This window comes from Tympanuchus pallidicinctus, unplaced genomic scaffold (genome assembly GCF_026119805.1).
Source record: "Tympanuchus pallidicinctus isolate F22 unplaced genomic scaffold, pur_lepc_1.0 scaffold8, whole genome shotgun sequence".
NCBI classification, from domain to species: Eukaryota; Metazoa; Chordata; class Aves; order Galliformes; family Phasianidae; genus Tympanuchus; species Tympanuchus pallidicinctus.
Genome location: NW_026294802.1, coordinates 9839518 through 9959940, shown reverse-complemented (window position 1 = coordinate 9959940; position 120423 = coordinate 9839518). Strand labels below are relative to the sequence as shown.

Genomic DNA, 120423 nt, shown 5'->3' with positions numbered 1-120423 from the left:
CATAATTTTAAGGTCTTATTACTCACTTGATCATCGCACATAAATATCAGAACAACATAATCACCCCCAATGTTGGTACTCCAGCACAAAGCTAGGATCTCTCATATTAGCACCAAAACCAAGCAGTAATGCTCTGAAAAGTATTATCTGAGTTTGCTTCCTAGAGTCTGACCCAAATTTCATTCCAAGTCTATAAGAAATTTCTAGCTCTACCCGAAAGGAACTGGGCAACTTCAACTTACGTGGAAGCCAAACTGAACAGAAAACACAGCCACTTGTAAAATTCATCCCACATGAGGTGATAACAAGAGAGAGCCATACAGAAACAGTGTATTTTATAATGCAAAAGGTGAAAGCTGTGCTATTTTAATTTTCAGTCATGTAACTTTAGTTAGCTTTGATTTTTCTCATGATTCCTTTTTTTGCAATAAAATGCAAGTTTAGTAATACAGAAATACTAAAATACCACAAAGATAGATTAGCAAAATTAACTCATAAGAGCATTATCTTCTGAGTTAATTCCAATTTTCATACTTTTACATCCACAAAATGTGTCATAAATACTGTAACCAGTAAAGTAAACCAAATACTATTTGAGGATTGCAGGATAACCTTTTCAAAAACACAAGCTAAGGCTAAGGGAATTTTTTTAATAGCTATGTTACGTGAAACACATATAAGCTGTTTATCTTAAAATTTTTACATTTTCCAATGCTAGCCAACATTTTCCTTGCTTATTTTGCTCATTCCTGGCATTAAACTGTTTGTTTTTGTTAAATATCCTTAAGATATTTCAGCAAATTACTAACTTTCAATTTATTGTTATCAGTGACAAAATAATAGAAGGGTGGGAAAAAATGCAGAAAGTAATTAAGAAATTCTTACTGCTAGGAATGACCCAGTTTCACCCTCGTACTATTGAAAGGAATTTGAAATAGAATTTGAAATATATCTTGTAGGGGAGATGTATGTAGACATTAAAAAAAACCAACAGTCTACTCCCCGGTATGACTAACTACAGAAAAGGGTTAATTTAAGATTCTCCACGCCTCAGGGTCAGTTAAACAATTGTTAATTAACTCACATTTTTTGCATTTCAATTGAGACTCCACACCTAGACACAGCACTCCAGGTGAGGTCTCACCAGCACAGAGCACAGGGGCAGGATCACCTCCCACACCCTGCTGTCCACACTTCTTTTGATGCAGCCCAGGATACAATTGGCTTTGTGGGCTGTGAGGGCACATTGCTGGCTCATGCCCAGCTCGCCATCCACCAGTACCCTCAAGTCCTTTTCAGCAGGGCTGTGCTCTATCCTTTTGATCCTCTGCTTGTACTGACAGTGGGAGTTGCTGTGACCCAGGTGCAAGACCTAGCACATGGCTTTGTTGAACCTCATGAGATTCTCCTGGGCCCACTGCTCCAAACTGTCTCTCTGAATGGCTTACACTTTCTTACACGGAAAAAAAACCAACAAGATTCAGCAGATCATATAATCTGAAGCCTGAATATGTTCTTTTCAGTCATGTTTGCCTAAATGAGTCAGATTCACAAGGTAGAAGAAGCTCATTAAGACGCAGGCTTCACTTCTGAGTTTGTGTCAGAAGATAACATTGCTGTCAAGAGGAATTAAGTTTGGGTATCTTGGCTACAGACTGTTCATTCTGCCCCAAACTCCATGCTACCACAGCTGCCTAGCATTCAGCAGCTGATGTAAAGCCAAACTAGGTATTTCTACACATAGTAGGCACGTGGCAGTATTAGGAGAGGGAGCTTATCAACAGTACCTGAACTCTTCCCAGGGAGCTGCACTGCCCCCAAGTGTAAGGCCAGTAATTTCCCTGGCAGCAGCTGGAAAGCTTTGTTTTGTTTTGTTTTGTTAGTCTTTCTGGTTACAGTAAAGGAATACCCAGTGTTTCCAATGCCATGCCTTCAAATCAGCTTATAAAACTTTGTATTTATACAACTGAAAGTCGCTAAGCAACATGCAGCCATAACAATAAGCCTATTTCAAGTGTCTAAAGCAGCTAGAAACCTCATCCAGCTCCTGCCTTACACAGATCCTTACCTCACGGGCACCTCTGTTCCTGTTTGCCGCATCACTGACAATTTCCATCCTGTATCATAAGCCTTGAGATGCTCTGTGAGATCTTAAAGCTGCCAATTACTGCATTGATAAGAACACCCTTACAAACAGGCCCCTTTCTCAACACGCCCTCAGCAGTAAATGCTCATTGAAACACTGCATCCTGAGCGCTTTTAAGGTAGGTGGGACCGCTGTACAGCCCGTGGTGCGGGCACCACGAACCACATCCAAAGAGCACCGGAGGCTGAAGCTCCGAAAGCCGAAACACAAACGCGCTGCTCCCTGCCGAGCCTCACCCGCTTTACCCCAAAACCGAGGTTTTTGGGGCCGTTCTCTGTACTTCGGCGCTCGCAGCCCGCCGCCCCGCTGCGAACTTCTACCTCAGCCGGCGGCCGCCTACCTGCCGGGCGCCGTCGCTCCGGGCCTGCCGCACCGCCCGGCTCTTCCGCGGGGCGCTCCCCATGGCGCGGCCCTCCGCGCCCACAGCCCGGGCCCGTCGCCATGGCGACCGAGCGGCCACAGGCTCGGCCCCGCGCCTGGCGCGACCCCTTGCGGCTCCCGGGGCCGCGCAGGTCCGGGAGCGCGGGTCCTGGCCCCGCTGTACCTGCTCTCACACAAAACCGTGCCAAGTGCCTGCTTAGGTTTCTGGCATAAACCGAGTGAACGAAAAAACCTGTGGCCCCACAGACCACCAACAGAGCAGCACGCAGATATCCGCTGTTGCTGTCAGCTTTAACTGGAACTTTCTTCACGTTTCATGTGGAAGCGTGTGACTTGTTACAACAAACACAGCAATTTGCCTCCTTCGTATTCTTAGAGAAAATAACAACATTTTTTGAAAGGTTCCAGTCCCCTTCCCCTCCCCCCCCCCAAAAAAAAACCAAAACAAACAAACAAAAAAAAACTGCCACAAAAGCCACACTAAAACAGTGTTGTTGGCAGATGAAGCTTCTCTCTGGTGACACAGGTCGCGTGCTGGGCTGCATGCTGAGTGTGAAGGCTGCTGTGCTCAGAAAGGAAAAATGCTGAATGCCAAAGCACTGCGACAAAACGCATGCTACAGACTCAGGAACTCCAAGCCCAGTATGTAGAATGACAGAATAATTTGGGTTGGAAGGCACCTTTAAAGATCATGTAGTCCAACTCCCCTGCAAGGACACCTAGAGCACAAGACTTTTGAGGGGCAGCTGAGGGAACAGGCATTGACCAGTCTGGAGAAGAGGAGGCTCAGGGGAGACTCATCACTCTCTACAGTGACCTGAAAGGAAGTTGTAGTGACAAGGGAGTTGGCCTCTTCTCCCAGGTAACAGAGATAAGATGAGAAGGAATGGCCTCAAGCTGCATTGCGGGAGGTTCAGATTGGATAGCTGGAAAAATTTCTACTCCAAAAGAGTGATCAGGTGCTAGCACAGGCTGCCCAGGATAGCCATGGAGTCACCATCCCTAAAGGTGTTCAAGAAACATATAGATGTAGCACTTAGGGGTATGGTTAGCGAGCAGTATTGGTGGCACTAGATGGTTGGAGTAGACAATCTTAGAGCTCTTTTTCAACCTTAACAATTATTTAATTCAATAATGTGCAGCTAGATCAGATTGCACAGAGCCTCTGAAGCCTGACCTTGAATGTCTCAGGGGCCTGGCATCCACCACACCTCTGGGCAGTTCCTCACACAGCTTTGAAGTTACTTTGTGGTCCTCTGATTTCATTCATGTTCAGTGTAACATGCAAAGTAACATGCAACAGTCCTTCAGTGTAACATGCAAAGACTGTGTCTCTTTAAGATCACATGTGATGACCTCAGTAATGCTTCTCCTAGGGAATGATAAAACACTTAGGCTCTCTACTCCACCACAGTAGTGACAGCAAAGGACTCATAGAAAGGGAAAACAGAATAGGATAATAACTTATGAATTTTAAGGCTTATGAGGCACTGCCTCCCAGTCCTCAGCTTTTTTCTTTTCACAGAGGAATTCAGCAGCTCCCATTTGTGCTGCTATATTACTCATTCGCTCCACAGTGATACCACCTGTGTCAGCTGGAGTTTCTAATAAAGAAAATTACAACTAAGCTTATAAGTGGAAAAAAATCTCTGAATTCACTGTGAGAATGATCGCTGAAATTTTAAAATTGATATCTTCAATATAGATATGTATAACATAAAAAATTGTGATAATAATGAGGATAATAATTGTTACATGCATTCAGGGATTATTATAGCTTTGGAATTAAAGTTATTAAAATCATTTGATGAATAAGCTTAGGGAAGGAACTCTGTTCTGTCAAACACCATCTCAATATTTTCATAAAATGGAGACTACCAACTGACAATCAGTCAACAGGAGAAAACGAAACAAGCTTAAAAAATACCTTGGTGTGCTATTACTGTCCTTGAAATCATTCACTGTGTTTCACTGTGTTTATTGTTTTGCAATTATGTTCTCATAACATCTCCTTTCATTAAGAAAATAATAATAATAAAAAAAGATCTCATATTGCTGTAGTGAAAGTTCATTGAGGAAGTAGAAAAAATTAAGTCCCACATTTGAAGTGTTTCAAAATACTGAAAAAACAGTGCAATTAAAATCTTAATTTTCCAAAATCACATTTTAATTTTAAGTGTAGTAATCCAAATGCTATGTCATTGCAGAATAGAGTCTTGATGCTGCACCTGAAGGCTAACATTCATTTTCGCCATCTTCATCCCACTCCTCCAAATGTGCTGCTTCTTCCTACACAGCTTTGCTTGCACACCTCACTACTTATCCTCACTAGAAAGCCTCACTAATGCTGCCTTCAGGCCATTCAAAGTGCAGCTCGAGTACTTACTTATATTCCTCAACAGTTATTTTAATCATGCCACTCCTTATCACAGCCTCTTTAAGATGACTCCTTTCAACATCTTCCATTGGCTTCATACTTTCTCATGAGTCACAGGTTGTGATCAACACCGTGGTCCTGTAAACTCTTTTCACTTGTGTTGACTTGTTATTTTGCCAGATCATCCTCTCTCCAGTTATCCACTTCTTTATCTTGCTTATGTGATCTCCCACAGAGGCACTTCTCTATTACAGCATTCCCCACAGAATATCTACTACTAAGCAAATCCAAGAAGCATCTTTTTCATTCAATTTCTCATAGAAGAAAAACTTATTGAGGCTTATAAAAAGTACATCCATTTATCTTAGAATTTATCCTTAGCTGGCTGAACCACAGACATACACAAGGTCTGGTGTTGGGCCACTGAAATGAAATCAGAATGTGATGACAAGAATGCCAACAAGAAGAAAGAGGATAAAAGAAAAAAAATGCAGTATTTATAGTGTGATCTCCTGCTACCTTGTTTGCATGTTATACACTTCTTCCTTATTCTTTGGCTTCTTCTCTCTGTTTATACACCTTGGGAGAGAGACTTTATCTTCCTCTCTGTTCAGAAAATGCTTGACGTTTCAATTTCTACTGCTGTCCTCCTCATAAATAATCTTCATGTTGTCCTTCTCCAATACCAAGGACACATGCTGGAAAACAGTCTTCAGGATCATAAGATTGACGGTGCCCCAGTTCCTGTAACATCTACTTCATACAGCCACTAATTAAATCCCTGTTGGAGTCATAGATAGATCTGACCAATCAAGTCTTTGAAAGCCTGTTTCAGTCTGATTCCAAAGTATTAATTTAAATATGCTTTCAGCTTGTCTTTTAGTCTGTTAGTTCCATCTACATGAAAAATTAGTGCAAATCTTCAAAATTGTAGTGCTAAGAAGCAGCAACAACTGTCCCATTAGAAATATCTGTAGAAAAAAAGGAAAGGCTTCAAAATCTGTCACATAGCATCCTGTGTTGAATACTAGACTACTGTAAAGCACAGATGGTGTAAAATACCACTGCTGATGTTAAGAGATCAGCTATAATAAATTCAATTAATGTCTAAGAAGTCTACAAAACACCTGAATTAATAATAAAAATAGCAATTGCAGTAAGATACTAAATGATAATGTTCTTTCTAAAAAATGAAATGTGAAGTGCTCCATTCATCTTGAAATCTTGAAAATGCATAGCAAATGTACTTGGTGCATGATTGCTGCTGGAGAACCCTGAAACGGAGCTGTGATAATCTAAATGGTACATCAGTAGGGCCAGTCTCTTTGAGCTAAATGACTCCTTACTACACAAGTGATCATTAAAATAGGATTATAATTTCTGTTCTCAGAAATATTTCTGTATGTTCCTTCCATACACAAACTAGGAGGAAGGCTAGTGTCAGTAAATGAAGAGCCCACAGTGCTACCTTCTTATAAGTTACAGAATTATTGATGCTGAACACAAAAATCACCTAGATATTTACATCCTTATAGCTGGCACAGTCCTTGCATTTTCTGAATATTAATGCCATTGAAATAACTGACATTTCTGCAAACTTAGATTCTTCTTACATTGGTTACCTAAGAATTTGGCCTCTCTTATAAGCTCTTGATCTAAACTCCCTCTGTAGCCAACCGAGAAAGGCATCTCCAGATGGTTGCTCATCCCTCCAAAGACAAGCACTTCTGAAGAGTGGGCCTATCTATCCATAGCCCTTTGTTTGGACAAATTCAAGTGAGAATTTCAGTTTTCATGCTTAAGTTGACAGAAGAAATCTATGCTTCTGCCTACACTACCAATGTGACAGTGTTAGTGATTGTTAAGGGGCACAGTTAAGATTCAACTGTTGCAAAAGATTCTGGCTCAGAGAGCAATTTAGTTTCAGTGATCTGATACAGTGGTAAACTTTCAATTCTGCAGTTTGAAATCCCCCAGAGTGACCTGTACAGGTGAATCCCAGAATCCTAGAATCACCAAGGCCGGAAAAGGCCTCCAAGATCAACTAGTCCAACCATCCACCCATCACCAATATTTCCCGACTAAGCTGTGTCCCTTCGTACCACATCTATATGTTTCTAGAACACCTCCAGGGACGATGACTCCATCACCTCCCTGGGGAGCCTGTTCCAGTATGTGACCACTCTTCTGAAGAATAATTTTTCCTGATATCCAAACTGAACCTCCCCTGGCTCAACTTGCAGCCATTCCCTCTGGTCCACTCACTAGTTATACGAGAAAAGAGGCCAACCACTACCTCACCACAACTTCCTTTCAGATAGTTGCAGAGGTCAATCATGTCTCCCCCAAGCTTAGGGGAAACGTACAGATTAGGGGAAGCTTTGTTGGTTAAGTAGAATCTGCCTCTCATGAACTCATGCTGGCTGAAACTACAAATGGAGACAAGTAAGATAGCTCCCAGAAAACTCAAATAGTTCCAGGACCGTGATGCGCTCCTCCAGCCATGACAAGCAAAACTAAGTAATCAAATTGATTGCCATTTTGAGATTCAAACACAAAGACAAAACTTGAAAAGAACTTCTCATGATACAGTGCAAAATTTTAGACTTATAGTCCTCTAGAGCCCCTACTCTGTGACCCCAGAGCCCCAGCACTGTCAGTCATGAGGCTTTCCTAGCTGCAGTTTCGTCATCACAACTGACCTGGACAACAGTTCACATTTCCTCACTTCCCATTTCCATCTGACATACATATCTTCTGGCTCTCTCTGCAATACTCAAAACAGAGTGGTAATGGAACCCAGCTTTCCAGCCCACGGGAGATGTAGAGTTTCACCGCAGGGCCATTTAGCAGATGCTTGTCCTCTTCCATAGTAGAATTAAAATGTGTTTCACTATACTCACACTACTGGATAAATTCAATCCCACATACAGCAGATAACAGGAGAAAACAAAAAACACATAACCACAGTACAGCAAAATGCAGATGACAAATAAATCCATGTGAATGACATTTGAAAACATCATATATTTAGCTATAAAAACGTCCAGTTAAAATTTTAATAGAGACACCTTGGCTTTTCATTTTATACTTGCTAAACAAGTACTGTGTTTTTTTCCCCATTTTTCAAAAAGAGCCCAAACCAATGAAGTGTTTCTCTATCCAAGAGGCAATAATTGCACAACTGGGAAGCAGGGCTTCTGTCAGATTCCATCTCAGTAACAGTGCAGAGTTGCTTTGTTGAAGACAAGCCAGTGTAGATACTGTTACGGTTTCATCTCTAACTGTTGCTGTATTACTCATGGCCAAGTTAGAGGCTTCTTCCAAGATCTCATCTCAGCCTTCAAACAGTTCTGTATGCACCATCTTCTTGCATGTGTATTTCCAAGTTCTTGGTTGCTTTTGTGGTATGTTTACATTTGATGTTATAGACATGTTTTAACATATAAATTACCCGATTACAAGTCAGTTCTGCTGCAGGCACATTTCAAAGGGATTGCTGCTAGCCACATTAAGCACCACCTGGCAAAAAATTAACTAGTACACTTCAAGTGGTACCTTTGGATGTACTTGCTTCACTAGCTGTTTTACTGGTGAAAACAACGAGCTGATGTTTCTTCTATCTGAAGGAGCGAGACATATGCATTCATGCATTGCCTATTTGTTTCATTTCCCTCATTAACTTTTGACATGTTGGCCAATTTTAATCAAATTTACATACTCTATTTCTGTACTTCTTTGGCAAGAAAGGCAGTTGAGTGAGAGGAAATTGCTCAAAAATTTGTTCATCTATTAGAAATTGTACACAGTAGCTCAGCCTCAAGAATTTTTGGGAAATAGCTTCCCTTGCCTCTTGTAAGTTGTGATACCATTATCTTAGTATCTAGCAACCTAGTACTAGTATCTAGTGCTAAGGACCTTAGCATCTATGTACAGAAGCATCCTTGCATCTAAGTAATTCACAGTTCATCTTGACCTAGAAAAGTAGTCTTGTTACTGATGCAGCAGACAGGGAATTGAGGCAAAATATAGTTAACAAAACAGACTATCAAATGACTAGCTCTCAATTCAGATTTGATGGCCTGGATTTGTCCAAGGTTATACAAGTGGTGTGCAGGGAATTGAATCCAAGCTCGCACCTTGCTCTTTGGACCATGATGCCCAAATGAGCTGTAGCCATTTCAGAATCACGCTTTGCTCATCACCCTTTTGGCTGGGTACCAATTCACTCAGAATTCCTTCAGACCTCATAAAGGGGATAGCAAAGCTGTCTACTATCAGAGCGCTGCCTCTCAGGTGTGCTGTCACAATACAGACCCTGCTCAGGACTCTTTCAGATCTGTGGGACCACACACCATGAATGGCACCTAAGCACCGAGTTCCTTCAAAGTGTTGAAAGGGCAACAAAATCTAAAAGCAAGTCGCACTGGAGTTGCTAAATAATTTTTTCAACATATGTGAGAGCTTTGGGAAAATGAAAGATGTCCTGAACTTTAATCCGTTCCATCTGATCTCCCCCTTCTGAGACTCCTACGCTTGGTTAATTACCTGTAGATTATTTCTCCTGGATTTCCACGTTCAATTGTTTCACATGCATTGACATATTTAATCTTTTTTTCATGCAGCACTGGCAGGCTCAGTGGTATCGTTCAAGTATCTTCTTTTAATTAGAATTTTCTGATACAAATAAGAATGCTCTCATCTACAAGAGCAGATAGAAAGTATTAGAAAGGTCACTGTGAAGAAAGAAAAGAAATTCCAGAAGCCTGATGGATCTCATAATGCTATCTCTCTAAAAAACTCTGTTTTCTTGTTCCAAACACACGTGACAGAGCCCAGAGCACAAGTTAGGCACATTCTGGAGCAGACCGATGTATCCCAGTTTAAAGAAAGTTCTGTAGTAACACCTGTATCACACTTTGACAGCTTTCTTAGCTAACACCTACTAAGCAGAGCAGAAATTTCAAACACCAATGACGACCTCACACAGTATAGATCACAACCTCAGGCAACTCTCCCTTACATCTTACTGCAGTTAACTCCACCTGCTCTTAAACATTCTTCTTCTCTTTCTTTGAAGACAGAATTTGAGCTGATCTAAAAGGAGAAACAGATTGGCCACAGATTAAAAGGAATGCACTGCATACAAGGGGAATTACATTCAGTTATGGAAAATATAAAGCTAAAAGACATGATAAGGAATTTGAGATTTGATAAGCAGCTAGATAATAAAGCAGCAAGCATTATACCAGGTGATAATGGCCTTTTAATATCTAAAGGGTGGCTGTAAGAAAGAAGGGGACAGACAGACTCTTTGGCAGGGTCTGTTGTAACAGGAAAAGAGGAAATAATTTCCAACTAAAGAGGGGGGATCTAGGCTGGATATAAGAAAAAAGTTTTTCATAATAACAGTGGTGAGGCACTGGCACAAGTTGCCCGGAAAAGCATTGGACGCCCTATCCCTCAAGACACTCAAGATCAGGCTGAAGGGGCTCTGAGCACCCTGATCTAGCTGTAGGTGTCCCTGGTCACTGCAGGGGATTTGGACTAGATGACCTTAACAGTCCCTTCCAACCCAAAAGATTCTGTGATTCTATGATATAACAAGGTTCACACAAGAAACTCCTAATAATGTACACATGGGAAAGGCAGACTGGTATGCTGAAATGTACATTTTTAGGATATATAGCATGAAAGAACACATGAGAATATATGGAGCTTGAAAATGTGCTTAGCATATGGGTAAGATATTTAGCCAATTGAAGTCCGCACAATAAAGATGTGATAGAAGCTGTCACCAATGGTAAAACACGAGATAAAAGGTATGTAAAGAGTAACTTCATCTTGGATCTTCTGGCTTCAGCTGGCTGACATATTTAACTACTGAGTTCTTTTCTGTCAACAGTAACAGCAAGAACTTGTTCCCACCATCCTGCCCTTCCCCCCCCCCAAAAAAAAAAAAATCAATAAAATCATTGGAATCATTGGAGAAGTAGTTTTCAATCAATTCAAGAAGTTGTAAATGCCAGCAAAAACATCACAGGCAAAACAATCAGTATTTTTTGCTTTGAGTTTGAAAAACATACAGTGGTAAGATTTGAGGGCCACATTTTCAATCAAAATGTCAGCGGAGCTGTTCAAAGCCAAGGGCACCATCTACTCTATGCCCTGAAGAACCAGCATTAATGTCAGTGTTTGTCTTTCCCCTGTGAAATTCCAGTTTGAGATGAGAGAATCCATAGAAAGATCTTGAAACCGCAGAGCGAGATGAATGCTGTATTGTCGTGGTATTATACTTACGGTACACAAGACGGATAGAAGGGAAATGTATTCCCTAAGGCCCTGCAGTTAGTGAATGCTTTATTATTACTTTACATCTTCCAGGCATTTTCAAAAAAAATTAACTAATTACTGCTCACAGTACACAGGAGGCAGAATGATATATAGCATTTGGAGTAAAAACCCGAGGCCATGCAAAATTTGTCTCATTTGATGTTTGCATTTAAATTTGAAACTCAGTCCAAACCCATGGACATTCTGAGTGTGAATCTTTCTGATGTATCGAAACACAAGAAACTAACATTCTTATTTGAAAACAAGTGGAAATAGCAAGATTTATAAGGTTTATGAGTTCTGCTTCGTTTAAATTCGAACACCAGAAGAAAACTTGTAGAGGAACATATTTACGTATTAACTGGAAGAAGAATGTTAACACAGGCCATTGTGAAACATGATTTTCATGTATTTAGGTGAAATACTGAAGTCTCCCGAGTTATTCCTGTTACTTCCATTGCAGAGGCTGCACACAGACGCTGTTGGCAGCAGGTGTGTGGAATGTCTCTGGCTGCTCTGCTTGAGAGAAAATCACTCTCTGGTTCCAGTAAATGGTGGATTGGTGGATTATGAAGTGTTTCATATAAACTCTTCACAAGGGAGTTTTATAAGTCTCAGAGGAGAAGCCAGACCATCATCTTCACCCAGCAGCCTGTATTTTAAGGACTAAAACAAAACCTGAAGGTGAGAGGAAACCAGGCTCACCAGGCTGTGTCACCAGGGGAAATGATCCTTCCAGGTCTGCAGTGAGATTTTACTTCTGCAAAGGGAAGGGGCAAGGCTGAGCCACAGAACCCCCTCCCCTCGGGTTTTATTCCAGCACGTGGCTGGGACCAAGAGTGGGCCTTCCTCCTTCTTTACTGTCCTCATCTTTCTTAGCATTTCAGCCCTGTGCAGTGACAGAAGGAAGGGCAATGGGTACAAACTGCAACATTGGAAGCTTCATACAAACATGAAGAAGAATTCCTTTACTGTGAGGGTGACAGAGCACTGGAAAAAGCTGCCCAGAAAAGTGGTGGAGTTCCCTTCTGCGAAGATACTCCAAACATGCCTGGATGCTTTCCTGTGGAACCCCACGTGCTTTAGCGGGGGGTTGGCCTAGGTGATCTCTGGAGGTCTCTTCTAACCCCTACAATTCTGTGATTCTTTCTCAGTCCGCGGGCGATGAGGAAGGCAGCAAAGTCAATGAGGGACACACGATTTATTTCCCTCTCAACCCGACGAGCCAAGGGCAGGTGTAGGACAGCCAAGGCAGGCTGTGAGGAGCCTCCACCAACAACCAACCAAAGAGCAGCAACGGCAGCCCTACACCGCAGGGCTGAGACCCCCTTTTCCCGGGGGCGTCCTCCCGCCCTGCGTCCGGCGCCTCCGTCCCCATAAAGGAGGCGGGCAGGGCCGAGGAGGCCGCGCCGGCAGCGCAGAGGGAGGGAACGCGCTGAGGGGAAGAGCCGGCGCGCGTGGCGGGGAGGCGGCGCGGAGGGAGGGCAGGCCGGCTGCGGGAAGCGGGGCTCCGCGCTGGGACTGGTTCCTTCGCAGCCATTTTCTGTCCAACCAAACAGCCGATTTGCGGAGGGAGCCAACCAGGGCCGCACTGGAGGTTTGTGCCTGGCTCCGGCCAATGATTGGTAACCGGTTCCACTGCAGGCTCGAATGAAATGTCCGTCTCCCTCCTCGGGCCCCGGCGCCGCCGCCGCGCTGCCGCCGCGGGGACCAGGAAGTGGGGGGCGAGCAGCCCCCGGGCCCCGCCGCCATCGGCTGCTCGCCCGCCTCTTTGTGCGGCCGGAGGGAGCGGGGCCGCGCGGCCGGGGAGCGGAGCGGAGCAGAGCGGGCGGCGGGGAGAGAGAGAGAGAGAGAGAGAGAGAGAGAGAGAGAGGGAGGGAGAGAGGCGGGCGGGCGGGCTGGCGGACGGGGAGAGAAGCGAGGCGGCGGCGGCGGGAAGTCTCGGTGCGGCGGCTGCCCCCGTCTCGACGGGGAGGTGCCCCCCCGGTTCCGGCTCCATTTTGCGGCCTAGGCGGGGGGAGGCGGAGGCGGGAACGCGGTTGCCCCGCGGCCGTGTCCGCCGCGGGCCGGGCCCTAACGGCCGTGTTACTCCCGTACAGCCTCGGGGTCCCCTTCCCGGCGGGGAGGAGGCTTGCCGGCGGGCACGGCGAGCGCCCCACGTTGTTGCGGCCCGGCCGCTGTGCCCCCCTCCCCGCGGTGCGGCGGGAGGCCCCGACACCACGCCCATGGCCGCCGCGCCCGGCCCGGCGTGGAGCGGAACGGCCGCGCCGCCACCGTTGCGGTCCGCGAAGGAACGGTGCGCGGGTGTGAAGCGCGGGGAGCGGCTCTGGGATGGGGTGAGCGTGGCTGCCTGGCAGCGTGCTGCGGGGCCCCGGCCGGAGAGCGGGAGCTCTATCGGCTCGCTGCAGCGCTGCCCGCCGAGGTGGCTGACAATAAAGTTGCTGAACGCCTGGGAGCACGTTGTCTCGTTCCATCTGAAAGCAAGGCATGAAAGGTGACCGCCGACCAGGCGTGCGCTGGAGTGAGGAAATGTGCGTAAATAGGGTTTCCCTCCCGTGCCTCGCTGTGGGTGCTGTTGCATCACTGAAGGGCGCGACATCAGGAAGAGAGATCGATCAGCCCGCTGGGCTGCGGACCGAGTCGGGTCGGCGGGTTAAACAGTAACACAGGGACGGTCGGGGACATGGAAGCCTGCCTTTGCTGGGTGTCTACCTTACAGTTGTCGTAGGTGCCACGAGTGAGCAGGTCACCCTGTTCGCAGGTGTACCTCTGTGTGCCAGCTGCTGCTCTGTCCAGAAACTGCAGCTGGTGATCCTGGAAAGAGGTATATTGTGTGAGTTATTCGTAGACAATCAGAGCAGGAAGGAAAACAATCACCTGTTCTAACCATAGTTCTGCAGCTATTAAGATATATGTAATTCTTTGACTTTGTGTTACAGATCCCAATGGAATTGTAATATGACAGAAGATCATAGAAAACCAGTAGGCTTCTAGCTTTACCAGTCTCTTTCAGACTTAGCCAAAAAGTTGTTGTTCTCATGTAAAAGTTATCTAGTGGACTCGGGTGAGTTTTGGGAGGGCAGCGACTTGAGTGATTCTAGGCAGGCAGAGAGGTGGATGCCTGGATTTCAGTCCTCAAATGGCATCCTTTGTGTTGAGTAACCTGTGCCTGTCTCACCGTTACATTGTTTGATTTAGATTGAAGTTGTCATCAATAAAAAATGCATTTAAAAAATCTTAGTGCTTTGTTAAAAGGAGCCCAGACAAAGCAGTGGCAAGAAGTTAAGTGGAAGGTGCTGCTTTGGGCATTACTCACAGCCTGACTTTAATTGACTTGCAGGAGTGCAGAAGTGATGTTTATGCATAATCATTAGCACAATATTCTTAACAATAAGGTCAGTGATTACTTGTATTTATTTATGTGGCCTATGGCGCTGCACTTTAATGCTAGGGAAGAATTCAGTTGTAATTCCCTGGGAGATCTGAGGTGGCTTAATCTGAATCGCTATCGTTGAGGTTTCTGCTTGTTTCTCATGCTCTACTTTGAGCAGGTGATTATATATAGGCTTGGCTGTTAGTGTTGACAGCCATAAAGCTATATTTGAAAGAAGCCAGGAACATGGGATATTACTCTTCAGGCTTTAATATTTGACAGTTACAGCAGTTCAAAGTTCAGTACAGAACCTCTTATTTGTAGTAATGATTATGTGAAGGGAGACAGTGTGCAGAGCTCTTTATTTTTGGAGGCAGGAGGGAGATCCAGAATACTTGAAGATTCAAAACATGAAATGCTTTATAACTGTTTGGTAGTCATATCTGTTTTTGTTTGTCAAAAAAATGGGGGAGAAGGAAAAGAAGGAAGCTTGCAAGGCTCTCTTCAGCTGATGCTTTAAACTTGGCTTTTCAGGTGTGATTTTTGATACAGTACGTCAGAGAAATATGGAATTTGGAAAATGATGTTTTAGTGCCATGATGCTGGGAAAACATGCAAGCGGTCACAGTGTATGCATGTGTGGAACAACCTTTATAAGTGATGTTGATAGTAGAAAAGAAATCATTAGCAAGTCTGAGGATTCTGCTGAAAATAGTCGTCTGTCCTGAACCAGCTTTGTATAAACTCCTCCTGGTCCTGCAGCTGGAGATGGAGAAACTTCTCAACACTTAACTGACATATTGCCACAGTGAAGGAAAAGCATAACCAGTTCACCAATGAAAAAGACAGGGTTTGCTGCTTTAATAAACAGATAAGCTTAGTTTTTCACCTAAGATGCTAGGGAAACACCAAAAACCCCATATGGAAACACAGCATAGTGCTTACAGTCAGTGCTGCAGCAGGAAGGAGCTGCTGAGGCTGAGTCCTTTCAGTGCTGCCGCCTTGTTCAGCTCCTGCAAAAGCACCAACTCGTGGCCCAGGACAGTAGGACTGGTGAGATAGGCCATGGTGTGACATTACTGCTGGTAATACTGATGGATGTGGGAATGTGGAAGGGTTGGGTGGGCCCTGCTGGGCTTTGGAAGGGAGAGATTTTCTCACAGCAGTCCAGGGGAAGGAACCCAATACAGCCTGGATGCCAGTGAGTGTTAGTGAAGCTGTCAGGTCCTCTCAGCATCAATCTGCTGTTCCTGATGCCTTTCTGCTGTTGGGGAAAACGTTGTGTTGAGAGATTAGAGGAGCTGGAGATTGGGAGAGGCAGGGTGGCATCTGTTTGTGTTCTAGGCATGTGCCAAGGGGTTTTAGCTTTACATTTCTGCGGATGTGCTGGAGTGATGCCCTGTGCCCGTGGGTGCATTTACCAGGCAGCATTTCCTGCTGTGGGAGGCTTTGCTGCCAGGTGAGAATTCAGTGGAGATTTGGTTCATCAGAAATCAGTGGCAATAAAAGGGAATTAATACTGTGTTTTTCAATCAGAAATTTTCTCTGTAGGTACAGCGAGTGAGGGTGCAGAAAGCTCAGATAAAACCTTGTTGTCCCCACTGGATGTCATGTGCTGCTTTTCAGGTTTACATCTTCTATGCTATGGGCAGGTGGCAAAATAAAACTACTGTGGCTGATATAGTTAACTGCCTATACCTTTAGTTACCTTATCTGTCCTGCTTCCATGGCAGCTACAAAGAAGGTACCTCATTCTTCAGTCTGTGGCATAGAATTTTCTTCTGTCCTTCATTTGAAGTAGCAGTTTGAGAGAGGGATGAGCTGTATAAATACTGAATGGTGCTTAGAGCCAAAGAGGTACATGGTTTCCCTTGAGAGACCAATTTTGCAGACTAATTTTTGTCAGGTAATTCTGAAGACAAGCTCTTTCTAGCTTTTATTCCATTTTTCCCTTGTATGCTGATGAAAGCATCAGACCCATCCTCTCAGCAAAAGCAGCTCAGGGTTGCATTGTTGCAGTTACCCTTTAGCAGAGCCACAGATACTGCTCTTTAGGAGAGCTTTTTAGATTAAGCAGGATGCAAGATTTACTTCAGGGTAGTGAGGATTTATCAGTTCTGTGTAGATGTATTCTAGGAACGGTGTGAGTTGTGGGCTGCTGACAGAAGCATTTTTTTTTTTTTTGTAAGCATCCTCCAGAAGACTTCCTACGAGATGGTAGTGTAAAACTGTACATGCACTCACTTTCACTCATCATTGAGTTTTCTTTGATGTCTTTGATCTGAAGTGTTTCCCTTTCAAAATATTTCTGGTGTTACTTTCCCTGAGCTGTTAATTTGTATCTTCCTAGTAACGGTCTCCTTCATTAGAGGTACCAGGGACAGGCAGAATGCATGGTTGGCCTTGATGATCTGAAGGCTCTTTCCTAACTAAATGATTCTGTGATTCTCAGCGTTTTCTTAGAGCAAGTCCAGTGATACTGAGAGCTTTTCCTTTTTAAAAAGGCAATTAATTAGAAATGTTGTACTTCAAGCAGTATTTTCTCAGCGTTAGATTATGTGGTTATGTACTGTGGGCACTGGCTTGAGCAGGCTGTTAAATAAGTGGTGATCCAAGTGTCTTCTTGAGTTCTGACCATCTGAAGCTGAACCTGTAATACCTGCACAGGTAATTGTATTCACTGTGAGATAACTGAATTATCTTGTGCTCCTGCATTAGGGACTTGGCTGTGCAGAAAGGTGTTACACTGTCCATCCAACCACTGTGCTGTGGTTGTCTTAAAAACCTTTCCTGCAGTCTAACCACGGAAATAATTTCAGTATGTATAAGGCTACCAGTGTCTGTTTGCTTTATCTGGGATAGATCTACCTGTTTCTTTTGTGCAAGCCTTTTCCTTTCAGTTCTGCTGATCTAATTGCTGGCTTTGATTTGCAATGGTGATAAGATTCCACACACACACAAAAAAAACCTTGCTAATTATCAGGTGACATGTAAGTAAAAATGGAAATGTGGACACAAGAGAAAAAAAGCAAAAATGGTACCTGAAAAATGCATTAATCTAATGAGGTCAAAAGTGCCAAGAGATGCAGTGGGCTTTGAGAAGAGATTCAAACAAGAATTGTCCTTTGAAGGAGAGTAGAGCTGATGAAAGCAATGGGAGTTTCCTAAGCAATGTTACTGGGACTTGGCTATGAGGATGGGGGGAGGGCAGCTTGCAGAATGGGCGGGTGGAAGCAGAGCTATCCCATCATAGTACCTTGAAAGGCACGCTTCATAAAAGGCTGTGGGGGAACCTCAAGGCATTTCAGCTAGAACTGGGACTGAATGAGTTTCATGCTTAGGATTTGTGGAGTCCATAATTCTGAGTTAAATTTGAACAGGGACCAAAGCTGAAACTGAGCTCTGGGAACAAGACTACCAGAAAATCCCAAATTAATTTTGGAATCGGCTTTTGGGATTTAGCAGACTACAGAACATAACCAATTTGAATTACAGAAGGAAAAGAGTGGCATGGCTGTTCTGAGGAAAGGCAAAATCAGTTTTGGTGTTCTGGATGCTCAGGATTGAGGAACCTTTTCACAGTTGTTACAGTGAGCTGAGTAAGCAAACTCTGGACGCTGGGAAATTGAGAAGTGAAGTCTTCTTACAAAGAGCCTGCAGCACACAGACAAAGCAGTCTGCTGTGACACCTGGCATGAGGAAGGTAAAGCTTAAGGCGCTGCCCTTCTTCAGATAGAGCTGCTGTGTGTGAAATGAAACTGTTTTAAAGCCCATTGGAAAGGATCAGAAGTACTTTACAGGAAGCAGTGGGCAGTGCTGTGCACTGGAGAAGAGGTAGAAGAGTTCTTCCTTTAACCAGCTCCTACGGCTGCATCCAGCTATGTAATGCTGCTGTGAATGCCTGCAGCGCTCAGGTTTCACGTGTGTCTGTGGCTGAGCATGGCACCGGATGTTGCTTCAACATTTGTAAGCAAAACCTCAGCCCTTGCAGCCTCAGAGCTCAGATTTGAGAGAGGTTTGGTTTCTCATATTTCTGGGAGGTGTAAAAATAGCACAGGACTGTCTCACCCTCACCCTCTTGTAGGCCAATGGGAGCTGCAGGCTCTTGTTGGCAGTGACCACAGCACAGTCAAATGCCTTCCTCCCTCCCTTCCTCTGCTGCCTTTCAGGGCATAGAATGGGGATGACAGAGTGAGCAGGTAAAGAGCAAAATGTTATCAGAAGTGTGTGGCATCCACAGCCAAGAAAGTCTGAGGTGAAGGAAAGATACTGAAGGTGAAGATACTGTGCATGGAAAGGTGCTCAAAAATATCCCTAGGTTTCTGAGCCATTGTAGAAAGAATTCTGCACATGCTGGGAGCCCCTTGAGTTGTTGGGGTTTTTTTTGCATTGCTTCTGCTCTCCAGAAACAGCGTCATTACAGTCTTACACAGGTGAAAACAAAAACAGGAAAGTGATATTTGAGATTTATGGGAACTAAATGCTCTGCAAAAGTTTATTTTTCAAGGCGTCAACGAGAAAAAAGTCAAGGTTGTTCAAATTCATGATGTTGCTGTTTAATCTGATTGCCTGGGATTTTGCTTTTTCATTCATAAAGATGCTTGGCCCTGGGGCCATGCCTGACCTGGGGATGGGCTATAGGTTGTCATTAAAAAGAAAAAGAAAAACCCCACAAATTAAAACCGAAACTGCTATTAGGAAGTGCTAACCTTTGTTTTAAATGGAATACATGAAGCTACCTCTCTTTAGCTAAGTTATTTAACTTAGCTTTTTTGTATGAATGAGAAATAGCTGCAAGAATTGCTCTTCGGTGTGTTGCATCTGAAGGAACAAATCAAAGCAATTAGTAAAGTGCAGCAACTATGAGAGTTCTCAAATTGCAAAATATTCAGGCTGTAACAATTGGTTCTCGTAGTTGTAGGTTTATTAAGTGCTGTTTTCCAGCTGTAGCTGCTCTTAGCTTATAACAAATGTACCTGAAAGCATTGCTTCTTCTGTTTTTAGATGGATGGTGATAGCTCCACGACGGATGCTTCTCAGTTAGGAATTGCTGGAGATTACATTGGTGGCAGTCACTATGTGATACAGCCTCATGATGGTAAGAAATGTAAATATTATTATTTTTGCCTCTATGTAATTTCATTTGAGTTCTTGTGAAGTTCTCTGCTATCATTTCCAAGCTAAGAATTGATAATTGTTTGTATTTATGAATCCATTAAGGCTTCATCCAGTAAGGCATCCATTATGATGCCTTACTGCATAAAGCATTTTTCCTGCAGTCTAAAGGCAACTTTGGGAGTTATCAGTGTTGCTACTGAGTCCCTGGGGGTGATGACAAAAACCTTGCCTTTCTAGGAAAGAGTTTTTGTTTTGACATGACATTTCTGTGTATAATGAGATAAGTATGGTGCCAAACACACATGAAGGTACTGTGGTATTACATCTATCATCTGTGGGTTTGGGTTTTTTTTGTTTTCATTTTAGTTATTTCTACATTATTAATACGGTGGGCTTTCAAAAGTCATTAATCTTTAGTTTAAAAAAGTTTAATCTTTAGTTTAAAAAAGTTTAAGATTTTCAACTTGACTTATTGCCTGTTATCTATCAAATACAATTTCTGTTAACTTCTTCAGACACAGAGGACAGCATGAATGATCATGAAGATACAAATGGTTCAAAAGAGAGCTTTAGAGAACAAGATATCTATCTTCCAATTGCAAATGTGGCAAGGATAATGAAAAACGCCATACCCCAAACAGGAAAGGTAATACTCTCATCTTTAAACAAAATCTAGTATTGAGTTTTGTTCCTTTCTCTGAGTGAACTGAAGCTGGCAGAGCTGCATCTTCTGGACAGGGGGCAGTTGAGATCAAATCTTTTCTCTTTTTTTTCTTTTCTTTTTTTTCTTTTCTTTTTTTTCTTTTCTTTTTTTTCTTTTCTTTTTTTTCCTTTCTTTTTTTTCTTTTCTTTTTTTTCTTTTCTTTTTTTTCTTTTCTTTTTTTTCTTTTCTTTTTTTTCTTTTTTTTCTTTTCTTTTTTTTCTTTTCTTTTTTTTCTTTTTTTTCTTTTCTTTTTTTTCTTTTCTTTTTTTTCTTTTCTTTTTTTTCTTTTCTTTTTTTTCTTTTCTTTTTTTTCTTTTCTTTTTTTTCTTTTCTTTTTTTTCTTTTCTTTTTTTTCTTTTCTTTTTTTTCTTTTCTTTTTTTTTTTTTTTTAGGTTTCAGAAAGCTTTTAGTAATTTCCCTAATTACAGGGGCTGCAACAGGGCTCCTATAGGGCTTTCAAGGGCATTATTTTTCATAGATCTTTTCCCTGATGTTGTCAACGGGTCAAACTTGGTGACAATCCCACATCACTAAGAACTTTTTCTATGGAATTATGTCCTAAAAGAAGTAACTTTCTGCTTTGACTTGTTTCAAATGTGGAATAAGTGGAACTTTTTGGATGAAATAAGAATCCATTTCTCTTCCTGAAGGAAAGAGAACACTCAGGTCATTTTAGCATTTGGATATGGATATTCAGGCAATAGCAGACTAAGAGCCTGCTTTGTGCCACATAGCAAGCAGGCCAGGTATCGGAAGACTTATTTTATTTCTTTCTTCTAAGAATAGACTCTTAAATCAATTCTGAGCTGGCAACAGGATAAGCATTTAAATGTTCTACCTGTTTATGTTAAAACTTTGCGGGGCTCCTATTACTTGCTGCTTTAACTCCTAGCTAAGGCTGAATTTTTTTTTTTTTTTTACATTCCTTCAAATAGAAGCAAGGCATAATTTTCTTGCATCTGCTCATACTTTCACAGTGTTCAGATCTTTCTGGAAATCTGGGTGTTACATTTTTATCTTTGCTGTGAAAAATTCTTCACTGGTCCATATTGTCATAAATTTTTAGCAATCAAGATGAGATTTTTCTCAAGAATTCAGCATATGGGATGCCAAGCTCTCTTGAAAAAATCAGGGAGGTCTTTGTGAAAAGCTGCAAGGGAAGCTGTTGGCTGATGAGTATTTCTGAAAATCTGGCTCTATTCCTCTGAAAATATCAGAGGAATTGAAGATCCTGCATAGTTACCACTTCGTTATTTAAGGGGAATACAAACAGGTTCTTCTCATGTGAAGAATAAGGATCTTAATTATTATAATCCTTCAGTTGGCTCCTGTCAGCTTCCCTAATAATCTTGAGCAATGCTTGCTGTTATTTTAAGTGAGGCAAATTACTTTGTCCAGCTGAAAAGCAGAATCAAATATATTTATTTCATTCTTGCCAGAGGCATGTTGTGTTTCTTCAGCTGAATTCTCATTTGGCAAATTTATACAGGAATATTAAAGCACTAGAGGAGCTTGCTGCTAGGCATGTATTTCAGTCCCTGAATTCAGTCAGGGTAAAAAAACCTCATCATGGTCAGGTTGGTGAGAATGTGCTGCAGTGGGTTGGAACTGTTGGTCTACTGAGAGGAAGATGTAAGTGGGCTGTGACTTTGTAATGAGCAGATTTGAAGGAGTGGGTAAGCAAATCCAGGCACAATATTGATATGTACCTGTATATATGAAACTTTATACAGAGCACAATTATGAGTTCAGAAAATGCTGACAGTTGTGCTGAAATAGTGAAGCTTCATTTAAAACCATTACAGCTGTGCTTACATAGAGTAGCGATGACATCCAGTGGCTATCTCACATACATACCTAAATGGCAGCATCACCCGATGGTGGGATGCTTCCTTTATTATCTATTACTATCTAACCTTCTTGGTTTTTTTATTATTATTATTTATTTTTAGTTTTCTCAGATGTTCATCATTTTATGATGCTTTTCCTCTCTAGATTGCTAAGGATGCAAAAGAATGTGTGCAAGAGTGTGTAAGTGAATTCATCAGCTTTATAACGTCAGAAGCAAGTGAGAGGTGTCACCAAGAGAAAAGAAAGACCATCAACGGGGAGGATATTCTCTTTGCCATGTCTACCTTGGGATTTGATAGCTATGTTGAGCCTCTGAAGTTATACCTCCAAAAATTCAGAGAGGTTGGTCTATACTTTAATGTTTCCTCATTTATTTGTCCTGATTTTTTTATTCTGAGTTTTTTTTTTTTTATCCTGACTTTTTATTCTGAGCCCTTTATTGGATTTCTGTAATGGCTGACTTGCACTGTATCTCACAGTAATTGTCAGGGAATAATGGGGACTAATGTAGCATTTTAAAACGTTTCAGAAGCTCTCAGGAGAAAAGAATAAGCAAGCATTTTGATTAGACTTGCTGATTCAAAGTAGTTAAAGCTTCCTCCGAGTAACTTCTGTAATATATATGGAAGTAAAGCACTAAATTCTTTAAAAGCACCTTTCAGAATACTGAATTTGATCTTTGGGTTCTATCCATAAAACTGTATTGGATGGCATCCTCTGAGGATCTGGCCTAATGCCCGCTCTTTGGGCTTTGGATCTGAAAAAGATTTTTTTTCTCATGTCGGAATAATGATTTGAATGAAGGACTATTTATTACAGTGGTATTCCAATTTGCTCTTTGTTACTGCTTGTCTGCTAATTTGCTTTCGATACTTTGTATCTGCTAGGTATGCCGAGGCATTTTCCTTTATCTTTTCTCTAGCAGAAAATGGCTTTTTTTCCCCCTTTCAGCAATTTAATTGGGATTTTTTTTTCCCACTTCCTCCTACCTGGAGACTAAAGAAAGTTTTACTTCTTTATTCTATATTCTATCTACTTCAAAGTACAAGTTGTAATCAAACAAATCAAAGGCATTTTCATCCGATGACCTCTCTTCCTTAAATCTTGAATGAAGAAATTGTTCAGGGTCAAAATGATCATGGAAAGAGGCTTCACTGGCATGAGTGAAGCAGGGAGGTCTGAATTGGCACTGCTGTAGGAAGAGATGCTCTTCAGATGTTGTCTGTTCTGTAAATCCAAGTTTTTTCAATTAACAGGGTTAGGCACACTAGCAGTATTTAATTTGCTGATAGCACTTGAAGCTTCCACTTCCCAGGAGGTCATTTGTTATGATGGACTGTGAGTAACAGGAGGTGAAATCTAAAAATTGAAGCACGGCTGTCTGCTGTCTTTTCCCACTTCCATATAGCAGTAACAACACTTTTGATGGCACAGGCATGTGCTTTAATTAAAGCAAGTGATGCCTATCTAGTTGTGGTACTTCTGGAGAAGTCTGAAGTGGATCTATTCTGCTCTTCTTCTGAAATGTCCATCTTTTGCAGATGTGTATGCCATGGTAGCAGAGTATTGTGATTACTTTTTTAAATGGTTTTGGGTGCCTTGGACAGTTCTGGCCATCAGTTTTAAGCCTTCATTCTGTATTCTGTCAGGTACTCCATGAAGGTTTCTGTTTTGTAGCTTTTATGTTTGTTCTACATCAAACAGTTGCACAGATTTTTTTTTTTTTTTTTTAATATGTTTTTAGTGTTTTTTCCTGCAGGTTCTTATGTAATAGTACAGATCATCAAACTTCATAATTAAAGAACTGCACACAGATGACTGGGAGCCTTGGCTTTCTGTGCTGATATCCTTTGTGGCTGCAGTCCTTGCTGTAGGGGAAGAAATCCAAATCTTGGTTTTAAAAGTCAACCCTTTGCTGTATGATGATGGCACTTGAATATGGTTGGTGGGCAAAGGTTGTGCGCTCACTGGTTCTGAGACTGTGATTCCATATACACGTGCTAGCTGCTGCTTCTGGATTGTTGCACATCTCTGACTTTGTGCAGAAGTAAACTTCTAGAACTACACAATACTAATTTCGCAGTTTTGGCTTCTGAGGAGTATGACTAAGATTAAAAAAAAATGCCCTTTACCTGTTCTTGTATAATGCACAGTCTTAAACACAAGTTTTGTAGGTCTTGGATTTCAAAGTCCAGCTCAACTTCCAAACCTTGGATTCTGCAAGCCGTCTCGTGCCAAGAATGCACTAATGTGGATACCCATTTTTCTTCTGTCCAGGCAATGAAAGGAGAAAAGGGAATTGGGGGAACAGTTACAACTGGAGATGGTTTAAGTGAGGAGCTCACAGAAGAAGCATTTAGTAAGTAATACTCTTTAGTTGTTTTCGTTATCGTTACGAATCTTCTAAAACAATGCGTCCTTTAGGGCATGATAATTCTTAACCAAGGAAGAGATTCTGGGCCACTTGTGTTGTATCCATGATCCTCTGAGACTTCCATTTGAGAAGTCTGGAGGATACCCTCTGCTTTTCTGACTTATCCCAGTCAGAATTTATATCAAAATGAAGATGGTGGGAAATACTGACACAGTAGTAGTAACTCCTGTCAACTGTGGGAGACTTCTAAGCACACATACGTTAGTGCCAGTATTTTCCTCTATACTTAAGCATGGATTGTAATGACAGATGTAAGATTTTTTTGTTTGTTTGTTATGTGGGTTTCATTCTTTTAATTTACAATTAAGAGTTTGCTATTTGGATTTCCTAATCTTTATCTGCATTGTCTTACGGAATAGCTCTTTTGGTTCAGAAGTGGTAAGGCATGAATTAGGCCCAATTCATTAACCTGAACTGCAGCTGAGATGCTTGTGGTCTGTTTTCTCTCTCTCTCTCTCTCTCTCTCTCACACACACACACACACACACACACACACACACACACAGAATTGTACAACTGAAAAAAAGATTACTATTCCATCTGTGGATCATCTGTCCCAACAAATCTGATACTGTATTATTATTATTATTATACCATTAAGTGGCAGAAGGCTGGAGATCTGTTCCTTGTCCCTTTTTCAAATAGCCCAGGCCTGGGAGGCTCAGAGTGCCCTATGAAATAAGCATTAATTTGCTGTGATTTGAAGAGAGCAGCTTTGGAAGAGAACAGTCAGTGTTGGCAGGATGCCCAGGGAGATGTTGCAGTAGCAGAAAGGCAGGGAGAGGGATTTCTTTGAAGTGAGTGATGGTGTCACGTGCTGCGGGCATTTCTTCTCTGTAGGGGCGCAGCTCTGGATCCCTTCAGGGCTGTGGTCTCGCGGCAGCAGCAGTAATAGCTGTGCTGCTGCAGCATAGCCTGTAGTTCTTCCTTGTAGATCTGCACCACATCTGGGTCAGAGAGCTGGCATTAAGCTGTTCAACATATGTGGTGGAGGGTGCTGTGATTTTAAATCTGTCTAGATCTGTGGAGATCTTTAAAGCCTCAGTTAACTTGCCAACTTAAGCGTCTGAAAGTTAGTACGATGAAGGAAAGCAAAAACAAGCTTCAGCTTTTGTATTGAAGCTGTTAGGATTACACTGTTTTGATATTTTTATGGGTTTTGCCTCTTGTACAGAGTGCTATGCTGTATAACAACTTAACTTACGACTTGGAAGCTTTACTTCCAGCTAACACTTGCAGCACGTAGTTACTCTGAATGTCACAGAGCTTACCGTTATGCATTACTGTAGGGGTTTGGCTTAGGGCATCATCCCTGAATTTTCTTTATAAATGTCAGAAGTACTTTTTACTCGGTTCATTGGCCTCATCTTTCCTCTGTAAAATTCAGAGATAACCTGAAAGGCACGCTGAAGTCATGCAGCACAATGTCAACTGCCTCCACGTTAGAGCTTTTATAAAGAAGTACCGCTTTTTCCCTGAGCATACACATGCACGAGGAACTCAAGTGCTAAATCTTATGTCTAAACAAACTCCAAATTCTCCAGATTTCTTAGAGTATTGAATGTTGGAGATTGGGTTTTTTTTTTTTGATGGTCAGATGGCAAAATCCAGTCCTCATTGTGCTGCTGCGTATGTTCTACCTCACATTCGTGTCTTACTTCTAGCTTATCCGATGCAAAATCCAGGTGAATTTAGGTTCTGAACTGCTGATGGAGATATGTAGCAGTGGTAATGAGCTTGGTGATGTAGCTGTCATGAGAGGAACTGTTCCACAGACCCAGAGCATGCCACAACTAAATGTTTTGTAGGTAATACACACCTCAAACAGGGCTCCATGTATCCCGTGGTTCTTGTCTAACTTCCTTAAAATGCTTTTTCTTTCAGCTAATCAGTTGCCAGCGGGCTTAATAACTACAGACGGCCAGCAGCAGAATGTTATGGTCTATACAACATCGTATCAGCAGGTACAGTGTCCTGTCATCTGTTCTCCCTTCTGCTGCAAAAATTCAAATGCTAACTCAGCTGCCTTCCTCTGAAAGGCAAAAACTGATGATATTTTTAGTACTTTGGCGGCTGTTGTGCCATCCCAGTGCTCTGACAACTCAAGGCTGCCGATGGTGATGCTGTTTCAAAACGTGTGAAGTTGAATGTAAGCTTCCATTTTCTTTCTCCAGATCTCCGGTGTTCAGCAAATTCAGTTCTCATGATTTGAAGAAAACTTTGGATCTGGGAACGCGAGATGCAGAAGCTGTGCAACTCTAATGAAAAGACAGTTTTAATGACTGGTGAAGAGATTTCTCTCTTTGTATATTAAATAGCTGTAATGTAGCTACCTGAAGCTTGACTAATTGAGGTATGAATTCAGACTCAAATCTTTTTCATGAATAATTTTAAAGAAGCAAATTGGATTTTAAAGGTATTAAAGTATTTTTGTTTTGTACAAGAGTTTGTTGCTCTGTATAACTCCTGTATGCATTGTATATTGCAATTTATTACTGTCAGAGATTTGTAGACAGTTTCTTATTTTCATATTGAATCATGTTACTTTTGTAATTCAGGTAAACAGCTGGGTTAATTCATGTTTACCCTTTGAATAAAATGGTAAGGGTAAAGTTCATTTTTGAATGCAAGTTGCCTTTATTATAAAGATTGAGTTGGTCTTGGTTATGTAACTTGTCTTGCATGACAACCTCAGCTAACTTTAGATGTCATTATATTTATTGAAATTTTGAAAGGGACTTTTTCTCACAAAAGTGCAGCTCAGAGGCATTGCTACAACTGTTTTTTATGTAACTTGAAACTTAGAAGTAAATCAGAAACAAGCGACTCTCCTACGGTTAGAGACTTAGAGCTAGTCAACAGTGTTAATGCAAACACTGATGGTGTATGATGCAGGTCTTCATTTCATTCTTTTTCAGTCGCTCTTTAGACTGATTTCGGTAAGTTTAAGGTGGTCTTTGTGCTACTGAAAATAGCTCTTCCTTTTTATGTATGGTTTTTAGTATCCAAAACTTAGAAATTCTACGGTAGTGGGGGGTGGGGGGGATTTTATAGTCCTTGTGGTAAGAGACCTCATTTTAACTTTCTACTGAAATGTTTTCAGGTTGCTTGTGAGACTGTGGGAACTGAAATGTGTTAGCAGCTCTCTGTGTACAGCGTGTGTGTGAGCGCGTACGTGCGAGTGGCTGAAACTGGGACAAGCGGTACAAATCTGCAACGAATGCTAGACTTCAACTTTGCTGTCTCTTTTCTGGTTTTGCAATAAACTCTAACTAGAGAATGTAGTTCTGCATATTTAGCCAACTGTTCTTGGTAACATTGCTCTTTCTTTAATAGCTAGGTGGGTGATTTTGTTAGATGCCCTTCCTTAGCCTGTTAAGATAGGGGTGGTGGGTTTAGTAATAGCCTGCAATTTGGAACCTTCTGGTTTTTTCCTACTGCTTGCAAGAGACTAACATGTAATTGTTATTTTTCCATTTACCTGTCATTAATTTAAACAGATCACACCTTGCCTTCACTGCCATACCATTTCTTGTTGGTAAACAAACAAGTAACCATTTAGTATTGGAAAAATATCTCAACTGAGCCATCTCACAAGCCTGAAATAGTCAATTCTGTGCTACTCCAAAACTTCTATGTATGTGTGGATTTAAACAGTGTTCTTGCAAGCCAGCATGATGCTGGCAGGGCGTCTAGGGGAGGCACAGTGTATGCTGTGGCAGTCCAGGCAGATGTTCTGGGGTTTGTGGCAGTCTGCAGTTCTTCAGCAGCTACACCTCTAAACAAATGGAATTTTTCATTAGATGTACAACTGGACGACACAGTCACTACAGGAGCCCCTTTGGTTTGTATTCAGCTTCTTTAAGGCCTCCATACCCTTTTTCCATTGCAAATTTGGCTGCAGAGCTGTGATTACTGCTAAGGAGAAGCTAGGAGTTTTGCAGCTGGATGTGTAGAAAGGGAGTGAAGGGTGTCTGACTCATTTGCTTGAGATCAATTGCATCTTTCTTGCTCTGCCTGCTCTTCTGTGAGCTTATGTTAAGGAGTTCTCTTGAATTCATGGTTTATGAACTATCATCAGAGCAAAGGAGTCAATATTACTTTGTTTTGCTTTTCCTGTACTCCCTCTCACACCCCACCCCACCCCATGTGGTTGAGGGACAAAGCTGCATCAACCTTGTTCCATTCTCTTCCTGAAAATACAGCTGTGGAAGTAATTGTTTGTAGGGTGTTACAGTGTTGATAAAGTACGTATGGCCCTACGTATGGAAATAATGGAGGGAACTTGTCTGAATTTGGATCAGTCAATGGTAGTTAACACAACCACAACTCGGCCAGCCCTCTACATATTCTCACCTTCTTACTGGTCAGCGCTCATGATATAAACTACTTTTAAAGACTAAATGGTAGTAACCATTTCTGCTACATTCCATCTGCTTCTGTAGAATTGCAGTCTTTCTGGCTGTCCAAGTGTTTTGTTTGAACTAAAACAGCTCAGAACTGAGCTTGAGGTCAAGACAGCAGTGGCAGCCTATTCCAGAAGCTCTAAAAAAGGATGCTTGAAACAAATAGCAGTGATACTCAGAGACCTCTTTTCAAACAGTGACTTTCTCAGGTACCTCTCCATGACACAAATTTTTCTGCCTTAACTTAATGGTCCTTGTGACGCTCATACAGTGGGCCCAGTACAAAAAAAGCACGGAAACAACATACCTGTAATCAAAATGCAGTCATAAGGAAAGCTAAGCTTGGAGTTCTTCCGTGGATGTTCAATGGAAGCTGGTGCTCTGCCTTTATCGATCTCGCTGATGTAAGCATACGTCTTTGCTGTTCTATTTATTCCTCGGGTCTGGTCTTTGCTGCACGCTAAGTGGGTGTTTGGGAAATGTGAGGTGGGACATCCCAAACACCAGCTGACCGTGCTTATCTGCCTTGTAGCCAAAAATCAGTGTGATGCTTTAGAAAGCTGTCCTCTTGAAACGCCTCGTAAATGTGCTGCGAGTCGTGTCAGATAAGCAGATGGCCCCGCTGTTGTTCTGAGGTGATGCCCCCACTAACGTGCCATAAGCAGCTATAGGTGCAGAAGGATAGAGATCGATTCCTCTCCGGCCAGCAGCAGGAGGAGCACACATGGGTCACTGCACACGCACAGGAGCTGCCTCAATGCAGAGCGACACTGAGCATAGGGGAAAGCCAAAGGCCTTTCCCCAGTGCCTTGCTGTCATGATGAGAGCTGGCAGCAGCCTTGCTTGTAGCTTAAAATTCTTCATTTTGTAGTGCTTTGGGTGTGATTAATGTTCCAGTTGTCATGCAGGCTTGCTGCTTCCATTCTATTTAAAGAAAGAAGACAACTTGCTTGTAAATTGCCACGTTCCCAGATCACGCAAGCCAGACTTTTTTCAATTTCAATTTGTACTGAATAAAATAATGGATTTTTTTCACTTAAACGTGAAGTGAATTTTCTTCTATTTGTAAATCAAAGAAGCCCACGTATCAATTCTGGGATGAATAATGCTGTAAAGAACTATTTTACATTGAGTCCAAGCAGTCCATAGGAAGAAGGTAAATGTTGATAATTCCAGTGATGGTTATGTTTATGCTCCTTTTTCTAAAAGGTTTGGTGGAATGAAGAGTGATGGTAGAAGGATGCCTCATTCAGAACATGGGCCCTTTACTCCTCCTTGAAATTCTCCTCCTTGAAAATAAGGTGTGGTCACTCACACTTTCACTTTTCAAAATGCTGAAAAACATTCATGGAGTAACAGATTTCTTAGAGTTGAAAAGGACCTCTGAGGCTCTAAATCCCCTGCAATGAACAGCACAACTGGATCAGGGTGCCCAGGGCCTTATCCAAATTATACTTAAGCAGTGGCATATTGATCTGTGTACCAATCGATTTGTGAATTGGCACGGTGAGGGACTGCGTGCCAGTTCTGACCCTCTGGATGTAAAAATTTAATATGAAGCTCTATGGAAACACAGTGCAAATTCCACACTCATAACCACAGCCAAACCCCCTGGGGAGTGAGCGGTTTGCTTGTATGCACAACAGTCTCCACATTGGTGCCAGCTGCAGCAAGCTTATTGAGTTGCAGTCTCCAGCGAGAGGCAGCACACAGCAGCTCAGAGGGAGACAGCAGTCCTGCTCTAAGAAACCTCCCAGGCAACCTGCCAGGGTCATTTCCTGCAATTCCTTATTGCAGAATATGGGGCAGTAGGATCCATTTATCAGGCGCGATGAGACACCTGATGTGCATTTGTATGAGAGAAAACTATTGAGGGTTTAAATCTGCTGGGGAGAGCAGCGCTCTGCAGGCTGATAATTGAATCTGTGTGCCTAAGACTGAATCTGGTTCAGCTCCTCCAGGATCAGACAACAACTGACTTTGGGACAGATCTCTGTAAAGGGGTTTGGCTTCTGGCTAACAAATCGCAGTGGGATGCAGCTCAGGACTCACCCCAAATGCACATCATTGACCCCACATCAGCTCCCATCGCTGGAGAGAAGAGCATCACACCAGGATATGTGGATTTGTTACTGAGGCACTCAACTCCTCTGCCCTGGCCATAAATCCAAGCCCAGGCAGATGCCTGAGTCCACTAATCCAAACCTCAATGGAGATGCAAGGCCACTTTCCCAACACACTGGTGTGAGAAGGCTCTGACTGGAAACAGCTGGGATGAGCAAATGGGAGGGCTGACAAAAGGCTGTCAATTAGGTGACCTTTAACAGAAGATCAGTTATTCCAGAGCAACTTCAGGCTGGCATTGGACAAATGACTTCCAGCTCACCCACTGATCTTTGACTTGCAGAGCCCTGGCTAAGGGAGTCCATCATGTTCCACACACACCAGTGCTCTGCACCCTGTTGGCTCTCCCAGGTGCATGTTCCTGCCTTCTGCTCCTCTGCAGTCTGCCAGGAGTTGCATATTCAGGGTATCCATTATGACTGCCCGTTTAGGATTGCTACCAGGGGCTTGCAGAAAAATGCTGCCAAAGCCTGCAATGGCTGAGATGTCAGGCACTGTGCAATCAGTCCCACTTGAGCCTCAAACTCTGCTTATAATTCCTTAAATTGGATAAAGGTGCATCAACTCAAGGAATGTACATAGTAAGTCCTATTCTTGCAGAGATCTTAGGGATATTAAGTACTAACAAAGTCTGCTAATCACAGAATCGCGGTGGCTGGAAGGGACCTCAAGGGGTCACTGAGTCTGACCCCCTGTCAAGGCAAGTACCCTATGATAGGTTGCACAGGTAGGTATTCAGACAGGTCTTGAACGTCTCTGTAGGAAACTCCACAACTTCTCTGGGCAGCCTGTTCCAGAGCTCTGTCACCCACTGTATAAAAATTCTTCCGCACATTAGTACAGAACATTCTGTGTCCAAGTTTAGGCCATTGCTCCTTGTCTTATTGCTACACACCTCTGAGAAGAGCCTGGCCTCATCCATTTGCCTCTGATCTCCCTATAGATATTTATAAACGTTTATCAGATCCATGTTTATAATAGCTGAGATCAGGCTGCTGGCCATAGATCTGCATAGCTTTGCCAACAAGGCACCCTTTGCCTTTGGCAGCTATTACCTTGTGTATTTTCTTGGACTGAGGGCCACAACTTCCATTTATCTATCTCTCTTGCTTAAACTTTCTGAATGAATAAGATGCCTTCTACTTGCTATTTCATATACTGAGTTCTTACCTTGCAAATTATTTAAGGTCGTTCCTTAATAGGAAGGGAGCATAGATTCTAGAAAATAAAAAAAAGAATTTGCCAATTCTATCAAGTAAGGATGTTAATATTTTTCATTAACGCTGTTGTCCCTTAAACAGAATTCTATTTATTCTGTATGAAATCTATATGAAAATTAGAATCATAGAATGGTCTGGGTTGAAAAGGACCACAATGATCATTGAGTTTCAACCCCCCTGCTATGTGCAGGGTCGCCAACCACCAGACCAGGCTGCCCAGAGCCACATCCAGCCTGGCCTTGAATGCCTGCAGGGATGGGGCATCCACAGCCTCCTTGGGCAACCTGTTCCAGTGCATCACCACCCTGTGTGTGAAAAACTTCCTCCTAATATCTAACCTAAGCCTCCCCAGTCTCAGTTTAAAACCATTCCCCCTTGTCCCATCACTATCCACTCTCATAAACAGCCGTTCCCCTTCCTGTTCATACACACCCTTCAAGCACTGGAAGGCCACAATGAGGTCTCCCTGGAGCCTTCTCTTCTCCAAGCTAAACAAGCCCAGTTCCCTCAACCTTTCCTCATAGGAGAGGTGCTCCAGCCCTCTGAGCATCTCTTAGTTGCCCTCCTCTGGACCCGCTCCAAGAGCTCCATTTTCTTGCTGTGCTGGGGGCCCCAGGCCTGGACGCAGCACTCCAGATGGGGCCTCACAAGAGCTGAGTAGAGAGGGACAATCACCTCCCTCTCCCTGCTGGCCACCCCTTTTTTTAATGCAGCCCAGAACACTGTTGGCCTTTCCTGACTGAAGTCTGTGATACCAAGCCAAATCCCAACTCACTGATAAATCACACTTCAATTGCATTTATGGCTTTGACAGCGTTCTAAGATGGATGAACACGAGAGGATTTACACACAACAGCAAATCTGCAGGACCATATAAAGTAACGTCAGGGTCCAGAAGAAAGCGAGAGGCAAGCCTGAGGAAACAGGATGGCACACACCCTATGGCATATTTTAAGAACCATGTGGAAGCAATTTCCAATTGATTACTTTCACCTGCAGCTCACAGCACAAATAATTCTCTCACCACTATGTACCATTTGGGACACACTGAAATTCTTCTATTTCCCTTTGAGGATACCATATCTGAGCCTTATTTTTCATTTTAAAGAGCTGCTACACCAACTCAGCAATGATGTCATATATTAAAAGCAGATGCTTGTGCAACACAAGAGCTCCCTCAATAAAGCAATGACCGCAAATCAAAACCAGCCTCAATCAAGGAGCTTGTTTTTGGGGGCTGAAGTGTGGTACTTCTCTCCCCAGGACATCCCCATAGCCAATGGCAATACAAATTCAGGAGCTTGCCCCTAGGCTCTGGCATTCGGATCAGTTGGATGTTAGAAGCTTTCTGAGGACGTGAAGCACTTCCTCAAACCCCACCCTTTCCAGAAATTGTAGCAAAACTCTTTGCCATTCCTTCTGAACACAGCTGCTGCTTAGGTGGAGAATTAATTTTGAAAAGCCATGTCACGGGGCAGTCAGCAAACTGCGTGGCACAAAGGCACAGAACGGGCAGAGAGCACAGGAGAGGAGCTGGTTGTGGTGGGGAACTGGGAGACCTCAGTTAGGAAATTAAAAAACCCAAACAACCAAACAAACCGTAACGTAACCAAGAAGTCCAAAAGGGAAGAACCAAGAACCAAAAAAACCAAATGCTTTTTATGAAAGAGTAACACTCACTCTTACAATGCTCATCAATAAACCCTCTGCCTTCCTCCCAAGCACTCTCTCTTCCCTGTACTGTCCTATTGGAAAAAGCAGACGCACACATCACTGTTTACAATGCGTTTGATAGGACAACCACTTTATTACAAAGAACAAACAACGCTTTGAAATAAGACCAATCAACTTTAATTGTACAAAATGTCAGTTTCCTTGTAGAGGTCATTAAGTAACAGGCTGTAAGACTAAGTTCACGTCAAATTCGCTATCCTGAAATATCAGATAACAACAGTAATACTTATTTTATATTCAGAGTTTATGGCATGATCGTGTGCTCTACTCCAAACTACATTCAAAAGATATTGCTATAATTACTTTGAAAACACAAAGTGTAGGTTCTCGTTCACTTTATGCCCACTTTCACAAGAACATTCCAACGGTGAAGTTGTAGCGGCGCCTGCCGTACCTGGCACAACATCCCTCATGAACTGAGTAAACCTAGACATCCCTACGACACGGGCACTGCCGCCCGACAGATTTCAGCTTCTTACACCTTGTTTAGTGACTCGTGAAACAAATGGATAACACAGATCCCCAAGGAGTCGACGTCAAGAGTCTTCTTTAAATTAATTTCAAATTGAACAATCCGTATTTGCCTGGTATCTAGTTAGCAGGCAAACGGGTGGGATTCAGACATGTTAGAAACACAATCCTAAAAACAGACCACCAAGTGTATTTTACAGCATGTACCACAATTGCATTTGAAAGTAAAACCGTAAGGAACTGGATTTGCATATGGTCACTATTCAACATCACCCAGCTCGGACAAAGAAGAGAAAGTGACATTTCATGTCGAGTCAGCTGGAGAAAGCACACTTACAAGGAAATCATACTTTCATTGAAAACGCCACAGCTGTACCCTTTGGTAGTTGTGACACACCCACTGAAAAACAAATTGTGCAAAGCATGTGAAACCAAGTGCAAAAAAACTCCACCCAGACATAACCCAACAGATTTTATTCTTAAATAACAACTCTACGATCACAGCTATCAACCAACAAAACCAAAGCCACAAGTGTTTTCTCTAAAGGCTTCTTTCACAGTACTAATAAGGAAAGCCAAGTTATATTTTCTCTAGTTAACAGCTCATGTACAGTAAAATTTCAATTATCAGACAGTATTGGTGGTGAGATCATACCTGATGAAATGGATCATTAAAACACAAGTATTTTAAAGCCAGTTAACGCCTGGAAAAATCCTATACATTCATACTATAAACACTGCTTAAAGTGAGTCTGGGATATCTGCCATTGTCATAATCACAAGATTTTTCTCTGGAGTAAGACCACGTGTTACTCCTGTGCCACAATTAACACTATTACAGCAATTAATGGTCCCCAGCACTTTTCATACGCTACTATAGCTTGTGATGTGTTGCGATAATTAAGGCTGTATCAGCACTTCTGTTACAACCCTGACTTGCAGGGTAGCTCAAACTTGGCTCAGCATGAGAGCTGTTACACCTCTCACGCCGCAGCAATACTTCTCCCACCAAACCAGGCACATCATTTGTTTTGTTTTGTTTTGTTTTTTAGTTGAGTTATTTACAAATGCTCTTAAGACAAATTTAACTGACAGAGGCAAGCAATCCTACCTTGATGTGTAATATTTTGGCATTCAGGGCAAAATTAAAGTGCAAAGTATAAACTTCATTGCACAGGTAAGTAATTTAGATTTTATTTTAAAATAAATCTCATTTAGGTGCCTCCATCTACTCACCTAATGACCTTGTCCGACTCAGCCATTTTCCTCTACACTTTGGTAAACATAGGTTTATATATAGATACATAAATAGCATTTAAAATGTTTACCTTTATTTCACTACTGTGAACACTTTTTTTTTCCCATTTAGCGTAGGAACGGATCAACCTATTCCTAGAAGTAATGCTTGTTGAACTTATCAGCTAGCTAGTTAATGTAAAATGATGCATAGTAAAAGGAGATACGGAACTTGATTGGTAGAATATACTGGTAAAGCAAACAAGCACTTAAGAAGATTAACTGGAATAAATATGTTGATAGTTGCCATACAGTATGTGCAAAATTGCTTACCATGTATTCTAAACTTTGGTTAAAATTTTCAGATTGAAGTTGTACAGAAACATGATGGAAGCAACACAAGTGATTACAAACACAGGAATGAGGTAAGTTATTATTAGTGCAAAAAGCAAGCATATGCTAAAAGCAAAGCATATGGGTTTAAAATAAAAAAAAAAGAGAATGAATCTCGTGGAAGTTTTAATACAAGACCACAAAGGTCTCTTGTAAACATTGGTATTTACAAGCTGAAGATTTGTACAACTACAAAAGGACCATTCTAAATATTAGTAGTGCATTTACAATGAATTTACATTTCTTTTTTTTTTTTCTGTAATGAGAGAAATGGCGGAGTTTATCTTTTTCCTTTTAAATTTTCAGGGGAATATCTTTCAGAATTATATTTGTTACAAAGAGTAAAAAAATCATTTTTGTTTTTGTCCTCTTTTTTTTTTTTTTTCTTTTTTTTTTTTTACAAAAAAGTATATATTAAAATATTTATGTTTTAAGTTACTATATAATAACTGAAAATTCTGCCTTGTACTCAGACACCGCAAGGAAGAATTTGGTGTAAGACAATGAAACCAAACAGAATTCTCTCACATACCAAATCTTCCTGAATTGTCTATGCAAGATCTGTGGCAATCATGGGGAACTCTACCTCAAATACTACTGCCAATTTATTTTTTTTAATTTGAAAACTGATATGTTTAATGACATTTTAATTATCACTACGAAAAAGAGCTGCTGGATAGAGTATGGTCCTCCACTCCAGCATCTTCAGTATCATTCCTATCTGGTACTCAGACCTGAGCAAGGCTATATAACGCCGATGTCTCAAACGTAAAAAAGGTTATATACTTTTAAGATAAAAACAATGCAAAAATAAAATATTTGTAGCATTTACAAATAGTACAGGAGTTACATCAAACACTACATTCGAAACTTGAAATGCGTTACGCTGCCTCTACTTTGAGCTTGATGTTTTCATATCTGCAAAAAGAAGGAGACACTGTTAGTCATTTCATAATTTCACATAGCGCGTGAGGTCAAACACCATCAAAACAACTCCTGCACAGTTCTGGGATGCAGATCATGGCCCAAACCCTTACCACATAAAAGGTTAACACTGTCCTGGAATCTTAAACTCGAGACAATCCTTCAAGGCCAGGCTGGATGTGGCTCTGGGCAGCCTGGTCTGGTGGCTGGTGACCCTGCACATAGCAGGGGGTTGAAGCTAGGTGATCATTGTGGTCCTTTTTAGCCCAAGCCATTCTATGATTCTATTGTTGCTCTCCATCTCAGAAATTACATGTTCCAAACAAACACTGAGGCAACCAACAGCACTCTGTCAGCTACACCCTGCACATCACAGCAAGTGGACTGGCAAGACAGCTAAACACCAAGCAATAGCTCAGTGCAAACAAAGGGGGTAAAAACCAGAGCTTCCCCTGGTTCTTCCCTTCCTAACCTCCCTCCATGCTCACAACACCTCCTGCTGAGCCACGTCAACTTGCAGCTAGCAGAAAGCTAAGGCAGAAAGTGAAAGGTTATTTTGCAAAACTGAAAAAATACAATCAATTGATGGCACCAAGAACTGCCTAGATGACAAAATGGAAACTGACCGAAGAATCACTTAAACCCCGCCTGTGCTTCTAGATTATATGCTGCCATTAGGAGCCACAGTCCCTCTCTCAGCAGTCACTTGTGCTTTTGTGTTGGTGCTAGCATTTATGCAGCTGCACAGATGGACACGAGAGAACTGAACAGGCTGAAAATGAAACCTAGTTTCCAGTCGGTCTGTTCCCATTCCCAACTAATCATAAGCCCATACAAATTCAAGTGCAGAAATGAGACGATAAAGCCTATTCTGAGTAACTGTAATACAGACTTCAAAAAGCGTATCAATCACAAACATACACCTTATGTCTCTTCATGAAAAAATACTCTGACACGGAAGGGAAAAAGGTTGGAAAAAAAAAAACTTGATTACATCCATGCATGGAACTGGATTCTTTTTATAATGAAATTTTGCTAAGCTGAAGTGAAGACCAGGGAAATCAGGAAGCTTAATAAGATTTCATTATTCGAGGGACGAAGTAAGCTTCCATAACCAGCATTCACTACTTGCCTGTGGACGAATACCACCGTGTTTAATACAATGCTGAATTGAACAACTGCGTTTTCTTAAAACTGCTATAAAGAACAAACTGATATTTCACTGCCGTGCAAAGCACTGTGCTGAGCAAAGGGTGGTTTCTAGAGCCATGACCAGCTCTGCCACAGCTAGGGCCCATTCGCACGCTGCACTGACCCCAACATTACCTTGAAGCCATCGAACTTGTGTGGCTGGTCCATAGCCCCTCTCGTTCTTTGCAGAAATCCTGAACACTATCGCAGGTCGGGAAGTGTAATCCACGTGAGCGTTTGAAAGCTGGGCAGCAGTCACTACACAAGATGTCTTGAGACCACAATATATTCTCATAAATACAAGCTGATTTGGGTTTTCCTGCAACTGTGTGGAACGTATTGCTAAGTAGGCAGAATATTCTAAAATATTGCCAGAAGGTGAAGCAGGAGGCTCCCAAGAAAGATGAATGCAGTCTACACTCTGGAAAAAACAGAGAGAAAATACGATACTATGCAGTTAATCATCAGATATTCAACTAAGCATATAATTTATAAAAACATCTTTATAATATATTTACTACACACACACATATATGCATACATATACACACACATCTCTAAGGAGCATCTTAAAATTCTAACCTATTCTGTCACTGTTCCTGCATTCAAGAAGCAACAACTTCTTTCTACTGATACCTGTGCAGAGACAACACAGATGCTAAAGGATATTTTGGAAAACAAGAATACTCATTTTCTGATTCACACAGGAGGAATACGAACCAATGGCACTACATTTCCAAAGTACAGCCTTTCTTGTCATTGTAGATGTACTGAGTTGTCATTAGTACAGAAGGATGGCAGGTGACGTGAAACCAAACAACAAAACTCATCTACCATTAAAACAAATTACAAATCCCAGAAAACAAAGGAAGAAAAACCTCCCCAAATACTTTTAAAGTGGACTTCGTGGGGGCAGAGGTTTATAAAAGACATCTGACTTGAAAGTTAGCAGATTAAGAGATAAAAATGCATTTTAGTGTGTTGATTCATGTCACCCAGGAGTGGCCTCTAATTTTGGCAAAATCCCACTGTTTTATGCCAAAAGATCATCCTTGGGAGGTAATAACCTATCTTTTGACACTTCTTTTTTATTAACACATTAGACTCCTACAAAATAAAGAGTGCAAGAAAAGAAAATAATGGAAAAATTATCAGATGATTAAGATGCCTCTTGCAACATGATCATTAAGGCTTAAAATATTTTCATTTTAGCAGTTTCTTCAAGCGTATCACATTGGGCAGAATTCACCAATGAAGAATTTGTCACTATTTAGTATGACAACTTTCAATTAAAAATAAATAGATAGATAGATAGATAGATAGATAGATAGATAGATAAATAAATAACAACACAGCAATTATCTGCATTTCTCACCTTAGTGATTTTGACTGTTGAAGGAGCTCCAGGAAAACCTGGAATGCATGTCTTGAATTCACTCACTTTACTGAAAGGCCCAACACCACAGCCATTAATTGCAGCAACTCTAAACCTGTACACTGTGCCCGGAAAAAGATCCTGCTTCTTAAGTAACCTGTAGTCTGGTACGTCTGCATCTTCCTTCTGAAAATACAGCAACATCAGAATACTTTGAAAAGCATTCTAAACACAGTTACCTAAAAAAATATACAGTGGTAGCACGAAACCAAGGTAAGTTTAACTGAAATAAAAAAACCTGATTTAACATTTTTGTACTTTCATTGGGATTTATAGAAGGATTCTGACTGAAGCACACTGCACACCCACACATCTGCACACTCATTTAAACTCAACAGTATCTCTGGCTTAGTTTAACTTGGGAAAGTAAAAGCAAAGTAGTGTCTCCAGTTGTATAGCTTATGATTTAATTAGTATACTCCCCTATCCTCAAAAATATTTTTCTTCCAAGAACACTCATTCCAATAACTAGAAGGTACCATTTTATGAAACAGTAATCACAATGTTCCTAAAGAAAAGCACAGTTAGTTAGTAACAAGTTTGTTAGGGTCCCAAAAATGATCAGAGGGCTGGAGCGCCTCTCCTGTGAAGGCAGGCTGAAGGAGCTGGGATTGTTCAGCCTGGAGAAGAGAAGGGTGTGGGGAGATCTCATTGTGGCCTTCCAATATCTAAAGGGAATTTATAAACATGAGGGAGATCAACTTTTTATACAGGTATACAAAGACAGGACAAGGGGGAATGATTTTAATCTAAAGGAAGGGAGACTTAGATTAGATACCAGGGGAAGTTTTTACTGAGAGAGCAATGAGGCATTACTACAGGCTGCCCAGGGAAGCTGTGGATGCCCCACCCCTGGAGGCTCAAGGCCAGGCTGGATGGGACCCTGGGCAACCTGATCTAGTGGCTGACAGTCCTGCCTGTGGCAGGGGGGTTGGAACCTGATGATCCTTGAGGTTCCTTCCAACCCAAGCCATTCTATGATTCTGACATGTTATGTACTATTGTATTTCCATGCTTACCATGTGCACTGATACATCCTTGAACCAACCTATTCAAAACTATTTTCCTTGCAAATAATGTGCAAGCAATCACAATCTATACAAACTGCTGTAAAAGACAGTATGTTGAATACATTCAGCAACTAACAAACAATTTTACACTATGAATCCTACAAATACATTCTAGAAAGATATAGGCACCTTACGTAACAGGACAGCACAATCAGTATTCGCAGAAGTAGAGAGAAATGTGCTCAGATTGCCCATTTACACATACATACATAGCAAAGATCAAAATCCTCTGTGGGTTTTATTTTCCCTCATATGCTCCATCTACAAGCAGCAGACCTAAGCTGTTCAGATAAAGCAGAGACCTGTTCTGGTAAAAGGAAAGCATGGCTAAATACGTGGCCATTTGGTGACGGCCAGATCACATGCGAGTAAGTGTCAGGTGTGTGTAAGTGAACACTGATTTCTGAGTTTGAAATCAACTCAGACCTCTTTTCAAGAGGAACTGCCTCCTGACTGTAGGCACTTCTGGCCATTTACCTGACACAGTAATTAGTTTTGTTTCTAGTCCACTTAGTCATCATTAAATTATACTTTCACCACCAAAACTACAAATGTTTTGCAAGTTACACATATTTAGTATGTTAATATACAAACTTCTATGCTTAACAACATAAACTTACAGAAATCAAATACAAAACTCACTACACCTCCACATCTGATCTTTTTAAATATCCTACACTAGGCGTTATTAGTATTTTTAAAAGTTTCTAAGTGAAGATCCTTGAGACAGAGAAGAAACTGACTGGAAATGCTCTAGTGAAATCACAGACTGCAAAGTGCTGAACCATTCAGTTTCCAGGGACTTGAAAGTTTACTAAGTTGAAAGTTCCCTCCTAAGGGAACTATTTGTAGAACAGACAGATGGAAAGAATTAGCAACAGCACAATAAGATGTTCCATATAATTAGGAGAAAGCAACAGAAGATGTGTCTGGTTTAGGAAAAACGTAGGCCAAATACACCAGGAACTACATGGTAATAAAATACGACCTATAACGACCCATTTGTGCTGCAGTATCAGAAAATCACACATTTTGTCGTCAAGCATATGAGCACCATATTTGAGAATGCACAAGTGCAAACTACATCAGAGGAAAATTAGCAGTTACCTTGTTAGAGGCATTCAGAGTTTCCTCAGGCAGCAAGTAGAACTGGCTCACCACAGCACTGCTGTTCTTAAAAATTCCAACATCATACCACTGCCGTTCCCTTGATTTCACCGGTGCCATCTGTCTTTGTGGAGTTCTCTAGTATTTGAAGAACAGGTTATGTAGACCATCCATACCTCAATATCGCATTAAAAGAACATTTCAAGATTCTAGAATATGTAGAATTCCCTTCCATACCAGTGAGTAACTCTGTATACTTCAAACGAATATGCATTTATTATTAATATGTTGTTCAAAACCAGCAGGTTCTCAGAAATTTAGGAACAGATCATCACTTAAAAAAATAAGAGTAACTGCAGCTGGGATGTCATCTCTGACATCCTAGTTGAAGCAGGGAGGGGAAGAAGCTTACAGCTGTCGAACTAGCTGTGTGGAGCAGCATGTAATCACTCACAAGCTCAGCGATTAACAAAAGTGTGTCGTACATCAGCAGCTCTGTCTGGGATTCTGCTGCACTTCAGCCCCAACTCCCTGCAGCAAGCAACTGCTAAACTTGCAGCTCAGAGCAGAACTGCTGCTGTGGCATGGCACAGTGGTTGTGGAAGGCATGGGAACTGTGTGGATTGACCCAGAAAGACAAGCTATCTTTCTTGTTTGACTCCAGGCACCAGGAAGAGCACCTGCATGGCCAGGGCAATCCAGCACAGACAGATGGTGCTCCTGCTAGAGTGGAAAAGAGGCAGAAGTGTCAGCTGCTATTGGCAAAAGCAACCCAACTCTTAATTAGCTGCTGCTTCTTCCCATCCTTAGCTCCACTCTTTTGGTGGCAAAAACTGCACCTTGGTTTCGTGTATTAAGATGTAAGCAGGTGAAATAGGAGGCATTTACTTTTTTCAGGAAGTATTTACAGCTTGCATAGTCAGTCCCCATCTCTTCTAGGGAAAAACATCAAGATGTCAGTTCAGTTACGTTCCAAACCTACACATCAGCAGCAAACACTACACCTGATTTAATGCATATCTCATTTTAAATTCAGTTGTGCAGACAGAAGAACATTCCACATTTGCACATCATGCAGCAGAAAGCCCACTCCACTGCGCCAGTCGATTCAAATGATTCAACAGCTGAAACACATTCTTGGATCTCCTCCCAACTAAACAACTGCTTCTTAGACTCAAATCTAACCCGCACAACGTAATTAGTTTTACAACAGAAAATTTTTACCCCTGTATTATTCACTTCCAGCTCTTTTTTTCTCTGTCAAAGAGGCACGGTTGAAGAAAAACAGAAGAACCCTTACAACTAATCAACAGAATACAATTTGATTTTGCTTTTGCAGACTTACAGAGGAATGTGAATCATTTGCCTGTCCAGTATTGACCTTTGTTGAAGGCATGAAATAAGCAGTTTCAGCAGCTAGAAACAAAAAGTTACATTGAAAAAGCTTAACTCTAAGAAAAATTTAACACGAAGTCCACAGAGTTGACCTCAGCAGCCATTTACAAGCGTTTGCTGCAAAAGCATGTCTCAAAGTTCTTTTGCATGCAGTTCTATTTATATCACGGACAACTAATTTTGGCTTGCTTCATATTCACAGAAGCTGACACCACAGATAACTGCAGATAACAGAACTTGGAAGGCAGGTCTCAGAAATTCTATCCTTAGGTGTGACACAATTATGAAATCAATAGAGAATACTGCAAACAATCAAAGTATCAGATCGAGGCATACAGGCTGCTCATACAAGTGTCATCACTAAGCCTAAAATCTTACTGCACTGTTTCTGACATAAAGAATTCAGACTGCAGTAATAAGAGCAATTAATCTTTTAGCAATCCTAAGAAATGGGAAAATAATGCTTCCTAAAAATAAATCAAAGCACATGAACAATACAAGGGAATATTAGTACTCTATTCTTGTGTTTGTGTTTTGCTTTTAAAGAACAGTATTGTCCAGTAAAAAGTACACTACTCAGTGCCAATAAAGAATACCACTCTTTAGCTAACACTCAAAAAGCAGCAAGCACATCCTGGTGATTTCCAAGGAAAACAAGATGTGAAGAACTACCCATATGTTTAGCTTCTGTACTGATGCTTGTTTTGGATATTTCAAACAGACTGTGGAGAGGTCACCACGTCTGCCTAGTGGTGAGCCAGCCACGTGAGCTGCCATGCTCATTACAGAGGTCAGTTATTTAAAATGAAGAAAATCCGAGGTTACAAACAATAGACTTCTGCTGACTAAAAAAAGCAATCGCCAGATGAAAGCAAATGTCTCACAGGCAACAAAACTGCCCACCATGGCTATTTATAAAACAGGCATCTGCATAAAGATTTGAAAGACTTCTCACTTACAGAAAACCAAGCAGCTTACTAAAGTATAAGAATATCCTGATTTTAGAGGTATGTAAATCATAGCAGAGATCATTCAGGCTGCCTGAGGTCCTCCATAGCCCAAAGCCCTATCTCTAACCCAGGTACTAAGTCAAGATGGGAATCCCACCACACCACAGGAACTCTGATGGCCTTAGATACATATGGCTCAAAATACAGTATGTGAAACACATTTCAAACCTTCAGATTTTGAATTGAATGTTGTTAGTGAAGTTTCATCTTTAACAACTGCCCCATTTGTACTTGATGACTCAGTTTTAACAGCCTGCTGGGTTACCATAGTTTGTGTGCTGGAGACAGTACTGGATACAGAAGCATCAGGAATTACAGTTCGTTTGTCCAAGTCATGTAATTCACCTACATTTGCTGAAGTCTGAGGACCTTAGAAAAAGAAAATATTAACCAGAATTCAATACTGATGATACCCAACATGGACCTCAACTTAATCTAATGGCTTTAGTTTCACATAAAAACAGAGATTTAGATTAGATCTGATTATGAAATCAATAAGGAATACTGTGAACAAATAAAGCAAATGCTTTATGTGTATAGCTGAGTAAGACCCTGTCTGCACAGTTGTAACCAAATATATGTACACAGTTGTACTAAAACTGCAATTTCATTTGTGTTGGATGTATTTCATACCCATTTGGTGACGAAAGAATTCATTTGGGAAAAAAAAGAAACACCCACACAAATGATCATCAGAGTTTCATAACAAACAACTTCATCGCCAGCAGTGCAAGTCTCTTTCTCACTCAGTACTAAGACCCAAAATTTGCAGGCAATACTTAAATTAAACTGAGGATAATAAAAATGGTCACGCCATCTAAATTACATAAACATCAAATATAAACAGATCGTGTGCTTGGGCCTGGATTCACCCCACTGAACATCTCATTTCTCCTCATACCTTCTAGAAATATGCACAGTATTAGCTAGCACAAGGAATTTTATAAACCACAAGGACATGTAAATTAATTTTAAATTGCAAGACAAATAATTTTACTTTATGCTTAGTAGATGAATTTAACACTTGCTTTTTTATTAGTTTTTACTCTATAGATATCTTACTTGAAGTACAAACAGGCAAAAGAGAAGGGGCATTTGATTCCTTGAACGCTGTCGCATCTGCACGGTTTTTCATGGTCTCCTGTGTAATCTTGTTTTCGGGTGCTGCAACCTTTTCTTTTCCTTCTACTTTTAAGAGTGAGTTGGATGAAAGGCAAAGTTGGACCTACCAGAACAATACATTGCTTAATGTGTAACTGCCAAGTTCAGAGCTGTCAGTTGCAAACATGGCATGAAAAGGCTTGCTCAAAAGCAACAAATGAAAATCCTCTAATACCCTTAGCGTTTTAAATTGAAACAAGCAAGCAACCTAAGAATCCACATTCTTTTAGCCACATAAAACAAGGACTCAAGCTCTAAACTGACTTATAAGTATCCCTAGCCCATACTACATTTTATCTGAGCAAGTTCAAATTCTTATTATGTGGAAGTGCACTGATGCATACATTTTGTCTACGAGGCAGATGAGAAATGGGGACTGGGATACAGCAAAATGACAATCAGAAAAACTTTCATCCATTGCTCTTCTGGTACATATCTAAGATTTCTATTGTTAGCAAAATTCACGATAGTTCTACATTCATTTTCTGTAAGAGTATATTATGGATTCCATACAGATCTGAGGGTTTACCCAGCTAAGAAAAGACCCACATTTCTAAAACTGTGAACCTCCCGCCAGAGATTTTCCTCTTTCTTTCAAATTGCCAAAACAGTGGAATATCTAAAACAGCATGAAAACCCTAACAAAGAAGAAACATGCATCACCCTTCCTGCTTCCCATGTTAATTTCACGAACATTTTGAGGATGTAGAATATCTCTACTGTTACAAGATTCCCAGTTAGCACCCTGGAAGTCAATACAGTCACAATATCCTTTACACATTACCACAAAGAGGACTTTTAAGACTGCATCAATCATGAAAATTAGATGAATATAAGGAAGTAAACAAGCACTTCAGGTGTCTTCTTTGTTGTTCGATTTGGCGGTTTTCTAAGGTTTAAATGTATGCAGGGATTTTAAAAACTGGGAAATTATTTGGCAGTTCTCTCACTTCCCACACTACTTTGCCACCTTGGTGTTTCTCAGTTTACACTTACGTTATTAGGAATGACATTATTTGCTTGGCTGGGATGATCCACCTTCATTTCTGGGCAGGGGACACTGGGCAACGATTGTGGACTTTGATGTAGAGAAGAGCCACCTTTCAGGTAAACAAAAGCAAATTGCAATCAGTTACACAAAGCTTAGTATTACGTTGGGTGGAATCCATTCCAGTAAGCAAGAGGGAAACATGAAGTTGCCTAAAGGACAATTCAGCTGTTAAACTGAAATGAAACTGTGTGGCCAAACAGTCAGTTATAATCCCTTCCTCACTGCCTGCTCTCAAACAACTCAGCACTGCACAGATATCTTCAGCATTCAGACTGCTGACCAGAACAGACAGAGAGACATTAAAGCTGAGTTTTCTACAACTATGACATATGTATTTCTGGAACAGTCAAAGAAAATAGAGTCTCTCAAAATTATCTTATTTTTTAAAACAAACTCATATTCATTACTTACACAAATATCTACTCTGCCTTTGCACAAGCAATAGCATGAAGTGATGTGATGACTACCTTGTGAACTCAGCACCGATGTCTCAGGAACCCCAGTGCCAGGTGTTCCAGCTGCTGATGGCACTGGTGAGTCAGCATGTAATTGAAGAAGATATCCTTCAACAGTGGGTACTTCATCCCATTTCACTTGGAAGGAGTTGGTTGTAGCTCTAATCAGCTGGACCTGTGAGGGGGCTGGAGGTTTCTCTACAAGAAACCAGAAAGACACAGGTGCCATGTTTGAAATGGCTCTCTTCTAACAGTTTAAGAAATATCTATGTAATGCTAGCAAAATCAAGAGTTCCCCTTTCACATAAGTACAATATATACCAAAATAAGCAGGAGATAATGTCAAAAGTGCCAAATCAAGCAAAAAATTGCAAATTGCCATTCTAGAGCATTCAGAATTAACATTTTTATGCCTTTTCTTAGGGTTTTGACAGCTAGGTTTTGTGCTGCTGCTATGCCTTTGGGTTGTGTAGGCATCACCATAGACATTACACACATAAGAGATCCTCGTCTTCTCCCAGAAGACTGGACACAGCTCTGACTCCTAACGCTTTACACATTCCTGGAAAGAATTCACAGAACACTGCACTTCCTTTCTGCTTGCTCTTTACAGCTGAAGTGAACTTTCCCTCAAAAGCTTGTGCAGGCTGAAGCCCAGGCATGACTCAATGCCAACAACCTGCTCCCCTCGCTTGCCCTGATGCCTGACTAGGATGCACTCTTCCCTTACTGCTCCTTTTTTTTTTTTTTTTTACTCAACCCTTTCAAAGGGGGAAAAACAAAACAAAACCACCAAAAAAACTCAACAAAAACATGTTCTCCCCTGCCTTACATAATTCAAGATCTCCAATAACTCACACTTTGCTCGAGTAGACAGGAACTTCCACTTGAAAGTACTATTCTAGTCCCTCGCTCCCAGTACTGTCTCAAGGTCCTGCTATCAAATAAATATCCATCATTTCAGCTACTAATGTGCAATCAGTGCTCCAAAAATTCCTTCAACCGCAGAACAATTTGGTCCTTTCTCTGTATCTTTTAGCGGTCCAGAACATGAGGAAGCAGCAGCAGCAGCAGCAATGATCCCATGAGAAGGAGGAGTTTGGTAATAATAATAAAAAAAAAAAGTAGCAACAACAGAAAAGATCACTCTCAGAAGAAATATAAGGAACTTAGACTTCAGGTAAAACTTCCATGAGAATCTTGTATCTATCAGCTATGGCATGCAATACAGAATCTAGCCATGTTCTTTCAGGGGCTTTAAACACAACTTTTTATTACTTTTTTTTTTTTTTTTTTTTTTTTTTTTCAGATGGAGCTACAGCTGTAGCCTTCAAACAACTGACTGCCACGTACGTACGGTTCACAGGAATAAGCTTTAAAATTTAAAAGACCTTTGTGTTTGCTACAGCTTCAGAGCTTCTGATCACGGCAGCTTCCTACACATTAATAAAACACAGAGCATAGAACAATTCCTTTATTTATCTCTGACTCACCAGTATCAAGGTACCAAAGATCTTTGCAGCAAACTTGATTGTTCCAAGCTTTTCTGTAACCATCTCTACCACTCCAGATATACAGACGAGTGCCAACTGCTACAGCACAGTGTCCTGCTCTTGGCCCTGGTAACAAGTTACTTTTGTCTTCGTGGCAATCTGAGATCAGGCCTATCCATTCTGTGGTATCTAGCAAATGAAACTCAGAAAATTTAGTTTCTAGTTGTTTTTTCAAAACTAGCAATACATATGTTGATACATGTAACTGCTCAGAGAAAATAAATAGAGAGAATAAATAACTCTGTTTTTATAATGACTACATTTCCGTTCTCAATACTACAACATGAAGGTCACTTTCCAGTTAATTTGCAGGCTACGTTCAAGTAATATAGGATCAATTTTCAAACACAACATCAGAGACAGTGCTGTTGCAATTCAGGAAAAACTCATGTCAGGATCTGTCTCTTGAGTCCCACTCCAAATGCAGAAGTACTATCTATATTACCTAGTACTAAAGATCCATGAACAAAGATCTGCATCAGCAAATCTGCTGAATGTTCCAAAGGAAATAAAAACTTCTTAAGAAAGTTGAAGAAAAGGATTGTATCTTTATCTGTATCTTGTCAGCTGGGTTTGCAGCTGTACGTCTTCAAACTTTTCTCAGTGTCTTCAGAATGTTAATTCTGCTCTGTTAGGAAAGTATTAATTCAAAATGCCCACTCCCAGAAAGGCAGAAACACTAACCCAAATTAAGATAAGCAAATGAACCGGTACATTTCCATTCACCATCATGAGTAGAAATTTCTCCTCCTGCTGACTGTGGAACCCATCCACCAAAAATATACATTCTGAAATGAAAGAAAAGAGGGAAGAGGGAAAAAGAAAAGAAAAGCCAATTAACATTTCAAGACCTGCTGCACGTGCTCTCTCAATCTAGGACAAAACAGAAAATTTCCAGTGCTTTACAGTTTTGATTTACATCAGATTGTATGGGAGTCTTGTTGCAGACATCTCCCTTTTGAAATTTTTGAGTAAGTTAACTGATTGAAAATAGAATAGCTAAACAACAAACTCAAACAACTTCCCAGATACAGAAGTTACTACTTCACTTTTTCACAAACAACTAAACTGCTGAGACTCTCCAAAAATCATGTATTTACATGGAATTTCTACACTTTCATTGTAGATCTTTCAGTAAATAATTCTATAGTTAGAAGGCATATCTAAGTCAGGCATTGAAACTTCAAAGCACAATGCAGGCTACAACCTAATAAAACTTCATGTATTGAAAAAAAAAAAAGCTAAGCTCTTGACTCAAAACACAAAGCTTTTTTCACCTTTTTCCCATCTGTTGCCTCTTTCTCCTCACCTTGGCTTGTAAACTGATACAAAATGGACTGAAATGCATGTTTAAAAGTCCATTTTGTCGGTTCTATCTGACAAAACAAGTCATACTGACTTGTGAAATAATGAAGAACAGACCACAGAAAAACTGGTCCACAAAAAATACAGAATGATTTTGCCTAGAACTAATTCTTCTATTTGGGCCAGTTAATTTGTGTAGGTATCTCCTTGTCACAGACGGACAGGCACTGAAGTTGGCTCCTAACAGAGCCAGCTCAGGTCCAGCTGATTCTGCCACAGAATGCACAGAGATGCATCGAGAAGCTTGGAAAAATGCCTGTGGGTTGAGCAGACCATCCTGCTGTATGGAAACATCAACAGTTTAATAACTCTAAATTAAAAATAATACTTCTAAATTTCCACTGAGGTAGAGGAACAGAAGCAGAGAAGCACTCTACAGGGCTGACGGTTTATACTGAGCAGTAGTGGATAAGCATTGCCATTCTCCTACTAGGTGTACCTTTCTATAGTTGAGCTTTTAACAACAGACATACTTGTTTCCTATTACATTGGCCGTATGCAGACTGCGAGGAAGTGGTACTGTCCCTTTAGTTTCTGGTCTTGACCAGGTCATGGTTTCTAAAAGAAAAAGAATAAAAATCCTCAAATAACTTACTGTTGTGTATTATACTACCTCAGGTTTAGGTGGGAACATGCCTCTAGAATTCAACAAAACAAAGTTTCACCTTTTAAGGTGGCCAATTTAGAAAAGAAAGTGCAATAACATGCACTTAGAGCTACTTTCAAAAAAAAAATCATACAAAATTCTCAACAACTGTTTTTCAAAAGGATATATTAAACCCACTTTCTTTATGATTATTCAACACAGTTACCACAGCGAGAGTCTTTAAAGCAATCTCAGACAACAATCTCACAGCATAACCCAAATCAGTGAGGATAATAAATGCAAACAATGCTGTATCTGTCTCATTTCAAAAATTACAAAAGATCTCAATTCTCAATAGTACCACAGAATGCCATTAATCCTCACATACATTAATTTCATCATTGCCAGGTCCTTGCACTTGTACTGGCAAACAAACTCACCTATGTCAAGTTCCCAGAGATCGTTGAGCCGACAGCCACACATCCCTCCGAAAATATACATCTTTGGAACTCCCAAATCTTTTCTGCAGTACACAATGGCCGTGTGTGATTCTCGGGGAGATGGCAAGATCCCTTTTGTCACAGGAATACTCCAGCCAACAACCCCAGATCCGTGCTGCAGCTCCAGCTCGTAGAAATCGTTTAAGTATCTGGAGAATTATGGAGGAAGCATGAAAAGCATGCTTATTAACAAGATCGTAAGTGAGCTTTAAACCCCTACTGCTTCCATGTATTATGACTTCTGCCTTGAAAGAGTGAGAAAATTTTAAAATCCCAGAACATCTGATGGCATTAAGGCAGCACCTAAACAGAACTGATTTAGAACACAAAATGAACTACGGTAGCTTCTTGCCTCTAAGATAGTTGTCTTTCATATCGTAATTCATGCACTACGGTTCATCAAATAAACATTCCAAACCAGCAAACAACATTCTCAGCTGAAATTACTGTGTGTGGAGAAACTTGGAACAAACTGCAGAGCTGTAAGAAACACACACAGGATGTTCAAGAACTCCTGCAATTCTAAGGCAACAAAGGTGAAAAGAAGCTGCTTCTTTTCTGACGTGTTCAGGCTGCCCAACAGACAATTAGCCACGTGTTGATGTTGGTAAGTTATTTTTAGGTAACTTTTGAATCTTGGCACTCACTCCGGGTACCTCTTGTTTAATGAGTTTCAAATTGCTCTGTGGATATAAGCACTCTCAACTGTAGGTCAACACCGTATTCAATTTCAGTGCCATAGAACTTTTTTACTGATAATAAGGGCAACTCCAGCTGTTACTCTGAAAAGATTGTAACTATCTCCCACAGTATTATAGGTGACAATTCCATTGTGAATTCCCTGATGACCCATGAGACTTCGCGTATTTAATTCTAACTAACAAGAATTCTTAAAAATATCAGCCAGGGAAAGTACCAAAATCTACTCAGGTTTCTCTCAAAAAAAGTCAGAGCTTTCACTCCATGCTCCGTTCAGTGTGATCAACAGAAGGAACATCTAAGCTTCTTAGCACGCAATTCATTCACCTTACAATCAGTGCATCATGCAGGACAGTCTCCCTAGAACGTTCCTCTTCAAAGTTATTGCATCTAGTCTTTTTCTGTTGAGTCACTGAAATCAATCCAAACTAGCATACCTGGGAACATTATTGTTTGAATCCTCACTTTCATTTGCGAGGCCACCAAATAAGTAGCACTTGTTACCATACAAAGAGAAGCTGTGGCCAAGTCGAGGACAAGGCGGAGATCCAGTGGAAGGAGCTTGAGGTTTTACTTTCTTCCAGAGCCATCGACTTGCCTTAAACACAAGAAATGCAAAATCAGAAATACCTTCATTCATATCACAGTTGGTAATGTAAAACGTGCTTATTCCTCAGTAGATAAATGAAGTACTCCACAAAATTGGAACATTTTCAAACATCTCCTACCTGTAATTCATATAAATCATTACTGTATCTTCCATATTCAACCATTCCTCCAAAGACTAGTATTCTGGTACCATCACAAACAAATCCATGTGCTGCACAGCCTGGAGGAATATCTCCCCTTACAGCAGGAAGGAACCACTGATTTGTAGCTACAGTTTAAAAAAAAAAAAAAAAGGGATTTAAACACTGAAACACAGAAAAAAAAAAAAGTGTATTTTAAAACATCTCCACTGTTAACTACCTTTTCCAGTAGGTGATTGTGAATGGGCTGCTTAACACAATGCCTTAAAACAAAACACTTAAGAAAGAAAAATAAAACAAATAAAAAAGCCCAAACAATCTCCCAACACCTCTATGAAACCAGTGTTACTCAGTATATGAATCTCAGGGCACCAAGACATTTACTGAGGGTCATACAGCAATTTAATAGACTTGCTGAAAAAAGAAGTTAACAAGGAATACACGTGCTGTTCCACACAGAAGAGGTAACTACACTAAGTCAGAGTACCAGAATTATCATAGCTGCAACAACGTGGCAGGGTGCCTGGATTTAATAGCCCTATTGAAAAGTAATTACACAACTCTTGGACCAATGTTTGTATCTACCGACTATGGCACTGAAAAGGGAGATGAGAAACACAGGCAGGAAAGAAAAACTGAGACTGGCTGATACAGTAGCATGTTGTTGTTTAAACTGTGTTAGAACTGAGGAATTAAAGGAAACACTGCATTCTCCTTTTCCAAACCTTTTTTTCATGGCTAAGAAGAAGAAATGTGTGAACTTCAAAGCTTCCAGTGACCACTGCTGCAAGGGATTAAGCAGTTCTTCCCATGTGCCAGGTCTGTGGAAGTCATCACACCCACAGCAGAAGCAATGGGTGCCACCCCAAGCTCAAGCACTCCAGGTCACAGCCCTGCACCTCAGTCTTCAGCCAAAAAAACATCATTGGTCTGAACCAAACACCCGCCTCGGGACTGCAACAACTGAGTCATGGCCCTTCCTGCTACTGTGGCAAAGGGGTGTACACCTTTGGAATCTGGGCAGAAAAATAAAAATTTGATTTTAAGACTCACTGAAAAGGCACCAATCCCAGCCCTTGTTCTAAAAGGCATATAAAAGCTGCTCCAAATGTAATACATTCTATTTTATGATGCTGGCCCACAACGTCAGAGAAGGATGTTGTTAGTACAGCAGTAGAGGTTGAACCTTCCCACCAAAGCCCCATTACATGTTGCTGCAGGGGGACGGTCTGACAGAACGTAGCCTGTGTAAGAAGCAAAGGTGCTCCACTGAATTCCTCCATGCAAAGAAATGACACCCACTGGCATTCACTGACACCTGCTGAATGCTTACAGAGACCAAACAGTAGATGTGAGGCACAGTGAGGTGGTGAAATACTGTGAAACACTGGGTCACCTCTGCCAGTGCAGATTTTTATGCTCACAGTATACAGGCTCTTAGTCATCAGTGGCAAAAACGCACAGCTAATGATGGTGACCGTGTTAAAAAAAAAAAAATAATAGTCTTTTGAAGCTGCAATTTTGTTCTATCAAATAGCGTTACTGTGTTCTTTGCATCTGTTGCAGTTTCCGTGGAAATAAATAGGAGGCATTACTTTCGGAGCGACCTATGTTCATACCAAAAAGCTTTATTTTGATTACCTGTCACAAGAGCACGGTTAAGAGACCCCTCCCTTGCCTCCTGAAAAGGTGATCAAGTACATTTTTACACCACCACGGAAAAACAAACTCCTTTTTGGAGTATGTGAGGAAAGCAGGCATTTCTGAATGATTCCTAAGAGTCGGCGAACTGAAAGCACAGCCCACATGCTGCAGCCTTCGCGTTATCAATACACGCTGCCGGCAGCCAACGAGAAGCAGCTGCGGAGCGCCGCTCAGTTACCCAACTCCCCCACTTCAGGCCCACGACTGAAATCGCACAGAAGTTTCCCAGCCTTATACAGCACGGCGCGGAGTAACTCTTCAGGCATCCCACCTTCCGCACACAAACCAGACTGAAGCAGCTTCTTGCCTGGAAAACCTCCCGATGCCAGCACGTTCGCCTTCCTCAGCGAGACGTGCGTCTCAGCTCGTTCAGCTCCCTTCCCTATGAACGAACCCGGCGCTACGCGGCGCGGCGAGACCCCCGGAGCCCTGCCCGAGCCGGGCGACGCTTTTCCACTTAGCGGCCTCAGGGCAGGGCGGAAGGCTGCGGGCGGTGTTAGGGCGCCACCCCCGGCCGGGCAGCGGGCCCGAGCCCAGTGCCCGAACCCTGCAGGGACGTGACGGCGCCGCGGCGCTCGGCTCCCCGCCGCCCCGCGCTCCCCACCCCCGCCCGCGGCGGGACCGCGCCCGCCGCTCCGCCCCGCCCCGCGCACCCGTGTTGTAGACATGCAGTTCGTCGGCGATGCCCTCGTTGCCGCCTCCGAAGATGATGACCAGCTCGCGGATGGCGACCGCGCGGTGCCCGTGACGGGAGCGCGGCACCGGCCCCGTGAAGGAAGACACCCGCCTCCAGCTCAGCCCAGCGGCGGCCGCCGCCATCTTAGCGCCGCTCCCACAATGCACCGCGCGGCCAGGACAGGCCGCGGGGAAGGAGGGAGGAAGGGGCAGCGCCGCGCCCGCGGGAGGCGGCGGGGCGGCCGCCGCGGGTCACGTGATGGCGGCGGGGCGGGCACCCTACGGCCCTGAGGGGAGAGGCGGGGAGGAGACGTCCGTCGGAAATGTGTCACAGGATTGTTGTTAAGTTGGCCATGGCTGAGTGTGCTGAGCGATAGGCCGCTGACTTCATGCGTTTCAGTGTGTGCCTGTTGCCCTGTCCACTTGAATTCAGCCCACGAGATATTTATAAATATCGATAAAATCCCCCCTCAGCCTTCTCCAGGCTGAACAGTCTCAGGGCTCAGCCTGTCCTCATAAGGGAGAAGCTCCAGGCCCCTTACTATCTGAGTGTCCTTCTACTGGGCTCTCTCTGGAAGTTCTCTGTCCCTGAACCAGAGAGCCCAGACCTGGACACAGCACTCCAGATGTAGCCTCATCATTGCAGAGGAGATCAAGAGGATCACATCCCTGGACCTGCTGGCTATGCTCCTTGCAATGCACCCCAGGATGCCATTGACCTTCTGGGCCACGAGGGCACACTGCTGGTTCATTGCCAACCTGTTGTCCACCAGGACACCCAGGTCCTTCTCTACAGAGCTCCTTTCCAGCAGGTCAGCCCCTCACCTGTACTCTCCAGTATACCCCAGTAGTTATTCCTCCCCAGATGTAGGATTTAGCATTGGTCCTGGGTGAACGTCATCAGGTTCCTCTCTGCCCAGCTCTCCAGCCTTACTCTTCCACAAAGTCTTGGTTCTCAAAACTGAGCCAGGGCTGTCATGTCCCCAGTGTCATATTCTTCCCACCACCAATCTATCATCACCAAAACGTCATGTTTATACCATTTATTTTGTCCATGAGGATCACAGAGCACTCAAATGGGATGAGGTTGCAGAGGAGAGGCACTGAGTACATTAACGAATGCTCTCCTCTACAAGAACAAGGGAAAGAAGCAGATTTTAGAAGCTGTGGATCTTGCAGGGATCCTGCAGGATCTTGCATGTTTAAGATGCAAAAAGATTTAAAAAAAAAAAAAAAAAAAAAAAAGGGAGGGAGGAGGAGAAATGCCTGGTGTTCTCTCAAACTTTGGAAACTGGTTTAAGACAAGATCAGTTGGTATTTTGGATACAAAAAACAGAAGGACAAGGACACCTGATGGGACTCTGTGAAGGCACAGCCCACAGCTTGGAGCTGTCGGGAAACAGCAACACCAGGAGAAGAGGAAACGGGAGGGGAGGGCAGTAGCTGGACATGCACAGTGGTAGCGCCAGATGCAGACACACAAAAGCAAAGTGCTGCAACAGGGGCTGAAGAACTGCGATGACATCATTGAGCATTGAGACCGTGATGTCACCAACAGTTGCACTGTGACCTCAGCACCGTCTGCTCAGCTTTGGGTGCAGGCAGAGCCTGGCCCAGTCATTCTCGTGCCTGGACTCCTGCTGAGCGTGTGGTTGCGAGGCTTGGAGGTGGAGCGAGCATTTGTCTTGGGTGCTGGGCTGTGCTTTGGGCACTGCTGGCAGTGGCTTTCAGTGCCCATCCTTACAGCCATCACTTGCATTTCCCGGGTCTGCCTGGCTCAGAGAGCCAGGGCCTCACAAGGTGCACACACAGTAGCAGAGGTGAGCTGAGTGGGGACATATCCTTCAGGGTGGCAATGGGGTGAGCACTGGGACACAGGGAATTGGCAGGGCCAGGGCTGTATCCTGAGGGACCTCTGTGGGTTTGTGTGGAGCATGCAGCAGCCCAGATGTGGGGCTGGGAGAGTGTCCCACTGAGCAACCTGTGTGTTTCTTCCCTCTGTCCCTGGGACAGTGACTGACTGTGCTCTCTCTCCCTCTTGCAGTGTGCAACATTCACACCTGTGGCACTACTGGAGAGGAGCTCTTCATCTTCGCTCCCCTGCCAGCCACAGAGTGAGGAGCATGGCAGCAGAGGAGGAATGGGTATGTCCCATCTGCCGTGATGAGCGCAAGGACATTGCCTACGCGATGCCGTGCCGTCACGAGTTCTGCCTCGGCTGCATCCTGCGGTGGGGCAAGCAGCAGGATAGCTGCCCTCTCTGCAGGAGGGTCATGGAAGTGGTCAAGGTGGCAGCGTTGGATGATGATGAGGACCTGGACTTTGTCATCTGGCCTCCAGCAACACCTGTACCTGTCTGCTTCCAGGAAGCCATAGCTCCCATTTACGGCAGATCTAGTCCTTTGCTGTCCCCTTCACCATCACCTTTGCTGTTGTCAGACGAGGAAGTCGATGAAGAGGCAGAGGAAGCAAGGGATGAGGAGGCAGAAGATCAGGACAATGAGGAGGTAGAGGAGGATTTTATAGTAGGTGGTCTTCGGCCTCAGGCCTGGGCAGAACTGTTCAGGCAGCACCAGCAGATCTTGGAGCCTGTGCTGCCATGGTTACGCCAAGAGCTGCGAGCCATCTTTGGCACACACTGGTGGCCAGCAATGGCAGCAGAGGGCTTAGTCCTGAATGCCCTGTGTGACATCGGGCTGCACGGTGAGGAATTGGTGGAGCTGATGCAGCCTGCCCTGGAGGACAGAACAGAGACATTCATCTGGGAGCTTGTTGACAACATTGTGCGCCTGTGCAGTGAGGAGGCGCACAGACTGCTGGGTCTGCAGGGCACCCTTGTGTCAGGAGGGCAGGAGGAGGGCTCTGCTGAAAGAGAGCAGGACAGCCCTGGCCCTGCAGCCTCCTCACAAGTGACCCTCATGTCACAGCTTGGACTCACCGGCAGCAGTATAACTCTTAGCAGAGAAGAGCAGTCCAGGACAGCAGAGGCTGATGCTGCACACTTGGAGAGGGAAGCGGAGGAGCCCCATGAAGAGATGGAGCAGACAACGGCAGCAGGTCCCTCTGCCCGGAGCAGCAGCCCCTCTGCTCCTGGCCACTCGCCTGAGAGGGCCCGGCGGCCCCCTAAGAGGAAGGCGGACAGTGACCAGGACCCACAGCCGCCCTGCAAGAGGCCGCCCCCTCGGCCTCACTAGCAGGGCTTACGCTTCTATTTATTTAAAAAATCATAATAAAAAAAGATTACTCAGAATGACAGAGTCAGAGAGTTGTATGGGTTAGAAGGCATCTCTGGGGATCATCTAGTCCAATTCCCTGCTAAAGTGGGTTCCCTGCACTAGGTTCCATGGGAAAGCATCTGGGTGGTGAGTTTCCAGAGAGGGAGACTCCACAGGAACCTCCGGCAGCTTTTTCCAGTGCTTGTCACATTCAAAGCAAAGAGGTTATTCCTTGTGTTCATATGGAACTTCTTACGTTTTGATTTGTGCCCACTGCCCCTTGTCCTGTCACTGAGCACTATTCGGAAGAGCCTGGCCCCATCCACTTGACTCCCACCAGTGGGACATTTATAAACATCAGTAAGATCCTCTCTCAGCCTTCACCTCTCCAGACTGAATTGTCGCAGGGCTCTCAGCCTTTCCGCATACAGAAGGTGCTCCAGGCCCCTCATCGTCTTGGTGGCCCTCCACTGGGCTCTCTCTAGAAGTTCCCTGTCTTTCTTGAACTGAGGAGCACAGAAGTGGACACATTAATCCTGCTGTGGCCTCAGCAGGGTAGAGCAGAGGGGGAGGTCACCTCCATCGACCTGCTGGCCACGCTCTTTGCAATGTACCTACGATGATGGTGGTCCTCTGGGCCACAGGGGCACCCTGCTGGATCACGGCCGACCCAATGCCCACCAGGACACTCAGGTCCTTCTCCGCAGAGTTCCCTTCCAGCGCCTCAGCCCCTCACCTTCACCTGCGTGTGTGGTTATTCCTCCCCAGGTGCGGGTCTCTGCACTTGCTTTTGTTGAACCTCATCGGGTTCCTCCCCACCCACTCCCCACTCTCCAGCCTTACTCTTCCACAGTCTTTCTTGCTTGTTGCTCGAGAGAGCTGGAGCTGCCATGTGCACAGTGCTGCCTTCTTCCCCCTGTCAATCTATCACCACCAAAACATAATGTCTATACAATTTATTTTGTCCTTAAGGATCACAGAGCTTTTAAATGAGACGAGGTTGGTGAGGAGAGGTGCTGAGTACGTCAGCAATGAACACTCTCCTCTAGCAAGAAGAGCAAGGAAAAGCAGATCTGAGAAGCAGTGGATCTTGCTGGCATGTTCAAAATGGAAAGCCAAACAAAAAAAGTGGAAGCAACGTCAGGTGTTCTCTGAAACTTAGGGAAGTACTTTTAGACAATCTTGATTGCTATTTTGGACGCCATGAAGGGAGGGACAAGGGCATCAGATGGGCCTCTGGCAAGGCGCAGCATGCGGCACTAAACTGCTGGCAAAGGAGAAGGGGACAGGGGAGGGGAGGGAGTGGCAGTGCAGTGGCTGGAAGAGGCACTGGGGTCACCCCAAATGCACGTGCAGACACAGGGATGCAAAGTGGTGCTGGGGCAAATGCTGTGGGGGCAGAAGGACTGCGGTGACGTTGCTGAGCAACAGGCCATGACGTCACTGTGCGAGGCACTGTGACCTCAGCACCGTCTGCTCAGCTTTGGGTGCAGGCAGAGCCTGGCCCAGTCATTCTCGTGCCTGGACTCCTGCCGAGCGTGTGGTTGCGAGGCTTGGAGGTGGAGCGAGCATTTGTCTTGAGTGCTGGGCTGTGCTTTGGGCACTGCTGGCAGTGGCTTTCGGTGCCCATCCTTACAGCCATCACTTGCGTTTCCCTGGTCTGCCTGGCTCAGGCTACCGGGGCCCCACGGGGTGCACGCGCAGCAGCAGAGGTGAGCTGGGTGGGGACACGGCCCCCAGGGTGGCAATGGAGCGAGTGCTGAGATATGGGGAGCTGCCAGGGCCAGGGCCACAGCCTGAGGGCCCCGGGAGGGCATGGAGCATGGGTGGGCCCCAGTAGGGCCGAGAGGGTTTCCTGCCGAGGGACCCGGGTGTTTCTGTCCTCTGTACCTGGGACACTGACTGACCGCGGCCTCTGTCTTTGCAGTGCGCAACATTTCCCCCTGTGGTGCTGCAGAAGAGGAGCAGCTCTTCATCTTTGCTCCCCAGCAAACCACAGAGTGAGGAGCATGGCAGCAGAGGAGGAATGGGTATGTCCCATCTGCCGTGATGAGCGCAAGGACATTGCCTACGCGATGCCGTGCCGTCACGAGTTCTGCCTCGGCTGCATCCTGCGGTGGGGCAAGCAGCACGAGAGCTGCCCTCTCTGCAGGAGGGTCATGGAAGTGGTCAAGGTGGCAGCGCTGGATGATGACGAGGACCTGGACTTTGTCATCTGGCCTCCAGCAACACCTGTCCCTGCCTGCTTCCAGGAAGCTGTAGCTGCCAGTTTCAGCAGCTCAAGCTCCTCGCTATCCTCTTCGCCACCCCCTTCACCGTGGTCGGATGAGGAGGAGGATGAGGACGCAGATGACGAGGAGACAGAGGATGAGGAGGCAGAGGAGGTGCCTACAGTGGGCGGTCTGCCTCCTGACATCTGGGCAGATGTGTTCAGGCAACACCAGCACATCCTGGACCCTGTGCTGCCCTGGCTGCGCCAACAGCTGCGAGCCGTCTTTCCCACGCACTGGTGGCCGGCAATGGCAGCGGAAGCCTACCTGCTGCACGGCCTGTGTGAAATCGGGCCGGACAGAGAGTGGCTGATGGAGATGATGCAGGGCACCATGGGGAACAGAACGGAGGCGTTCGTCCAGGAGCTCCTCGACAACATTGTGCGCCACTGCGGCGAGGAGGCGCACAGACTGCTGGGTCTGCAGGACGCCCACGTGCCTGAGGGGCGGGAGGAGGGCCCTGCAGCCAGGGGGCAGGAGGACAGCCCCACAGCCTCCCCAGAACTGGACCTCACGTCGGGGCCCAGAGTCAGCACTGCATGTCCCAGCATGGAGGAGGAGACCCGCACTGCAGTGGCTGACGTTCCTGTGTCTCCCGATCACGTCCCCGCTGCACACTCGGCGAGGGAAGCGGAGGAGCCCCACGAAGAGATGGAGCAGGAAACGGCAGCAGGTCCCTCTGCCCGGAGCAGCAGCCCCTCTGCTCCTGGCCACTCGCCTGAGAGGGCCCGGCGGCCCCCTAAGAGGAAGGCCGACAGTGACCAGGACCCACAGCCGCCCTGCAAGAGGCCGCCCCCTCGGCCTCAGTAGCAGGGCTTTACACTTCTCTTTAGTTAAAAATAAATTAATTTATTAAACATTACACTGAATCACAGAGTTGTATGTATTGGAAGATTACCTGGAGATCATGTTGTCCAGCCCCTGCTGAAGCAGGCTCCCTGCAGTAGGCTCTTTGTAATGCACACTGTGATGCCAGTGGCTTTCTGGGCCATTAGGCATGCTGTTGGCTCACAGCCAACCTGTTTCCCACCAGGACACCCCAGTCCTTGTCTGCTCTGCTCCTTTCCTGCTGGCATTTTTGACACATATCGCTAGATGACAGCTTTTTCAGTTTGTTGGAATAGAATAACAGTCATTGTCAAACTTCTAAAACTATAAACCTGCATTTTAAATATGTGGGTTGCTCTGGAAGTAATGACTCCTATTTATTTCCTTGGAAACTGCAACAGAGATGAGGATCAATATAACACTGTTTAATGGAGCATATTGTCAGCCACCAAAGACTGCTTTTAAACACAGTCACCATTACTGGCTATGCATTTTCTCTTGCAATTGAACAAGAACCTGCATGCCACACACACAAAAATCTGCCCCAGCTGATGTGACTAACAGTCACCATCACCACTGTTGAAACATCCCACCCACTGCCTGACTTTGCTCATATCCACTGTTCGGTATCCATAAACATTCTGCAAGCACTGAATTTCAACGGGTGCCATTTTTTCCACTCGGTGCATTTCAGTTCCATCCCTTCACATTCACCTCCATATCAGACACTAATTTGTCAGACTGCCTCTTTGCTGCTATCTGTCACATAGTAACAAAACATAGTGAAATATTGGTGGGAAGGTTCAGCCTCTACTGCCGTACCTCCAACATCCACCTCTGACATTGCAGGCCAACATCATAAAATAGGAGATATTAGTTTCGGAGCAGCTGTTGTACTTTTTGTAAGTACACGTGAAAAACAATTTAAGATCTATTATTACTCCTTTCACCAGTGATGGAAGTCTTGTGTTAAAACATACATATAATTGTAAAACACAGTTTAATTTGTGTTGTTTTTATCATTGCAAAACATATAAAAGGAAGGTTCCTAGACAAGAGGGAGAGAATTTGAGTAAAAAAACTGATAGAGAACTAAAATTGTGAGAGCATTCCAGGAGAGCTTAGGAAACTGAGTACCAACATCTGCGAGGTTCCTTAATCTCAAGCCCCTTTGACTCCATCCCAAACCCTTGGGTTTAGATTCTCTAGTTTCTCAGAGATTTGGGGCAGAGGCAATTTAAGTCAGCATGCATGTTCAGAGTTGAAGTTTGCAAATTTACTTAGTTTCATGCTTGCAATAACTGTGCCAACAGACACTGGAAAAATGTTGGCTTTCATTTTGACTTTGGCACGCTGTTATTTGGCTCTTGCACACTAGTTATCTGTTCACATTTACCATAAATAATGACTAGAAACCTAACCTGCAACTAGACATTTTAAGTAACTTCTGGAACAGTTTATTTCCTTCTTTCCTCCACCCCCTTAAGACTTTTCGTCTTGTGGGATTTATTTGCAATCTGCTAGATGAAGCTCTAAGGCAAGTTTGCCAGATCTGGGGCTGCATCATCGTTCAGCACATCTGGAAGTGGTTTATGGGCTCTCATTCCTTTGGTGCCGCGTCTGGACTCTGTGCTATTCCTCAGCAGCAGGGAGAGAAAAGAAAACCAGCACAACTCCAAAGTAAACTTTGAAGAGTTTGAAAAAGGAATTGAATCTTAAAACTGTTTCTGTGCCCTGTAAGGCCCTTGTACCGGGGACTTTAAAGGAAGACGATGGGCAAGGAAGCTTTGGCAAGAATGCTGACAGCTGTGGGCTATCTAGGATCCAAGTAAAAAGCTCTGCAGCTCTTCAGGAGAAAGGAGTCCCGATTACTGTGCTGCTTTGAAGAGGTAAAAAGACTAATTATGCAGGAAATGTCCGAGCAGTAATGTCACTGTTTCTGAGCTTTCCCTTCTACAGCCCCTCGTTTTGTTACAGATTTTGGCAGCTGAGTTATGGACTGCCAGGTTCTAGGAACTAATGTCTAAATTCGAGAAAAATGAATAAATATTTGAAGGGGAACAAATATTCCTCTCTTTTTCTAGAAACCAGTGGGCGATCAGTCTGAGTTGCTGAAACTTTAGGAACTTTGTAGGTTTGAAATGCAGACTTATTTTGTTTGATTCTTTTGGACTTTGGATTTTAAAATGTAAAACATAGTTCAATTTATGTTGTTTTTATCATGCAGAAGACATCCTGAGGCTGTGACTATTCAACTTTCATTTTGTGGTGATCATCAGTATTATTTGTGACTCTCATTATAATTTAATTAAAAGCAGTAGTCAGCTCCATTGAAGTCAGTAGAAAATTGCTATTAGCTTGAATGAGGTGAGAATGGTACTTCAAGAGTGGAGCGGTTTTTGTTGCCTCTGTCCTCATCTAAATGAGTAAAATTTGTAATGGTTAATGCTGCAATACTTGTGTAACGTGCGAGAGAGGGTACGTCTAAACAACAGGCTTTTGTGACTGATAAGTTTGTTTTCATATCTATGTAAATGAATGCCACATGAAAGGAGTGGGCTGCTGGAATGCAGGCAAGGGCTGCAGATGTGAAAGAATTTCTCTTAGAAATATTCCTCTCTCTCCAATCTAGTCAGCTGTAAGGATCTAAATATATGCAAATATATAGTGGCTTGTAAACAAAGCCTCATCATTGCTTTATGTATATTTTTATTACAATTGTACTTGCAAATCAAAAAGTGGAGTCTAATTCATTATGCTCCCTCACTATTAGTATTAACCAATGGGAGAGATTCATTTTGGTGACTTAAGTTTCAAGAATTTTTGCCGTTCCATATTCCTTTTCAAGGAATCAGAATGAACTTCATTTTTATATGTGCACAGAAACAGTTATATATCCTTATCTAGGCTCTAGTGGATCTGTGTGTCTGTAATTGGGAAAAATGGCTTTCAGTTGTGCAGATAGCTGCTGTAGAGGTGGAATCACATGGTTGTTTCTTCCTTTCCTCCTGCCCCAACTTCTGATGCTGATTTCTTACTGTTGTTTTTTCACAAAAACAGCAGTAGTAAACAATACCAGTGCTTGCAGAATTCAAACAAATGTTATCTGTTACACAGTTCTGTATTTTAGGGGTTACGTTCTTTCCTCTTCAGCATAAAGACACGGTCACTCTTAGGCCTTGTTTAGAAGAGCAGTTTTAGGGAAGCCTACTTCACTTTCTCAAGCATCACAAATACAGTACATAAATCTGAAAGTAATGCCTCCTGTTTTATGATGTTAGCCTGCAACATCAGAGGCGGCTGTTGGTGGTATGGCAGGAGAGGCTGAACCTTCCCACCAATGTCCCATTACATGTTGTTGCCATGTGACAGATGGCAGCAAAAGGGCAGTCTGACAAAGTAGTGTTTGACATGGAAATGTGTAAGAAGCAAAATTCCTCCATGCAGAGAATTGGCACCCACTGGCATTCATTCACATTTGCTGAACATTTATGGGGACCAAATGGTGTATGTGAGCAAAATGAGGTGGTGGTGATGTGTTTCAGCAGTGGGAACAGTGACAGTCACCTCTGCAGATGCAAACTTTTGTGAGCACAAAATGAAGGCTCTTGCTCATCAGTGGCAAAAAGGCATAGCTAATGGTGATGACTGTGTTGAAAAACAGCCTTTTGTAGCAAAGAACTTGCTGTATCAGTGCTACTGTGCTCTTTGTAGTTGTTGTAGTTTCCAAGAAAATGAATAGAATCATAGAATCATAGAATCATAGAATCATAGAATGGCCTGGGTTGAAAAGAACCACAGTGATCACCTAGTTTCAACCCCCCTGCTATGTGCAGGGTCGCCAACCATCAGACCAGGCTGCCCAGAGCCACATCCAGCCTGGCCTTGAATGCCTCCAGGGATGGGGCATCCACAGCCTCCTTGGGCAACCTGTTCCAGTGCATCACCACCCTGTGTGTGAAAAACTTCCTCCTAATATCTAACCTAAGCCTCCCCAGTCTCAGTTTAAAACCATTCCCCCTTGTCCCATCACTATCCACTCTCTAAACAGCCGTTCCCCTTCCTGTTCATACACACCCTTCAAGCACTGGAAGGCCACAATGAGGTCGCCCCAGAGCCTTCTCTTCTCCAAGCTAAACAAGCCCAGTTCCCTCAACCTTTCCTCATAGGAGAGGTGCTCCAGCCCTCTGATCATCAAGGATCACTAGGAGGAGTGATCATAGGAGGCACTTCTTTCAGAGCTGCCTACATACAAGTCACTTTGCACAAGTTCCCCTTTTACTGTTGCTGGCAGGACAATTCCTAGTTTGGGAAGTATATTCTGGCAAGAGGTTAGTATTTATGATTACTGTTGTGTTTTATTTGAGATTGGAAATAGATGTATTTATAAATTTCACCTGATGGTGTTTTGACACCATTTTGTAAATTATTTTAAGATGTGTTAAAGATGTTACTTATTACTGATCTGGGTGACTGGGTTGTAGGTGACTGAATGTATTAAAACACAATGCATTTCAATTTCTCTCTCTCTCTCTCTCTTTTTTTTTTTTTACTGCAGACCACAGTTCTTATCCAACAGAACACATGGCTCTTTTAAAGAAAAGTAAGAGAGATTAAAAGCATTTTAAAAATACGTATTTTTAAAAGAGGGCAGTGATATCAAATGCAGTTTCTCAAAACTGCTATAACAGCTGCATGCAAATTCTAATTTTGCTAAATTATACTTAAGCTTTATTATCAAAATAAGATTTTTCTTGTCAACTACATCAGATAAGTGTGGTCATAAATTCCACTAACCAGAGATCACTCACCACTTTTCTGTGTGATACTTACGAATTGGGCTTTCCCTCTAAGGGCACAGGTAATGAGTAGCTCCATGTGGGTGTGCACAGAGCACCCAGAATGGCTTTTTAACAGAGCTATGTACACCTATGCTCTTCATACTCGCTGTTGAAATGCAGCCCTGAGAAATTTGAGTTCTCATCAGCTGTCAAGATCAATGACTGAAAATTGACCCAAAATTTCATTGAAGCCAGTGGGTGTTTTCTCAGCTGACATCAGTCAGTGCAGTTGGTGATGTGTGAACCAATTTCAACTTACTTGTATGCTCAGTTCTGGTCAATAACCCTTTTGAATCAAAGAGACTAAAACTTTGTTTCCTTTGTTCTTTTGTACACCTTAAATATTAACCATCACCTTTATGATGGTACAGAAGTGGTGAAGAAGATCTAAAGAACTCCATTGAGTATTTCTTCCCCATTATACGGCTGAGCTGTTATGTACTCACAGTTGGCTTATGTTGGATGAATTAATGTAGTACAACACAAACTGATAGGAACTGTGAAGTCGTAATATACAGCAAGGCACTTGCTTTAGCATGGTTGGATTTGGTTTTACTAATTAAAGTGTCAATATTTTTATGTTTTGACACTTTAATTAGTTTTCAAATATTTTGCAATAAACCCTACCTGGTTTCAGTGGTGTGCTGGGTTTATTTTTCTCGTACTGTTAGAATTTTGCTTGGGTATACCTTCAAGATTTGCATTCAGTTATTTTTTCTTTTGTCTGAAGGAAGTGTGAGTGAAGGAAAATGTAGGTAAAAATAATTCGTTCTTGAAGTCCCATGGTGTAGCCAATGAAAGAAAGTTCCAGGCTTCTAGTATTCAGAAACATGAATTTAATAGTTTTTATAACCCATGTGTATTGGGAGCTCAGTGATTTATTGAGCAACCAATCAACGAAAATCAGATGGTTGGAAATAAATGGAAAGAGGTAGAAATGCATTATGCTATTAACATGGCATTTGTAGTTTGATCAAATAGCAAGAGAAAGGAGATATTGGCAAACACAGCAAATACACATTATGCTATGTAATGGTTGCAAATAGTCTTTTTTTCTAAAAAGGTACAATTAGTACTCTAGCTATGAGAGTGATCGTTAACAAATTCTCTATTTTGTTTCAGTTAACCAGATCTTACTGTTACTTCTTATATTAACTGTGTGTGCAATCCTGTACAACAAAGTTCACAAAGCACCATCTGCCTTAAGGAATGAAGCAGGTAAATGACTTATGTTTCTGATTTATAGTTCTTTCCTCTTCATTTGAGCAGTTGGGCTTTTGTTTGTTTGTTTGTTTGTTTTCCCCTAATTAAACCAGTTTGCCTTGCAGTAGATGAGCCATTTAAGCTGTTGCATGTGGTCTGAGATGCAGAAGTTTTTCGGTTCTGAATTCCTCAAAGAAACTAGCAGGAGAGTGACTAAAAATTGTCATCCTGCTTCAAGTTTTTATACAGATGTCACTGATGAAGTTGTAAACTGGTGTATATCTTCGTTTACACTGAACGCTATTTTTCCCCATTTTATCTTTAGCAACTTCCTTGTGGTGCAGAACTTTTCACTATTCCTTTCTAGCTTTCCAAAGAAGTGAAGCTCATGCATTTGCACCAGCTCTTCCACTTACCTCCTTCCTTTGATAATTTTGGAATCCATCATTCAATTTGTTCTAAATATAACTGAGAAGTCTCAAAGGTATTCAGACTTCAGGTTTCATGTGAATAAGCAGTTACATGGAGGACAGCCTGTTGGGCAGAAAGTACAGAGAACTCTGTATTCTGTTTGGAGACATCCAACAGTCCTGTCCACCTACATGTGGTTCTGGATTAGCGACAGCTCATGCTGTGTGTCTTGGCGAATGTGGATGTGTATAAGATCTGGTAAGGAAATGGGGTGATCATGATATGATTCCGCTGTTTGTAGAACTTTGTGCTCACTCATATCATCCAGATAGGATACAAAAGTTTCTCAATTTTCTGATATAAAATATGGTTTGTTTCTTGTAGATGACCTGGAGAGTCCTAAGGAAATGGAGGAAGAAATCCCAGTTGTAATCTGCGCTGCTGCAGGCAGAATGGGTGCAACTGTAGCAGCAATCAGTAGCATCTACAGCAACACAGAGGCTAATGTTTTGTTCTACATAGTTGGACTGAAGAACACCATCCCACATATTCGGTATAAACCAGCCTTATTTTATTTCATACTGTAATTAGGAGCAGATTGTTGTTTTCCTTAGCATGGGCATAACGTTTAGAGGACTTTTCAGGAAATTGCTTCTTCCTTTTGCTTAAGTAGTGCTATTGGTTTCAGTCCCCAGGATTCCCTACATTTAGGAATAAGGATCATTTTGCCCCACTCGAGGCATTGACTAGTTTAAAGGGGTATGAAATAACCAGATCAAGTCCGTAGCTGTGCCTTTCTGCCTTTTGTATCTGCAGGAGAACATATAATAAGGTAAGTGACAAGCTTACTTGTTGCAAGCCTTCTTTGTGGCACTGAGCTCACCTCGTGTGGAGTCATATCTTCAGCTTCAGAGTAGCAAAGCCTGCTGCCTAAAGCTAATTTCGGGTAAGACATAGTGTTAAAGTTTTGAAATAGAGGCCCAAAGAAGCTAGTAATGAATGTTTGGATGTGAAATTCAAATGTTCCCTACAAATGGAGGTGCGGTGTAAATCAAAATTAAAGCTGATTGTTCTAGAAGTTCTTGCCTCTGGCTGCTTCTGTAGCTTGTGTACAAAATGTGTCAAAGTGAAAAGATGTGATGAGTTTTCCCAATCCAATTCATCAATAATCTAGAAAATAGAATGGGGAATGTTCTCTCTGTATCTGCAGTTGGCACGAAGCTGGAAGAGACATTGAGCAGCATGATGAGCTGAAAACAAAGTGTTGATGAGTTGGAAAAATGAGCTGTAAAATGTGATGAAGTTCAGTAGAGGTGGAAATAACTGACTGTGTTAGCTCAGGTTAAAGCAGAAGTTTTATAGAATCACGAAATCATGAAGGTTGGAAAAGACCTTGAAGATCACCCAGTCCAACCATCAGCCCATCCCCACCATGACAGCTGACCACGTCCCTCAGTGCCACATCCACACGGCTCTGGAACACCTCCAGGGATGGTGACTGCATCACCTCCCTGGGCAGCCCGTGCCACTGCACAGTGCTGTTCTTTCTAAGAATCAATGTTTCCTAATATCCAGCCTGAATTGAATCATAGATTCTATTTGATAACACTTGCCAGAGAATATGGGAACTCCAGGTGCATAGTAACATGAGAGTAATTTATGATAGGTCAGAAAGAAACTTTACTATAAGCATAGTGAGAGAGCAAGGGCACAGAGGGATAGATGCTGTCTCAATGCTCTTTTATTAAGTACTTGGTGTTCCTATATTCTTTGATACGCTCATATTGAAAACTACAGAGCTGTGACTGATAATGGACTGCACTATTGTGCGTGGACATGCGTACACACACACATACACTTCATAGTGAGATATGCTTGTGGATGTATATGGCCTCTGGAAATGTGAGGACATTTTATGATGATAAGAACTACGACAAAATATTGGACAAAAACAGTTTTTTCCTCTGCTAAACTGTGAATACATATGATGATCATTTTGAAGAACATAAAGTGGGGCAAAAGGGAAAAAAGTAACCTATTCTTTAATAGGTTTATTCTTAATTCTTAATTATCTGCACAGCACATAGGATAAGAAAAAAAATGGTTTATAGTAAGAAAGACTAGGAAAATGACATTTAATGCTAGTGGTGAAGAAAGATGTGTTGTTGCAGACACAAGTGGTTCTGTCTTGGGGTCAGACAGACCAAGTGAGCTTCCAAGGCCGCTTATTCTTTTACGAGTCTGAGAAAATATTTGCTAAAAGCTGAATATTTATTTTAACACTTTTATTTTTAATCATAGAAAATGGATTGAAAATTCTAAACTAAAAGAAATAAAATTTAAGACTGTGGAATTCAACCCCATGGTACTGAAAGGAAAAATCAGACAAGATGCATCGCGTCCTGAGCTACTGCAGCCTGTGAGTAGACAAACACCACATAACACATTTTCAGGATTTTAATGCTCATTGCAGGTTTTAAGATCTCCCAGTTCTCTGTTCTGTTACACGGGATGGGTGTAACTCAAAGAAGCCCCTTCAAGTCCAATGCTAAGCTTTCACTCAAGAAGGAGATGTGCACTGTAACAAGCTCCTTGCAACTCTTCTGTCATGCTGGGATGTCATCTATTCTGCGGAACAAACTCAGTGATTTGAATGTGTTGTTTAGAAGAGGAAAGGTGTCACAGTGTTCTTTGTGCCTCCATGATATCTAGCGGGCTGCAATCTGCTCATGTCTGGGATTAACTCAGAGACTAGAAACTAAAATACTGCTGGCTGACAAGGGGCAAATCAGATGTAACGAATTATTAGAAACAAAACAGAGAAGAACATTATGCCAAAATGTAAATACATAGATTTCCCACCACCCTAAATACTCTGTGCAGATTAAACCCTCTTATCTCAAAAGGACATAGAACCACTGGAAAAGTTTTAGGACTGTTCAGAGTGTTCTTTTGCCCTTCTCTGAGCCTGTGGCATTTCTAATGCATGGAAAGAATTTCATGCAATATTTGTGAGAGTGATTTAGTATTCTTTAGCCTGTAAATGGCCTTTTGGCATGAAAACAGTAGAGATCCACAGAACTGATTGGCATGGAGGTCAGAATAGGGGATGATAACTTACTGTCTCTTCTCAAATAAGAACTAACAGCTATTCAAATATTTTAGTAAGAGGAACAGCCAGATCAAAGAAGAAATGTTGCATGCTTTTCAAGCAGTGAGTACTAAACCTCTAGAACTTGTTGCTAAAATATCTTGTGAACATAATAAATTCACAGGGATTCAGTGGAGGCTGAAGTGGACTACATCTGGTTCAGGAAATTTCTTGAGCTAAAAATACATGGAAGCTGTAGAACAGCTTTTCTGTATACTTGCTGTATTCTTACATTTGTCTGATCATCTCTGCTTCAGACCACTCTGACAAGTGAAATGACCTGAATCAATATGGTTGATGGTGATGCCTTTTCCCTCTTTGTATTCATTATTTCAGTTGTAGAAAATGCTATCCCTCATCTGTGCTATTAGTCAAATCATTTCTGTAGAGTGAAAAGATGGCTATGTTAACTGTGAAGCTAACACATTCCAGGTCCAGAGAAGTTATCATCCCTCTTTACTCAGCACTGGTGAGATTGCATTTGGGATACTGTTGTCCTGTTCATAGCTTCCCAGTACCAGAAATTTATGGATTTATTGAAGTGAGTTCAATAGAGGGCCACCAAGGTGATAAGGGACTGGAACATCTATACATGAAGAGAGGCAAATAGAGCTGGGACCATTTGGCCTGCAGAAGAGAGTGCTCCAAAGGATTTGGTCAATGTGTTTATTAAATACCTGATGGGATGGATGAAGACAAGAGAGCCAGACTCATCTCAGTAGTGCCTGCTGGTAGGGGAAAAGGCAATGGGCAGAAGTTAAAACTGTAACATTAAATCTCAATGCAAGGTAAATCATTTTTAGGTGGTCAAACACACAGAGCAGGGCATGACGTTTCCATCTGTGGAGATATTCAGAACCCACTGGACACAATCCCATGCAGTTTGCCCTGGTGGTCAGAGGGGAGAATGGTCTGGGAGGGATCTCCATTCCAACATAAGTGGTTCTGTGATTCTGATGGAAGATAAACTATTTTGGACTGCTTGGTTAAGCCCACAGTAAACCAAGTGAGATAAATAATTAATAATAATGGGGTCAAGACACTGGTAAAGCTACAAGAAAGAAGCATATGATAGTTGGCTAGTGCTCAATGATGAGAGAAATCAAAACAGAATATTAATTGAGACAGTGTCATCTGAAATCCAGGAAGAAAATTCTCTAGTCCCAGTGTGGTGTTATAAAGAGGCATTCCTTTATTCCTCACGATACTTACTGGGCATCTTGACAAGTCAAGCATGTGCTCTCAGAATTAAAGTTCTACATTTAAACAGTTACAACATACATATGCAATACATTTGCATATTCATTCTTTTCCAAGAACTCATCAATATATGCTATTGTCCTTCTGGGTGTGCCTGGTAGGAGCCTCTGGTGGTCTTAGACCACCTACTTCCTCCTCATTTTTCCATCATCATCTTCATCACAATGACTTTTGGCTGACCATTGGCTGTTTTTCCCCAGTTTGGTGGATTTCCATTGCTTGTAATGCCATAATGAGCAACTTTCTATCTTGGGGTGCTATAAGCTAAAACAATATATGTGAAATTCAAGAAAAAAAGCCCTTGCACCCAGTGGTTGCAAAGATAAAAGAAGTCTGTGGTGACTTCAGTGCTTCTGTGAAGCAGGATCATTGAGAAAAAGAAGGCTGTTCACACACCAAGCAAAGCTAAACTGGAAAGTTTTAGAACTAACATAGCACTTATTGATTCCTTTTGCTAAACTAATATATTGGTTCTCAAACTAATATATTGATCCCTATTGCTAAACCAACCTATATTAATGGAAGCTTGAGACTAATGCATTAAACTTCTTTGTCATTTAGGACTTACTCTTCTTTTCCTGTTTAATAGCTGAACTTCGTTCGATTTTACCTTCCTTTGCTTATCCAGAAACACGAGAAAGTCATATATTTGGATGATGATGTCATTGTTCAAGGTAAGCTGTCTCCAAAAAGCAATTTCTGGCAGAATTAGCATAAAAGTTATTGCAGCTTTCATGGTCTAGAAGGAAGCTGCTAGGAATGTTGTGCTTGTGAAAAATACAAATAATCTCTTTATTTATTTAGAGGAAATTTTGAAGAAAAGTGTGTCTCTACATGTCTGCTGAATAGTTGATTGTGATCAAAATTACATACACTGATTTCATTTAAATTAGATTTGGTCAATTGCTGAAAGATATCTTGGTTTTCACTTGGCTGCTACAATATTTAGTTGTTTTTGTGTCTTGTGTTTCCTTCTAGCATTCAAATTCCCACAAATGTTGGCAGTGTCTTACCCAGAATTGCTATTTGTTCTTCAGAGTAGGAGGAATTTTCTCAGCTAGGTGGACTAAAACCCCAAATACTAAAAATGTGACTTCAAACATCTTCAGTTCAAAATCCACAGCATGTTTCAAATTGTGATCAAAGATGTTAGAGTTCTTAGACAAATAAGAACAGTCAGAAAATACAAAAATCCCGAAAAACATATACATATAAATTTTTTTTCGTACAAACAAATCAAATTAGAGGAACAGTTGCTTTTTTTTTTTTCTTTTTTTTTTTTTTTTGAGAATTTCTGACCTGCATCCCTCTTTCCTGCACCCACACTTGACAATCACCAGGAAGAAGACTACTGTCAGCCTGAATTAACTTCCTGGTAGGAGTCAAGGCAGTACTCCCACAGACAGCAAGGAGGTGGCCCACAGCAGAGGGGAGGTAGGGCTTTCTCTTCCATTAGGGTATACCAGATTGTGTCAGCTGATACTGCTTCTGAAAACACAGATAAGGTGCAGTTTTTCATTACAGCTTACGGTAGGCTGCTGCCTACTGAAGTGGTCTCTCCTATCCTCAGGCAGCTCCTGTTACTTCTCTTCTTTCACATCTACAGCTGTGAAACGAGCTGACTCAGCTGCTTGACCTGGCAGAAGATGAGCTATGTTAAAAAACAAAAACAGAAACCAAGCAATCAAAAATGTAACAACAACAAAACACAAAACCCTCTTTTCTCCTTGTTTCTTCAGTCAACTTAGCTTGCTCATCCTTGGGCAGTGTAATCATAGGGCTCAGAAGAGGAAAATAAGGTTGGGCATGTGGGAGGAGAAGCAGAGGGTGGGAGTCTGTTTTGGCAGCTGCTTATCTGTAATATGAGAGCTCCCTGTTTGATGCGTCTGGAATGGGAGGGAATAGGAACTCTGACATGGTAAGGAGTGAATGAGGATTTCAGAGTTTAACTTGGGGTTTGTTTATTGGTCAGCTGCTTTCTGTGGAGCAGTAAGAATGAAACATGCTGAACTTTTGGTGCAAAATCCAGAGAGGCTGTGGAGTTTCTTCTGAAAATGTTCACACACCATGCAGACACCTTCCTCTGGAACGTACTATAGGGAGCCTGCTTTAGCAGGGGTTGGACTAGATGATTTCCAGAGGACCCAACACATACAACTCTGTGATTCTGTGTAGTGTTTGTGTATTTATTTTTAATTACAGAGAAGTGTAAGCCCTGCTACTGTAGTGGAGGGGGTGGCCTCTTGCAGGGCGGGTGTAGGTCCTGGTCACTGTTAGTGCCCCTTTTATGAGGCTGCCAGGCACTCCCAGGTGTGTGGCCAGGAGTGGAAGGGCTGGGTACCTGGGCAGAGGGACCTCAGGCTGCAGCCCTGGCCCCAGCAGCTGCCCACGTCCCAGCGCTCACCCCATTGGCACCGTGGGGGATGTGACCCCACTCAGCTCACCTCTGCCACTGCCTACCCATGGATTTGGGAAGGGCTGCCACCCAGATCAGGCCTCATTCCACCTGGCCTTGAACACCTCCAGGGATGGGGCATCCACAGCTTCTTTATGCAGACGTCATGTGTTAGGCTATTTCCCTCTGTCAGGAAGGAGTTGGGTGGGTTGGGAAGCCTCCGGTGTAACATGCACCTTTCAGCTGGTCAGTGCTCATTGATCAGCACTGGGAATGCAGGTATCTTCCTAAAAGGTGTAAACACAGTAATATCAGGAAAACAAAAACAAACAAACAAAAAACTGAAAAGGCACTTCTGAGGGAAAGAACTAATAGAAAGCATAATTGTAACCATGCTTCTTAACAACGTAATCAGCTTCTGCTTTAGTTGTTTTTGGATGTTCAGACCAGATTACTATAATCAGTATTCAGTACATCCACATCTGAAGTTAGACATCCAGATACAGGACTCAAATTTGAAATTTTTCCCATATTGCAAAATTCAGCCCTGACTGATACCTAGAATATCTGCTGAAACTGTCAAGTTTTTAACTAGCATATATGAGAAGTTATCCTATCATCTGTGTAGCTGTGTGATACATTTGTTCTTATGCTTCTGAACTTTGAACAGGTGACATTCAAGAACTCTATGATACAAAGCTGGCTCCTGGCCATGCTGCGGCTTTTTCAGATGATTGTGATCTCCCTTCCACGCATGAGATGGTTAGAAGTGTAGGGATGCAGGTAAAATGCTGTTCTGTAAATTCTAATCGTGAATATATTGACTCATAAATGTTATATGGATCTATATCTTCCCCAAAGTATATATGTAGTGACAGGATGTGGAAAAAATGGCTTTAAACTGCAAGAGGGCAGATTAGTCTAGATAACAGGAATAAATTCTTTCCTTTTACCATGAGGCTGGTGAGACTGCAACGGGCTGCCTAGTGAGGTTCTGGATGCCCCCAGCCTTGAGGCATTCAAGGCCAGCCTGCACGGGGCTTTGAGCAGCCTGGTCCAGAGGGAGGCATCCCTGCCTATAGCTGGGGGTTTGACCTACATCATCTTAAAGGTCCCTTCCAACCCAAACTATTCTATGATTCCATGAAAGTTTTCTTCTAATTTTTTAAAATGATTTTTTACTAGTTTTACAGTTAATCAAGAACTACAGTTCTGTACAGAAAGACCAAAATGTGGCGAGGAGAGAGCTTTATAGAACTTCCATGGTACAAAACTGTGGAAGAAGTAATTCAGTAGCTGGGAGCACTGTGCCTTTCAACCCCATGTCATATGGAAATTGAGATAGGTAATCATCATCCAGAAACTCAGCTTTGGGAGTGTATATTTAGTAACACAGAGCTACACTTACTCTTATATTCATTGAGATTCACAGGATGTAATAAATGTATTTTTCTTTTTTTTTTTTTTTAACTTCCTAGAACACATACATGGGATTTCTGGACTATAGAAAGCAAGCAATTAGAGACCTTGGCATCAGCCCCAGCACCTGCTCCTTTAATCCTGGCGTAATTGTTGCTAACATGACCGAATGGAAAAATCAGCGGCTCACAAAGCAGTTGGAAAAGTGGATGCAAAGAAATGTAGAGTATGTATAGAAATCTAACTTTGCACTTAACTGTAAACTGAACATTAAAGTATCATCTTCTGTTTGTAAGCTCTTTAAAGATTGTAACTCTATCAACAGTCTTTTCATTGCTTCATGAAATCCCAAAGTAAATTTTCACATGCTTAAACCTGATCAATAGTGTAACAGGAAATACCACCCGGAATTTCAGTCTTGCATTTAATCCCAAACCACACTCAATCCTGAGAGGCACTGAGAACACGTGGTTCTTGTTTTGGATGACCAACCTCACCTTGGTTCAATACACTTATCTTCCCTTCTTGAGGCTGGTTTAGAGAGGAAGGAATGTTTCCTTGTTTGTGTGGGGTCTCTCTAATTGAACTGTCATTGGGCGTCACATTTCTTAAAATACCAGTAAAAAACACTTCTCTGTAGATGAAATGAACCTGATGTGAAAGATAATTTTTTAGCTTTGACTATGAATATGACTTTGAATATGAATATAGTGAGAACAGTGTTCATTTTTTTTCATTGCTAATCTGTTTGCAGATTTGACACTTCCTTTCCCTGCAAAGGCTTAAATTTAGGAAAGCTAAATTGAAACAATTATTTGTGCTTTTGGACTCCATTCACTGTTGGTTATTTTCAAGACTGAACAAAGGAGGAAAGACACAAACAATGAGCATGTGAATGAATGAAAATCTCCATGGCTTTCTCTTACTCTGTTTACAGAATGTTCTGAAAGGCCACTGCTATGCTTTTTATGAGCCTGAAAAAAACCTCCATGAGCATCACATCAGATTCATTCTAGAAAGATGATTTTGTACCATAACAACACATTTGTGTTCCTTTTAGCTCAATATTGAAACCACAGTGAACTGAATAGCTTTGTTATTAGTCAGAAAGAGCTTTTGAAAGTTATGATTTTTATTTATTTGTTGTTCTGTAGCCTCTGAGCACCTCTTGATACTTCTCAGGCTTCCTCCTTGCTGGACTCAGCAGACAGCACAATGTCCTGCAGGCACTGTGGCTGCTCCCATCTGCTGCGTGGCCAGACATCTGCCTGCTACCACTTAAGCCTCCCTTCACAGTAATTTGGCTTTAAAAAAAAACAAAAAACACAAACCCTGCATTTTTCACAGAACTCACGGGAAATTAATATCCATTAGCTGCTGGTTTATACTAACCAGTCTGCCAAATCTGTTCTGCAGTTAACTTCAGGCCTCAAAGTTGGCCAGGTGGAAAGCAGAAAGAGGACAGACGCATGGCAGTGTGTGCATCTTCCTAAGAAACCAGTCTAAAATCGGTTTGATTCCTTTATGTTGACAGCTTCTTTTTCCTACCGTAAACTTTTTCAGCCTTGTAGACTGCAGGCAGTGTGCAGAGTGCTCAGCTTCATGCTGGGTCTGACTCCCAGCACACTGCTTTGTAGCAACAACCTACTCAGCAGGAATTGGAGCTCCAAACACAAACAGTTGAACAATTAAAAGCATTAGAAAGGAATATGCTGAAAATCAGGCTGTTCAGAGTACTTACGTGTTTAGTTGTCTGATCTTTGCACTAAACACTCTTTGATTGAGGTTCAGACATTTTCTTTGTTCTTTTGCAGGGAAAACCTCTACAGCAGCACCCTTGGGGGAGGTGTGGCGACCTCTCCAATGCTGATTGTATTTCATGGAAAGCATTCCACTATTAATCCTATGTGGCACATACGGCATCTCGGTAAGTTTTAACTTTCCATTTGCAGCTGGAACCCAATAAAGTGAGAGGTTAAGATTCCAGTATAGGACCTTACATTAGTTACAGGACTGCAGAATAATTGATCCAAATTATCTTGAGCCACGGAAAAGAATGTATGAAAGATCTGAATATAGTCACAGACTGAAAAAAATAAAATCAGACGCTTCTGGCAGGCACAGCAGAAGCACATGGGATGCCTGGCAGTCTTTGTGCAGCCCACATTCTGGAGGATGCAGTTGACATTCACCTGGCAATAGTGACTTATCCTGAGAAGATAATAGCTCAGCTAGCAAAGTAAAATGAACAGCATGATGAAGCTGTTTGTAAATCCCAGAGACCACGATGTTGCTGTTGAGAGGAAGCTGAGATTTTTCAGATGTGGAGTCAAAGAGGCCTGAAATTGAAAAATGCTGCTCTATTTCACAGTTAGTTGCCTACTGATGGGTGAAACCATGCTAATCAGGCTTTTTAAAAACAAACTGTATTTACCTCATTGTGTAGTGTCTTCCAGTACTAAAAGCTGGATTTTATTCCATGTACTCATGCAGGTTGGAGTCCTGATACCCGGTATTCAGAGCATTTTCTTCAAGAAGCTAAATTACTTCACTGGAATGGGAGATACAAACCCTGGGACTATCCCAGCGTTCACACTGATCTCTGGGAAAACTGGTTTATCCCTGACCCTTCAGGGAAGTTCAAATTAACGCGTCCTGACAGCTGATAATGAAAACACTTCAACACATTCAGACCTTTTGGTTTGCAGTATGCAAATAGTTGGTGATGCAACACATCAAATTGTATAACTTAACTGATTTTAGAAAAATGTTGCTTATATATTGCCATGAAACGACTATCAGTTTTGAGGGCTTATGGATGGTATGTTAGTTACACAGTTCAATTTTTTTTTTTTTTTAATTTTCAAATAAAGTGAGGAAACAAGTTTATTTTACAGTGAGGTATTTTCACTAAATATTTACTGAGGTGAAGTCAGATAATGTGTTTCAATGTGAAGTCAAGTATCTGCCAGGAGGAGAAAATCTACAGAGGAAATAACTTGTGATATTAGATACAAGGTGTCTTTAGTCTATCAGCTGACATGGAGCAGCTCAAAATTAAAACTCAGGCAGCATTTTAATAAGTAGAATTCAGCTGCACGATGATCACTTTGCAGAGTTTTTCTCTGCAGAACACTGTGTTCGTGCAGTCAGCGCACAGACATAGTCTGTAGCTCTGTAGAGTATTTAGGCCACCTCTAGCAGGATGTAAAAGGACACTCAAAGACACTGTGATACAATTCCTGATTTTATTGTGAAACAGGGAGAGATTTAAGACAGATTAAGAACCTCTGGATTACTGTAATGAAAAGAGCACCGGTCCCAAGGGAGTACACAAACTGCAGTACTGAGTGAAAAGGTCATTATACATGTAACTGCATTTTACACCCAGTAGGTGCCTCTGTTCCAAAAGAGACCTTTCCCTTCAACTCAAAGAGGAGAGCAGTACAGTAGCTCTGTACTACTGTGCTATCTCACCAGCAGTGAGAGTTACATGCTTCTAACTTTGCTGAAAAATAAAATTGAATTGTAACAAATCCCTGACACGAGGTACTTTGAGCACCTGTGGGAAAACATCCATGTAAACAGCAATACGTGATACAGTACACTTTAAAAAACAGACAAGACAAATCCTATGCCGTTCTGACATCATACGGAGCAGCTTTATGCTGAAGCTGATAAATACAATCATAATGCACGCTTTCTTGATTTCAGACGCTCAGTTAAGCCACATAATTTGGGAAGAGAACTGTAAACATCATGCCTGCCTCACAACAGGATGGCAGTGTGTGAGCTCAGTGCGAGCTGTTACAGCAGGATTAGCATCTACGCCAACTAATTGCACTCAATGCATGATGACTGTCAGCGGCTGTGAGGAAAGGATAAAGCACCAGAACAGGAACCTGCGAGCAGCACCGAGGACGGAGATACTGCTTGTATCTATTTTTCAAGTATGTGAAGCACCTTCTCTCATAAGATCATCAAAACGTGAACGTTTTGACCAGCTTATTGCTTTTACTTCATCTCTTCCTCATGTGATAGAAGAGGGAAAGTAGATGATGATCAGGCACAAGCACAGAATCTCCTTTCTTTCTCAGTCGCCAATATTGGCCAAAATTGTGTATTGTTTGAACAAGTTCCTCAGAAGAAAACTGTAGTTCCAACAGCTGTCAACTTAATTAATGGAATACCTGCCCTTGTCTTCAACTTAGTAATCTTTTTTACATAAGATGTTTAAGAAAAAAACACCCCCTAAGGTCTTAAGGAGAAAGTAATATAAAAAAAAAACCTGCTAAAGCACGATCTTGTTTCACCCTGTGCTAACTGTACCTGACACAAATAACATAACTGCAGATGGGTTTTTACAGGGAATACAGTCTTTCAATTCCCTGCCATATGAACTGTTCCCTTGCTAAGCTTCAGAAGAAGAGACTAATCACAGAGAAGTAACTGACAAATGCCACAGATTTGAGAACCACTTTTCTTTTTTAAGGAATTCCAGTTCCTTTACACTGGAATTTAAGGGAGAAAGAAACGGAATGATAAGAACACCTTATTCTAAGACTGGAATACTTTAGGCCCTGTCCTGGGTGACGTGAATTTTCCTGACCAGTGCTGTCTCTGCTCCCTTCAACTTGACTATGGTCCAGTCACCAAATAGACAGAGCTCTCTATTCCTGCCCTGAAGTGCAAAGGAAGTCTTAAAAAGCACCACTTGTTTAACTGTGCATGATTAAAAGCACCACTTCATGTAAGATAAGGGTGCACTTCCATTTCCCCCTCTAGATATAAAAAGACTATGAGATATCCAAATATTGATGCATCAATAAAAAGTATACTGCTGCTTTTACTCCTACTTTACAATTTATGGAATAAAATTAACGCCCCAAAGGAATCTTCACAAATGAGAAAGCAGTTTGTCAAAAACTGCAAGAAATGGCATACATTAAATATGAAACTCATATACAAAAAAAAGGGATTTTTTTTTTTTTAAAAGTTTGGACAGTTCCTTAAAATTACCTAGTTCATTGCTTTGAGCCTACCACACACTTATTAGGACTATAATAAAATATCTAAGGGAGATAAAATATTATTAAAATGCTTCAGTTGGAGAACCGAGGTACCAATCTTGATCACTGCATTAAAACTGCAGCATGTATGCATAGCTGAGAAGAAAGAATTCTCATGCACTGCTTTCCTCTCGTTCCTGTGTCATACCAGCACTGAATTCTGGAATCTGGTCTGCAAAGGACTGCGTCATCCACTGTCCATTAGCAACTTCACCGAAAGATGACCCCTCACAGTACTGTGGATTGCTTGGTGCTGAGAAACAAACAAAAATTAAGTACAGTTGAAAATGCAGCTGAGACCATCAGCTAAGACAAAACCACACAAAACCATCTACAAAAAGATATTTGCAGTTTGCATCATCCCTTGTACTTTTCAATACCTACTCAGACTGCAGTTCAAACTTATTCTTTTTGAATGCCTGCCTTTGGAGACCCAGATCATTCCCCCCGTTAGGTTTTCATCAGAAGTTCTTTGAAGTTAAGGATGCCACAAATGCAAGTTAAGAGTCTGAACATTTAAATGAATACTTTACTTTGCAGTGTTTTCTGAGTAAAATTCTTCTTCTCAAATGGACATTCCCTTTGACAAAATAGAGTAAATATAACACAGATTAAATTTCGCATTCTAATTGAGATTAGGACTAAAAACTTCAAGATACTGAAGAAGTTTACTTCTGCCATTATTGTTATTACTTTCAATTAATTGGTAGTATTTTGGGAAACAGAATTCCTAACGTCATAGTTACAGGTTGCCCAAGGAGGCTGTGGATGCCCCATCCCTGGAGGCATTCAAGGCCAGGCTGGATGTGGCTCTGGGCAGCCTGGTCTGGTGACTGGTGATCCTGCATAGAGCAGGGGGGTTGAAACTAGGGGATCATTGAGGTCCTTTTCAGCCCAGGCCGTTCTATGATTCTATAGTTACAGCAAGGTTACTAGACTCATTCTTTTAGTCTTCAAACTGTTCTAACAGTTATTCTGTTAGCTACTCTAACACAACTGAATTACTCGGGTTACAGTGTTCAAATACTCCTCCTTCATTTGCCTCACCAATAATAGAACAGTTTCATTTACCATTCTATTACTTTGCTTTCCTTAGGAATGAAACTCATGAAGTGTCAAAAAGCATGACACATTCATACAAAAGTGACTGCAACTGAAGAAGTTTACTGTGTAAGCCACTAGTTATGTCTATTTGTCACATCCCATGAATCAGAGTTTGGGAAAACAGTTTGAAGTTGCAGACGATTGATTTTAAATAAGAGTAAATGTTTTTGTTTTTTTTTCTCCACCCCTTCCTCCTACAGAGACGACACATTCCCTCAGTTATGTAAGAGTTTAACTGCTGCTATGCTTTAAATATGTTGTATGAATTGTGGAAGTCGCTTAAAGGGTAGAAAATTGGAATGGTTATAAGAAGTTATACAGAATGGTTTAGAGAATGAATGCCCCGAGCACCACCCTTTACCAGTTCCATTTGAAGAGAAATTGCACTGTTCGCTTTCATATGGTGCACGATCACAGTAAGCTCCTCCATATGCTGCTTCATAACCTGGATCATACTTTTCTTCCTTGACAGCCATCTTTTTAGCATCCTCTGCAGAGAGAACAGACCTCAAGTATTAACAACAGAAAGTGTTCAAAGAATATTTTTACTAGAGAACATGTGAAAAAAAACCATACATTTTATAAGATAATTCCAATAACCACTATACCTTGTGCAAGTTGTAAGTCAAACGTGTACTGCACTTCCTGCACCTCTGTGTTTGGTGCAATGCCTTTCAGCTGATCCCGTAAGTCTTTTAGCTTTATGTAATAATGAACTTTATCTTGCGCACGAGGAAACTGAGCACATCTTGCACTGGATGATGGCATAACATAGCACAGCTTAAGAACAAGAAAAAATAGCATTACTGATCCCTAATATTTAGTGCATCAAGAGTAACTGACAATTAAGCTCATGTTATTGTTCTACTCTTTTGCACAAACATCCACTGATACCAAAGGTGTTTCTAGGAGAGAATAAAAGGAGTTTATTTTTCCTGTCCAGCTAGCTGTCTTGCCCTAAAGAGAGGGGCTGAGTATCAGCTGATGAAACAAAGACAATTCACACCACTCATTTACACACTTCAGGAGGTGATGGAGCTCACAGCCAGAAAGGCCACAGACGACGTGATAGTATGCAAAAACCCAAATCCAGCACAAAAAGCATAATGAGTTAATAATTAGCCTTGCTTCTTGGCCACGTGTGCGTATGTCACACAACTTAACTGAAGTCAACTTTGGTGTTTCCATTTCTGCTGGCAGCCCTAGCTAAAGGCTTGAGGTTAGTTGAGAAAAAATCCCAACCAATACATTCATTACATAACAGTATTGATGAACAAGTACTTGTAAGGAGGGTTATTTATCATTCTTACAATTCCTTCAGAAGTACTGAAAAGCTACTTAAGAAGGAAGCATTTTATCACCAACAGTTCTTCAGGTTCTGATGGCAACACTCCACCAATAGAGAGGGACAGTTTAAACCACTTGAAACTTGAATCACTAATAATTTGGGATGGGTAGAAAAACACCCCAAAAGTTTGAATTGAAAAGGTAATGAAGCTCTGGAATGAGCTGCCTTGGAAGGTAATGCCATTGCCTTTGCTATTAAGAACAAGTTAAACAAACCTATCTGTGATGATACAAAGCTGATCTTTTGGATCCTTCCAGCACCAGATGCCAGTGATAAACGAGTACCTTCCAACTGTAGATGCCTGTGATTACTGCACTCTTCATCAAACTGTTGTACTTTAAGCATCCAATTTAATTCCAAGCTGCAAACCAGCTTAAGATGACTGAGGCTGACTGAAGTGCTTGGGCATGCTCAGAACAGAAATGCTGCAGAATGTAACCTCAATCACAGACTTCATATTTTTTTTTTTCCTCAGCTGTGGCTCCCAGCATCAAAATTCAGTAACATCAGCACACAGGTAATTGGACAGAGATAATCAGATGGAAGCAGATGACAGTTACAAAGACACAAGTGTTTTCTTAATTTTTTTTAAACACTCCACATAAAATGAATTGATCTACTAATCATAATACACTATTTCCAAAATAATATCTGCCAGTCTGATTAAGCTGTATAACAGACGTGCCTGAAAATTGCCCCATCTTTCTCTGATTAAGTAAAAGTCCTTCACATTCCTTGTATTTTGACATCACTGTAAGAGGGTGTAAGCCCTAAGATTTCATTAGTATGGAAATGACCAAAAAAGAGTGCCCTCAGTACTTACAGTTTCTGTCTCTGGTACTTTGTGTGGCTGCAATCCAAATTCCAAGTTCTTAACCCGGATTCCAAAGACTTCCCTACTAAAAATTTCATAGATACCTGAAATGAGAGGACAGGATGAATGGAAAAAAGGGTTACTAACAGAACTAATTCATTCAAAATTAAGATTCTCACATTTTCCATTGAAAGCTGCTATACGAGGTTTGTACTTCTGTAATTTCTGCATCAGAATTCGCCCTCCTTCTCGAAACTCTTTACTAGAAGAAGAAAAAAAAAAAAAAAAAGAAAATAAATTACTAAAAATTATAATAACAACCATTAATTCATTAACGAGTATGGTATTGTCCTATGTTATCCTGCCTGGAGAGGTCTTTGCTTCCAGGTGTTGTCCTTTCCACCATATTTGTAAATCCAATCCCATATTTATGTGGTAAGGTGTGGTCATCCATATGGTTCAGCTGTTCGTTACTTAGACCAGACATGAAAAGACACTTCCCTGCAAAAGAGGAAGACAGGCATTCGCTTTTAAAAACACACGACAGCAATAAAAACCACCACTACCAAAAAACCTTTGGCTACCAAGGCACAGTAATGGCATACTGAAGGAAGAGTCTATGTTAATAGAGCAGGAGCTAATTTGGGGGAAACGATGTGACAAATACAGTAAGTTATCATAGAATCATATCACAGCACCATAGAATGGCCTGGGTTGAAAAGGACCTCAATGATCACCTAGTTTCAACCCCCCTGCTATGTGCAGGGTCACCAACCAGCAGACCAGGCTGCCCAGAGCCACATCCAGCCTGGCCTTGAATGCCTCCAGGGGCATCCACAGCCTCCTTGGGCAACCTGTTCCAGTGCGTCACCACCCTCTGTGTGAAAAACTTCCTCCTAATATCTAACCTAAGCCTCCCCAGTCTCAGTTTAAAACCATTCCCCCTTGTCCCATCACTATCCACCCTCATAAACAGCCGTTCCCCTTCCTGTTCATACACACCCTTCAAGCACTGGAAGGCCACAATGAGGTCTCCCCAGAGCCTTCTCTTCTCCAAGCTAAACAAGCCCAGTTCCCTCCACCTTTTCTTATAGGAGAAGTTAGCTTTCTCTTACATATTTGCCACTGCTTTTACTGCACTTGGCCTCTCTGACAGTATCCACTAGCATCTTAAAATAATATTTAACATATAAAAGTATAGTTTGGATAGAGTGTCAGTCTCTAAGTGCAGATTAACCACACATAGTTCCAAATGGTCCAACACACTTGCAAATGCTTGGATTTGTCACAGCACGTATAACTAGTCTGCTTCTTGACAAATGAGACTATTAGATTAGCTCATTTGCAGAACACTGGGAAATAATACCTGATTTACTGGTCTGCTGGGTACCAGAAGTTTTTTGGCTGGAATATCACAGGGCTGCAAATCAGCCTGCGTGGAGTTCCCTATTACCACAGCTGGAATGACTCTCGCTATGCAAAACAGCATAGCTCAACAGAGCTTACATACAACCTTTCTTTATGAGAACAGGCTGCAGAAAATGTTACTTAAATAGAAAAATAGGCTAAAAAAAACTCTGGAGAATCAGCTGTGCTACATATGCCTGCTGGGAAATGGTAGTGGCCGCTGTTTTTTCATCACTTAGGAAGCTCACTTAGCAGAAATGAATACATGTACAAGGAAGAGGACTTGCTGAAATGTCTCCTCGGGAAAACACAAATAGTTTTGTAGTGAATTGATGCCTGCTGACTTCCCCTTGATAACTCAAGAACTAATTGTTTGATTTTTATTCCTAACGTTGCACATTAAGAAGTTATGTAGTGATACAATCCAATAAACTGCATTTACTTGACAATTCAAAGCCTTTCATTTTATTCCTTTTTATGTGCACTATTTGTTAGAAAAAGTTATGGGATTTTAATCACTCTCAGAGTGCTAAAAGCAAAATCCCTCTTTCCACTCCTCCTAAAAAACCCAACAGCTTAATTAAAGTACCATAAGTTCTGCAAATGCCATAAATAAAGAGAAAACATACAAAAATGGTTTCCAGGTCCAGGGTAATGATGCCCTTTGTAAGCTGCCATCAAGCCAGGATTTATGCCAATCTGCAAAGCAAGATACAGCCCATTTTAATGATTGGAACATGGCTCACTGGTCAGGAATGCAAGTTACAGGAAGGAAGCCTATTCCACTCTCCGAATTTACTGTCGATAAACAAAAGCACACCACTGATATCTTCCAGCATTGTTCAAAAACCTGGCAGTTTTACAGTAGGGTTTCATTGATGTGCACTGTCAAAAGAGCAGCCTCCTAGCGTGCTTCACAGCCACTGCTGTAGCACTTCTGGTGAACTGTCAAGTAATGTTCTTTCATGACTATGCATTAAACGTAAGACTTCTCAGCAATCAGAGTTATGTTACTATGATTCTTAACAGAAAATGCAAAGCAGCTGTACACACAGGATGCAGTTTAGAAACTTCATGGCAAGATCTTGCAAGGTGTAAGTAAGACAGATAAATAACGAAGGAATGTAAATCACAACCACTGTGGCTGGATTGTAAAACACAGCACAGACCATTTCTACCTCATTCTGTAACTGCGAGTTACTCACTATTACGATGTCCAGATCGAAGGTTAAAATATCAGGTAAAGTCTTTGTCAGAAGCTCAGCTTCAGACACACCATTAAAACGATCCACTTTTCTTTTCACTTTAAAAGTATCTGTGATCTTTTCTTGTTTCCCTTTCGACTTGGTCGCTTTTTCTTTCTTAGCAGCAGGCTTCTTAGGTTGCTTTGGCTCAGTTGCTTTGGCTTTTCTCTTCCTTCCACCTTTTTTAACTTCTGAAAAATAGCAAATACATTTTTTGTACATTTCTAAGGCTGCAGCATGAACATTCAAACAGAATGAACTGCACTTATGACTAGAAAAAGACATCAAACAGAAACATGCCTACAAAATTCATGAAATTAAACAATTATCAGATGGATTTCAGTATTCCTGGCTCAGCTTGGGTGTCTCTGTACCACTCGGAGGCAACTATGCTGACTTAGGATACGAACCAACAATAACCTCATGGCTAGGCTACGTTGTTTGCATCCTGCACGCAATCATCTTTTAGAGACAGTTTCACTTGTTTTGGAGAATATGCCAGAACATGCAAGTTTAGGTTCTGAGGAATGCTGAATTCTAGTCTACTATCTACTCCTCAGCCTCTGAATAGGTGAATGCATCGTTATAAATCATATAAAGTACTGAGGAAACTGACTTGCATACCAAAAGCAACAGGTCTCAGGGTAAGGTTTGAACTTATCACGACCACACAGGAACTGAACACTGCATCAACTGCTCACAGTTTCTTATGGAGGAGAATTTGAGGGTCCAGGGTTTACTTCTCAGCTTTTTCATTCTTTGGTAATAAATATTATTAAACAAATGCAATTAATCAATACTTTCTCAAAGACTAGCAAGAAAATGAAACCCAGCAGCTCCAAATAAGGTGTTTACTAAGACAAATACATATCCATATGCTTATTCCAACCAATTTCTAAGATTTTAGCTCTCTTAGCCCAATCAAACTACCTTTAGGAGGTTCCTGAGCAAGGTTTGGCTCTGGAATGCCCTCTAGAGTTGGCTGCTCAGTCATGGCTTCCATGGTAGGCGGCGCAGTCATCATCTGGTGGAACGGAAATGTGTAAAAAGCTTGAGCTTGCTGGAGATAAGCGTAATATCTTAAAAAGAGAGAAAACAAGAAGCATAAATCACCAACTATTTAGTAATGTAGCGATGTACCAAAGAGGCTGTAAACATCTATCTTTATCAAGACTGCCAAGCACCCACTCACATTCTCCAGCTACTCTATTAACCAGGCAGTAAATGATTCAACTCCGTTAAGAAGTCCAGCTGCATGGCAGCCACGAGGTGCTGCTACACCCAACACCAACAGCCCAGCTCTCCCACGACTGCTATAAAGTAGAAGAACCACAGCAATTTTAAGGACAGCACAGAGCTTCCCTTAACACTGGGGAAAACTGTGTGTGGCCCACATTAGCCACATCAACCGTCTATCCACCAACAGCTCACAACACAACTGAGTTGAAACATTCTCTTAATGCTACTTTGCGGGCACTTCGTTCATACGTTCTACTGCTATGCAAATACATTGAAAAGATTTCACAAACAGTAAGTTTTCAATATTTTTATCATAACTATTCATAAATGTATCAGTTTTTAGGTATATAGAGATGAGGCCACCCTTGAAAAGGAACTGTTCTTTATCATGCAAGGGATGTTTAAGAACCGCTCTGTCAATCAGATTTATGCCAGAAGAGCCCACGGACATGGGGACAGGATGCTAATTTTGAAGCAAACAACTGTCCTGAATCAGGGAGAACAAATCTGTACTCATAGAATCATAAAGACTGGAAAAGACCACCAGGATCACCCAGCCCAACCACCATCCCATGCCCACTGACCACGTCCCTCAGTGCCACATCCACACGGTTCTGGAACACCTCCAGGGACGGTGACTCCACCTCCCTGAGCAGCCTGTGCCACTGCAGCACCGCTCCTTCCAAGAAGAAATTGTTCCTAACATCCAACCTGAGGTTTTCAACCCACCAAATTTCTTGGCTCAACTGCTGGAACTGTTCCATTTCATATAAAACATTCACACAGTTCCTGAACCAAACAAAACTGATGTTTGGATTTACATTAGGGAGCACAGCTGAGACATGAAGAACATGGGTGATTGTGTAATGAGTATGGAACAGAATCAGTTAAGAGAAACATGATGGGATCTAATTGGAGAAAGGTCTCTAACAAGATGCCTTCTTTCAAGACATGTTCTTATCATACATACTTATAAAATTCCCTTCCTTTAAAGGCTGTAAAATTCCCTACAAACCAGAGGATGGCTTGCAGGGCATCCCATCCAAGTTCCCCAAATTCTAACCAGTAAGATGAAGGAGGGCCTCCCCCTTCACCTCTGGCACTCATAGGAGTTTGTAGATCACTTTTTTTCGGCATGACTTCAGATCCCTAGCGCCTTGCTAACGCCGAATGGAGCATTACGTAAATATTTCCAATTCAAAGTGGTGACTTAACTCGCTGCTTCGCGGCAAGATACAAATGAAAACAAAACAAAACAAACAAACAAAAAAACAAAGGCGAAAAACCACGTCCTCCACAACAAAACCAGACGTTAAATCACACACAATTCCCACCTTCTACACACGGATTCCCGCACCAACACGAATCGTTCTACGCGCACAAGGATTCCCGACACGCACTTCAATGCGCCAACCCCTCTCAGCGGTCCCCCAGGCCCTCCGCGGCCCTCTCACAACCCCGCGGCCTCCAGCGGCACCGCCCCGCCCGGGAGCGCGCCCACGTCAGCGCCGTCCATGCGAGACCCCCGCTCCGCGCTCCTTCAGGGCGAGGGAATGGGGGACCGCAACGGGGCAGCCCCGGTTTCGGCCCCGGTCCCCCAGCAGAGGGAAAAGAACGATAACAGCGCAGCCCCGCGGCGAAGCTCCAGCACGGCGCTTCCCCCCGCTACCTGCCCAGCTCCTCAGCCTCCATGGCCGAGCGCGGCGCCCCGCCGGCGGCCATCGGGCTATTGTCAGCGCTCCCCCCCACCCCCGATCCCCACCGACCTGCCGGGCAGCCGCGCGGCACGTGACCAGCACCGGCCAATGGCAGCGTGCGGTTGGGTGGTCGGGGGAGGGGTCGGCTGAGAAGCAACCGGAAGTTGCGCGTGGGCGGCCCGGAAGGGTGACGCATTTCCGGCGCGCCACTTGATGGGAGGCGGTAGGCCGCCATGCCCGCGGGTGTGCCCTGGTCCACTTACCTGAAGACGCTGGCTGCCAGCATGCTGGCCATGTTCGCAGGAGCCGAGGTGGTGCACCGGTACTACCGGCCTGACCTCGTAAGTGCTGCCGTAAACTAAATAATTTATAAAAGGTAACGGAACCTCTCTTTCTGTCACCAAGATGAAAAAAACCTTGTCAGAAATTTCAGCTGGTGCCTTGAAGGTACGCTGCGCGTCGTATCGAGTGGCCAAGGGCAGCTTTGTGCCTTTAAACAAACCTCTTTCTCCTCCTCTAATTCAAAGCGTGCTTTGAAATTTGAAGTCAGATTTCGAAAAGACAGTAGGTAGGTGTTGAAGTTTTGTTTGTAAAAATTAGTATGGTCTGGGAGATGCAATGACAGCTGGACTCGGTGATCTCTGGAGGTCCCTTCCAACCCCTACAATCCTGTCTTTCTGTGATAATGCTGTCTCTTGCAGTGTTTTTGTGATGGCAGTTTTTCTTCTTCCACAACAGTGACATCTTTCTCTGTTTTTAACAGAGTATACCTGAAATACCTCCTAAGCCTGGAGAGCTGAGAACAGAGCTGCTGGGTCTGAAAGCAAGGTCAAAACAAGCTGAAACATCACAGCATTGACGGCAGTTTGCTTTTTGTGTTTTGAGAACTACTTAGGTTGCTCCAAAAGTAATGCTTATTTATTTCCATGGAAACAATAACTGATACAAAAAGCACTTTAAGAGTATGTGAGCAAATTCCAAGCTACAAAAATGTCTCTCCACATAGTTGCCACCATTAGTCAATTTGTGTGCATGAACAGATGGAGGCACTCTTCATTTCATGGTGTAACAGTTGTGCGTGGCCATTGGGAATGCAGCTTGTCGTTCATGTTGCCATCGCTACTGCTGAAACACAGCACCCACTGCCTCACTGTGCTGACATCCACTGGTTGGTCTCCATAACAAGCATTGATGAATGTCACTGAGTGCATTTTTTTTCCACCTGGAGGAATTCAGTGATGCACCTTTGCTTCATTCATACTTCCACATCAGATGCCATTGCCAGATTGTCCCTTCTGCTGTCCTCTGTTATACGGCAACGAAATGTAACAAGAACGCTGACAAGAAGGTTCAAGCTCTACTGCTATACCACCAACATCCCCCTCTGACATCATGGACCAACATAATGGCACAGGAGGCATTACTTTTGGAGCAGCTCGTATAGGACAGCTAGAACATTTGGTCAATTCTCTCAACTGCAGAAGTCCATACGTGAAATAATGAAGCTTTTCTTCTTTCTTGAAAGCAGAATTATATGCAGTATATGCTAAAAACAAACAAATACTGTTAAAAGTGTAATATGTTGTATACCAAAATATGTATGATTAATTTTGATTTGCAGTATAAATATTCTTCGGAATAAAAAATGTGAACTTGTGCTTGGCCAATTCTACAGGAGTTTGAAGCTTTTAAGCTGATGTCTTGATTTCAGCTGGGATAATCTTCCTGCTAGCTGCTATGGTGCTGTGTTTTGGACTCAAGATGAGAATAATGCTGGTAACAGTTGCTGAGTAGTGCTTATTGCATCAGGTCTAGGACATTTTGGCTTTTCCTGCTGCACTGCCAGCAAGAGGCTGGGAGTGCATGAGAGGACATGGCCAGAACAGCTGCCCCAACTGTCCAAAGTGTTAGTGTTCAGTTTCTCAGGAAGGTGTTACACATGCTGGGTCTTGCTCTGATGGAAGTGGCTGAATAGTTCACTGCAAATGAAGCCCTTATTTTGCTTTCATACACAACTTTAGCTAGTAAATGCTTTTACATCAATCTATGAGTTTCTTTGCTTCTACCTTTCCGATTCCCTTCCCCCATCTCACTGAGGGGTTGTGAGTGAGCAGCTGCACTGTGCTGAGCATTAAACCACAAGAGCTGATTAGCAAGGAGAACAAGTTAAGCCTATGGAAAAGTCAAGTTCTATAGCCAAGCATAAAGTCCTATTTGTTCTTCTGTAGTAGAACTCCACTGAACTGTTGGCATTTCCCACCTCTGTAGACTACAGCTCAGTTGTGTTCAGCGTAATCTAGAATGTAATACAGAAAAATGTTACCATGATTTTCTAAACATGAGTTTCTTTACTAAGAGCACACAGGCCTCCTAATATTGGTTAACTGCCACAGCAGCAGCTGCATTAGCTCTGTATTACTGACAGAAGGTCTGTTTTGAGCTAAGGTTGTTTCAGTTAAAACTGAGTACACATTTACAGATTACACTAAAATTATATGTATGTACTCCATTATGTATTATGGCTGCTTTTGATAGCCATGAATATTCAGAACTCTGAAACAGCAAGAACAGGCTTACTGTTCAGTCCTCACAGTCTCTCCACAAAGTTCTTACACTCAGAACTAAAAAAAAAAAAAAAAAAAAAAAAAGTACAAACTGAACATGTTATAAAGAGGGTGCACCCACCCCCTTTTGAATGGCTCACAGTAGAAGGGGGAGGTTGGGGATTGCTTTCCCATGGGAAAGGTACCTAACCAAGGCACAGGGTCATTTGCAGTTCTCACTGAGGTTGGACTTGGGAAAGAAAAATCACAGGCTGACTGCTGACCCATGTGGCTAGGAGGCAAAAAGTTCGTTAACAGCTTTTGACACAGTACCTAGTTCTTTATAGCACAAGATCTACAGCTGTTGCAAGCGTTTTAATGTCTATTCCAGCTGTGAAGCATATGGTATTTTACATATGCTTGTGTAAGGTGGGATCTGTTTTCCTAATGAAAGAAGCTTGATGTATAGTTCTTCCCTGTCACACAGCTGTTTGCAGCTAATGATCCAGAAAAGCAGCTGAAGAAGGATACTTATTCTCTTCCCCCTTGGAGTTCATCCTGCAGCCCATGCTACACATCACTAGAGCAGTTATCTTCATCAATGAAAATAGCATAAAGAAGGTACTAATTCTATCTCACACACCGAGTTCAAGTAAAATCAATCTAGAGGAAAACATTTTACTAAGCTCAGTTGCAGTGGTACTTCTTTCACTGCACCTAAACAAAGGCAAAGAAGAGACTGACGCTGCTCACCTCAGCACATTTGACAACAAAGGAACAGTTTATTGAAGAAAATGAGGCAGTTCAACAGTATTTTGTTGCTATTCTAGCTAACAGCATTTTCAGTTATCCCTTTAAAGAATGAGGATTTACTAAGCCTTACCCTGAGTTACACTGTCAGAATATTACCTCCATCGTTATGCCACTGCCTTACAGCACAAGATGCATTCTACTTCAGATCACGGGCTGCAGAAAATTTAATCACATCCATTCAGCTCTTTTTCCAAATGGCTCCTGCTGCTAGTGGAAATGGAACAGTGTGGTGTACACTCTAGCTCTGGGGGAAATCACTGTCTTGCATGCCTATCTAGTAGCAGCAAAGCTGTCTCTATACCAAGTTCCAACAGCAGCAGTGGCACAGCATAACTACTGCAGGTAAAGAAATGGCCTCAGTATGACTGCAAAGCTTTTTCCAGCAGTGATGTCATTCTACAGAGTTGACAGAAATAACTAAAACACCCCCAAACCTTAACAACTGCATGCTTGTGCCTATTAACAGCAAACACCTGTCACTCAAGGGCAAAGAAAGCATCTGGACCACAGCCATGTTGCACATGATATCCTCAGATGAGGAAGAAGCACAAAGCATGACTAGGAAGTGCTCTCTTTATTATTTCTAAAATGCAATCAGATTGGGCACTCTAGAACCCATCAATGCAATGAGAACTTCAGCCATGAAACAAGGAATTAACAAATTAAAGTAGCCAGACAATCCTATACTTCTAGTAACATCTGTTAGATTTCTGAGCTCAGTAACAGACATACAGTAAGCCTGAGCCAGTTGCTGCTCAGGCTGGTCAAACACAGAAGAACATTTCTTACACGTTAATGGATGTTTGATTCATTTTTCAAGCTGTAACATTCCAGATTCACAAAGATATTTTTTAGGAAGCAGTAAATCAAAACCTCAGAAGCAGCTGATTGTTACAAAAGAGCACAAAATGAAGTTGCACCTGGCATATTAAGAGGACCATGCCTTAAGTGCTGCTCAGAGGCAAACTACAGTCGATACTGTTACCTGCTGGAATGGCATTGGTTAAGCCATTCAGCTTCCTGTACCAATATTTAACCCTGTACTTAAGCCACTAATGAGTAAGCAAGAAAATAACAAGCAAAAACACTCCTTTCACTCAATAAATTAAGCTCCTGTGCTAGCATCAAACAGCATACTTTAATAAAGTCTATGCCTCTGAATAAGTCCCAACTCAGTAACACCACACTAGCATATGGTATCTGTGCTTATTACATGGAAACAGCGTGCTTGGGCAACAGAGAAACCTAGTGAAAGCAAATGGAAAGATAGAAAGCAATCTCTTCAGCTTATTGTTTAGATGCCTCACCTAATTACAAATTTTACTTCGATTTCAAGACTCAAAATTTACTCTTTCACCTGCCTAGTTAACAGCTCTACTTGAGAATCAGCTCTCTTGTACAGCACTATTATGAAGTATTTTCACAGAGGAAGGCTAGTAAAGCCAATGTAAACACTGTCCACCAACCCTGTGAAGGTGTTTCAAAAGCAGAGGCACTAGAGAATGTAGTGCTTTATCTAACCACATAAAGCTAACACAATGTATGTAACAAGGTGGTGCCCCCAGCTCAAACTCGTACATTTCACAGTATTTCATTTGGTGTCAACAGATTTAGCTTGCATTAAATGAAGTACTTACAGTGGTTTGTCGCAATAGTAGAACAAGAATTAAACAACTGCCAAGAACTTCAACATTAAAAAAAAGAGGATAAAGTAGGACTACTGTAGCTGTTAGGAAAGCTACTTGAGTTAAAGGTAGGGTTACTACAGTGGAACACATTTAATCTCCTGGACAGACAGCCACATCCAGTTGCTCTTCAGACCCTTAAAGGAAATCACTTTTGCTGTTCTCAGCAGTGAAAGCTACCACTGCCTACTCTGTAAAGTGCAATCAAGTCACACAATCCATTACTAACTGTATTTTATATTTGTTTCAGAAAGCCTGCTACAACCAGCTTACAAAGTTGCTTTTCCACAAAAGATAAGCTTCAGTTCCAACACTATTTTTAAACACCCCACCACATGACAGTAGTTATGCAACTTCTTAAATATTTACTCTACCCAGGTTTCCATCCAGCTCCCAGATACCAAGCATACTTGGATGAACAGTACAACAGGCTGATTAATGCAAAACCCTGCCTTCAGCATACACTTATGGAACACACAGCAATCAGGAGGGTGGCTGTGCCAGTGTGGAAAGGCATGAGGATGGCAAACTAACGGTTGTACAAAGGACCTGAACACTTAAGACCATCCCTTTAAATCTTGTGATACTGTGGAGGATGAACTAAGGTAAAATTTAGAGGTACTGGTGTTTGGGAACATTTTATTTTGTACATGACAAGATTTTACACCAAGTCAGTTAAATAATACAAATTTACATTCGTGAGGAATGTTTTTTTAGAAAAGTCAACTTAAAAAAAAAAATCTCCTTTGCCCTTAAGCCCCATACCATCCCTCAACCTTTTACAGTGGAAAACCAACCAAAAATCTAATTTCACATCCTTTCTTGACCTCCCAGTGCAGGACAGTAGGTGAGTGCAGTTTACAGTTCGTCTTTTACATCTGTGGATTCCTGTGGAGACAAAACAAAGAATCAGAACTTCACTTTTTTGAAGTGCCAATGGTTACAAGAGCTGCCTCACATTCACTACCGTTGATGCTTTTCAAAGCATTAACAATGCAACTTTTGAAGAAAACATATTCCTGTTCAAGTGATTGAACATCAAGACTTGGCTATTTGAAGTGGAAAAAGGCTACTTTTATTCCAGTTTGTTCAGGTGTCTGCAGCAGATCTATAGTTGACTGTTTATCTTCACTAATTTCTTCACTACTTTTCAGGTTCAATTAGTACTCCTAATAGCCCCATTCTACTTGACTACAGCACTGAGAAGTTCAACTACTTCCAGTCAACAGTCAGAAACCTTTGTGTAACATGCAAGCAACCTCATCCAGTAGAACACAGAATCACCAAGCAGTGACAGTACTAAGGGAACAATGCAGTCCTAATACTATATAATTCCCTTATTACTGTCATTTCATGTTATGTAACTGTGAAAAAGCAGTTCAATAGCATCAAAACCAATGCAACAGCTACAGTATGGTTCTTCAAGTGTACTCTCAGGTAATCTGATGGCTAATAGCTGAATGTCTCTAACAGCTTTGTATTTGTGCTGGCAAAAGACAAAAGTTACAGCACTCTTCCAAAAGCAACTTCAGCCAGCACAAAGAGTTGGGATTTCACAGTGACTTTAAAATTCATGTCACTGAAGAACTAATACTGGAGAGCCCAGCATAACAAAATATTATTAGAACTACAGACATAATCCAAAGTCAAGGCAGCACTGTTCTAAGTCTGTAGTGCTGTTTGAAGGATTTCAAACCATGCACTGTCAGTTTATTAGTATTGCCTACAAGCTATGGAAACCCAACAGGTAGCAGGAAGGGGATCTGCTTTTTTCTTCAATTTGCTCTAGTATTGAATATACCTGATTATTATTATTATTTTTTTTTTTTACACCAAAATTTATTAAGAAATGAGAAGTCATTTGTGCCAGAGTTTCTCACGAAAAATCTGGAGAACCCAACACTAACAGCTACTGTTACAGAAGACCAAATGAAGAAAACTATCACTGAATAAAATTGCATGTGAGTATTAAAAAAACAAGTCGGACTTTAGATATTACCTTCTGTGTTTCACTGTCTTCAGCATCAGCATCCACCTCTTCTTCATCTTGCTCTGCCTCCTCAGCAGCATCTTCGGGCTCTTCAGGTTCCTCCTCCACCTGGAGAAGGGGTCACAAACATTTTACTTGGTATTCAGCACCTTCTTTGCATACAGTGTTTACTAGTTGCAGACAAGTTAAACACAGGCTATGCAACTACTGCCAGTTTGTAACACATGTCCCACACTACTTGAAGGATAAACCAGGTTCTTTTCAGCACTGATACATTACCACATTCTCCCTGGTAGGATATCCACCATATATGTTCCTGCACAGCATCAGAGGAAGACCTATACCAATGTCTGCATTTTTCCATCAGTAAAATAATTACACGTTTGGCCTCTAATTTACTCCCACAAAACCACCACGTAAAAACGTGGCAAATACTTGAAAAGCACAATGGAAAAGCAGAATCCGGAACTACAAAGAGGATACAAACATGAAGTAGACTCATCACCTTTCCAGTCAAGAATTTAACTGGGCTCCTGAGCCCACATCAGGAAACTAGATAGGTGCTCATCTTAGAAAACAGGTATTTAAGCCTGTTATCATCTGCAAGTTGTATGCAACCCAACTAACCTTTGCGTCCAGATCAATGTTTAAACTCAAACGAAGCATCCTTTCTATTCTGTCTCCATATTCCTTTGTGTCTGGTAACATATATCCTGATCTCAAAGTTGCAGTTTCAAACAACACCACTGCAAGATCTGAAACTGTTTTGTCGTCTTCGTTTTCCTAATGTGGAAGCATCAAAAAGAAATCACAAGCACACAGTTGTTAATTAAGCTGTACACAGCTATGCAGGCAATGCTTCACACTACCGTTGTTTGTTTACCTTAACTCGCCTCAGCATGTCTTTGATCAGTGGATGTCTGGGATTTATTTCAAATGTCTTCTTCTGGCTAGCATAGTAACTGGAAAGAACAGAAGTCACATCACTAGATTTTGAAATATCAGGCCCAGCTACACCTTTAAGCTCATACATGCTAATGACAACCACAGTTAAAAGTTCACCCCCCCCATTATTAGCTAAACACTGAAAGGCACTGGAGTTCTGATAAGTTTTTGCTCTCATCATCAAATGAGATACAAATATCACTGATGAGCCTTGCTCAGAAAGCAGTTCTACATATCAGCTTGTCAGGTGTTGCAACCTATCTGTAAGTGACCTTAAAATCATTGAGGATCATCTGAATCAGATGGAAGCCTGGTGAGATCCCACCAAGCAAGGAAGGCCATCAACTACTTTTCACATCTGCTGCTACGTAACTGAAGCTTACTTTGTAGATATGTCCTTCCCTGTTTGGTAAGCTTGAGCCTTCATGATTCTTTCCATGTTACCAGACCATCCATACTGACTAGCCACAAGTGCACATGGAGACTGTGTTAAACGTTGAGACAGCACAGCCTTTTCAATCTGCGGAAAACATGTTTGTATTAGTGCACAGCACCACTCTCACAAAGCAAAAAACTCAAGTGTACCCACTTCAATGCTTTCTGAAAACTCTAAAATGTCATTCTAACTTACCACCTTCCCCAAATAAGTGCTTAAACACAATTATTAGAGAAAACAATTGGAGAACAGAGACCTTACTGCCAGCTCTATGTCCCAAGAATTCACAAGGCACTGTACTTTACTTCTAAATTTACAAATGCAAATTTGTCATTTCCACATGTAACATGACATTTGTACCTTGTCCTTTAGAGCTTTGTCTTTCATCCAGTTCAGGAGTGGTTCAAATTCCTTCTCCAGGGCTTCACGACTCTCCTTGGACTTTTCACTTTCCTCAAACTTAACTCCTTCCTTCGCTACATTCTGAAACCTCTTGCCATCAAACTCTGGCAGAGCCTGAATGCAATATTCATCTACAGGTTCAGTCAGATAGATTACTTCATAGCCCTTTTTCAGAAGGCGCTCAACAAACGGTGAAGACTCAGCCTAAGATGAGAACAGATTCAGATGTCAGTTTAACAGTGTGGATACCAGCAACTACTGGGAACTATACATCTATTTAATGAACATTAACACAAGGGAAACTGAACAGCAGTGGTAATATAAGCACAGAATAGCCACATACACAGCAAATACAAAAAGCTCGCTATTCATACTTAGAAAACTAAAGCTGTAACTTCTTTCCTTCCTCACGTACCTCCTTTCTGCTGGCACCTGCCATGAAATAAATTTTGTCTTGCTTCTCTTTCATTCTTTCCACATATTGGTCAAGGCTTGTAAGGTTACTTTCATGATGGGAAGACTGGAAGCGAAGCAGTTTAGCCAGCCTTGTACGATTGGAATGATCCTCAATAACTCCAAGCTTTACATTGGTACCAAACTCTTTCCAGAATGTATCATTGTATTTTTCTTCTGCAATTTTCTTGATCATATCAAGAGTTTTACGAACAAGCTTCTTTCTGATCACCTAGGGAAAGCAATAATGTCAGGTTATAGCAATAAGAACCCTCAATTTGGCCTCATCACAAATAATGGTTCAAGACACTATTTCCACTTTAAAAGTAAACAGAATTAGTCTGAACAAAGCTTTGGCTTCTTATACAGTCAGGAATGTGAAAGCGAAATATTGAAAACTAAATTAATCAAGCTATTTTTGCCTCCTAAATCTTGTCACCTATTTATTCATTTTAATTTGGTTCCTTATTAAAATCAAAGATATCTAAAACCATCTACCTTACCTTTAATAACTTATGCTGCTGAAGCGTTTCACGAGATACATTCAAAGGAAGATCATCAGAATCCACCTAATTGAAAGAGAAACTTTTTAAGTATAGCTAGCAGCCTTTGGATTAAAAAAAAAACACACACAAATGGAAATAAGGTTTAATACTTACAACACCTTTAACGAAGTTTAGATATTTGGGCATCATGTCATGGAAGTCATCAGTGATGAACACTCTTCTAACATACAGCTGAATTAGAAAAGAAAAAAACAATTATGACTTTCTTCATTTTTAAAGACAAATCACAGCTATAAGCATTCGCTTGCCTTACCTTAATGAAATCACTTTTTTTGGATCCATACTCATCAAACAAGCCACGTGGAGCAGAATTAGGAACAAACAAGATTGATTTGAAAGTTACTTCCCCTTCAGCAGTAAAATGGATGTAAGCCATTGGATCATCATGTTCCTGTGAAGAGAATTTTTTTTTTTTTAAATCCATGTTCACCAAGTATTGGCAAATCAATACTCTTCTATCCACAACATGATATCACATGTTGCTGCACAGCTAACTGTACTTTGTGAAAACAGAACTCCAAATTCAACTGCGTTACTCACACAGAAGTGTGAGACCTACCCCACTTCTGCTTATAAAAGCCAACCATAAAGATAACAATAGCTCAGTAATCAATAGCTCACAACATGGACCTTAACATCACACTGTATTTACATGCAAAGACAACGTGCCTTTCTTTCACTACATACAACGTGAACATCACTACTCTCTCAAACAAGATGGAAAATTAATTTGTCAGTACTTAAGTACAACAGTAAGCTCCACACAGGTTGGATTACCACCACCTACCCCTCAGACCTCGGTCAGCATTATCATTCCACTCTCACCAGCAGTAAACTATTCCTTCAGAATAATCTCAAGGCTTTAAGCTCACCTTGGAAAAGGTTTTGTAAAAAGCTTTATATTCATCCTCTTCAACTTCTTTAGATGGCCTCTGCCAGATTGGTTTTATATCATTCATGAGCTCCCAATCCCAGACGGTCTTCTCAACCTAATTAAAAGCAGAGTAAATACTCATTCTCAATTCAGCTTTTCAGTCAAATGAACTTGACTAAAGCTGAAATTGTTAACAGCATTGTTTATTAGTGTATAGTTTATTAACAAGACAATGGACTGGGTATTCCTATTTGAATGTACACATTAGTCTGAGCGCAAAGGAACAGAAATTAAACCCATACTTCAGCATAGCACGTGCGCATTTTACACTCAATTAGTGCAATTTCTGTTCTACTGCCAGCCAGTAGAATATATTCAAGCTAGTTGGTCAGTTCACTCAAGTCTACCTCTCATTTCTAGCAGTTCACTGCACAAACTCCCAAAGATTTAGAGTTAATTCCAGGACTACTGCCTCACAAGCCTATTGCCACTCAATTGTCTTATTTTCATACAAGTCTGATTTACCATCATCCTCCCCACAATGTCAGCTTCATGAAAGCTCCCCAAATCTCTGTCTGTTACAAAGTCCCTCATCTCAGAAAGCTTACCTTCTTAGTTTTTGGTTTCTTCTCTTCCTCCTCTTCTTCAACTGCAGCTTCATCATCATCTGTTTCTTCTTTTTCCTCCTTTGCTTCCTCCTCTTCAATTGGTTCTTCAACAGTCTCTGTCTAAAGAGAAAATTGAAAGTGAGGAATGTTTAGTTTCCTACCAGGTATCTTCCAGTATTCTCTCAGAAAGCTTATCTCAGCACTAGTTTAACTTGTGCTATCTGCCCTCCCACAAACATCTGTCAATAGACAGCTACCTTTTTTCAGCTGCATTTTTTGTGAATGCATGCTATCCTGCAGTACATTGGGAGGTCACTGTTTTCAACTTTCAAGATCTTCAGCACGATTTCAAGTTAGCACTATACCAAGAAAACATCCTAAGAACAAGCCTAGAAGTTGGAAGGCTGCCCTAAGTTCAGAAGAACATCTAAACATGGCCCTGCTTAAAAGCTTAACAAGCGTCCAGCTACTAAACAAAGCCAGTGGAAGAAACATCTTTTGTGCAATCTTGCTTCTTTTGCAGCACTGAGGCACAGCAAATCAAAGTTCAAATCAAATTTGAAATCTGCAATTTAGTAATGCATTGACTTTTGGACAGCATCCAGCTACTAGAATACTAGCCAGTTCTTTCTTCTCACTGATTTTAGAACACCTGAAGAAAAGAAGAGTCAGGAAACAGACCAGTAAGCATTCTGTATGTAACATGCTTTCACTCTCGAAAGATCAGGCCCTTGCAGGCTGTGATACACAGCTCTTAGCACACAACACTTTGTTAAATGCGCTTACCTTGCTGCTCCACACATAGATGGGGAAGTTTATGAACTGTGAATATTTCTTGACTAGATTTTTAACGGTGTCCAACTCAAGATAATCAGATGCTTCTTCCTTCAAGACAAGGCTGAAGAAAAACAAAAGTTAAAAGGCTGAACAAGTACTTTCAATTAAGTTTTTCAAATAGGGAAGGAGATGCATCTCCCCACTGTTGCAGCTATGCTGATTTAAATTTATACAACTGCACTACTCAATGCTCAGCTATCTCTTGAAAATACAGTCTGTACTTCTTACTACTGCAACCAAAAAAGAAATACTCTGATGCTCATATGGATCTTGATGTATTCTCACTTCATCTGGAACCAGAGCACCACAATGAACTTTTTCCTGCCAACAAACAGCATTGTAACACTGATGTCCTACCTACCACTAGTAAAAAGTCCTGAAAACGATTTCAGGTTGGAGTCCTAGAAGGCCCAGATCAAACTGATTTACATGCTCATAAAAAAATAGGAAAATATAGGGCTTTCAAACTACACCTGATCTGAAACTTGCACTAGCAGTCTGATTACTATTTATACACCACAATCACTTTCCAAGAGGAAACTCTACAACCACTGTAGAGATTCTGTTGTATCACAACTTCACAACTGCACTGAGAAACTAAATCTGCTGGCAACTGCAACTGTTTGGAACCACATGCCAACCATTAGCTGTCAAGGTGTTCATTGTTTTCTTCACTCTATTAGATGGAATGAAGAACTGTATTAGTGCATTAACACTCCACCTTCTGCATGCAGCTAGTAGTTTGGATGTTTCTATTCAACTGGAAAAAGCTACAATCCAAGAACTGAACAACACACGTAGTCACAATGCTAAAGCCACCCATGTATTCCAGTTAAAAATAATTCTTGAAATCCAAGGAAATCTAATACTTACGTTATGGTTGTGCCACGTCCCAGAGTATTTCCTCTTGGATCATCAATCACAGAAAACTCATTTGAATCTGACTCCCAAATATGTTGGGTATCATTGTTGTGCTTAGATGTGACAATAACTCTGTCTGCTACCAAGAAAGCAGAATAAAAGCCAACACCAAACTGGCCAATTAACTCAGATGTTGACTGGCTATCATCCTGCATTTCAGTCATCTTGTTTAAGAATTCACTTGTACCAGACTTTGCAATGGTACCAAGGTTTTTAATCAACTCCTCTTTTGTCATGCCAATACCCGTATCTGTAACATGAAGCATGTTCTTCTCTTTATCGCACTGAAAAAAATAAAGAGATAGTGTGACTTCATTTTAAATCTTAAGACAGTGCACCAACTGAGAAAAGAGTGAAGAGTGCTAGCTCCTCAAACATGTCTGCCAGCAAAAGCTACTATTATCCAGATGGAAACAAGAGTGGTGTTTGATAAAAATTATCACTAGGGTCCTGATGTAACACTGTTAAGCATTAAACTGAATAAAATAACCATGCACCAACTTTTTAGATCCCTGTCAGTGCTCTTCAGTGAGAATATCAATAAGGAATTACATAACTAACATTTCATACCTTGATTTTAACAGTGAGTTCCTCATTACCAGCAAGAGCATTTTCATCAGTCAAGGATATTAAGCGTATCTTATCCAAAGCATCTGAAGCATTTGAAATAAGTTCTCTCAGGAAAATCTGAAACAAACAAGTTGTCAGGAACTCAAGAACACAAACAGTTCTAACAGCTCTAACGTGATAAAGACACTAACCTCCTTGTTTTTATACAGAGAGTTAATAATAAGCTTCATCATTCTGTTAACTTCGGCTTGAAAGGCAAACTTTTCAGATTTTTCTCTGATTTCTTTGATCTGGGATGCATTTAGGCCATCTAGCTGGATAGCTTCTTCCTCTCTGTGAGAATAATGAAAATCTGTCAAACAGCCATACCTATGCAAGTTATCATTAGTTTCATGACCTGGCAACAGCAATAATAGTCTAGCTAAGGCAAGAACAAGATTCTTAGCCCCTGACAAAGACAGTATAAGTATGGTAAAATTATACAAGATTTCCAATACTAGCTGTCCTCACTTGCATATCCACCATCTCAAACTTGAGCAAAAACCCACGTATGTGGCTAAGATTATTTTACTTAGAAGAAATTCAGGTAGAAACACAGGTATGTCACAAGGACTGAAATCCTCAACACACGGTATGCTACACAGGAGCTGAAGTCATTTATAGGTACAGAGTTTTTCAATCAACAAGCACATAGATGACACCACTTATATTCTTATGCAAAAGAATAGCTCTCTGTCAGTTTATGCAACTCCCATGCAGCTACTACAATGAGACAAAAAGCAGAATATTTCTGAATCCAAGCTCTCAAGCTTGCCTTTATATAGAAGCAACAGCTCTTTCCTCGAGTACTGTATTTCTCAGAACTGACTAGACTTAGTTTAGGAAAGGCATTACACACCCCCTCCACTCCAACCTTTGAGGATTTAAGCATTGCTCATGCTGGAACTGATCTTCTGAAAGCAGGAGAAAGCCTTAATGCCACAAGTAGCTGAGCAGCACCTCTACTACCTACCTCTGAACAACTTCATCATCAGTTCGGGACCCTTCTCTGCTTTTACCCAGATCTTCTTCCACGGTCGCATCTGCATCCACCTCCTCAGCGGTCACCGAAGCTGGATAAAACGAACAATAATGAGTCCGGTCCCAGCTCTGCCAACACCTGCACCCCATCCCCGACGTGCCCGCAGCCTCGCCCCCCAGTCAGGGCGCATGAGCAGTGAGCGCCACTCCCCTCCCCCGCTCCCCTAAGGCGCCTACAGCGCCGGGATGGAGGCAGCGCCGGCTCTCCCGGGCCCTAGCAGCCCAACTCTTTTCCCGCGGCCTCCTTCCCCTTAGCGAGTAGCAGGCTAAGCACCGTCCAAGAGAACCCCCTATGGAGTCCCCTCCCCCTACCCGACGTTTCCAGAAGGACTACAGCACTTACCGGCCAGGAGAAGCGCGCACACCAGAGCCAGCGCCCACGTTGACTTCATGATGCCGCGGCCTGCAGTCGCCGAGAGGAGAACGGCCCAACGCGCCCTGCCCTGAGCCGCACAACCCACCGCAACGCCTCCCGCACCGCCGCCGAACCCGCTAGAGCGGCCCCGGCCCTCCCCCTCCGCCTTATCAACGCGCCCCGACGGAGGGCGGGGGGGGTTCTTCGCGTGTGGCCAATGGGAGCGCACCACGCCAAACACGCAACCAATAGAGAACGCTTGAGGGTGGGGCTTGGAGCCTTCACCGCCAATCGTGGCTTTCCATGTGCGGTTTCCTGCGGACGGAGCGTGGCCGGCGTCGATTGGCCGGGAGGAGCCACGCTCGGCCAATCGTATCCGGGGGGGGGGGGGGGAGTTTAACGGGTACGGCCGGACGTTGTTTTTTGTAGCGGCCGACTGGTCAGCGGCCGACACCGTGGCCGGTAGATGCAACCGCTGTGGCTGCGGCCAGCAGCGTTGAGGACAAAGTCCACATGGGCACGCTATGCTCGACCGCTTCCGGGAGCACTCGGGATGTTAACCAGGCACCCCGTTGCCATGGCAACAGGTGTTTCCGCTCGCGTCGTGCCTCGGTGACAGATGGGGCTGCCATGAATTACGACAGCTGAGTGAGAGCAGCAGGTAGTGTGCTTGCGTGTGGTGCCGCGGTGCGTGCAGGGAGTTGTAGTCCTCACTCGGGGGCGCGGCGCGCTCTGGCGGGGGCTGTGCACGATATGGGCGCCATTACGGGGCCCGCCTCAGGTGGCTACGCGCCATGTCCTGGCCTCGGCTCGTGCTGCCCTCTGGTGCCCTTACGCGGGCTATTGTGGAGACCATCACTGTCCGTGAGGGATCGCGCAGTCGTTGGGGGTTGGAAAAGACCTTCGAGATTGCCAGGTGCGTCCACCCACATGGTGTTGCCACGTCCATCTCCTAAATACACCAGGGATGATGGCACCACCGCTCCCCTGAGTGTGTTCCCATGCCTAACCTCCTTTTCCATGAAGAAATATTTTAGATCAAATTTGGTGGACTCCAAATCTTTTGGGTTACCCTACCTTTATGACCATGCAATATATAACATTGGTTTTAAAGGAGATATGGAACTGTCATATCTTTGCTTAGTGCTCTAAATTTAGAGGTCAGACTGGCACTGTTTGCTTTCTTCAAAGCTGGGTTGTATTGCCCAGGACGCAGGTGATACATAGGACTGAAGCAGCTGCGGGCTTCCATGTCTTTGTGGAGAGGTTGGCATTTGAAAATGACCAATTCCACTGAACACTAAACTTATAAAAATTGTTTAGCTATTTTAAAGCTATGAACATGTTGTCCGGTACTGCTATCTACGTTTTATTCAGAGTCAGAGAACCATGAAGGTTGGAAAAGACCACTAAGATCAGTGAGTCCAACCTTAATCATCTAGTCCAATGCTTGAAACAAATCTCAGTAGAATTTTCACTTAAAATACATTAAATTTCTGCATAATTTTTGCTTAAAAAATAAACACTCAAGAAGGATTTAAAAATCTCAGTTGCACTGCCATTTAAAAGAAGTCTGAATATCACTGTTCAGGGTTTAATGCTGCTACAAAGCTGTAACTTCTGAGAGCTAATAGTACTCATCTTGAAAATTAGCTACACTAAAGGTCCTGGAAAGCAATTACATATACTCTTGAAGATTATGTGTATAATGATAGAAAGAGTATATTTAAGTGTTCTGTTTGCTCTTTTAACTAGAAAAGCAAGAGTATGTGGTAATAAGAGAGAGTACAGGTAATGTGTTTTTCCATGCAAACAGTAGAGCAAACTATCCAGTGCCCTGAGTACAACTTTATCAGTTCACCCGTCTACCCTAGGGGGAGCCTGCTCATTGAAAGATGCCACACGATTGTGCCTAAAAGTTGGAACTAGCAAGAAGTATTGCTGCTAGAAATGGCTATAGAGAAAAACTGAGTGTTGTTCAGATGACCTGATTGGGTATTTGTTTTAACCAGCTAAATTAGCCAGCTAATCTTCCTGGACTCCATCTGTAACAGAGGGATAGTTCTTCCACTGTACTAGCTGTGGCATATGTCACTCCTGATCTGATTAAACTGAAGCCCAGCAAAATACCCTGTGCTTAAATCAGCTTATCTCACGTCTACCATGCACCAGACTGGAGCATGGTAAATAGCAGGAGTTTATGGCTAGGAGAAAGTGATACCCCTCTGCATAACCTTTCTACAAGACCTGCTGTAGCAGGAGGTTGGACTAGATGATCTCCAGAGGTCCCTTCCAAACTGTACAGTTCTCTCATTCTATGATTTTTGGGCTGAGAAGCCTGAGAAGCCACTTCTAGAAGCCTGGGATATGCCTTACATAGGACTTCCAGCCTTGCTCTAGTTTTAGGAGTGGAAAATCCTAACTAAAAGGGTACATCCTATACTGTGAAAGGCTACTCAGCCAAATATTCATTTTAATGTACAAACATATTTTGATTTTTTTTTTTTTAACATTTTGCAAATGAACTATATTTCACTTGGAAGTTTTTTTTCCCCCCCACTTATAATAATATCACTTGCTACATGTGGATGCATTTAATACTTCCAGAATGCAGTGGAGAGCTGTGTGAAAGAGATGGCTGAAGGAGTGTGGGAATGGAACGTTGTTTCTGCATTTGACATTAGAAAGAGCAATTGGTTTGAAGTAGAACGTAATGCTTCTGTATTCTCTAACTTATCCTTAGAAATAGTTGATCTAAGAAGTAAAATACTATTTATGTTAGCAGCATGTTTTAGAAACATTATTACTGAATCATGTGATTAATACTTTCTTGCAAAACTGTAAGGTGTTAAATGTTCCAAACAATGCGAGTGTCGTGTTAGGGATTAGAAAACATACTGTAGAGTTTTTCTGTTAGAATAAGAAACTCCCAGCAAAAGAAAAATGGATTAGCGAGCATCAAAGAAGTTAGGGCCTCTACACAAGGCCGAACTGTCTCACTCTGTGAGAAGGTTGGGATGTGACAGGCAGGCACCAAGATACTCCCCTGTCATTCTCCCGAGCTTATCTTTGTGGAAAGAAGGACAAGCAGATATCTGCAAAAAAAAAAAAAAAGATCAGGTGTGGAATAAGTTAATTAATTAACTACAGATTTATGCTTATGCAGGAAAAATTTATATTTGTCCAGTGTTTCCATGTTTAATGAAGCATCGAGAAGATTGTGAACCTGAGCCAATGAGGAACCTGAGTACTGAGCCAATGAGGAACCAGGGGAGAAAGAGATAAGCGTTGAGTAATAGGGCATAAAAGATATAACGCTGTTTTCTGCATGCTCTCCTGCTTGCAGGATGTCCACCACTGCAATCGCAAATAAAATCTGCTTGGTCAGAGATACTGGCCTGAACAGCCTGTAGGATATTTCCTACAGAGGTATTTAGGTCTTTAGTTGCTTTGAATAATAGGAGGATAAAAGAAAACAGTAAGCACAGAGTATTCGCACTGACCTAATCCTCGATCAGAAGACAACTTCACTTTCTTTTCCTCCTGTTTTCCTGGTTTTCTAAAATTTGGCAGTTTGTGCAGCTGAATATTTGTGAATCTTTCTGAAAAGTCATCAAGGGTCCGTAGATCCTCTTCATATAGTGCTGTGGTTGTGACTGTCCCCGTGGTGTAGCAGTGCTGTAGATGACACAAGATATCCAGTGTCACATCTATCAGTTTTTGATGTGATAATGTATGTGTGTATACACTCTTTTCAGAGAGCAATAATCATCAGAGAGTGGTATGAAACACATCGTGGCGGTGCCACAGGTCATGAGCTGTAGCATCTTCATTACCCTAGAGGTGAATTATAATGGCTAAGAGAAAGGAGAACGCTCATCCTGATGAAAATTGTTACTGTATCCATGAACCCATCAAACCCATCAAAGTTTTGAGAAAAGCAGCATTTTCTCTGAGGTCTGGCAATGGACAGTGATGGGCTGTTGTCCAGAGTGTTGCTTTCTTGGCTGCAGCAGGGATCAGAGTCCTGGATCCAGTTGGGCATGAGCCCTCTGCTGGTGCCCTCCTCCCGGAGCATGGCAAAGTTTTCTGCAGATAGCAAAACTTGCTTCTCAATATAAAAATCACTCTTAATAATGACATTAAATCGGAATGTTTCTTAGTAATTGTTACAGTAATAGCAGTGTTCCCACTTTACATATTTTACTTCTGGCTTCTGCAGAAACAATACAAAAAAAGAAAACAAACAAGCAAAAACACCCACTAAAACAGCATCAGATTAGATCCTAAGGAGTTACAGTATAACACTGTCATTTTATCTAAAGAATTGAGGAACCCTTTTATTTTTTTATTCGTCTCAATATTGCAACAAATCCTCTTTGTTTACTTATGAAAAGAGCCAATTGAGTGAGCAGCGAAACAGTGAGCTACAAAATGCAAACAGGAACTGTCTGGGCTCTTACTGACGGGTTTTCCTCTTGTCCTTTTATTTCTCCTAGACTTCTGCAGCTGGCTGCTGTTGAAGAGAAGATACCAGGCTGATCTGAGGTGGCCATTCCTGGGTACTATGGGCATTTGTAGATGCTTTGTTAACTTGATCAACTTGAAGTCTTAGGAGCCTGAATGCAATGGGTGTAGGATACACTTATAATGAAATCCGAAAAGGAGCCTTAGGTACCAAAATGATGGGTCAAATTAATCCCTCGTCACTCATCACTAAAAAAGCAGAATAACTGCTATGAAGCACTGCAGGTTGTTTGTGTTATTCCAACTTTACTTCCTTATGCCCACCATTTTGAGATCACTATTCACAGTGGTGAGAGATGGGAAGGTGAAGACCCTAGTTGAATTGAAATCTCCCTCAGCTTGGATTAATATTTCAATCACAGATTTTCTGGATGAAAGCCGGGTAAATGCTAGGCATACAGCTGTTTTTTGAAGCAAGGCAGCAGACTCCACCTTTTTTGAAGCCTAATCTGTGACATGCTCTCAGCCTCCTTTCTGGACTGAGATCTGTCAGGTATGAAAGAGAGAGTTGTTTGCTCTGAGGAGGTCAGGAGTGAGCTAGGCTTGTCGTTACTTGATGCAATAAGTGTTAACAGTACTAGAGATTTTCAGTGCCTGGGGGACTTCAGAATGAAAACCAAGATGCTCACAGCTTAGGTGGCTTTAAGGGCAAACAGTTGCTTTTCAGAAGCAGCAGTTATGGAGCTGTTATGCCTGAAGAGGGCACTGGAGACAAATTGTGGTTTTCTGTGGATTCAAGCTCCAGGAGCTTCCAGGAGAGCTCTGACATTTCAAGCACTGAACGTGCAGCTCGAGCACTGAATGTGCAGGAGAGGTGTTCGTACTGCTACGCAAGTCCTGTGAGTCTGAAAAAAGATTGGCTGACACTAGGCAGGCTGCTCACCTGTTCTGAGGTGGAATTAAGGATTTAAAGGACTGGGGTCCAAGTCATTCCTATAGCAAGCAGTTTTGGTAAAAGTGTTTATTTCAACGTAACGCCATCAAAATCATATTAGAAAGAGTCCTCCATCTGTATCTTCGACTGCTTTATGGTTTCAGTATGAAGCTATTAAAGACAAATAATGTCTTAAAATTCAGTCTCATACTTCTACAACTTTTAATTTGTATTTTTGCCTTGCTCTGAGTTTGGTAGAAAGTGTTTGTTCTTCAAGTATCATGTGGCCTCTTATCTGCTTTATGCCATTCCTCCTGAGATTGACAATGCCACTGCAGCTGGAACTGGTAGTGAAAAGGCAGTAACCTGTATTTGCCCTTTGCCCTGAGTGTTTCTGAACTCTGCCAGCTGTCCTTTGAAGATTCACGTTGTATTCTTGTAGTATTTGGCAGAAGGAAATGGCTTTTATGCAGGGTTTTTTTGCTGTTAGCATAAAGGGCAAAAACTATGGAGGTGAAGAATTGTAACTTGAAGATGGCCATACAGATAAAAGAACTATTTTGATCATTACAAAAACCTCCCAGGCTCTGCAGATGCTAAAACCTCTGCGAGTTTCAGTATCACTGGAAATCCACACCTGCAGTGATGTATTTCTGTGGCTAAGAATACAAAACCTAGCACAGGGAGCGCTGTTTCTATGGGAAGAGTTAAGCCTTCTTTGGATCTGTGACCACTGTTTTCCCACAGCAGAATAAAGACTTAAGGGTGGAGTGGTTCAGCACAGGTGCATGAGATGGAGCGTCTACTACATACTCCCTCTGCTTGGCAGAGGCTTCATCTAGGTGCTTTCTTCTGGGCGCTGTGTCCTTGAATTTTGGGTGTCAGCTCCAGCTGGGGGCATGCATTAAAAAGCCAGGAAAGCAGTCACATCTTTGAGGTGAAGCGCGTGCATTCGCACTGTGTGTGACAGAAGCTTTAGTATAGGGGAAGCGAGAAGGGAGAAAGCTGTCATGTTCTCGGTTTGCAGAGCAGAGCTAAAGAGAAAAATAAGGTGGGGAAGGATGCAAACATCAGGAATTCGGGCTCGATGTATTGGGCGAGAGCTCGCCCTAGCGGCCCTCGATTGTCATTTCCATGCCATGGCTTTACATCCAGACACCAAGCCTTGCTGCTGCCTCTTTTAAGAAATACTTTACCATCATGTTTTCCATGGGTTTGGGTTATCTGTGTGTGAACTGCTTATATCTGCCCTTTGGTTGTACAAGAGCTAAATAACTGAGAATTGTTTGTAGACAATTAAACATAAAACACCAGAGCACATTACCCTTGTGTGCTCATCCCCATGAGGATAAGGTTAAGACTGGAAAGAGCTGTTTCTCAGGCTTTTTTTTTTTTTTCCCCCAAGTATTCTTTACATATGTTTATGTGTGTTCATATGTTTTTAAAAAAGAAACTATTCCTCTGCCTCTTTTTAACTGGTAATTTTTATTTTTATTTATTTTCCCAGGTTAGACAGGTTGCCACCTCCTTGCAAAAATGTCATAACTTTTTGCTTCCCAGAAAGAGGGAAGCTGCCAGGGAAGGTAGCAGACAACGTTTATTTGTGTCAGAGAAAAAGTGCTCATTCCTCCATTTGGAGACAGCATAAATAAACTGTAATAGTCAGAGAAATCAACCTGTTGAATGCACAGCAAGGAGTTCTCAGCAAACAGCCAGAGACAAAATTTATCTATTATCTCTGCCTCTTATTATTATTATTATTATTATTTTTTTTTTGTTAGGTCAAACCTGGAAAAAGAATGCCAGTGCTGTGTGCTAGGTAGTGGACATGGATCCCTCTGGGGATCTGCTGGTCTTCAGCTCAGCTGCAAGCTGTTGTTTGCATGGGCTCTGCAGGGACTTGGAGCATTCCGTAGTGCTAAGTATGGGGCAGCCTCAGTGAGCGCAATGGGCTCTTAGGATGTACAAAGCTTATATTCATCTTATATTGCAGTGTAGTTGTCTGATTTAATTTCAAATTATTTCAGACAAACAAATGGCCCACCTAGAATAATCCTCCTTTTGTAGTTGAGTTCTCCATGTACTTCCTGATGTTTGGGAGGTGATGGAAACACAATTGCGCTTCCTTGTACCGTCAAGACAGTTTCACCCGCTGCCTTCTAAAATCCACAAATCAAACAATGCAGTTCTTCAACTTCCGCAAACACCCAGCACTCGCTCTCTCCATTAGGGGACTCAATTATAAAACTGGTCCCCTTACTCCATTTATGTTCCTGGTTTCTTGTTCAATATTCCCCCTGGCTCGCCAGCAGTGTTTCTCCAGTGAGCCAAAACACAACCCAGGGGCTCTGCTCGGCATCACTTGAGACGCCCCTTGCTGCCTAACAGCCACTTTCACAACATGGACATTGAACCATCACAAAGGCAGTGACAATAACCAGTACAATTTATCCTCAGGATCCTTCCTCTCTGCCTCCCTTCAGGGCCCACCCTTCCCTCTGTATTCCTTTCCCACATTTGCATAGCTGCCCACCTCCTTCTTCTCCAATAAACAACATGTCAACGATAAACATAATTTCCACCATGAGTAGAAATTAGGCCCTAGAAATTCATCTACTTGTTCTGCTACACTTATAGGATCCTCAGTTAAGGAATTTGTTTCCTTCATGAAACTCCTAACTTTTCTGCTAGTAAAAACAGCAGGCATTAGCATACCCTATTTCCCTTTGACCTAAGGAGACTGCCCTGAGTGGACAAAGTGAAGTATTAGTCAGGTTAGTGTTAGAGAAAGGAAAAACTCTCCAGGTCCCATCCACATTGCTCCCATTTCCTCTGTAATCGAGAGCGCATCCTCTCTCCAGGGCCCTGCACAGGATCAGCAGCACGGCCACTCCCCTTCTCTGGAGAGGTCACTGCCGCTTGCGTTGCTTTAGAAATTGAAGGGGGAGGAAAGTTATCTAAGGGATCCCATTTATGATCTTTCTGCTCCTCTTTCCTTTTTCTTTTGAACTTCGACTCCTTCTTGTGAGGAACTTTTTTCTACTTTTTGTACCCATTAAGCGACGGAAGCCAATTCTGTTTCAGAAAAAGGACTCTTACTGTTTACATATAAATTCAAGGTCTGACAGGCGCAACCTTTGTCAGTCCCCTGTTTTGGTCAAAATAATGATTTTGCCTGTAGTGGCTCTCTAGGCTTTGTCTGTGTACAGTATTTAAACATCTTTTCCCTACTTTTGGGATTATTTCCCAATTCTGAAGCCTCTTTCCCAAGGGGCTCTCTCTAGGCACAAAGTTGGGGACCTTTTTCCACTGTTCTATGGGAGCTCCTATTCCCCATCCCTCCGGAATGCTGCTGTGAACTCCCCAGCTCACAGGTTACCACTCTCCGATTCTCGGATTTAGGGCCGATCCCTCCGGAGCACCTTGCTCTGATTCCCAGATTCAATAGGGGTGTAATGCTGGCACTTTGTCAAGCGTCCAGGGTACCGCACACCAACAGCTCCCTCCCGAGACTCACCCGAGTCACCCCGACCCCCAAGGCAAGAATCTAATTCCCTTACCTTGGTCCGTGCACGAAGTTACCGGGTCTGCAGGGGTCGATACCATGCCTACCTGCCCCTTGGCTTTCACAGAGCCCGTCTTTGTGTAACAGTCTCGGTTTCCTATCCCTAACCCTAGCCCTAGAGGCCATCCCAAGAAATCACCTCACCACCTAGACAGGACCGCTAAAATCAGTGGGGTGCACCTATCCTGTCCAGGGCAGCAAAGGAGGCGATAATGATCCCAGACGAGCCCCCAAATTGTTGGAAATATCCAAACAATTTATCAGGCCGGTATCTCTGACCAAGCAGATTTTATTTGCGATTGCAGTGGCAGACCTCCTGCACGCAGGAGAGCATGCAGAAAACAGCGTTATATCTTTTATGCCCTATTACTCAACGCTTATCTCTTTCTCCCCTGGCTCCTCGTTGGCTGAGTACTTCAGGTTCACAATCTTCCTGACGCTCAACTAAACACACAGATACTGGCGAACCATAGATTTTTGCTCGCTAAGCAAATCTCGCTAATTAGTTAACTTCTCACATTTGCTCATTCAACATTTGGTCATTGTTTCTGGACATCTGCTCGTCCTTGCATGGAGATAAGCTTGGAAGGAGGATAGGGCAGAGTATCTTGACGCCTGCCTGGGTTGCATCCCAGCCTACCCACAGAGCAAGGCAATTCAGCCTTGTGTGGAGGCCCTGGCTTCTTTGATGTTTGTGAAGTCTGTTTTTCTTTTGCTGAGGGTCTCTTATCCAAGCAGAACAGCCCCACAATATGCTTTCTAGTCCATAATACTATACCTACACTGTTTGGAACATTTAGAAACTACTACAGTTTTGCGAGCAAGAAGTAATCACACAATTCAGCAATGGTATTTCTAAGGTGTGTTACTAACATATATGCTATTCCTACTTTTTCACATCAGCTATGTCTAAGGACAAGTTACAAAATACAAACGCATTTTGCTCTACTTCTTCAGATCAGATCTTCCCCCTTTTTAATATCTAATGCAGAAACAACATTCCATTCCTACGCCCGTGTGCCCTGGTAGGCCTGTTTAGATTAGGATCTTGTCAAGGCAGAGGGTCCGAGCTCAGAGAATTCCTCTAGGAATGAGATGAGATGTTACCTGCTCTCTGAGCCTTCAGTGGTATTCCAGAGCTGGGGTTTGTGAATGGAGGACGGTACGTAGCCTGTGAATAATTCCTGCTCACAAAATTCAGCCCATGCTAAAAGCCCTGGTTCATAAGCGTATGAACTTGATCAGACATAGACCATATGTTTATTTAGAACGAGACTGTGTATATTATCCCCCACACAGCCCCAGCTTTATCCCACAGACCAGGAGTAGTGCGATGACTGATGTAGATCGGGGATTGTGGCATGTATTTAACACCACTGTGTGCCTTTTTGTTTGTAGGACCCCTCACTCTCTCTGTGCAGAATGATTACTCCTCAAAGCGTTGTTCTTCTGTGAGGCTCTTCATTGTGGTTCTCAGTGCCAGCCCTGGCTGTGCACTCTGCCGTTTGAGTTTGTACCAGGTAAGTGTCATAGGTGCAGCCAGATCTGAAAATATGGAGATGGAAAATCTGGTATCCACAGAACCCAGATAAAGAAAAAATGTATTTCCATGCATGCTTCTTCCTGCCAGTTTATATTACCACGTATCTTTCCCGAATTTGAGTTAATACTCGGACCACGGAAAGGACAACTCAGCTTAAAGCTCAGTTGCTTAACAGTTTGTTTTTCAACACCGATGCATCATTCAGAAGAAGAAAATACCCTGTTGTTCTAGGCACCAGAATGACATAAAGGAAATCTGTTTATATTTGTGTGTACACTGCAGGTATACATATGCTGTCTGAAATGCGGAGAGACAGATCTCCAAAAACCCTGGAACTAGCAGCTCACGCCAGCATATTATTACAGGCTGGTCCCGGCTTTCTAGGGAGAGCAAGGCTGCTGCCACTGCGAGTTTCTCCACGTCACTTGGGTGCCACTGCTGCATGTGCGCGTTGTTGCTGAACACTTGGTGAAACAGAGCAGACTCTGGTCCTTTAGGATGCGAGTGGGCGCTGATGGCAGTAGAAGACACTGTACTCATCAAGGTGTCTTCAGCGCAAGAACCTCTGGGGGGCTGAGGTGCGTCCTGCCTCATCACTGGTGGCTGTTACCCTGACGTCAGAAAAGGCTGTCAAATGAACAAAAGTGCTTCATGGAATCACTCTCCCTGTTCACTGCTCCATCTGCCCCTTTCTGCGTTGACGGTCCTAATCACACACTGGTCTTGGTGCTCCTGAGGCCAAAGGCGAACCCAGCAGGGCATGGGCACCACTGACTTATACTGCCTTCCTCTCCTGCTGGCTCCTGCACGCTTCCCGGTGGGACAGGATGGTCCTCAGGTGCCTTTCCATTGAGTCTATTTCAGCCTATATGTGTCGGAGCAAGTCAGAAACATTGATGTCATCCTTTCCCCGATGCTCTGTTCTTCTGGAGGCGGAGGCTGTTGCTCCCATTTCTCGGAAGTGACGGAACATGGGCACACTGAAATGGATGGAGACTCATTTTGCAGAGCATTGCCCTACAGAGCAAGCCCCTGCAGAGCTCCCAGCACCTCAGTGCATCTGATGCATCTCAGTAGCTCATCTGTCCCCATAGTCGGCTTCCTCTTCTCCAGAGGCCAGGGGCAATGCTCTGCAGGAAGCCAGTGTGCTTCAAGACATCCATGAGGATCCAGGTTACGTATCTTTGGGCAAGACTGTCCCAGAGGTGGCCCAGGGTGTGGTGCAAGCTTGGGGCCGGGGGACTGCTGCTCTGGGTCCTTTGGAGTGACAACCTTGCTGACCCTGTACTGGATTCATCTGAGGTGTTCAGAAAGCCTCAGCTGGCCAGAAGGGCCAGTTGGCGGCACAGCACTGGGCATTAGTGCGCAGCTGCTGCTCATGGGATGCCGTCTTTTCTTCCCCATCCTCAGTAGTTACGTGGCAGGTAGGTACACCAAGTCAGTAGAGCCAGTTGAGGGCACGGTGCTGGGTATCCATGTGCAGCTGCTGCTTATGTGGCATGCCCTCGTTTTGTCCCCATCCACTGTTGTTACATGGCAGGTGGGTAGACCAAGCCAGCAGGGCCAGTTGAAGGCACGGTGCTGGGTATCAATGAGCAGCTGCACCTCAAGAACCGCCGGCATTTTGTTGCCATTCCCACACTGATGGGACAGCTGGTTAAGCCATACCAGCAGGGCCCGCTGGAGGTCCTGGTCTCAACTGAATGCTGCTGCTGAGGAAGGAGTGGCTTTTTGTCCCGATTACTGCAGACATGGCGGTAACCAGAAGGTTTTGGAAATAAATATACGTGTATATCTACTGTCTTGTCTTTGGAATATCTATAAATGGGTCAGGGGGCAGAACATTACCCTTCTAGACTTAACAATTCCTGGAGAGATCCCAGGATTTCTGGGATCTCCTTATTATGAGCTGGCAACCATCATTGAAAAATGGGGTTCCCTGCGTGCTATGGGAAATGTTTCTCCATTCCGCATGGCGGACTGTTTTCATGGACGAAGCAAAGACAGATTGGTTACAAAAGAACAGCAGTTAGCTGCCTCTGCGGTGGCGTGGCCACTGTGAAATGCTTTAGATCAGGCCTAGATGAGGGCCAGGACCTTAGAAAATGAAAATGAAGGATTGCACGACCGCATGGAAAAATTAGAGCAAGAACTCGGTATACTGACAGGGAAAAAAACAACCCTGAATTTTCCGCTAGGGCAGGTCTGTAACATTTCAGTAGATAATAAACAGGTTCCTGAATCAATGGACCCGGCTGATCCAGAAAATGAAAATTCTAAGTGGGATCTCAGTGCTCCGCTTGCAACAGATCCCTTGGAGATTTGTCCTATAATAACTGAGAAAGCGAAACAATACAAGACAGACCAGCAGGGGTGCCCTCCTGATCAGTGGCCCCCTGCCCAAACTCGCTTACATATGGCGGCCCGTCCATATACGGCAGCGGAATTAATGGACCTGGTAGAACGGTTCTGACAAAAGCCCAGAGAAAGTGTGCCAGCTTGGCTGTTAAGATGATGGACTGGGGGAGAACGGAGCAGGACGCTTTCCACCAGGCAAAGCTGGCCGTGCAACAAGCCCAGGCATTGGATAAACTTGATCCTACCCTCCGAGCCGAGCTGGGCGTTCGTGTCACTCGGCTTTGGCTGGGGCCTGTGGCAACGCCAGAGTTCTGTTTGGACCCCCAAACAGATTTGGGTTCTGCTCTCGGGTCTGGCACGGAGCAGAAGAAAGATACGGTATGATTGAAAAACAGTTATTGGCTGCCTGCTCCGCATGTACAGGCGGTAGAGCCGATCACCCAAACGGCTGAAGTCGTAGTTAAGACCACCCTGCCGAGTCAGGGGTGGGTGAAGGATCTGACCCACCTTCCTAGGACGGCGGTGGCCCCGTCTTGATGTTACATGTCTGCACACTCAGAGATGAGATGTTATGTATGCTCGGGGCCTTCAGCGGTATTCCAGAGTTGGTGTTTGTGAATGGAGGATGGTATGTAGCCTCTGAATTATTCCTGCTCACAAAATTCAGCCCCATCTAAAACCACTTGGTTCATAAGTGTATGACCGAGATGAGACATGAAGTATAAGTTTTTATTTAGAAAGACATTGTGTATCATTGAATCAGGCTCAGCCAGTGCTGGATGTGGAGTCCGCAGAGGGATTATTCCTGTTCCCTGTACCATGAGCTGCCTGCCTCTCCTGCGTGCTCCTGCACGCTTCCCGGTGGGACTGGATGAGGGTCCTCATGTGCCTCTCCATTGAGTCTACGTTAGCCTCCATGTGGCGGAGCAGGTCAGGAACAGTGATGTTGTCGTTTCCTGGGTGCTCTGTTCTGGAGGCTGAGGCTGTTGGTCCCGTTTCCTGGAAGTGACAGAGCATGGGCACAGTGAAAGGGATGCAGGCTCATTTTGCAGAGCATTGCCCTGCAGGGCTGCGATTCCTGTGCAGCTTTTCCTGCCTCGCAGGACTGCCCCAAGCACGGGGCTCCCACCACCTCAGGCAGGCCCCGTGTAGCACAGGGGTTTCCAATTGGGTGTCGGACCCACGGCTGGGTAAGTCCCTGGGGAGAGCTAGCGGACCGCTGGGAGTCGGCTTTCCTCGGAAGACTTCACAGACAAGGGCTTTGTGGTTGCCTGCTCCCCACCCACGGTCCCCTCCCTGCGCAATGCATCTCAGTAGCTCACCTGTCCCCGCAGTTGTCTCAGCCTTCTCCAGAGGCCATGGGCAATGCTCAACAGGCTCAGGACACAGATGTGCTTGAAGACATCCGTGAGGATGCGGGTTACCCCTCTCTGCTCAAGGTTGTCCCAGACGTGGCCCAGGGTATCCTGCAAGCTCTGGACTTTCTGCTTGGGGCCCGGGGACTGCTGCTTTGGGTCCCCTGGAGTGACAACCTTGCTGACCCGGTACCGGATCCACCTGGGGCGTTCAGAAAGGCCTTGCTGACGGGGCCAGTTGGAGGCATGGCGCTGGGCATTAATGCGCAGCTGCTGCTCCTGCGATGCCGTCCTTTGGTCCCCGTCCTCCACTGTCATATGGCACGTGGCTAAGCCAAACCAGCACGGCCGGCTGGAGGTCCTGCTCTCCACTGGATGCTCTTTCTGCTGAGCATGGCCTGGCTCTTTGTCCCCATTCCAAATCCAGGTAAAATAGCTGCAATAGCTGGACCTGAATCCAGCAAGAGGGGACAGACAGAAAGCTATGGCTAGGAAGAGAATCTGGTGGAGATTCATCCTGTTCTCTCCCAAAGGTCAATCTCAGCACAAAACCAGCTGTCACCTAGAGCACAGCTCCAGCAGTGAGCGCCAGCGGCTGTCCCAAATGAGTGTGCTGGGGGAGGCTGCCAATGTGACTTAAACACTGATGTCATGTCCCGCTCAGTGATGTCACAAAGTCTTTTGCCCCACCCCGCCCACAGGGTTCCCAGTTTTTTTCTTGTCCTCGTTTGCTTGTTTTTCCACAGTTCCACTATTTGTACCCTCAATTTCAGTTCCATGTACCGTTAACAGCTGCGCTTCTGTATACCATGAACAATTGCGCTTCCTTGTACCGTCAAGACAGTTTCACCCGCTGCCTTCTAAAATCCACAAATCAAACAATGCAGTTCTTCAACTTCCGCAAACACCCAGCACTCGCTCTCTCCATTAGGGGACTCAATTATAAAACTGGTCCCCTTACTCCACTTATGTTCCTGGTTTCTTGTTCAATATTCCCCCTGGCTCGCCAGCAGTGTTTCTCCAGTGAGCCAAAACACAACCCAGGGGCTCTGCTCGGCATCACTTGAGACACCCCTTGCTGCCTAACAGCCACTTTCACAACATGGACATTGAACCATCACAAAGGCAGTGACAATAACCAGTACAATTTATCCTCAGGATCCTTCCTCTCTGCCTCCCTTCAGGGCCCACCCTTCCCTCTGTATTCCTTTCCCACACTTGCATAGCTGCCCACCTCCTTCTTCTCCAATAAACAACATGTCAACGATAAACATAATT

General features: G+C 42.7%; 6 protein-coding genes across 15 annotated transcripts; 3 read left to right on the top strand and 3 right to left on the bottom strand.

The window, feature by feature from the left end:
* Nucleotides 1-12692: 12692 nt before the first annotated feature.
* On the top strand, nucleotides 12693-27333 carry NFYB (nuclear transcription factor Y subunit beta). 5 transcript variants are annotated; one of them, XM_052668795.1, is made up of 7 exons: nucleotides 12693-12834; nucleotides 19615-19708; nucleotides 20244-20374; nucleotides 22427-22624; nucleotides 24560-24641; nucleotides 26601-26680; nucleotides 26891-27333. In XM_052668795.1, exons 2-7 carry the CDS (start codon nucleotides 19615-19617, stop codon nucleotides 26921-26923), a joined length of 618 nt encoding a protein of 205 aa, XP_052524755.1. In that variant the 5' UTR covers nucleotides 12693-12834; the 3' UTR covers nucleotides 26924-27333. The 5 variants fall into 5 exon arrangements, with proteins under 5 accessions (XP_052524755.1, XP_052524756.1, XP_052524754.1 ...); XM_052668796.1 differs by having other exon boundaries at nucleotides 12700-12862; XM_052668794.1 differs by lacking the exon at nucleotides 12693-12834 and adding an exon at nucleotides 14096-16069.
* Nucleotides 27334-34242: 6909 nt separating this feature from the next.
* HCFC2 (host cell factor C2) lies at nucleotides 34243-55107 on the bottom strand. 2 transcript variants are annotated; one of them, XM_052668778.1, is made up of 16 exons: nucleotides 54909-55107; nucleotides 52531-52679; nucleotides 52240-52400; nucleotides 51044-51252; nucleotides 50491-50575; nucleotides 49337-49440; nucleotides 48593-48781; nucleotides 47112-47297; nucleotides 46590-46693; nucleotides 45495-45657; nucleotides 44601-44801; nucleotides 43373-43443; nucleotides 42028-42165; nucleotides 39791-39976; nucleotides 38551-38836; nucleotides 34243-37218 (listed from the first exon to the last, which is right to left on the bottom strand). In XM_052668778.1, exons 1-16 carry the CDS (start codon nucleotides 55072-55074, stop codon nucleotides 37193-37195), a joined length of 2424 nt encoding a protein of 807 aa, XP_052524738.1. In that variant the 5' UTR covers nucleotides 55075-55107; the 3' UTR covers nucleotides 34243-37192. The 2 variants fall into 2 exon arrangements, with proteins under 2 accessions (XP_052524738.1, XP_052524739.1); XM_052668779.1 differs by lacking the exon at nucleotides 43373-43443 and having other exon boundaries at nucleotides 44698-44801.
* A 7648-nt stretch (nucleotides 55108-62755) lies between these two features.
* Nucleotides 62756-79459, top strand: GLT8D2 (glycosyltransferase 8 domain containing 2). Of its 2 annotated transcripts, none has more exons than XM_052668789.1 (10): nucleotides 62756-63132; nucleotides 65802-65846; nucleotides 67207-67302; nucleotides 68083-68251; nucleotides 70000-70117; nucleotides 72699-72783; nucleotides 75175-75287; nucleotides 75983-76149; nucleotides 77738-77850; nucleotides 78417-79459. In XM_052668789.1, exons 2-10 carry the CDS (start codon nucleotides 65828-65830, stop codon nucleotides 78587-78589), a joined length of 1053 nt encoding a protein of 350 aa, XP_052524749.1. In that variant the 5' UTR covers nucleotides 62756-63132; nucleotides 65802-65827; the 3' UTR covers nucleotides 78590-79459. The 2 variants fall into 2 exon arrangements, with proteins under 2 accessions (XP_052524749.1, XP_052524748.1); XM_052668788.1 differs by having other exon boundaries at nucleotides 65799-65846.
* On the bottom strand, nucleotides 79158-90009 carry TDG (thymine DNA glycosylase). Of its 4 annotated transcripts, none has more exons than XM_052668785.1 (10): nucleotides 89915-90009; nucleotides 87840-87988; nucleotides 86871-87100; nucleotides 86295-86364; nucleotides 84624-84759; nucleotides 84438-84520; nucleotides 84268-84362; nucleotides 82705-82876; nucleotides 82458-82586; nucleotides 79158-81245 (listed from the first exon to the last, which is right to left on the bottom strand). In XM_052668785.1, exons 2-10 carry the CDS (start codon nucleotides 87931-87933, stop codon nucleotides 81106-81108), a joined length of 1149 nt encoding a protein of 382 aa, XP_052524745.1. In that variant the 5' UTR covers nucleotides 87934-87988; nucleotides 89915-90009; the 3' UTR covers nucleotides 79158-81105. The 4 variants fall into 4 exon arrangements, with proteins under 4 accessions (XP_052524745.1, XP_052524747.1, XP_052524744.1 ...); XM_052668787.1 differs by having other exon boundaries at nucleotides 87840-87933; nucleotides 89915-89933; XM_052668784.1 differs by having other exon boundaries at nucleotides 89818-89920.
* A 31-nt stretch (nucleotides 90010-90040) lies between these two features.
* Nucleotides 90041-91517, top strand: LOC128073665 (protein BRAWNIN). Its single transcript, XM_052668777.1, has 2 exons — nucleotides 90041-90186; nucleotides 90609-91517. The coding sequence occupies exons 1-2, from the start codon at nucleotides 90079-90081 to the stop codon at nucleotides 90702-90704; spliced, it is 204 nt and encodes a 67-aa protein (XP_052524737.1). The 5' UTR covers nucleotides 90041-90078; the 3' UTR covers nucleotides 90705-91517.
* Nucleotides 91518-95508: 3991 nt separating this feature from the next.
* On the bottom strand, nucleotides 95509-105063 carry HSP90B1 (heat shock protein 90 beta family member 1). Its single transcript, XM_052668773.1, has 18 exons — nucleotides 104912-105063; nucleotides 104501-104600; nucleotides 103680-103821; nucleotides 103489-103605; nucleotides 102871-103202; nucleotides 101947-102058; nucleotides 101161-101280; nucleotides 100551-100667; nucleotides 99932-100069; nucleotides 99772-99849; nucleotides 99616-99681; nucleotides 99075-99344; nucleotides 98618-98863; nucleotides 98205-98341; nucleotides 97760-97838; nucleotides 97504-97659; nucleotides 96886-96984; nucleotides 95509-95774 (listed from the first exon to the last, which is right to left on the bottom strand). The coding sequence occupies exons 1-18, from the start codon at nucleotides 104958-104960 to the stop codon at nucleotides 95745-95747; spliced, it is 2388 nt and encodes a 795-aa protein (XP_052524733.1). The 5' UTR covers nucleotides 104961-105063; the 3' UTR covers nucleotides 95509-95744.
* Between the last annotated feature and the right edge of the window lie 15360 nt (nucleotides 105064-120423).

Coding starts and splice junctions, on each gene's coding strand:
- NFYB (XM_052668793.1), top strand. CDS start 18,164: ATGCTCAGGATTGAGGAACCTTTTCACAGTTGTTACAGTGAGCTGAGT. Junction 18,314..19,614: donor TGACACCTGGCATGAGGAAG/GTAAAGCTTAAG, acceptor TTCTGTTTTTAG/ATGGATGGTGATAGCTCCAC. Junction 26,681..26,890: donor ATACAACATCGTATCAGCAG/GTACAGTGTCCT, acceptor TTCTTTCTCCAG/ATCTCCGGTGTTCAGCAAAT.
- HCFC2 (XM_052668778.1), bottom strand. CDS start 55,074: ATGGCGGCGGCCGCCGCTGGGCTGAGCTGGAGGCGGGTGTCTTCCTTC. Junction 52,401..52,530: donor ATGATTTATATGAATTACAG/GTAGGAGATGTT, acceptor CTTGTGTTTAAG/GCAAGTCGATGGCTCTGGAA. Junction 37,219..38,550: donor ACAAGTTCGATGGCTTCAAG/GTAATGTTGGGG, acceptor TTCTTTTTGCAG/ATATGAAAACATCAAGCTCA.
- GLT8D2 (XM_052668789.1), top strand. Junction 67,303..68,082: donor TGCCTTAAGGAATGAAGCAG/GTAAATGACTTA, acceptor TGTTTCTTGTAG/ATGACCTGGAGAGTCCTAAG. Junction 68,252..69,999: donor AACACCATCCCACATATTCG/GTATAAACCAGC, acceptor TTTTAATCATAG/AAAATGGATTGAAAATTCTA.
- TDG (XM_052668784.1), bottom strand. CDS start 89,870: ATGGCCGCCGGCGGGGCGCCGCGCTCGGCCATGGAGGCTGAGGAGCTG. Junction 87,101..87,839: donor TGCTCAGGAACCTCCTAAAG/GTAGTTTGATTG, acceptor GCTATTTTTCAG/AAGTTAAAAAAGGTGGAAGG. Junction 84,521..84,623: donor GGAAGCAAAGACCTCTCCAG/GCAGGATAACAT, acceptor TTCTTCTTCTAG/TAAAGAGTTTCGAGAAGGAG.
- LOC128073665 (XM_052668777.1), top strand. CDS start 90,079: ATGCCCGCGGGTGTGCCCTGGTCCACTTACCTGAAGACGCTGGCTGCC. Junction 90,187..90,608: donor GGTACTACCGGCCTGACCTC/GTAAGTGCTGCC, acceptor TGTTTTTAACAG/AGTATACCTGAAATACCTCC.
- HSP90B1 (XM_052668773.1), bottom strand. CDS start 104,960: ATGAAGTCAACGTGGGCGCTGGCTCTGGTGTGCGCGCTTCTCCTGGCC. Junction 103,822..104,500: donor GATGATGAAGTTGTTCAGAG/GTAGGTAGTAGA, acceptor TTATTCTCACAG/AGAGGAAGAAGCTATCCAGC. Junction 98,342..98,617: donor ACAAAGCTCTAAAGGACAAG/GTACAAATGTCA, acceptor TGTTTTCCGCAG/ATTGAAAAGGCTGTGCTGTC.